The sequence below is a fragment of the Thalassophryne amazonica genome, chromosome 17 (genome assembly GCF_902500255.1).
Source record: "Thalassophryne amazonica chromosome 17, fThaAma1.1, whole genome shotgun sequence".
In the NCBI taxonomy this organism is placed as follows: domain Eukaryota; kingdom Metazoa; phylum Chordata; class Actinopteri; order Batrachoidiformes; family Batrachoididae; genus Thalassophryne; species Thalassophryne amazonica.
This window is the reverse complement of record NC_047119.1, coordinates 1,050,744-1,168,025: the sequence shown is the minus strand read 5'-3', so window position 1 is coordinate 1,168,025 and position 117,282 is coordinate 1,050,744. Positions and strand designations below refer to the sequence as shown.

At 42.8% G+C, this 117,282-nt stretch overlaps 1 protein-coding gene across 2 annotated transcripts; it reads right to left on the bottom strand.

Moving 5' to 3' along the window:
- Positions 1-3,814: 3,814 nt before the first annotated feature.
- ogdhb (oxoglutarate (alpha-ketoglutarate) dehydrogenase b (lipoamide)) lies at positions 3,815-99,912 on the bottom strand. Of its 2 annotated transcripts, XM_034192416.1 has the most exons (23): positions 99,821-99,912; positions 94,000-94,400; positions 75,586-75,744; positions 72,466-72,559; positions 67,283-67,398; positions 67,055-67,209; positions 55,599-55,745; positions 55,407-55,497; positions 50,086-50,265; positions 49,859-49,987; positions 43,417-43,596; positions 42,454-42,606; positions 30,905-31,007; positions 30,694-30,822; positions 30,467-30,617; positions 29,255-29,382; positions 23,937-24,115; positions 23,779-23,850; positions 8,767-8,892; positions 8,597-8,669; positions 8,323-8,486; positions 4,679-4,833; positions 3,815-4,607 (listed from the first exon to the last, which is right to left on the bottom strand). In XM_034192416.1, the coding sequence occupies exons 2-23, from the start codon at positions 94,225-94,227 to the stop codon at positions 4,499-4,501; spliced, it is 3,021 nt and encodes a 1,006-aa protein (XP_034048307.1). In that variant the 5' UTR covers positions 94,228-94,400; positions 99,821-99,912; the 3' UTR covers positions 3,815-4,498. The 2 variants fall into 2 exon arrangements, with proteins under 2 accessions (XP_034048307.1, XP_034048308.1); XM_034192417.1 differs by lacking the exons at positions 49,859-49,987; positions 50,086-50,265.
- Between the last annotated feature and the right edge of the window lie 17,370 nt (positions 99,913-117,282).

Here is a 117,282-nt window from a genome sequence, read left to right as displayed (position 1 = left end):
TTTATGGTCAACAGTATCAAAAGCAGCACTGAGGTCTAACAGAACAAGCACAGAGATGAGTCCACTGTCCGAGGCCATAAGAAGATCATTTGTAACCTTCACTAATGCTGTTTCTGTACTATGATGAATTCTAAAACCTGACTGAAACTCTTCAAATAGACCATTCCTCTGCAGATGATCAGTTAGCTGTTTTACAACTACCCTTTCAAGAATTTTTGAGAGAAAAGGAAGGTTGGAGATTGGCCTATAATTAGCTAAGATAGCTGGGTCAAGTGATGGCTTTTTAAGTAATGGTTTAATTACTGCCACCTTAAAAGCCTGTGGTACATAGCCAACTAACAAAGATAGATTGATCATATTTAAGAGCGAAGCATTAAATAATGGTAGGGCTTCCTTGAGCAGCCTGGTAGGAATGGGGTCTAATAAACATGTTGATGGTTTGGATGAAGTAACTAATGAAAATAACTCAGAACAATCGGAGAGAAAGAGTCTAACCAAATACCGGCATCACTGAAAGCAGCCAAAGATAACGATACGTCTTTGGGATGGTTATGAGTAATTTTTTCTCTAATAGTTAAAATTTTGTTAGCAAAGAAAGTCATGAAGTCATTACTAGTTAAAGTTAATGGAATACTCAGCTCAATAGAGCTCTGACTCTTTGTCAGCCTGGCTACAGTGCTGAAAAGAAACCTGGGGTTGTTCTTATTTTCTTCAATTAGTGATGAGTAGAAAGATGTCCTAGCTTTACGGAGGGCTTTTTTATAGAGCAACAGACTCTTTTTCCAGGCTAAGTGAAGATCTTCTAAATTAGTGAGACGCCATTTCCTCTCCAACTTATGGGTTATCTGCTTTAAGCTACGAGTTTGAGAGTTATACCATGGAGTCAGACACTTCTGATTTAAAGCTCTCTTTTTCAGAGGAGCTACAGCATCCAAAGTTGTCTTCAATGAGGATGTAAAACTATTGACGAGATACTCTATCTCCCTTACAGAGTTTAGGTAGCTACTCTGCACTGTGTTGTTATATGGCATTAGAGAACATAAAGAACGAATCATATCCTTAAACCTAGTTACAGCGCTTTCTGAAAGACTTCTAGTGTAATGAAACTTATTCCCTACTGCTGGGTAGATGGAAACAGGCTGTAGAAATGCAGTCCTCCATCATTTCCTTCTTATTTAATTTTGTACATTAGGGGTGTTAGCACTTTTAACAGCTAGCAGAAGCTTGATGATGTTAAATACAGTTTATCCACGGTTTCTGAAGAAATTAATTGGTCATAATTTCCGATACCCACACCACCCATCATGAAAACCAATGCCTAGTCCCCAAAAATATGCTTTAATAAAATATGTGAACCAAGGTTACCCTGTTAGCTTGAGCTTGTAACTCTGAGATAGGGGTATGTTTGGGTTTCATTCATGCCACCCAGGCCATGCAGGGTGGCCGGGACGTAGGTGGAGCGTGTGCTGCCAATGTGGCAATCAATGCCCAGAGCTTTAGAATGACTCTTCCAAGTCTCTTCTGAAAATCTCTGGGTGACATCAAGATATATCTATATATATATATCTATAGATATATCTATAGATATATATATAGATATATAGACACACACTGCCTATGGTAGATCTAAAGGCCTCACTTTGAGCATATGAAAATGCATCAGTTCAATGGATTGATTATTAAAGGTCATTTAAGAGATGGTTATTGCGCTGATAAACGCCTGTAAACACTATAGCTTTGAGTGAAGATGATGCTGGATGCTGCTGGCTTGCGTTAATTTCTTGCTTGATCTCTGTCCTCATTGAAACAATGTCTGCAACAGTCCCCATCTCTGCTTTTGATAGCTGTGCAGGACCATCTGAATTACCTGGCAAGTCGACTACAACAAAATGAGTCTGCTAGTCATAGTCAACTATCATAACTAGTCCTCCCAACCCCTGTGCCTCATGTGAACACAAACTGCAAAAAAGACAATCAGAATACAAGCAGCAAATGGAGTCTTTATTTGTACAATGTACATGATGATAAATATATTCTTCAATTCATGGAGCTAAAATTCTGTCATTACAATTACTGGTATGAATTTGTAAAAATTAAACTGTAGTTTCATGTGATCTGTTGCATTTGGCACCAACATGAGTTTGTCACTGAAGAGTGAATCCCTGAGGACTAAATGAAACCTGAACAAAAAGTGCATAGTTGAGTGAGATGAGCCATCGTGTGTCTGCACACAGTTTGTAAAGTGACTGTGAACTCGAGATGAAAGTGCAGAAATACACTCGGTCACTCTCATCCGTCTTACATCCACAGGAGACACTCCCGATGCTCAAACACTTAACACAGGACGCAGACCAAGCAGCTTCAGACAGGCTTTAAGAAATATCCCTTTTTCCACTTCATATTTACGAGGGCTGTCAATAAAGTTACGGTCCTTTTTATTTTTTTCAAAAACTATATGGATTTCATTCATATGTTTTTACGTCAGACATGCTTGAACCCTCGTGCGCATGCGTGAGTTTTTCCACGCCTGTCGGTGACGTCATTCGCCTGTGAGCACTCCTTGTGGGAGGAGTCGTCCAGCCCCTCGTCGGAATTCCTTTGTCTGAGAAGTTGCTGAGAGACTGGCGCTTTGTTTGATCAAAATTTTTTCTAAACCTGTGAGACACATCAAAGTGGACACGGTTCGAAAAATTAAGCTGGTTTTCAGTGAAAATTTTAACGGCTGATGAGAGATTTTGAGGTGACACTGTCGCTTTAAGGACTTCCCACAGTGCGAGACGTCGCTCAGCGCTCTCAGCCGCCGTCGTCAGCCTGTTCAAGCTGAAAACCTCCACATTTCAGGCTCTATTGATCCAGGACGTCGTGAGAGAACAGAGAAGTTTCAGAAGAAGTCGGTTTCAGCATTTTATCCGGATATTCCACTGTTAAAGGAGATTTTTTTAATGAAAGACGTGCGGACGGGTCCGCGCGTCGGCTCCGCCACAGGAAAAACACCTCTGTTGGAAGCCTTAAGGACAAGTTGGAACATGTCCTGCTGTTAAACAATTTCTCATATACTCACTCCACTGAAAGCCATCAAAAGCCACCTGGATTTTAACAAATGGTTATCAACACGGAGGTGTTTTTCCTGTGCCGCTGCACTGCGTCGGCTGCGTCCCGACGCGCGGACCCGTCCGCACGTCTTTCATTAAAAAAAATCTCCTTTAACAGTGGAATATCCGGATAAAATGCTGAAACCGACTTCTTCTGAAACTTCTCTGTTGTCTCACGACGTCCTGGATCAATAGAGCCTGAAATGTGGAGGTTTTCAGCTTGAAACAGGCTGACGACGGCGGCTGAGAGCGCTGAGCGACGTCTCGCACTGTGGGAAGTCCTTAAAGCGACAGTATCACCTCAAAATCTCTCATCAGCCGTTAAAATTTTCACGGAAAACCAGCTTAATTTTTCGAACCGTGTCCACTTCAATGTGTCTCACAGGTTTAGAAAAAATTTTGATCAAACAACGCACCAGTCTCTCAGCAACTTCTCAGACAAAGGAATTCCGACGAGGGGCTGGACGACTCCTCCCACAAGGAGTGCTCACAGGCGAATGACGTCACCGACAGGCGTGGAAAAACTCACGCATGCGCACGAGGGTTCAAGCATGTCTGACGTAAAAACATATGAATGAAATCCATATAGTTTTTGAAAAAAATAAAAAGGACCGTTACTTTATTGACAGCCCTCGTATGTAACATCGACATTAACATCTTACCTTAAAAACACCTGACAAACTGATCATTTTCTGTCACAGTCTCAGATCATGTTATTTCAGGGTCACCAGACAGGGTGTGTTTTTTTTTTGTTGTCATTTTAGGCTGATTCATTTATTTAAATGCACTATGAGGTAGGATTATGCATGTGCAGAATAAAAGCGAGGCTGAATTTATTCTGAAATTAAGAAGAGCTAAAGACTGAGCCACACAGTTAAGTTCATATATACCTGGACACAGGCAAAGTTACTGTTGATTTACTTTTAGGTAAAACTGAGAAATGAGCAAAATGAGTACATTACTTAATGAAATAATGAGCATGAAGCAATAATTCATTAAGTATTCATGAGAGTTAATGCTGTAAGTATTAAACAGTGACTGAAGAGTTAACGTTGTTTAATAATAATTCACAAATGTTAAGTATCGATAGAATTTGCAGCCAACTGTCCACTTACTTTTGGTGCTTTAAAACTGCGGCTCACACACAAAAAGTGTTGTATTACCTGATCTAGATGTGATCAGGTCAAACAGTCTGCACGTCTGTATTCAGTAATTGTTCTCAGCTGATATGAGGAGAAACATTTTGTTTTACCTGTTTTTGTAAGTGTCCAAATATATATGAGCCGAAGTGTCACTTGACGTTTTCAGTTATCATAAATTCGGTGCAGGTTTCTGTGCATTATTGTGCGTTTGGTCATTGTCAAACCCCAGCGGTGCTCAGGAGCGGGCAGCTGCTTCACGTTTCCTCAGAAGGCTTCCAGGTCAAACACTGTGTCCAGGAGATGCTGGAGCTCCTGCAGGTGTGTGCGCTTGTTCCCAGTTGCTGGTGCTGCTGCAGGCTCACGACCAGCATACCTACAAACCAAAACCATCAGCCAGGAACTCATTTACAGAGCGTCAGCAGCAACACAAAAAGCAGCACTGACCAAACGGGGCGGGAATGACCGATGGTGGTTTGGATACGGGGTTTGACATAGTCGTAGTATCCCTGGTTCTTGTGTTCCTCCTGACACCACACCAGCTCTGCAGGGTTGTAGCGCTCGCTTTCAGCTCTCACCAGGTCAAAGGGGAAAGGTGACAACTGAGGAGGAAGGAAATTAGACCAATAAGAACTCATGAGTGAAAATAAAAGTGGAATGTCAGAGAACTGCTGAGATTTCACAGATTCAAATGAAACCCTGAAACTGAAACGTTTAAATATCCCTTTTCAACTCCTAAAGCTCAATTTGCAACCATATAACCAGCATGAACGTCCACAAATCATCAGACACAACAGCGTTATTCCCTAATTATATGCTTCTATGTGGCCTTGACATTTGATTAGTTCTGCCTAAAACTGAACCACTTTATCTTTGCCGAGCACAAGTTCATAATTCAGATTGACATACTGATCAAAAACTGTTATTTGTGTTCATCAGATGCAGCCTTGAGTTGGACCTTTTAGTATCACCCAAGGTCAAAGGGTACATCACCAACAGAAAGGTCATGAGGTCCATAAGTATTTAGACAGTGATGCCATTTTTCTAAGTTTGCCTCTGTGCACCTTCATAGTGAAGTTGCAGTGCAGACTTTTAGCTTTAATTCCAGGGGTTTCACAAAAATATCACATTTAGGAATTACAGCTACTTCTATACACAGAGCCCATAAGTAACTAGACAAACCAGACAGAACCCCAAGTCAGAAAAAGCAAAAAAACAGTGATTCTCCCCTTTACTTTGATTTCTATTTCATTTGTATTTCTGTTGCAGACAGTATGAACTCAAGTTAACAAATGCAGGAGAAAATTACAGAAATGTTTAAAAACTGTTTCTCAATGCAAGATTGGAAGGAGTTTGCATATTTCTACAGTATATAATCTAAACAATTTAAGGAATCTGATGGAATTTCAGCACATAAAAGAACAAGGGCGCAACACAAACCTAAAGTGAACAATTAAGGGTGCCGATCCCTCAGACGGTACTGCATCAAGAACTGTCTTTTAGGCCCCAACCTGACCTGTTTATATTGGCTACCTGCCTGGCTGTGTTATGTTAAGAGTGCTGCATCTTCATCTCTAATGTGGAGATCAAAGGACAACGTAGGATCAAAAATTACCCCAAGGTTCCTCACTTTGTCAGTATGATGTATAACACGAGCCTAGGCTAAGCGTTAGCTGGTCAAATTGATGCCGATGTCTCACTGGACCAAGAACCATCATTTCACTCTTATCATAGTTTAAAAGTAGGAAGTTTCTAGACATCCAACTTCTCACTGCTGCAAGGCAATCTTCTAAGGATTTTATGTGAACGAGATTACCAGCAGTTATCGGCATGTATAAATCAAATCAAATCAATTTTATTTATATAGCGCCAAATCACAACAAACAGTTGCCCCAAGGCGCTTTATATTGTAAGGCAAAGCCATACAATAATTACGTAAAAACCCCAAAAGTCAAAACGACCCCCTGTGAGCAAGCACTTGGCGACAGTGGGAAGGAAAAACTCCCTTTTAACAGGAAGAAACCTCCAGCAGAACCAGGCTCAGGGAGGGGCAGTCTTCTGCTGGGACTGGTTGGGGCTGAGGGAGAGAACCAGGAAAAAGACATGCTGTGGAGGGGAGCAGAGATCGATCACTAATGATTAAATACAGAGTGGTGCATACAGAGCAAAAAGAGAAAGAAACAGTGCATCGTGGGAACCCCCCCAGCAGTCTACATCTATAGCAGCATAACTAAGGGATGGTTCAGGGTCACCTGATCCAGCCCTAACTATAAGCTTTAGCAAAAAGGAAAGTTTTAAGCCTAATCTTAAAAGTAGAGAGGGTGTCTGTCTCCCTGATCTGAATTGGGAGCTGGTTCCACAGGAGAGGAGCCTGAAAGCTGAAGGCTCTGCCTCCCATTCTACTCTTACAAACCCTAGGAACTACAAGTAAGCCTGCAGTCTGAGAGCGAAGCGCTCTATTGGGTGATATGGTACTACGAGGTCCCTAAGATAAGATGGGACCTGATTATTCAAAACCTTATAAGTAAGAAGAAGAATTTTAAATTCTAGAATTAACAGGAAGCCAATGAAGAGAGGCCAATATGGGTGAGATATTTATAATTAGTTTTTCAGCATCACTCTGAGACAAGACCTTTCTAATTTTAGAGATATTGCGTAAATGCAAAAAAGCAGTCCTACATATTTGTTTAATATGCGCTTTGAATGACATATCCTGATCAAAAATGACTCCAAGATTTCTCACAGTATTACTAGAGGTCAGGGTAATGCCATCCAGAGTAAGGATCTGGTTAGACACCATGTTTCTAAGATTTGTGGGGCCAAGTACAATAACTTCAGTTTTATCTGAGTTTAAAAGCAGGAAATTAGAGGTCATCCATGTCTTTATGTCTGTAAGACAATCCTGCAGTTTAGCTAAGATCATTTGTTTTACAACTACCCTTTCAAGACTTTTTGAGAGAAAAGGAAGGTTGGAGATTGGCCTATAATTAGCTAAGATAGCTGGGTCAAGTGATGGCTTTTTAAGTAATGGTTTAATTACTGCCACCTTAAAAGCCTGTTGTACATAGCCAACTAATAAAGATAGATTGATCATATTTAAGATTGAAGCATTAATTAATGATAGGGCTTCCTTGAGCAGCCTGGTAGGAATGGGGTCTAATGGACATGTTGATGGTTTGGAGGAAGTAACTAATGAAAATAACTCAGAACAATCGGAGAGAAAGAGTCTAACCAAATACTGGCATGACTGAAAGCAGCCAAAGAGAACGATATGTCTTTGGGATGGTTATGAGTAATTTCTTCTCTAATAGTTATAATTTTATTAGCAAAGAAAGTCATGAAGTCATTACTAGTTAAAGTTAAAGGAATACTCGGCTCAATAGAGCTCTGACTCTTTGTCAGCCTGGCTACAGTGCTGAAAAGAAACCTGGGGTTGTTCTTATTTTCTTCAATTAGTGATGAGTAGTAAGATGTCCTAGCTTTACGGAGGGCTGTATAACTGAGTATCATCAGCATAGCAGTGAAAGGTAACCCCAAAATGCTGCAAAATATGTGCCCAAAGGGTGCTATATACAGGGAGAAAAGCAGGGGGCCTAAGACAGACCCCTGTGGAACCCCAAATTTCAAGCAATTTCATTAATGATTAGGTGTTTCCGCAGGTGATTTCATTGACAATGAGGTGTTTATGTTCAGGGGAGAAGCTCATCAGCAACCCACCTGCTGCATTTAAAACTTAATGTTCAAAAAAGAAGCTTTATGTCAACCTTGTCTAGAAGCAGCAATGACTTTGCACTTGGAGGCATTTAGGTTGAACTATCATAAAATGGAAATGTGTATTGTGGCTATCAGCAACACACCCAAAAGCCATCTGTCACGATGTCAGTTGTGTCACTGCCCTTGGAAAAGATAGTTTACATTTCTGTGGTGCCATCAAGATATTATCATTCCCGTCTCTTACTCTCAAAAGGCATTCAGAGGCCCGAATGTCACTGCAGAGACAAGTGAATGTCTACAAGTTCAATCGAGTCGAGCCTGAACATTAGTCCGACTGTGACTGTTCTCATATCTCAGCCTCTTCGTAGCTCCATTACCTGTTCGATGCGGATAATAACCACGGTGTCGTCCATGCCTCTGTTCGTGCGCTCACGTGTGAGGTCATAGTAGATTTTTCCGGTGCAGAAAATGACTCTCTTCACCTTTTCTGGACATCTGGCTGCCAATCCCTCATCTGGAATTAGACGCTTGAAGTGGGTCCCTGTAGGGGACAAAGTCATCAAAAGTTTTTATTTTTTGCCCTTTTTGAATCTTTTTGCTTTCAGATGTACTCTTTTTCTGCCACCTTTCTCTCATTCCCTCAGTACTCACCTGGCAGCATGTCGTCAAAGCTGGATCTGGCCTCAGGGTGGCGCAACAGAGACTTTGGAGTAAATAATATCAGCTTTTGACACACAGGGAGAGCAGAGGACAAATGTCATGTTCACGGACTCGTGCTATCTTGCGTATCCAACAGAACAAGTGCCTCGTGTGTCACTCACAGGCTTCCTGAAGGGCTGCAGGATCTGTCTGCGGAGGACGTGGAAGTAGTTTGCAGGAGTTGAGCAGTTAACGACAATCCAGTTACACTCATACAGCTGATGCACTGCAAAGTCTTCTGACAGTTTCTGCAGAAGAGGTTGAAAATAACAAACAATAAAGATGAGATTTGTGCATATGAATAAAATACGGAAGTTGTTATATTGATGGAAAACAACCTAACCTGCACTGGAGTAACCTTTAGGGGAATTACACTGACAATCTGATGTGCTTCATTTGAAAATTAAGAAGATGATGGGCCGTGTTCACCAGGCCCATTCTAGCCACAACCGTTTTAGTGCCGGTAAATTACGTGATCGAGACTCACAGCCAGCGGTTTGGGGGGCCCAGCGGGGGTCAAGGAGGCAGAGCCCCCTGAAGCTATAGGGTTTTATACCTCTAAAACATTATTGGCAAGACCTATTTTAACTCATTTTGAGTGGTTTAAGATGCATTGAAAGAAAGAATAATAGACAAAAAAAATACATTTATGTTGTAATATTTGTAATACCAAAGTTCTTTTTTAAATGTTTCTGTCAAAGTCTAAGTTAATAAAATAAATAACATTGAAAACACATTAATATTTGATGGGCATATAGTATTTGCTCTCTTCTGACCTCATGCAGACAGTTTTTTTCCAACATGTTTCAGTGGGATTATTATTATTTTAAACAATATAATAAAGAACCCCCCACCCCCCCACTCTCACCATCTGTTTTCCTTTTTTTGAGAACAGGCACTTTAAACTTTAAATCGGGGAGGTGATGGTCTAGTGGTTAAGGTGTTGGGCTTGAGATGAGAAGATCCTCAGTTCAAATCCCCGCCTGACTGGAAAATCACTAAGGGCCCTTGGGCAAGATCTTTAATCCCCTAGTTGCTCCTGGTGTGCAGGGAGCGGCATGTATGGCAGCACCCTGACATCGCGCTTTGAGCGTCTGATGCAGATGGAAAAGTGCTATATAAATGCAGTCCATTTAAATAAATTGTAAACTTCTGTTATCAGCATCTGCTGACACAGAAGGATTATGAAACATTTTTCAGGAGGATTTTTTTTCCACTTTAAGTGCATCTCTGTCTCTACTTTCAGCGTTCTGCTGCTTCACAAAGCGCTGAAAGCAGCTGACTGCTGTTGTCTCTTGGATATGAAGAAAATGTCTTTAATTATTTGGATGAAATTGCAAAATAAAACAAAGGTACGAGTCTATAAGCTTGAAATGTGATCGAATTGGTACATTTTTCAGCAACATTTCAGTTCATTTTTTTGAAAATCTGTGGTGGGTGGAACAAGCAATTTGAATGCGAGAGCCGGGTGGAACCGTAGATAGAACCCTGGTGTTCACATCTGGATCAAACTCAGCCTGCGATCAACTGGTCAACAGTGGTCAGCCAGTCGATCACAGGCTGAGTTCTAGTCGATCGCATGAAAGAAAACCTCACACGGTTCTTTCTATCTGCACATGCGCAGGGTTGAAAGGGCACGAGAAGCTATAGTAGAGAGCGAGGAGAGGCTGCGACAGCGTACGCTAAAACAATCAAACTTATTTTCATTCAGAGTGGGAGGAGGATCATTTTTCCATTTATTTAGATTAGATATAACTTTATTGATCCCTTGGGAAGATTCTCTCAGGGAAATTAAGGATTTGAATAGCAAAACCATCTGTCTTATCTGCAATGCAAATGTGGCTTTACTGAAGAAAGGGAATTTGGAGCATCATTTCAAGACCTATGATGCTATATCACCTCTGTGCACCTGAAAAGTCCAGGAATTGAAAAGTTGGTTAGCAGCACAACGGTCCATAAATATGGAAGAGGACTGTGTGTGCTGTTTGCTTGTCTTGCTAACTGGGACATTAAAAAAAGTGCAACATGTCCTTTAAAACTGGACCCTGGGAGCCAAAGACACACATAGACCCTCAAAAGGTTTTCCAATGTAAGGTCAAAATTTCAAACCATGAACATCTGGCGTGCATATCCATAATATTAAAGGGGGCTTTAGTTAATTAAGGCTTGAGGATGTGACATAACAGAGCAGATTAATATCCACACTACATCACTTTTTATGTGCGTTTGTTTGCTCCATTAAGTAGCAACATCAGATATGACACCAATCCTGCATATTCACTGTTTTTTTTTTTTTTGTTGTTTTGTTTTTTTTTTGCATTTATGTTAGGAAGAATTCACAGCCAATCTACTCTGTGTCAGTCTGATCCCGTCTGATCGAAGCAGTGCGGGGCCTGGTTAGTACTTGGATGGGAGACCTCTTTGGAACACCAGCGGCCGTGTGTGTTTCTCTCCAGGTTACACTGGAGTTGCGTCAGGAAGGGCATCCGGCATAAAACCTGTGCCAAATACTGATGCAGATCTGGCTGTATCCTCTGTGGCGACCCCGAACAAAGAACGGGAGCAGCCGAATGGACAAGAACATGTTATAAAGAATTCATTTTTACCCAATGGCCATATTTGATGGCCTCAGGTATTGCGAACGCTTTGCGGCCATCTGTCCATCTGTCTGTCTGTCTGTGCTCAGCATAAGTCCAGCCCTATTACTGATAGAGTCTTCAAATTCACAGGAAACATTCTTGGGACACAGACCTTGGACAAGTTCAGACATGGACATACAACCCCAATTCCAATGAAGTTGGGACATTGTGTAAAATGTAAATAAAGACAGAATACAATGATTTTCAAATCCTCTTCAACCTATATTGAATTGAATACACCATAAAGACAAGATATTTAATGTTCAAACTGATAAACTTTATTGTTTTTTGCAAATATTTGCTCATTTTGAAATGGATGCCTGCAACACATTTCAAAAAAGCTGGGACAGTGGCAACAAAAGACTGGGAAAGTTGATGAATACTCAAAGAACACCTGTTTGGAAACAGGTGAGTGTCATGATTGGGTTTAAAAGGAGCATCCCCAAAAGGCTCAGCCATTCACAAGCAAAGATGGGGTGAGCATCATCACTTTGTGAACTACTGCATGAAAAAAATAGTCCAACAGTTTAAGAACAATGTTTTTCAACGTTCAATTGCAAGGAATTTAGGGATTCCATCATCTACAGTCCATAATATAATCAGAAGATTCAGAGAATCTGGAGAACTTTCTACACGTAAGTAGCAAGGCCGAAAACCAACACTGAATGCTCGTGACCTTTGATCCCTCAGGCAGCACTGCATTAAAAACCAACATCATTGTGTAAAGGATCTGATGAGTCCACATTTCAAATTGTTTTTGGAAATCGTGGACGTCGTGTCCTCTGGACAAAAGAGGGAAAAAGACCAGCACAAAGTTCAAAAGCCAGCATCTGTGATGGTATGGGGGTGTGTTAGTGCCCATGGCATGGACAACTTACACATCTGTGATGGCACCATCAATGCTGAAAGGTACATCCAGGTTTTGGAGCAACACATGCTGCCGTCCAAGCAACGTCTTTTTCAGGGACGTCCCTGCTTATTTCAGCAAGACAATGCCAAGCCACATTCTGCACGTGTTACAACAGCGTGGCTTCATAGTAAAAGAGTGCGGGTACTAGACTGACCTGCCTGCAGTCCAGACCTGTTGCCCACTGAAAATGTGTGACGCATTATGAAGCCCAAAATACGACAACAGAGACCCCGGACTGTTGAACAACTGAAGTCGTACATCAAGCAAGAAAGGGAAAGAATTCCACCTACAAAGCTTCAACAATTAGTGTCCTCAGTTCCCAAACGCTTATTGAGTGTTGTTAGAAGGAAAGGTGATGTAACACAGTGGGAAACGTACCACTGTCCCAGCTTTTTGGAAACATGTTGCAGGCATCCATTTCAAAATGAGCAAATATTTGGACAAAAACAATAAAGTTTATCAGTTTGAACATTAAATATCTTGTCTTTGTGGTGTATTCAATTGAATATAGGTTGAAGAGGATTTGAAAATCATTGGAATCTGTTTTTATTTACATTTTACACAACGTCCCAACTTCATTGGAATTGGGGTTGTATTTTAAGAGGTTAAAAATTCACATTCTGTTAAATATCTTTATGCTATGAATCATAGCGCACGCAGATTCATCAAAATCTACTCTCTGCCTGTAAGAGCAGCACTGCGCTGTGTCACACAACACAGAGCAGCGCACCCTTGTATTGTGGTTTGTCAGCCCTCTACCTGAGGAGAATTTGTTTTAAGTTGTGTTGAGTGATATTTTTTTAAACAAAAATGTTGATTGTGATAAAAAAAAAAGTATTCTGTTGTCATGTACAATGTTTGGCAAAATTTTGGATCCTTTGGATCTATGAAGCTTAAATGTGAAAAAGTATCGGTATCGGTGATACTGGGCCTGTATTTACTTGGTATTGGATCAATACCAAAATTCCATTATCACTTCTAAAACTGAAAATGCTGTTTTTGTAACCTGATATCACCTCTGGAAGGATTTACAAGACATCTTGTGCATGTCAGCGTGCACGCTAACTTCTGCTGTTGTCAAAAGCTCATGTATGCGCACACACACGCCCTCCTGCAGACACCATTAAAACATAAATATTGTTTGATTGATTAACTTTATTCTGCAACATCATTATAAATGTACAGATGTGAATGTATCAATGATGCACTGATAACACAATAAAACAAACATTTCCATTGTGGTCTTTCTGAAATTATTATATGAAAAGGTAGAGGGGATTGATTGAACATCTACAAACTGAATAATGAATGTAATTAACTGTATAAAAACACAATTCAACTTTTTCAAGGTGCTTCAAGTGGCGTTGATGTCAGTTTCCGGAGGTGAAGAAAATCAGAACCAATGGCCCCGTGACTGTTTGTCTTCACCAAACAGGTGGACAGTGACGTGATACTTTGTGTTCTCTCTCCTGTGTGGTCAGTTAAAGGAGGAAGGATCCTTCTTTCACTTTGTGTTTCATTTGTCAACAGGTTCATTACTGTTGCTGGTTTATAACCGGTTGGCTACCTCTACTGGTGGTTGGCTCTCACTGCGGTATTGTATCACTTCCTGTTCCGGAGCACAGCGGTGTTTTTCTGTATCTGTTAGCTGTTTAATCTGCGCAGTTAGATTGATCTAGTTAACTAGATAACGATTTGTTTCACAGTGTAATCTTCACGTGCCTTAACTAAAACACTCCTTTTGCTGAATCACCTCTAAATTATTTACACATTATTCACTTTGTGTGTTTTTAGGAATCCGCTAGCTTAGCGCAGCTACTAGCTCTTAGCCGGTTTAGCATGGCGGCTTCTCCTGTCTCTCCTGCACTTTTCTGCTCTGGGTGTGAAATGTTTAGTTATTCCTCGGCCTCCTTTAGCAGTAATGGTACTTGTAATAAGTGTAGCTTATTAGCGGACCAAGGTAGCTTAGCCGCCGTTAGTTTCCCTCTGGCAGATCCCGAGCAGCCGGGAAAGCAGGCCGACTGGGTGACTGTGAGGAGGAAGCGTAGCCCTAAACAGAAGCCCCGTGTACACCGCCAACCCGTTCACATTTCTAACCGTTTTTCCCCACTCAACGACACACCCGCCGAGGAACAAACTCTGGTTATTGAAGTTAGCGACACCAGCAACCATAGTCAATTGTCTTCCGGGGGCCAGAGCAGGCGACATTGAAGGAAATTTGAAACTGCTGGCTAAGGCTAAGCGTAAATTTGGTAAGACTGTAATTCACGTTGGCAGTAATGACACCCGGTTACGCCAATCGGAGGTCACTAAAATTAACACTGCATCGGTGTGTAACTTTGCAAAAACAATGTCGGACTCTGTAGTTTTCTCTGGGCCCCTCCCCAATCGGACCGGGAGTGACATGTTTAGCCGCATGTTCTCCTTGAATTGCTGGCTGTCTGAGTGGTGTCCAAAAAATGAGGTGGGCTTCATAGATAATTGGCAAAGCTTCTGGGGAAAACCTGGTCTTGTTAGGAGAGACGGCATCCATCCCACTTTGGATGGAGCAGCTCTCATTTCTAGAAATCTGGCTAATTTTCTTAAATCCTCCAAACCGTGACTATCCAGGGTTGGGACCAGGAAGCAGAGTTGTAGTCTTACACACCTCTCTGCAGCTTCTCTCCCCCTGCCATCCCCTCATTACCCCATCCCCGTAGAGACGGTGCCTGCTCCCAGACCACCAACAACCAGTAAAAATCTATTTAAACATAAAAATTCAAAAAGAAAAAATAATATAGCACCTTCAACTGCATCACAGACTAAAACAGTTAAATGTGGTCTATTAAACATTAGGTCTCTCTCTTCTAAGTCCCTGTTAGTAAATTATATAATAATTGATCAACATATTGATTTATTCTGCCTTACAGAAACCTGGTTACAGCAGGATGAATATGTTAGTTTAAATGAGTCAACACCCCCGAGTCACACTAACTGTCAGAATGCTCGTAGCACGGGCCGGGGCGGAGGATTAGCAGCAATCTTCCATTCCAGCTTATTAATTAATCAAAAACCCAGACAGAGCTTTAATTCATTTGAAAGCTTGACTCTTAGTCTTGTCCATCCAAATTGGAAGTCCCAAAAACCAGTTTTATTTGTTATTATCTATCGTCCACCTGGTCGTTACTGTGAGTTTCAATCAATCAATCAATCAATCAATTTTTTATATAGCGCCAAATCACAACAAACAGTTGCCCCAAGGCGCTTTATATTGTAAGGCAAGGCCATACAATAATTACGTAAAACCCCAACGGTCAAAACGACCCCCTGTGAGCAAGCACTTGGCGACAGTGGGAAGGAAAAACTCCCTTTTAACAGGAAGAAACCTCCAGCAGAACCAGGCTCAGGGAGGGGCAGTCTTCTGCTGAGACTGGTTCAGGCTGAGGGAGAGAACCAGGAAAAAGACATGCTGTGGAGGGGAGCAGAGATCAATCACTAATGATTAAATGCAGAGTGGTGCATACAGAGCAAAAAGAGAAAGAAACACTCAGTGCATCATGGGAACCCCCCAGCAGTCTACGTCTATAGCAGCATAACTAAGGGATGGTTCAGGGTCACCTGATCCAGCCCTAACTATAAGCTTTAGCAAAAAGGAAAGTTTTAAGCCTAATCTTAAAAGTAGAGAGGGTGTCTGTCTCCCTGATCTGAATTGGGAGCTGGTTCCACAGGAGAGGAGCCTGAAAGCTGAAGGCTCTGCCTCCCATTCTACTCTTACAAACCCTAGGAACTACAAGTAAGCCTGCAGTCTGAGAGCGAAGCGCTCTATTGGGGTGATATGGTACTACGAGGTCCCTAAGATAAGATGGGACCTGATTATTCAAAACCTTATAAGTAAGAAGAAGAATTTTAAATTCTATTCTAGAATTAACAGGAAGCCAATGAAGAGAGGCCAATATGGGTGAGATATGCTCTCTCCTTCTAGTCCCCGTCAGTACTCTAGCTGCAGCATTTTGAATTAACTGAAGGCTTTTCAGGGAACTTTTAGGACAACCTGATAATAATGAATTACAATAGTCCAGCCTAGAGGAAATAAATGCATGAATTAGTTTTTCAGCATCACTCTGAGACAAGACCTTTCTAATTTTAGAGATATTGCGTAAATGCAAAAAAGCAGTCCTACATATTTGTTTAATATGCGCTTTGAATGACATATCCTCATCAAAAATGACTCCAAGATTTCTCACAGTATTACTAGAGATCAGGGAAATGCCATCCAGAGTAAGGATCTGGTTAGACACCATGTTTCTAAGATTTGTGGGGCCAAGTACAATAACTTCAGTTTTATCTGAGTTTAAAAGCAGGAAATTAGAGGTCATCCATGTCTTTATGTCTGTAAGACAATCCTGCAGTTTAGCTAATTGGTGTGTGTCCTCCGGCTTCATGGATAGATAAAGCTGGGTATCATCTGCGTAACAATGAAAATTTAAGCAATACCGTCTAATAATACTGCCTAAGGGAAGCATGTATAAAGTGAATAAAATTGGTCCTAGCACAGAACCTTGTGGAACTCCATAATTAACCTTAGTCTGTGAAGAAGATTCCCCATTTACATGAACAAATTGTAATCTATTAGACAAATATGATTCAAACCACCACAGCGCAGTGCCTTTAATACCTATGGCATGCTCTAATCTCTGTAATAAAATTTTATGGTCAACAGTATCAAAAGCAGCACTGAGGTCTAACAGAACAAGCACAGAGATGAGTCCACTGTCTGAGGCCATAAGAAGATCATTTGTAACTTTCACTAATGCTGTTTCTGTACTATGATGAATTCTAAAACCTGACTGAAACTCTTCAAATAGACCATTCCTCTGCAGATGATCAGTTAGCTGTTTTACAACTACCCTTTCAAGAATTTTTGAGAGAAAAGGAAGGTTGCAGATTGGCCTATAATTAGCTAAGATAGCTGGGTCAAGTGATGGCTTTTTAAGTAATGGTTTAATTACTGCCACCTTAAAAGCCTGTGGTACATAGCCAACTAATAAAGATAGATTGATCATATTTAAGATCGAAGCATTAATTAATGGTAGGACTTCCTTGAGCAGCCTGGTAGGAATGGGGTCTAATAGACATGTTGATGGTTTGGATGAAGTAACTAATGAAAATAACTCAGACAGAACAATCGGAGAGAAAGAGTCTAACCAAATACCGGCATCACTGAAAGCAGCCAAAGATAACGATACGTCTTTGGGATGGTTATGAGTAATTTTTTTCTCTAATAGTTAAAATTTTGTTAGCAAAGAAAGTCATGAAGTCATTACTAGTTAAAGTTAATGGAATACTCAGCTCAATAGAGCTCTGACTCTTTGTCAGCCTGGCTACAGTGCTGAAAAGAAACCTGGGGTTGTTCTTATTTTCTTCAATTAGTGATGAGTAGAAAGATGTCCTAGCTTTACGGAGGGCTTTTTTATAGAGCAACAGACTCTTTTTCCAGGCTAAGTGAAGATCTTCTAAATTAATGAGACGACATTTCCTCTCCAACTTACGGGTTATCTGCTTTAAGCTACGAGTTTGTGAGTTATACCACGGAGTCAGACACTTCTGATTTAAAGCTCTCTTTTTCAGAGGAGCTACAGCATCCAAAGTTGTCTTCAATGAGGATGTAAAACTATTGACGAGATACTCTATCTCACTTACAGAGTTTAGGTAGCTACTCTGCACTGTGTTGGTATATGGCATTAGAGAACATAAAGAAGGAATCATATCCTTAAACCTAGTTACAGCGCTTTCTGAAAGACTTCTAGTGTAATGAAACTTATTCCCCACTGCTGGGTAGTCCATCAGAGTAAATGTAAATGTTATTAAGAAATGATCAGACAGAAGGGAGCTTTCAGGGAATACTGTTAAGTCTTCAATTTCCATACCATAAGTCAGAACAAGATCTAAGATATGATTAAAGTGGTGGGTGGACTCATTTACATTTTGAGCAAAGCCAATAGAGTCAAATAATAGATTAAATGCAGTGTTGAGGCTGTCATTCTCAGCATCTGTGTGGATGTTAAAATCGCCCACTATAATTATCTTGTCTGAGCTAAGCACTAAGTCAGACAAAAGGTCTGAAAATTCACAGAGAAACTCACAGTAACGACCAGGTGGACGATAGATAATAACAAATAAAACTGGTTTTTGGGACTTCCAATTTGGATGGACAAGACTAAGAGTCAAGCTTTCAAATGAATTAAAGCTCTGTCTGGGTTTTTGATTAATTAATAAGCTGGAATGGAAGATTGCTGCTAATCCTCCGCCTCGGCCCGTGCTACGAGCATTCTGGCAGTTAGTGTGACTCGGGGATGTTGACTCATTTAAACTAACATATTCATCTTGCTGTAACCAGGTTTCTGTAAGGCAGAATAAATCAATATGTTGATCAATTATTATATCATTTACCAACAGGGACTTAGAAGAGAGAGACCTAATGTTTAATAGACCACATTTAACTGTTTTAGTCTGTGGTGCAGTTGAAGGTGCTATATTATTTTTTCTTTTTGAATTTTTATGCTTAAATAGATTTTTGCTGGTTATTGGTAGTCTGGGAGCAGGCACCGTCTCCACGGGGATGGGGTAATGAGGGGATGGCAGGGGGAGAGAAGCTGCAGAGAGGTGTGTAAGACTACAACTCTGCTTCCTGGTCCCAACCCTGGATAGTCACGATTTGGAGGATTTAAGAAAATTGGCCAGATTTCTAGAAATGAGAGCTGCTCCATCCAAAGTGGGATGGATGCCGTCTCTCCTAACAAGACCAGGTTTTCCCCAGAAGCTTTGCCAATTATCTATGAAGCCCACCTTATTTTTTGGACACCACTCAGACAGCCAGCAATTCAAGGAGAACATGCGGCTAAACATGTCGCTCCCGGTCCGATTGGGGAGGGGCCCAGAGAAAACTGCAGAGTCCGACATTGTTTTTGCAAAGTTACACACCGATTCAATGTTAATTTTAGTGACCTCCGATTGGCGTAACCGGGTGTCATTACTGCCGACGTGAATTACAATCTCTGTAAAAGTTTCTCTGTGAATTTTCAGACCTTTTGTCTGACTTAGTGCTTAGCTCAGATAAGATAATTATAGTGGGCGATTTTAACATCCACACAGATGCTGAGAATGACAGCCTCAACACTGCATTTAATCTATTATTAGACTCAATTGGCTTTGCTCAAAATGTAAATGAGTCCACCCACCACTTTAATCATACCTTAGATCTTGTTCTGACTTATGGGATGGAAATTAAAGACTTAACAGTATTCGCTGAAAACTCCCTTCTGTCTGATCATTTCTTAATAACATTTACATTTACTCTGATGGACTACCCAGCAGTGGGGAATAAGTTTCATTACACTAGAAGTCTTTCAGAAAACGCTGTAACTAGGTTTAAGGATATGATTCCTTCTTTATGTTCTCTAATGCCATATACCAACACAGTGCAGAGTAGCTACCTAAACTCTGTGAGTGAGATAGATTATCTCGTCAATAGTTTTATATCCTCATTGAAGACAACTTTGGATGCTGTAGCTCCTCTGAAAAAGAGAGCCTTAAATCAGAAGTGCCTGACTCCGTGGTATAACTCACAAACTCACAGCTTAAAGCAGATAACCCATAAGTTGGAGAGGAAATGGCGTCTCACTAATTTAGAAGATCTTCACTTAGCCTGGAAAAAGAGTCTGTTGCTCTATAAAAAAGCCCTCCGTAAAGCTAGGACATCTCACTACTCATCACTAATTGAAGAAAATAAGAACAACCCCAGGTTTCTTTTCAGCACTGTAGCCAGGCTGACAAAGAGTCAGAGCTCTATTGAGCCGAGTATTCCTTTAACTTTAACTAGTAATGACTTCATGACTTTCTTTGCTAATAAAATTTTAACTATTAGAGAAAAAATTACTCATAACCATCCCAAAGACGTATCGTTCTCTTTGGCTGCTTTCAGTGATGCCGGTATTTGGTTAGACTCTTTCTCTCCGAATGTTCTGTCTGAGTTATTTTCATTAGTTACTTCCTCCAAACCATCAACATGTCTATTAGACCCCATTCCTACCAGGCTGCTCAAGGAAGCCCTACCATTAATTAATGCTTCGATCTTAAATATGATCAATCTATCTTTGTTAGTTGGCTATGTACCACAGGCTTTTAAGGTGGCAGTAATTAAACCATTACTTAAAAAGCCATCACTTGACCCAGCTATCTTAGCTAATTATAGGCCAATCTCCAACCTTCCTTTTCTCTCAAAAATTCTTGAAAGGGTAGTTGTAAAACAGCTAACTGATCATCTGCAGAGGAATGGTCTATTTGAAGAGTTTCAGTCAGGTTTTAGAATTCATCATAGTACAGAAACAGCTTTAGTGAAGGTTACAAATGATCTTCTTATGGCCTCAGACAGTGGACTCATCTCTGTGCTTGTTCTGTTAGACCTCAGTGCTGCGTTTGATACTGTTGACCATAAAATTTTATTACAGAGATTAGAGCATGCCATAGGTATTAAAGGCACTGCGCTGCAGTGGTTTGAATCATATTTATCTAATAGATTACAATTTGTTCATGTAAATGGGGAATCTTCTTCACAGACTAAGGTTAATTATGGAGTTCCACAAGGTTCTGTGCTAGGACCAATTTCATTCACTTTATACATGCTTCCCTTAGGCAGTATTATTAGACAGCATTGCTTAAATTTTCATTGTTATGCAGATGATACCCAGCTTTATCGATCCATGAAGCCAGAGGACACACACCAATTAGCTAAACTGCAGGATTGTCTTACAGACATAAAGACATGGATGACCTCTAATTTCCTGCTTTTAAACTCAGATAAAACTGAAGTTATTGTACTTGGCCCCACAAATCTTAGAAACATGGTGTCTCTGTCTAACCAGATCCTTACTCTGGATGGCATTACCCTGACCTCTAGTAATACTGTGAGGAATCTTGGAGTCAATTTTGATCAGGATATGTCATTCAATGCGCATATTAAACAAATATGTAGGACTGCTTTTTTTTTTGCATTTGCGCAATATCTCTAAAATTAGAAAGGTCTTGTCTCAGAGTGATGCTGAAAAACTAATTCATGCATTTATTTCCTCTAGGCTGGACTATTGTAATTCATTATTATCAGGTTGTCCTAAAAGTTCCCTGAAAAGCCTTCAGTTAATTCAAAATGCTGCAGCTAGAGTACTGACGGGGACTAGAAGGAGAGAGCATATCTCACCCATATTGGCCTCTCTTCATTGGCTTCCTGTTAATTCCAGAATAGAATTTAAAATTCTTCTTCTTACTTATAAGGTTTTGAATAATCAGGTTCCATCTCATCTTAGGGACCTCGTAGTACCATATCACCCCAATAGAGCGCTTCGCTCTCAGACTGCGGGCTTACTTGTAGTTCCTAGGGTTTGTAAGAGTAGAATGGGAGGCAGAGCCTTCAGCTTTCAGGCTCCTCTCCTGTGGAACCAGCTCCCAATTCAGATCAGGGAGACAGACACCCTCTCTACTTTTAAGATTAGGCTTAAAACTTTCCTTTTTGCTAAAGCTTATAGTTAGGGCTGGATCAGGTGACCCTGAACCATCCCTCAGTTATGCTGCTATAGACAGACTGCTGGGGGGTTCCCATGATGCACTGAGTGTTTCTTTCTCTTTTTGCTCTGTATGCACCACTCTGCATTTAATCATTAGTGATTGATCTCTGCTCCCCTCCACAGCATGTCTTTTTCCTGGTTCTCTCCCTCAGCCCCAACCAGTCCCAGCAGAAGACTGCCCCTCCCTGAGCCTGGTTCTGCTGGAGGTTTCTTCCTGTTAAAAGGGAGTTTTTCCTTCCCACTGTCGCCAAGTGCGGCAGTCGGTAGAACAGTCGTATCAAAAAAAATTTTTTGCACAAAACATTTTCTCATGAAGATGAACAATTTTCTCAGGAAGCACCTTAAGAAAGTTACATTTTTATTTTTGGCAAACTATAGAGGAAAACCCTAATACACACACACACACACACACACACACACACACACACACACACACACACACACACACACACACACACACACACACACACACACACACACACACACACACACACACAGTTTACACTGGGATAGCAATTAAAAAACTGCAAATTATAAAGAAGACGATGCTCATGCAGCCGAGGGTATTTTAGCACTGTGTTCTGTTTAAACTCAGGCTGACTGCTGAGAGACACAGAGGACCTGATTTACTAAAGGTTTGTGTGTGTTAAAATGTGTGCATATATCATAACACTTGCAACCCCCTGTGGTGACTTACTAACAGTGTGCACTGAGGATTGAGTCTCTGTCAAATGCGCCAAACAGTGTTCAATCAATCAAGTTTATTTCTATAGCACTTTACAACAGTTTTCACTGAACCAAAGTGGTTTCCAATAGCACCAGCTAAAGATAAAATAAAAAGAACAGTACGAAAAACACACATAAAAACATAAGAGCATCCAAATAGAATAAAAATAGACAAAAAAGTGTCAAAGCAATTATGTAACACTGCAAAACAGTGTTGTGTCCATTTAGCGCATTGGCCTTCATGAAAGTGCAATTTGGAGTTTATTCACCGGAGTGGGCAAAACTGTGGGAGGGAACATGCAAATAAGTGAGGTTTGCACGCAGAAAACAGTTTATTAGGGTTAAAAGGAAATTTTGTGGGTGTTGATAGCATTTGTATTTTATGCATTTCAAGTTTTGGTGTCAACATGCACTTGACAGGCTGCTGTTCAAACAGTCGGCAGGCTGCTGCTTCCTGGTGGATCCAGAATTAAAAGAACATGTCAATAGTTTTTGTTTCTTCAAGAAGACATGTCTCCATGTGTAACAAAGTTCTTTTGTGCTGAGCATAAAACAGATTTTAGTGCAACACCTGATCAGTACAGTCACTGATGTGTCACACACCCACAAAACAAACAGACGCACATATCAGAGTGTGTGTGGGGCATCACAGCTCTGTGTACAGGACGTGAACACGCTCGTGCGCTGACTGAAGAAACAAACAAAAAGCTCCTGTGCCGGTGGAATGCACACAGACAACTGTGTGCATTCCACCGGCACAACACAGCATAATTATTCACCACTTCACTTCAGTCATGTGGATGGAACAATAATTAACTGTCTGAAATAGAAGTTGTGTGTTTTTTTTAATTGTCAGCACGTGAACACACTGATGACAGTAATGTGGCAGAGTTCATACGTACCTGCAAGCGGTTGATTGAATTTTAATTTTTTTTGCTCTTACAGCCATTGACACGTGAAAAATCCTCATTTACATCCTGCTGTCTGTCACATTACCACCTGCTTGGTTGGTCCAACTGAAATCACCCACAAAACTGTTTCCATGCAAACGTTTGGATTTCTGTACAATTTACTGCTCATTATCTGGGATCTCAGTAGATCTTTCACAAAAACGCTTTCTACTCACATAATGCAAAAAAACCCAAAACAAAACAAAATTCCTAATAGGATGCATCACTTTCAGTATGAGTAAGAAAGGTGGATTATTGTGATGGATAACAACAGAGATTAATTCAGACAGAACAAATCTGACAATGAACTCACAGGGAAGACGTCTGGATCATCATTGCACATCTGCAGAAACCTTTCAGGCCGGGCAGAAGAGTGCTCAGGACCCTAAGCGAACAGGGGCAAAAAAAAAACAATCAAGAACAAAACAATGTGCCGTCTATAACAAAACTGATGGAGGTCTAAGTTCTTACCATTCCCTCCATCCCATGAGGAAGCAGCAGGACAATTCCATTGTGTCTGACCCACTTGGCCTGACCTGAGCTGATGAACTGGTCGATGATACACTGAGCTGTATTATGGAAGTCTCCAAACTGGGCCTCCCACAAAATCAGGGCCTTGGGAGTAGCCATGGCGAAGCCCAATTCGAAACCTGCACACCATCGAGCAGCACAAGCAGAAAACAAGTGGTGCTTAGAATGATTCATATCCCATATGTGGAGGTAGAATGATGAATGAATCTTATCTGCCTATGATAGTTTGAACCAAGGTATTGCAGTTTGGAAGGTCAAAGTGGAATTTTACACGTCAGCACATCCAGACTTCTGGATAAAACAACAAAAAAACAAAAACTGTTCTCTCCAAGGGAGGTGCCCATCATGTGACTGTACATATTTCATTACTAAAAATGGGTTTAATATTGACAAGGAATTTGAAGTTCAGGGGTTGTGGCCAAGTGGTTAATGTGCTTGGTTTCAGTGCAGAAGGTTCCGGGTTCAAATCCCACCCCCGCCACATTTCTCCATGTAATGTGGAGTTGCGTCAGGAAGGGCATCCAGTGTAAAACCTGTGCCAATTCAACATGCAGATCCACCTTGGACTTGCTGTGGTGACCCCGAGTGCAAACAAGGGAGCAGCCGAAGGGACTTACTTACTTACTAGGAATTTGAAAAGTTATGCTACCCTTACAATCAAATATATGCAAATATAGCAAGCAGCAGTCATGCTGCAACAAATCCTCCACACAAACCTCCAGCTCCTAAAAATGACGTAGATCAGGGGTGGCCAAGTTCGGTCCTCGAGAGCCACCTTCCTCACGCTCTTAGTTGTCTCCCTGCTCCAACACACCTGAATCCAATGAAAGACTCGGTAGGAGACTTTTAATGAGTCTTTCATTGGATTCAGGTGACTTTTATCAACTCTTGTCTTAGTTCAGGGTCTGTTCCAGCTATAGGGTGGCCAGATGCCCCCCTTTGTGCCACAAATAGAGATGTTTCTGGCGTTGTTATCGACAGTCCGGTTTCAGTTTTGAAATGCGTGTTTGAAACATGCATTCTTAAAACACCAGTTGTCGGGCTGAAGATCAACTGGAAAAAAGAAACTCACACACAGCACACAAAATGAACAGTGCCTCACCTAGGTGGGGAGGGCAAACACATCACAAAAATACTAAATGTGACCTCAGGGTCATAATACTACTTGTCTGAAAATTTGACTCTCCACGCACACAGTAGGACATTATGGGTGTCTGGGTAACTTTACTTAGATGTTCTGAGGTCAAAATATAAACTTTGGAGTGATCGTACTTTTGCAGTAGCTGAACCCAGACTGTGGAACACGTTACCTCCTGATTTATGCACTATTTCTGATTGAGCACTTTTTAAATCAAAGCTCAAGACTTACTGATTTAAAATGGCTTTTAACACCTGGTGGCGCTGTGACGTGTTTTGTTTTTATGTGGCTCTTAATTTTATTGTACACATTGTACACACATTTTCAATGGGCGACAGGTCTGGACTGCAGGCAGGCCAGTCTAGTACCCGCACTCTTACTACGAAGCCACGCTGTTGTAACACGTGCAGAATGTGTCTTGGCATTGTCTTGCTGAAATAAGCAGGGACGTCCCTGAAAAAGACGTTGCTTGGATGGCAGCATGTGTTGCTCCAAAACCTACTAACACACCCCCATACCATCACAGATGTGTAAGTTGTCCATGCCATGGGCACTAACACACCCCCATACCATCACAGATGCTGGCTTTTGAACTTTGCACTGGTAACAATCTGGATGGTCTTTTTCCTCTTTTATCCAGAGGACACGACGTCCATGATTTCCAAAAACAATTTGAAATGTGGACTCATCAGACCACAGCACACTTTTCCACTTTGTGTCTGTCCATTTCAGATGAGCTCGGGCCCAGAGAAGGCGGTGGTGTTTCTGGATGTTGTTGATGTTTGGCTTTCACTTTGCATGGTAGAGTTTTAACTTGCACTTGTAGATGTAGCGACAAACTGTATTAACTGAAAATGGTTTTCTGAAGTGTTCCTGAGCCCACGCGGTAAGATCTGTTACACAATGATGTTGGTTTTTAATGCAGTACCGCCTGAGGGATTGAAGGTCACGGGCATTCAATGTTGGTTTTCGGCCTTGCTGCTTACGTGTAGAAAGTTCTCCAGATTCTCTGAATCTTTTGATTATATTATGGACTGTAGATGATGGAATCCCTTAATTCTTTTGTAATTGAACGTTGAGAAACATTGTTCTTAAACTGTTGGACTATTTTTTTCATGCAGTTGTTCACAAAATGGTGATCCTCACCCCATCTTTGATTGTGAATGGCTGAGACTTTTGGGGATGCTCCTTTTATACCCAATCATGACACTCACCTGTTTCCAAACAGGTGTTCTTTGAGCATTCATCAACTTTACCAGTCTTTTGTTGCCCTGTCCCAACTTTTTTGAAACCTGTTGCAGGCATCCATTTCAAAATGAGCAAATATCTGCACAAAAACAATAAAGTTTATCAGTTTGAACATTAAATATCTTGTCTTTGTGGTGTATTCAATTGAATATAGGTTGAAGAGGATTTGCAAATCATTGTATTCTGTTTTTGTTTACATTTCACACAATGTCCCAACTTCATTGGACTTGGGGTTGTAATACAGGTAAAGAGTGCAGAATAGGAGGACTTCATAAAGAAGAACTAACAGGTCTGTGAGAGACAGAATTCTTGCTGGTTGGTAGTTGATCATATTGTTGGGAAAGTGTAAGTACACGGACCCACAACAGGGGGCGCAAATGAACAGACAATGGAATAGGTCAAATAACAACACTTTACTGTTGTGAATGTGCACAACAAATACAACAGATTACAGTAATGGACAAAAGTCAATTCACAAAGGTGTCGTGTGGGCAGGCTCGAAGATAGGAGACGCCTCTCCAAAGTAGAACCGGAACCACACGGTTTCCTCCGCCACCAGACCCCGGGAATACTGGAGCCGCCAAGTCCCGAACTCCCAGGTGGCCACTGCCTCCGCGTGTCGGACCTGGTACTGCTGGCGAGGAACAAAGAACAATTAAATGAGGGCGCGTTTGCACCCAGGAATCCGAACGGCAGGAAAGCTACCTCCACCTCTCGTTGGAAAAGTAATCCACAGAACAACGCACAAAATCCAAAAGGATACAATCCGTCAGCTGAGATACGTTACCTTCCAGGTAGAAACGATATCTCGGCAAAGAGGTGGAGACGTCGTCCTGCTGATATACTCCTGCCGATCAGATGATTGGTAACAGCTGTTGCAGGTGATGCGTGACAGCTGTCACCCTGGCTGCTCCTGTGAGGCGGCTGCGCCCTCCGGTGCCTGGAGCCCGCACTCCAGACAGGGCGCCCTCTGGTGGTGGGCCAGCAGTACCTCCTCTTCTGGCGGCCTACACAACACATATACTTATTCCATGCAATAAAATGCAGATTAATTATTTAAAAAGAGGAGGTGATGGTCTAGTGATTAAGGCGTTGGGCTTGAGACCAGAGGATCATCGGTTCAAATCCCAGCCTAACTGGAAAATCAAAATATTTTATGTGAATGAGATCCAGCAGTTATCTGGATGTATAACTGAGTATCATCAGCATAGCAATGAAAGGTAACCCCAAAATGCCACAATATGTGCCCAAGGGGTGCTATATAAAGGGAGAATAGCAGGGGGCCAAAGACGGACCCCTGTTGAACCCCAAATTTCATGTCACTAAGGTTAGAGGTAGTGTTACTGAACAAAACACAGTGAGAACGACTGGTCAAGTATGACGTCAGCCATGCAAGGGCACTCCCAGTAATCCCAAAATACTTTTCCAGCCTATCAAGTAGAATATGATGATCCACTGTATCAAATGCAGCACTGAGATCTAACAGCAACAGAACCGTAGTGGTGTCTGAATCCATTGTAAGCAGAAGATCATTCACCACTTTAGTGAGAGCCGTCTCTGTGGAATGATATATTCTAAAAGCAGACTGCAGTGGCTCAAAGAGATTATTCTCAGTACGATAGTCTACGACCACGAGTTGCCGTGACACCACTTTTTCCAGAATTTTAGAGCAAAATGAGAGATTTGATATCGGCCAATAGTTTTTCAATACACTAGGGTCAAGATTAGGTTTCTTAAGTAATGGTTTAATCACTGCAGATATGAAACATTTAGGAACAGATCCAGAAATTAAAGAAAGATTAATAATTTCCAGCACAGTCGGCCCAAGAGTGGACCACAGGTCCTTAAACAGTTTTGTTGGTATAGGATCAAATAAACAGGTTGTGCTTTTTGTTGACGTTATGAGTTTTGTCAGCCTAGTCTAGTGAGATACTGTCAAATTCTGTAAATCTAGGTAATACCTCAGTAGTGGCGCCCACCTCAATAGCAGGGTGTAGTGGCTGGGTTAAGGCATGCTGGGATATGTTCAACCTAATGTCTTCTATTTTCTTCTCAAAGTAATCCAGGAAATCTTGTGCTGTAAAAGGAGAGCGAACTACAGGTGGTTGTCCATGAATAAGTGTTGCCACCGTGTCGAACAAGAACTTTGAGTTATGCTTATTTTTGTTGATCAAATCAGAGTAATAGGTCCACTTTGTAGCCAATAATACATGTTTATAGTCTAAGATAGCATCACGCCTCACAAGGTGGAATACGTCTAATTTTGAACTACGCCATTTCTGCCCTAACCTTATGCTTGAGGTCACGCAGGTAATCATTGAACCAAGGTGACTGTGTTTTGGGGGAGCGCGGTTTTAACACAGGTGGCGCAATCATGTCGAGTGTAGTTTTGAGCACTGAGTTTAAACTGTCCATTAGACTGTCTTCTGATTGGGTAGTTCACCCAGCATTCATCACTGCATAGCATCTTATGAAAGACCCCAACTGATATTACGTTATTCTTTTAACTGAGCAGTCTTTATGATAAATTTAGCCTATTGTTCATTAAAAAATACACTATTATGGAATATATGGAGCTTAATTATTTCACCAATTGGGAAACCAGGACAGGGAGGTTTGCTTCAAGGCTATAAGGTAAAGAATCAGCTGCGTAACTTGCATGATGTGCACTTTTACGTACACTTTTATGCACACCGTGTGTAGTGTGCGTCACTGTGATCAGTAAAGGCCCCAGTGCGATGGCATGTGCTACACTGTCTGTCGATACGCCACTGACATGAGATGTATTTTGTCCCACATCCTCTGTCCATTGCAGGTGGAGTTAAGACACATTCCAGTATTTTAGGGGTGTTTGTGTGTCATTGTGGCTCACCTAGTACTCCATATTCAGACAGAGAACTGTTGCAGACGGTGTAAGGAGCTTGGCTGGTGGAGATGTGGTTCATTGGAATGCAGATCCTCTTATCAACAGTCTGGTCATGAAGAACATGGTGTCGATGACTGTAACACCAAAATAAATATATAAATAAAATAGAAAAAAATTAGAAAATTTTACAGGAAGAACACAGTCATCAAAGATGAGCTGATAGTGACTACAAACAAAAGTACAAATAAAAGTACTCCTTTAGCTCCATCTAAGAGGTTTTGTTTTTGACTAAATCTGTCGAATGTCTTATTGATTGGCTAGTTGCTAAATTGACAGCAAGCTGACATCACAGTTAATTAAGTGTTAATTGTAATTTATGTCTGTATCATGGCCCAAGCAGAGGGTCACCCCTTTGAGTCTGGTCTGCTTGAGGTTTCTTCCTCAGAGGGAGTGTTTCCTTACCACTGTTGCTCTGGGGGTCAGTAAGGTTAGACCTTACTTGTGTCAAGTGCCTTGAGGCAACTCCGTTGTGATTTGGCGCTATATAAATGAAAAGAAATTTAAATTTAAATTGAACTGAAAATGAATTAAGTAATTTTCATGAAATGTGGTGCAAAATTTTGAATGAGTCCAGCATTAGAAAACTGCGATATTTCAGAAATCACTAACAGAAACAAAGACAAACTTGCTTTAATGAAACAGTCTGAAACGGTCTGAATGAGTTAATGCCATTCAACTGGTTTCAGGGACCTCTTACTCTGCACATTTTCTATCTCTCCCTGCTCTGACAAGCACTAATTAGCTCATTCAGGTAGATGTTAAGGCTTAATGGACTGAGAAAACCTGAATCAACTCATCTGTTTTTGGCAGAGCAGGGAAAGATGGAAAATGTGCAGTTTTGAGGCCCCCTGAGGAATAGGGGTGGAACACATGCACTTTACTCTGTGTGCTATAGATTGTCAAGATAGGGCCCCAAGGGACCTGCAAGACACCAGATAATATCCCTATCTAGGTCACAAGGTCATGTAGTGTGGAATTTTACCCAGAACTGGGAGGGGTGGTTGTTGGTTCACAGCATCTTGTTTAGATTTGGTGTTTGTGCCCAAGGGGGAAGGGTGCATAAGAACACACTTTACACACTTCAACAGAAAACACAGTATTGAGAAAAAAAGGCAGACACTCTAATGCCATCTAGTTGGTGTAATTCATTGCACACACCTGAATGTGCCTCTTTCCACATCCTGGCCACTGAGACGGACATGGATTCCCTCTTTGAGCAGAGAGCCAAAGGCCATGTACTCCGCGAGAGCCCAGTCGCACACTCGCTGGCTCACCATGTTTTCACGGCCTTTTAAGATACGAGCCAGACCTAACACAGGTGCAAAAAAACATTTGAAAGAGACTGAGCGCGCGTTAAGGACCTAACAGGGGGAGGAAGCGAGTACCTCCGTGTATGGTGAAGTCTTCTACTGGCACAGAGGCAGCGACGTTTCCAACATGTCTGAGCTCCTCTTCACTGATACCAGTGGAGGGGCAGCTCATGCTTTTGGGCTGGCCGTCTAGCGTGTAAAAACCTGAAGACACATGCATGTGCTTGTACTTAAGAAACATAGCATAGCCACAAAATAAAGAAATAAAAATCCACACAGCTCTTACCAGGCCACGGGGAGTCCAGCCAGTGTTTGATGTGGAGGATCTTCTCAACTTTGGAGCGAGTGTACGCCTCCTCACAGATTGTATCATACTTAGCTACTTGTTCCTAAACGAGATTAACATGTGCTACTTATATACTGTAAAGACTGAAATGCTTGTTTTTAAGATTAAGTCTAAAGCAAAGAGAGAACAGAAATGGACACAGTGGATACATCAGGAAAGTTTTCACAGAGCTTTATGTTACAGCCTTATTCCAAAATAGAGTAAATTAATTTTTTTTCCTCACAATTCTACTCACCACACCCCATAATGACAACATGAAAAACATTTTGTTGAAATTTTTGCAAATTTATATATATATATATATATATATATATATATATATATATATATATATATATATATATATATATATAAGAAATCACATGTCCAGTGGGGTAAAAAAGTATTTAGTCAGTCCCTGATTGTGCAAGTTCTCCTGCTTAGAAAGATGAGAGAGGTCTGTAATTTTCATCATAGGTACACTTAAACTATGAGAGATAAAATGAGAAAAAAAAATCCAGGAAATCACACTGTAGGATTTTAAAGAACTTATTTGTAAATTATGGTGGAAAATAAGTATTTGGTCACCCACAAACAAGCAAGATTTTTGGCTCTCACAGACCTGTAACTTCTTCTTTAAGAAGCTCTTCTGTCCTCCACCTGTTATGTTAGGTCCCAGCCTAGTCGGGTTGCTTTTGGTGTTTGGCATGATTTCTCTCTGGATTCACCTGATCGGGTTTGTCCTCCTTTGGTTTGCGGATGTGTGTGAGTTCTGTCGATGTGTGTGGATGGAAGAATGGGTGTGTCCCGTCGCACCTGCCTTCCTGTCCTTATGTGTGCGTGTGCGCGCTCTGGACATGTGTGGATGGATGGATTGGTGTGAGTCGTGTAAGTGGGAATGCGTGGTTCCTCTGGCTCTCCTCCCACACTATACGCATATGTCCTCTCGGTCCTTCAGTCTCTTCCGGGGTCTCTTTCCACATCCTGCACATGTGAGTTTCCCTATGTGTTATTTGTTTCTGTCTGTTGGCGGGTATGTGGGATGTGTCCAGCAGGTGTGCATGGATCGATGTTTCCTTCTCATCCTGATGTGTGGGTGTGAAGCGTTGTGTTTCCCTCGTGTTATCACCTGCTTGTGTCAGGGTTGAGCGGGCGCGTCCTGCATCATCCCGGATCTCTTTGTCCTCGCCACCTGTCCCCTGTCCCTACTCAGTCCTTTGATTCTTTGCCACACGCTTCACCAAGCGTTCACTTCTGGGTTACGTGTGGTGGTGGTTTATTCTTTCTCTTCCTAAGGCTCCGTTCTTCACAGGATGTCATTTCATGTGATGTTTGGATTTGTTACTGCCATTCTGGGCTTATTGCTTTTTAGTTTTGTACGGTGTTCTCTGGTTTGTTTCAGGTTGCACCCATGTCTTTGGTTTCCTTGGTAACATTATGTCACTGTCATGTTTTACGTTCAGTTCACTATGTAGATAATGATTTGTCGCCCTCTTGTGTTCAGGGTCTGTTACTACATTCACGTTTGAGAGCACCTGGTTTTCCCTGGCTGGTCATTAAAGTGTTTGCACGTTTTCTTCTCCAACTTTGTTTCCATCTGTTCCTGTGATCATCATGTTGTAAGTTCCTGGTTACTGTCAGTTTTTGTGACAGTTGTTTTTTGTTACCATCGTTTGATGTTGAAAAGACTTCTTTTCTGTTGGGATTTTTGGTCACTCAGTTATTATTACCTCTGTTGGTCACCAGTCCAGTTTGGAACATTAAACATCTTGTTTTTTCACTCACCCTTCCTGTGTCTGGCTACTCTGCGTTTTTGGGGTCCTACCGTCTTAGTGGACTAAACCATAACATGTTACCTGTATTAATGGCACCTGTTGGAACTTGTTATCTGTATAAAAGACACCTGTCCACAGCCTCAAACAGTCAGACTCCAAACTCAACCATGGCCAAGACCAAAGAGCTGTCGAAAGACACCAGGAAGAAAATTGTAGATGTGCACCAGACTGGGAAGAGTGAATCTACAATAGTCAAGCAGGTTGGTGTGAGTAAATCAACTGTGGGAGCAACTGTAAGAACATGGAAGACATACAAGACCATTGATAATTTCCCTCGATCTGGGGCTCCACACAAGATGTCATCCTGTGGGGTCAAAATGATCATGAGAACGGTGAACAAAAATCCCAGAACTACACAGACGGACCTGATGAATGATCTGCAGAGATCTGGGACCAAAGTAACAACACACTACGCAGAGAGGGACTCAAATCCTGCAGTGCCAGGCATGTCCCCCTGCTTAAGACAGTACATGTCCAGGCCCGTCTGAAGTTTGCCAGAGAGCATATGGATGATCCAGAAGAGGATTGGTGGTCAGATGAAACCAAAATAGAACATTTTGGTAAGCTATCTTAGCTGTGAAGCATGGAGGTGGAAACATCATGCTTTGGGGCTGTTTTTCTGCAAAGGGGACAGGATAACTGATCTGTGTTAAGGGAAGAATCAACAGGGCCATGTATCATGAGATTTTAAGCCAAAACCTCCTTCCATCAGTGAGAGCATTGAAGATACAACGTGGCTGGGTCTTCCAGCATGAAACGCACCGCTCAGGCAACAGAGTGGCTCCGTAAAAAGCATTTCAAGGTCCTGGAGTGGCCAAGCCAGTCTCCAGACCTCAACCCCATAGAAAATTTGTTGAGAGTTGAAAGTCCATGTAGCCCAGTGACAGCCCCAAAACATCACTGCTCTAGAGGAGATCTGCATGGAGGAATGGACCAAAATACCAGCTACAGTGTGTGCAAACCTGGTGAAGACTTACAGGATGCGTTTGACCTCTGTCATTGCCAACAAAGATTATGTTACAAAGTATTGAGTTAAACTTTTGTTATTGACCAAATACTTATTTTCCACCATAATTTAAAAATAAATTCTTTAAAAATCCTACAATGTGATTTCCTGGATTTTTTTTTCTCATTTTGTCTCATAGTTGAAGTGTAGCTATGATGAAAATTACAGACCTCTCTCATCTTTCTAAGTAGGAGAACTTGCACAAACAGGGACTGACTAAATACTTGTTGGCCCCACTGTAAGTATTCACAGCCTTTGCTCAATACTTTGTTGATGCAACTTTGGCAACAATTCCAGCCTCAAGTCTTCTTGAATATGATGCCACAAGCTTGGTGCACCTATCTTTGGGCAGTTTGGTCCATTCCTTTTTGTAGCACCTCTCAAGCTCCATCAGGTTGGATGGGGAGCTTCAGTGCACAGACATTTTCAGATCTCTCCAGAGATGTTCAGTCTGATTCAGGTCTTGACTCTGGCTGGGCCACTCAAGGACATTCACAGAGTTGTCCTGAAGACACTCCTTTGATATCTTGGCTGTGTGCTTCGGGTCATTGTCCTGCTGAAAGATGAACCGTCACCCCAGTCTGAGGTCAAGAGCGCTCTGGAGCAGGTTTTCATCCAGGATCCTTTTGCTTGCCTCTACTGGTGGTTGGCTCTCACTGCGGTATTGTATCACTTCCTGTTCCGGAGCACAGCGGTGTTTTTCTGTATCTGTTAGCTGTTTAATCTGCGCAGTTAGATTTATCTAGTTATCTAGATTACGATTTGTTTCCCAGTGTAATCTTTACGTGCCTTAACTAAAGCACTCCTTCTGCTGAATCACCTCTAAATTATTTACACATTATTCACTTTGCGTGTTTTTAGGAATCCGCTAGCTTAGCGTAGCTACTAGCTCTTCTCCTGTCTCTCCCGCACATTTCTGCTCTGGGTGTGAAATGTTTAGTTATTCCTCGGCCTCCTTTAGCAGTAACGGTACTTGTAATAAGTGTAGCTTATTCGTAGCTTTGGAGGCCAGGCTGGGCGAATTGGAGACTCGGCTCCGCACCGTGGAAAATTCTACAGCTAGCCAGGCCCCTGTAGTCGGTGTGGACCAAGGTAGCTTAGCCGCCGTTAGTTACCCCCTGGCAGATCCCGAGCAGCCGGGAAAGCAGGCTGACTGGGTGACTGTGAGGAGGAAGCGTAGCCCTAAACAGAAGCCCCGTGTACACCGCCAACCCGTTCACATCTCTAACCATTTTTCCCCACTCGACGACACACCCGCCGAGGATCAAACTCTGGTTATTGGCGACTCTGTTTTGTGAAATGTGAAGTTAGCGACACCAGCAACCATAGTCAATTGTCTTCCGGGGGCCAGAGCAGGCAACATTGAAGGAAATTTGAAACTGCTGGCTAAGGCTAAGCGTAAATTTGGTAAGATTGTAATTCACGTCGGCAGTAATGACACCCGGTTACGCCAATCGGAGGTCACTAAAATTAACATTAAATCGGTGTGTAACTTTGCAAAAACAATGTCGGACTCTGTAGTTTTCTCTGGGCCCCTCCCCAATCAGACCGGGAGTGACATGTTTAGCCGCATGTTCTCCTTGAATTGCTGGCTGTCTGAGTGGTGTCCAAAAAATGAGGTGGGCTTCATAGATAATTGGCAAAGCTTCTGGGGAAAACCTGGTCTTGTTAGGAGAGACAGCATCCATCCCACTTTGGATGGAGCAGCTCTCATTTCTAGAAATCTGGCCAATTTTCTTAAATCCTCCAAACCGTGACTATCCAGGGTTGGGACCAGGAAGCAGAGTTGTAGTCTTACACACCTCTCTGCAGCTTCTCTCCCCCTGCCATCCCCTCATTACCCCATCCCCGTGGAGACGGTGCCTGCTCCCAGACTACCAATAACCAGCAAAAATCTATTTAAGCATAAAAATTCAAAAAGAAAAAATAATATAGCACCTTCAACTGCACCACAGACTAAAACAGTTAAATGTGGTCTATTAAACATTAGGTCTCTCTCTTCTAAGTCCCTGTTGGTAAATGATATAATAATTGATCAACATATTGATTTATTCTGCCTTACAGAAACCTGGTTACAGCAGGATGAATATGTTAGTTTAAATGAGTCAACACCCCCGAGTCACACTAACTGTCAGAATGCTCGTAGCACGGGCCGAGGGGGAGGATTAGCAGCAATCTTCCATTCCAGCTTATTAATTAATCAAAAACCCAGACAGAGCTTTAATTCATTTGAAAGCTTGACTCTTACTCTTCTCCATCCAAATTGGAAGTCCCAAAAACCAGTTTTATTTGTTGTTATCTATCGTCCTCCTGGTCGTTACTGTGAGTTTCTTTTTGACTTGTCAGACCTTTTGTCTGACTTAGTGCTTAGCTCAGATAAGATCATTATAGTGGGCGATTTTAACATCCACACAGACGCTGAGAATGACAGCCTCAACACTGCATTTAATCTATTATTTGACTCTATTGGCTTTGCTCAAAATGTAAATGAGTCCACCCACCACTTTAATCATATCTTAGATCTTGTTCTGACTTATGGTATGGAAATTGAAGACTTAACAGTATTCCCTGAAAACTCCCTTCTGTCTGATCATTTCTTAATAACATTTACATTTACTCTGATGGACTACCCAGCAGTGGGGAATAAGTTTCATTACACTAGAAGTCTTTCAGAAAGCGCTGTAACTAGGTTTAAGGATATGATTCCTTCTTTATGTTCTCTAATGCCATATACCAACACAGTGCAGAGTAGCTACCTAAACTCTGTAAGTGAGATAGAGTATCTCGTCAATAGTTTTACATCCTCATTGAAGACAACTTTGGATGCTGTAGCTCCTCTGAAAAAGAGAGCTTTAAATCAGAAGTGCCTGACTCCGTGGTATAACTCACAAACTCGTAGCTTAAAGCAGATAACCCGTAAGTTGGAGAGGAAATGGCGTCTCACTAATTTAGAAGATCTTCACTTAGCCTGGAAAAAGAGTCTGTTGCTCTATAAAAAAGCCCTCCGTAAAGCTAGGACATCTTTGTACTCATCACTAATTGAAGAAAATAAGAACAACCCCAGGTTTCTTTTCAGCACTGTAGCCAGGCTGACAAAGAGTCAGAGCTCTATTGAGCTGAGTATTCCTTTAACTTTAACTAGTAATGACTTCATGACTTTCTTTGCTAACAAAATTTTAACTATTAGAGAAAAAATTACTCATAACCATCCTAAAGACGTATCGTTATCTTTGGCTGCTTTCAGTGATGCCGGTATTTGGTTAGACTCTTTCTCTCCGATTGTTCTGTCTGAGTTATTTTCATTAGTTACTTCATCCAAACCATCAACATGTTTATTAGACCCCATTCCTACCAGGCTGCTCAAGGAAGCCCTACCATTATTTAATGCTTCGATCTTAAATATGATCAATCTATCTTTGTTAGTTGGCTATGTACCACAGGCTTTTAAGGTGGCAGTAATTAAACCATTACTTAAAAAGCCATCACTTGACCCAGCTATCTTAGCTAATTATAGGCCAATCTCCAACCTTCCTTTTCTCTCAAAAATTCTTGAAAGGGTAGTTGTAAAACAGCTAACTGATCATCTGCAGAGGAATGGTCTATTTGAAGAGTTTCAGTCAGGTTTTAGAATTCATCATAGTACAGAAACAGCATTAGTGAAGGTTACAAATGATCTTCTTATGGCCTTGGACAGTGGACTCATCTCTGTGCTTGTTCTGTTAGACCTCAGTGCTGCTTTTGATACTGTTGACCATAAAATTTGATTACAGAGATTAGAGCATGCCATAGGTATTAAAGGCACTGCGCTGCGGTGGTTTGAATCATATTTGTCTAATAGATTACAATTTGTTCATGTAAATGGGGAATCTTCTTCACAGACTAAAGTTAATTATGGAGTTCCACAAGGTTCTGTGCTAGGACCAATTTTATTCACTTTATACATGCTTCCCTTAGGCAGTATTATTAGACGGTATTGCTTAAATTTTCATTGTTACGCAGATGATACCCAGCTTTATCTATCCATGAAGCCAGAGGACACACACCAATTAGCTAAACTGCAGGATTGTCTTACAGACATAAAGACATGGATGACCTCTAATTTCCTGCTTTTAAACTCAGATAAAACTGAAGTTATTGTACTTGGCCCCACAAATCTTAGAAACATGGTGTCTAACCAGATCCTTACTCTGGATGGCATTACCCTGACCTCTAGTAATACTGTGAGAAATCTTGGAGTCATTTTTGATCAGGATATGTCATTCAAAGCGCATATTAAAGAAATATGTAGGACTGCTTTTTTGCATTTACGCAATATCTCTAAAATCAGAAAGGTCTTGTCTCAGAGTGATGCTGAAAAACTAATTCATGCATTTATTTCCTCTAGGCTGGACTATTGTAATTCATTATTATCAGGTTGTCCTAAAAGTTCCCTAAAAAGCCTTCAGTTAATTCAAAATGCTGCAGCTAGAGTACTGACGGGGACTAGAAGGAGAGAGCATATCTCACCCATATTGGCCTCTCTTCATTGGCTTCCTGTTAATTCTAGAATAGAATTTAAAATTCTTCTTCTTACTTATAAGGTTTTGAATAATCAGGTCCCATCTTATCTTAGGGACCTCGTAGTACCATATCACCCCAATAGAGCGCTTCGCTCTCAGACTGCAGGCTTACTTGTAGTTCCTACGGTTTGTAAGAGTAGAATGGGAGGCAGAGCCTTCAGCTTTCAGGCTCCTCTCCTGTGGAACCAGCTCCCAATTCAGATCAGGGAGACAGACACCCTCTCTACTTTTAAGATTAGGCTTAAAACTTTCCTTTTTGCTAAAGCTTATAGTTAGGGCTGGATCAGGTGACCCTGAACCATCCCTTAGTTATGCTGCTATAGACGTAGACTGCTGGGGGGTTCCCATGATGCATTGTTTCTTTCTCTTTTTGCTCTGTATGCACCACTCTGCATTTAATCATTAGTGATTGATCTCTGCTCCCCTCCACAGCATGTCTTTTTCCTGGTTCTCTCCCTCAGCCCCAACCAGTCCCAGCAGAAGACTGCCCCTCCCTGAGCCTGGTTCTGCTGGAGGTTTCTTCCTGTTAAAAGGGAGTTTTTCCTTCCCACTGTAGCCAAGTGCTTGCTCACAGGGGGTCGTTTTGACCGTTGGGGTTTTACATAATTATTGTATGGCCTTGCCTTACAATATAAAGCGCCTTGGGGCAACTGTTTGTTGTGATTTGGCGCTATATAAAAAAATTGATTGATTGATTGATTGATTGATGTCTCTGTACATTGCTACATTCATCTTTCCCTCAATCCTGACTAGTCTCCCAGTTCCTGCTGCTGAAAAACATACCCACAGCATGATGCTGCCACCAAGATGCCTCACTGTAGGGATGGGGCCTGGTTTCCTCCAAACATGCAGTGGTGGGCACAGATAACCAAAAAATTAACTTCAATAACAGATAACCAGATAACTGAAAAGTTATCTTTGATAAAGATAAACCACCCAAAAATGTATCGGAAGTTACAGATAACCGATAAATTCCAGTGTTGTCTCTGGTACATTTGCAACTACTAACCAGCTAAATTTGAGTTTTAACACCACGACAGCTTTTGGAAGTGATAAAAGACTCAAACAATGAGTCAGCATTTCAATGTCTGAACATGCTGCCCCCTGCTGAAAGCTACACAGCTACAGCACTGAAGCACCCTGAGAGCAGTCACAAAGCCAACTCTCTACCAATCACAATGCTCCGGTCAGGTGGAGGTCTTGAAAAATAAAGGCATCCTGACTTATGGTTTTGTGTGAATACTGATAGAATAACTCCATTAATGTCAATTCTGTCATTTGTACAAAGTTAAAATATAACATATATCTTTTAATGTTGAATAATGCACTAATTCTGAGGTTTTGTAACAAACACAGACAGATCGCAAACGATTCTGGGTAAAATGTGCTTCTGCTAAACACTGATTGGTTCAATTATTCATTATGTAAACCAACACGTTAATGTGATGTGTGTTGTGTGTTGGTGTTTACAGATAATTGAGATAAATGTGCTTTTGTAAAATATTCCATTTTTTATTTCTAAAAACAGGCATTTTTATGGAGCCCTGGAAGTGTCATCGCAAAATGTTTTACATGTGGAGAGAATGTGTGCACGTTTTATGATGTTGTAAAACATGCACTCAATATTGTTGACACATAAATGTTGGCTTTACACTGTGCGAGAGAATTTTTTGGACCGAGTTTCAGGTTAATCGCGCGTCCTGCATAGTGTAGTGTACATGGAGTAACAAGCGGCGTTTAACATCTGACGACCACCTCCTGATCGCTGATCGTATGGTCGAATGAAATTCAAGTGTCCAACCGCTCGCACTGTGCCTGTGCAAACACCGCAGAGCTGTCTTGTAATGTTTTTGTTGTTGTTGTTTTGTTTTTAAACTTAATTTGTAAAAAAAAAAAAAAGCCATTTGCAAAGCCAAAAAGTTGATTTGACAACACTGCCATCTACTCGTGCCCAGACGCTTAGCACTTAGGGCGAATACTGCCATGAACACCACTGGCCAGTAGATGGCAGTAGAGGCCTTGAAATCTTTCCAAAACAAAATCCCAGATAATCCGTCTGCTACATTAAGATGTGTGGAATTTAACAAACGCAAATACAATAACGTCTATAAACCCAGAGAATATATTCACAAGAGTTTTAGCCACTAGAGTTTAATGCTGTTGTCCGTGGAGCCTGAACAGAGTGTCTGAAATGCATTTGTCCTGTCGTGAACACCCTGTCCTACCCATAATGCACTGCTGGGCTCAGCATGTGCTCACAAAACCTTAAAAATTAGCACATTATTTTAAAACTAAAACATATATCTGATATTTTCACTTTCTAAAACTTCAGACATGACAGTAATTTTAAATAACTTGTCCAAAATTAGTTTTGCTAAAATTTGAACCATAAGTTAAAAATGTATGCCTCTGGATGACTTGGGTGATATTGCCAGCGTATCGGTATGGTGTTAAAGGAAATGTTTTTTTTGTTTTTTTTTTGTTTTGGTGACTAGTTCTTCTTTGCCTGCAGAGGTAGAGTGGTTTTTCATGGAAGTATCTACTGTTTGCAGAGAGTAGAACTATATACATCTGTTAAGAAACTTTTAACAGGTAGGTTTCAACTAATTTTAAAAATGTCTGCTGCTGTTCAGCTGGGTTTACTGCATTTGGACAATTCATTGGAAGATAATTAGTCCGATAATGTTTTTTTAAAGTTATCTAAAAAGATAATCCGATAACGAAAACATTATCTTCGATAATTATCTGGAGCTCGGTCACTCGGGAGGAGCTCGGAGTTGAGCCGCTGCTCCTCTACGTCAAAAGGAGTCAGTTGAAGTGGCTCGGGCATCTTTTCCGGATGCCCCCTGGACGCCTCACTGGAGAGGTGTTCCGGGCACGTCCCATTGGGAGGAGGCCCCGGGGAAGACCCAGGACACGCTGGAGGGACTACATCTCTCGGCTGGCTTGGGAATGCCTTGGGGTTCCCCCGGAGGAGCTGGGGGAGGTGTGTGTGGATCGGGAGGTCTGGGCGGCTTTGCTTGAGCTGCTGCCCCTGCGACCCGACTCCGGATAAAGAGGAAGAAAATGGATGGATGGATGGATGCCCACCACTGCAAACATGACGCCAAAGAGTTAAATCTTTGTCTCATCAGACCAGAGAATTTTGTTTCTCCTGGTCTGAGAGTCCTTCAGGTGGCTTTTGCCAAACTCCAGGTGGGCTGCCATGTGCCTTTTACTAAGGAGTGGCTTCCGTCTGGCCACTCTACCATACAGTCCTGATTGGTGGATTGCTGCAGAGATGGTTATCCTTCTGAAAGGTTCTCCTCTCTCCACAGAGGAATGCTGGAGCTCTGACAGTGACCATCAGGTCGCCTGCTCTCTACTCTTGTGCTGGGAGCGCGAATAGCCCCGTCTTTTCTAAGTGTCCAGTGAGTGGTGTTGGATGTTCATGTGTGACACCTGGATTTTGGCTGTCACCAGCCCAGAGGGGGATTGAATGGGGACTCGCAGGGCACTCGCTGTCTTTCAGCCGCTTGTGTGTGTGAATGGTTGTGGCGACAGCTGACAAGGCATTTGAGGCGGCTCAGATTTTTCATGAGTGCCATGCGATTCCTCCTTCATGCGTCTTTCAGTTGAAATCAACTCTAGACATTTTTTTTAAACTTCTGGGTTTCTTTTTCTTCCTGTGTGAAATAGTGTGGAAATGAATGCGCCTCAGCGGCTGAATGCTGTACCTTCCTCCCTGTACAGTGTATATTTGGTTATAATTTCCCTCACATTAAAGCTGACTGTCAGTACGAGTCTCTAGAAGCCTTTTTTTTCCTTGTTGTGCTACATGATCACACTCACATGCAGGCGTTTCGTCACTCTGTCTGTAGGTTGAACACGTCTGTGAGTGTTGCCGTTTCCCGTCACAGTAAAACCTGTTTGTTTCACTCAGCTCATAGAACTGAACCTCTTCCCTCACCTGCAGTTTGGAATTCTGCTCCTTTTAGATTACTCTAATGCTTTATGCTAAACAGGTTTTCTTTTTTCTGGTACAGCCCCCCCCCAAAAAAATTTAAATAAAAAAATCACATTTAACCATGTTACTGCTGTGACTTTCCGCTGTGCTTCAGGTTGCTGTACCTCGTAATATTGCCTTGTGACAACCCCTTCACTGATGTACTTTTCTGCAAACTTCTGCAGGACTCCTTTCTGTTTGTTGATCCTCTTGTACATCAGTGGCTGAGTGAACATGGGCTCATCCATCTCATTATGACCGTTACGCCTGTAACACACCTGAATGTAAACACAAAGAGTTAGACAGCTACGTATTTCTATATACTAAGAGACACCTGTATGTGTGTATGTGTCCCTCTCCTGTCCAAAAGGCACCTCAGTATTGAGCCAAACGTGGCACACATATACTTTGACATAAGCTATATAAACTTGTAAACTCTTCATTTTTTGCAAGTAACAGTAACACAGTTGTAGTAGTAGTAACAGTTGTCTGCTCTTGAGGCAGCTTTATTTGCACCCTAATAGTTGTCTGGTATCCGGGAGAGGTGGGAGGTGATAGCTTTGTTGGTGAAGATGAAGTTTTCATTTCAGCCTCTGAATCAAACCGGCACTGAGGCGGGTCATCAGCGAGTGTCTTTATAACACTACACTGACACTGAGTCATCATGTATATGAATGTCACAGAGATGTATGAGTTTAAGTCATTTCATTAAACTGATTGGCCGATAGCTCCTTAGCTCACCAGACACCGACAGAAAGAAGGAATGTTTTCTGAGAGACATTGCTAGTAATTTAAGATCTCTGGTGACCAGTTTGGAGAATAACATTCAAATCAGCTACATCCAATTTTGTCTGGAGAAGATAATGGATAATTGCAGATGGTAAAAGCATGTGGAAGGTTCCGGTCAGTGACTTCTTATAGTCCATCAGCGAGAGTTGATTAGTGTTTCAATGAGTTCAACATGGAATAAAGATCAAAAATTTCTGTGATTGACCTCAAATGTTTGCAGAGTTCCTCAGAAATGTCACACAAGATGAGACTCTGCATCAAGTACTTTTTTAGATGATGAGACACAAAGATAAACTTACCAGGTCTACAACCACATCTTTGTGGAAGGTGTTCCTCCACTCTGCTGCTACATTACAGACATACATCACGGCTTCAGGATCGTCAGCATTGACGTGAAATATGGGAGCATTTACCACTCTGGCAACATCTGTTGGGTAAGGAGAGGAACGCGCCATCCTGGGATCTGTGGTGAAGCCAATCTGTGTGAATAAGAACGTCAGGAGCCATCGTGAGTAAAAGAAAGAATACTGGCAACATTTCTGTTGTCGTTCAACTATCGTAATTACACAGAGCTAAACCACGGCAAACTCATTTACTGACCCATACTCCAACTGCTAATGTTTGAGGTTGTCAGCAAGTCTGATTGGTTTTACTTTATGTTTGGATGGATATTACCAACGTGTCCTGCCCTGCTGTCGCACCAACATCTGTACAGATGGCACTTTGCCAACTATTTTAGATGCAGCACTGCAAAAGGTTGAACTATTTTGCCAAAATCTCTGAATAATTTGGATTTCCATCCTATATGTTATGCTAGGACCTATGCCTGCTATATTGTGCAACAAAATATGAGTGCTTTAAAAGTTGGCACTGCACCATTTTAAAGCTATACCATCTTCAAATTTCATACAGTAAATACTGATGTGGACACCAATATTTAGATGGGATGAATGTGATTTAATGCTTTGTGGTACACCTTAATTGCTTTGTAGAATACATTTTATCAAGAAAACTATCATCAGTCAGTCTATATATTAAAGCCAAGTGTGTGTGTGTGTGTGTGTGTGTGTGTGTGTGTGTGTGTAGTGCAGCAGATAACTGAAACAATCATTCAAATGGCAATGCAAGCACCAAATTCAGCACAAATACTCATTAGACATTAACTCTTTTGAAAAACCCACTGGCCACTTGAATTTTCAATAGGCAGCCAAGTAGGAGTCAACTGAAAAATTACACAGGGGTCAAAAATTAAAAATGCTCCAATCAAATTGAAAACTATACCATATTATTTGTCTGATCATAATGATTCCAAAAAAGTTATAGTTTGGACTATCTACGACTGAATGTTCAGGAGTTATGGGGTAAAAAACAGCAAGAATGGTGACAAAGGTCAGTTTCAGTTTCAAACAATGTTGACATCCATTGGATTCTATGACATTTGACATATGTTACCCCATAACATGATAACTAAGGGTGACATGGTGCAAACTATTCCTCTGTGAACAATGGATGTTGATAATTAAATTCTGCCCACTCCACCAGAGGGCAGTAAATCATCACCTATATATTAAAAGCCAAGTAGTCTTTGTGTGTGTAACTTTGATCACGGAGAAACTGGGGAGAACTGACATTTGCCGTTTGGTATGTTTATGTATTTTGGGTCAAAAAATGGAAAGTTGATAGGAATAATATATTTGGAGAAATTAGGGATATTAGGTAACAATAGTGAACAATGGATGTTGATATCACCATGAATCAGTCCCTGGTAACCAGACAAGCTCTGAACTAAGGAAATATCTCAACCTTACAAGTTGCAAAACATGACATCAATTAAATGTGTCAAATAATGTTGTTGTTGTTGTCCATTTGGCTGCTCCCAATCTGTTCAGGGCCACCACAGTGGATAGATCCGCAATGGTACTTGGCACAAGTTTTACACCGGATGCCCTTCCTTACGCAACTCCAGTTTTACCTGGAGAAACACACACAGCCGCTGGTGTTCCAAAGAGGTCTCCCATCCACGTACTAACCAGATGCTGCACTGCTTAGCTTCTGAGATCTTACAGGATCAGACTGACACAGGGCAGACCGGCTGCAAATGTGTCAAATAATAAATACAGTTATTCACAAAACTTTCTCATTTTAATTTCCTGCACTTTCAGTTAAAATCATTACAGTAGTAGAGAAGCTTGAATCTTCGACTGGACTGGGTTGCTTGACGCGAGGACGTTTCGCTTCAAATCGCAGAAGCTTCCTCAGCTAAAATTCTTGCTCTGGTAGTCTGACTTCTGTCTGACTCTTGTAGAGAAGAATAAAACAGAAGCCAACAAAAGCTGGAGTTTTAAACCTAACCAGACCCCTCCTACTGAGAGGCAGACTGCTATAGGCTAGTGACTAAACAATAGCTCTAATTAGCACCTATTGTGCTCTAGTTAGTACCCTCCTAATGACAGGGCAGCTGTCTCTCCTAATGATGGGACGGAAGCCTCTCCTAATGGCATCCTTGACGACTCTCCTGATGACATGAATGACTCATTACCATGAACAAAAGACTGAAACTGCTTTGACCTGAGTACCCCATTGTAAACAGGGGACAAAGCGTGTCTCAGACCCCCTCCCTGGTTAAGGCTGGGTTTCAACTGTTTCACATAGAATGCCTCCTTGACCCCTCTCTCAAACCATTTCTTCTCTCTGGCTAAGATTTTAATTTCCTTGTCCTCAAACGTGTGGTTAGTGTCTTTAAGGTGGAGATGTACTGCAGACTGAGGTCCACTGGCGCCCTCTCTGCGGTGCTGGTATAGCCTTTTGTGTAAAGATTGCTTAGTCTCACCTATGTAGTGTTTGTTACAGTTTTCCTGACATCTGAATAGAATACACTACATTGGTCTGTTTGTAACTAGGGATCCTGTCCTTAGGGTGAACTAATTTCTGTCTCAAGGTGTTAAAAGGTTTAACGTAAACTGGGATTTTGTGCTGTCTGAAGATCCTCTGTAGTTTTTCCCCTACTCCTGCTAAATAAGGGAGAGACACTCCTCTTCTTCTTGTCTCCGTCTCCTGTCTATCTGGTCTCTTTGTTTTCTGGGACTTCTGCACTTTGTCCAGGGACCATCGTGGGTACCCACATACTGTGAGGGCTTTCCGGACAAGTTGTTGTTCTTTAGCCCTTCCCTCTGTAGTTGTGGGCACCTGTAGGGCTCTGTGTTGAAGAGTCCTGATCACCCCGAGCTTGTGTTCAAGGGGGTGGTTTGAGCCAAAGAGCAGATATTGGTCAGTGTGAGTGGGTTTCCTGTAAACCCCTGTCTGGAGCTGCCTGTTCTCTCCAATCATAACATCACAGTCCAAGAAGGCTAAATGGTTGTTTCTGGCATCCTCACGTGTGAACTTGATATTGGAATCCACTGAGTTGATGTGTTCTGTAAAGTCCTCAACCTCCTGTTGCTTGATTTTAACCCATGTGTCATCGACATATCTCAACCAGTGACTGATTATGATCAATCTATCTTTATTAGTTGGCTATGTACCACAGGCTTTTAAGGTGGCAGTAATTAAACCATTACTTAAAAAGCCATCACTTGACCCAGCTATCTTAGCTAACTATAGGCCAATCTCCAACCTTCCTTTTCTCTCAAAAATTCTTGAAAGGGTAGTTGTACGAGGTCTGTCCATAAAGTATCGTACCTTTTTATTTTTTTTTAAACTATATGGATTTGATTCACATGTTTTCACGTCAGACAAGCTTGAACCCTTATGCGCATGCGTGAGTTTTTCCACGCCTGTCGGTGATGTCATTTGCCTGTGAGCACGCCTTGTGGAAGGAGTGGTCCCGCCCCGTCGTCGGATTTTCATTGTCGGGAAATGGCGGAATGATTTGGGTTTTTTTTTCCATCAGAATTTTTTCAGAAGCTGTTAGAGACTGGCACCTGGAAACCATTCGAAAAATTTATCTGGCTTTCAGTGAAAATTTTACGGGCTTCACAGAGAATAAGGACTTTAACTACAGGTTTAAGGATGGCCCACAATGGCGCTCGGCGCGCCGCGCTCCGAGCCGCGACGACAGGCATGAACCACCGGATCATTTCTAAATGGATGGCTGTGTGGAGCTGGAACCGTCGTGTGCACTTTCTCTGGTTATCACAAGAGCTGGACATCAACCATTTTCCGGCAGATTTCACTTTTAACAAGAGATTTTGTCATGGAAAGCCGAGCGGAGGCTTCGCGCGTCACAACCGATTCGCTGTTCGAGCGAGACAAAGAACGCCTCCGTTTCGGCGTGCCAGAGGACAAGTTCAGACATCTTTGCTTAATTACAGTATTTGCTCATTTTGAAATGGATGCCTGCAACACGTTTCAAAAAACCTGGGACAGTGGTATGTTTACCTTTTGCTTTTCTGGCCATTGGGGAAAAGCAAAAACAGTCACGCAACAGTATGACTTTTAAAAGTGTTTTGAAGGCTCATTCTGGTTCGATTTCTTTTTTGAGGTAAAGTAAAGGGTATGTATGGTGGAATATGCCCACAGCCAGAGACAGTGCAGCATGTCCTCATGTACTGTAATACATACTTCTCTCAGAGTTTAGAAGAACAGGCCTCTCTGTAGTTTCTGTAGGACATATTTTAGCCATGAGGTCAAGTGGGAGGGGAAGTGTTGGCTTTTTAAATACTTGAAAGACACTGGACCCATCAAGAGGATTTAGTGCTGCTATAACAGACTGATGCAGAAGGTGGCAGCAATGCAACAATAAGGATGCCAGCTGCCGTTAAATGCCACAGAAGAAGAGAGGTGTGCTTGATTTGTTCACAAGGCTATGTTTTGAGGATGGAGAATATTTCCGCATTTACAAAATGCTACAAAAAAACACAAAAAATAAATAAAAGTTCTTAATTAACTCATATTTGTAGTCAGTCTGGGTTAATCGTGGGACCCATTGATTGTGCAGCTAAGATAATGTTAGACAATTAAACTGGTGCATTAAACAACATAGAAGAAGAGAGGGCGCATTTGATTTTATTCACTGGGACGTTTTGAGAAGGAGCGGCCAACCCTGTAATCAAAATAAAGGTTTCAAAATAAATGTTTTGAAAATTAATTTCTAAAATTTTCGTAATAAAGGATGCACAACATCGTGCCATGCACAAGCCATGTTTGAAAGCTGAGGCGGATCTGACAAACAGTCAGAGAGACATGCTAATCACATACACAGACGCTTCTTGCTTTATAGATAGACTTACAATCATGCATACTTTGATGTTGTGTTGCTAACTGGGACATTAAATAACGTGCAATATGTCCTTTAATCTCTCTGCTGCTCGTTGCTTGAGCTGGACATCAGCCTGCCATGTATCACTTAACATCAACTCAATGTATAGCCACTTGCGCTTGTTGTTCATGGACTTTACTTATCTTCTTTTTTGAACTTGGTCTTTGTACCTGGACATTTTCTGGCAGGGTTCAGTTAGATTTTTAGTAACAGATTTGTTGTTCTCCTAATCCAGTCAAATGCTAAAGTCCAGTCCAAATCACATGGAGCTATCAGTGAGAATTTGTGTCACAATGACATTGTCTGATAGGAGTTCTTTGTTTTGCATGCAGACGAAACTCATCACAAATTTATCTTCATGGCCTCAGGCAAAAAAGCAAATGTATTTCAGAAAACCACAAAGTAGCAGTAAAAGTCCAAGATCTAAGATTTATTTGATGCACACAAAAAGAATCTTTCCCTCAAAAAAATAATCCACTCACCTGGCAGGTGTGGCATATCAAGATGCTGATTAAACAGCATGATTATTGCACACATGCCTTGGACTAGTCAAAATAAAAGGCCACTCGAAAATGTGCAGTTTTATCACACAATACAATCTCACATCATAAGCTTCGAGGGAGTGTGCAGTTGGTACGCTGACTGCAGTAGTGGGGCAGCGCGGTCTCATTTGAACCCCTGTGTGATATCGCGAGATTTGACCACCTCCGGGGACAACCCTGCACAAACAAAGCATCACTTCACGTGGAAAGATGGTGTACTGTTTTGTTTTTAGCTGCAATCTCCAAAGCAGTCAAGAAAAGTGCAGTTTTTTCATTTTCCAGTGGAAAAGAGAAGACGAGGCAAATGGGAGACGTTTTAGCTGACACAGCTAACCAGAGTAGCTCCGTTCTGTCGCCTGCTCAACCGCCTTGACATGTTTGAGCTTGGGGTCATAAACAAACTGCAACACATGTCCACTTTCCACGGTATCGACACTTTTTCTTTGCATTTTCACTTTGTTTGTGTGTAATTTGCCCAAAAACTCAAGAGTGTGTTTAATCAGCATCTTGATGTGCCACACCTGCCATGTGGATGGATTATATTGACAAAGTCCTCATTTAATTTCACAAATTTGTGATCAAAATTGAAGGAAAATAATATTTTTGTGTGACCAGACAAAGTCATAGACCTTTTGCTTCAACTTACAAAAAGTCAGGGAACACAATTTTTGTATATGTTGTGAGAGCTCGTAATATCGTAACGGATAAAACATGCTATTATAATTTAAATTACTTTAACGATATTTGTTTTCTTTTTGGCCATTTTCTGAGAACGAGTCCAATTAATTTGGTTAGCTGAGCGTATCGGCCTCCAAAAACAAGCATTAACCTGCCAACCCAGAGGCCTCGGTTTCACCAGAGGTACACGTTCCTATGGTTCTCTGTGCAGCTTTCCTGAAAGTCTTTCCTTCAGGATTGTACAGACACAACCAAAGTATGTACCTGGTTATTGACAACCACATGTATGGTACCATGGGTTGTGTAAGACGGCAGGTCGGACAGGTGGAAAGTCTCATAGACTACACCCTGGCCCGCAAATGCAGCATCACCATGAAGCAGGACAGACATAATCTGCAAAATGAATCATCACGTTACAAATATGATGTAAAAATAAGTAAGCCACTTTATATGAAATAAAAAAAGAAAAAAAAATCTAACTAGATGTGTACCCTCTTGCCCTCAGTATCTCCAGAGTAGAACTGCTCAGCCTTGGTCTTTCCTTGAACCACTGGGTCCACTGCTTCCAGGTGGGAGGGGTTTGCCATGAGTGACATTGTGATGTACCGATCACTGACCCGGTTAAACCATTGGTGATACATCCCCAGGTGATACTTCACATCACCAGAACCCTAAGGTCAGAAAATTGTGGAAGAAAGGCTTACCAACTGAGAGAGTATTCAGCAATAAGTACTCAGCAATTGTAAACCATTTGGAGTTGATTATTACGTCTGCGAAGGAGATAATAAAATCATCGGCGTTTATTTATTTGTCTGACTGCCTGCCTGTCTGTCTGTTAGCAGGATTACATCAAAACTACTGCAGTGATTTTGACAAAACCTTCACCACAGATACATAATTAGGCCATGGAAGAACCCACCGAATTTTGGAGGTGATCTGGATCTGGATTTGAATTCTGGACCAGTGTTTCACTTTATATAGGCTTTGAAGGATCACGTCAAAACTAATTCAATTTCAATTCAATTTATTTTCATTTATATAGCGCCAAGTCACAGCAAAGTTGGCTCAAGGTGCTTCACACAAGTAAGGTCTAACCTTAATAACCCCCAGAGCAAGAACACAGGAGACAGTGGGAAGGAAAAACTCCCTCTGAGGAAGAAACCTCAAGCAGACCAGACTCAAAGGGGTGACCCTCTGCGTGGGCCATGATACGGGGGGGGGGGGGGGGGGGGGGGGGGTCCTGTCTATAATAGACGGGATCTATTATCTGTTTCTTAAATCCTCCAAACCGTGACTATCCAGGGTTGGGACCAGGAAGCAGAGTTGTAGTCTTACACACCTCTCTGCAGCTTCTCTCCCCCTGCCATCCCCTCATTACCCCATCCCCGTAGAGACGGTGCCTGCTCCCAGACCACCAATAACCAGCAAAAATCTATTTAAGCATAAAAATTAAAAAAGAAAAAATAATATAGCACCTTCAACTGCACCACATACTAAAACAGTTAAATGTGGTCTATTAAACATTAGGTCTCTCTCTTCTAAGTCCCTGTTGGTAAATGATATAATAATTGATCAACATATTGATTTATTCTGCCTAACAGAAACCTGGTTACAGCAGGATGAATATGTTAGTTTAAATGAGTCAACACCCCCGAGTCACACTAACTGTCAGAATGCTCGTAGCACGGGCCGGGGCGGAGGATTAGCAGCAATCTTCCATTCCAGCTTATTAATTAATCAAAAACCCAGACAGAGCTTTAATTCATTTGAAAGCTTGTCTCTTAGTCTTGTCCATCCAAATTGGAAGTCCCAAAAACCAGTTTTATTTGTTATTATCTATCGTCCACCTGGTCGTTACTGTGAGTTTCTCTGTGAATTTTCAGACCTTTTGTCTGACTTAGTGCTTAGCTCAGATAAGATAATTATAGTGGGTGATTTTAACATCCACACAGATGCTTAGAATGACAGCCTCAACACTGCATTTAATCTATTATTAGACTCTATTGGCTTTGCTCAAAAAGTAAATGAGTCCACCCACCACTTTAATCATATCTTAGATCTTGTTCTGACTTATGGTATGGAAATAGAAGACTTAACAGTATTCCCTGAAAACTCCCTTCTGTCTGATCATTTCTTAATAACATTTACATTTACTCTGATGGACTACCCAGCAGTGGGGAATAAGTTTCATTACACTAGAAGTCTTTCAGAAAGCGCTGTAACTAGGTTTAAGGATATGATTCCTTCTTTATGTTCTCTAATGTCATATACCAACACAGTGCAGAGTAGCTACCTAAACTCTGTAAGGGAGATAGAGTATCTCGTCAATAGTTTTACATCCTCATTGAAGACAACTTTGGATGCTGTAGCTCCTCTGAAAAAGAGAGCTTTAAATCAGAAGTGTCTGACTCCATGGTATAACTCACAAACTCGTAGCTTAAAGCAGATAACCCGTAAGTTGGAGAGGAAATGGCGTCTCACTAATTTAGAAGATCTTCACTTAGCCTGGAAAAAGAGTCTGTTGCTCTATAAAAAAGCCCTCCGTAAAGCTAGGACATCTTTCTACTCATCACTAATTGAAGAAAATAAGAACAACCCCAGGTTTCTTTTCAGCACTGTAGCCAGGCTGACAAAGAGTCAGAGCCCTATTGAGCTGAGTATTCCATTAACTTTAACTAGTAATGACTTCATGACTTTCTTTGCTAACAAAGTTTGAACTATTAGAGAAAAAATTACTCATAACCATCCCAAAGACGTATCGTTATCTTTGGCTGCTTTCAGTGATGCCGGTATTTGGTTAGACTCTTTCTCTCCGATTGTTCTGTCTGAGTTATTTTCATTAGTTACTTCATCCAAACCATCAACATGTTTATTAGACCCCATTCCTACCAGGCTGCTCAAGGAAGCCCTACCATTATTTAATGCTTCGATCTTAAATATGATCAATCTATCTTTGTTAGTTGGCTATGTACCACAGGCTTTTAAGGTGGCAGTAATTAAACCATTACTTAAAAAGCCATCACTTGACCCAGCTATCTTAGCTAATTATAGGCCAATCTCCAACCTTCCTTTTCTCTCAAAAATTCTTGAAAGGGTAGTTGTAAAACAGCTAACTGATCCTCTGCAGAGGAATGGTCTATTTGAAGAGTTTCAGTCAGGTTTTAGAATTCATCATAGTACAGAAACAGCATTAGTGAAGGTTACAAATGATCTTCTTATGGCCTCGGACAGTGGACTCATCTCTGTGCTTGTTCTGTTAGACCTCAGTGCTGCTTTTGATACTGTTGACCATAAAATTTTATTACAGAGATTAGAGCATGCCATAGGTATTAAAGGCACTGCGCTGCAGTGGTTTGAATCATATTTGTCTAATAGATTACAATTTGTTCATGTAAATGGGGAATCTTCTTCACAGACCAAAGTTAATTATGGAGTTCCACAAGGTTCTGTGCTAGGACCAATTTTATTCACTTTATACATGCTTCCCTTAGGCAGTATTATTAGACGGTATTGCTTAAATTTTCATTGTTACGCAGATGATACCCAGCTTTATCTATCCATGAAGCCAGAGGACACACACCAATTAGCTAAACTGCAGGATTGTCTTACAGACATAAAGACATGGATGACCTCTAATTTCCTGCTTTTAAACTCAGATAAAACTGAAGTTATTGTACTTGGCCCCACAAATCTTAGAAACATGGTGTCTAACCAGATCCTTACTCTGGATGGCATTACCCTGACCTCTAGTAATACTGTGAGAAATCTTGGAGTCATTTTTGATCAGGATATGTCATTCAAAGCGCATATTAAACAAATATGTAGGACTGCTTTTTTTCATTTACGCAATATCTCTAAAATCAGAAAGGTCTTGTCTCAGAGTGATGCTGAAAAACTAATTCATGCATTTATTTCCTCTAGGCTGGACTATTGTAATTCATTATTATCAGGTTGTCCTAAAAGTTCCCTAAAAAGCCTTCAGTTAATTCAAAATGCTGCAGCTAGAGTACTGACGGGGACTAGAAGGAGAGAGCATATCTCACCCATATTGGCCTCTCTTCATTGGCTTCCTGTTAATTCTAGAATAGAATTTAAAATTCTTCTTCTTACTTGTAAGGTTTTGAATAATCAGGTCCCATCTTATCTTAGGGACCTCGTAGTACCATATCACCCCAATAGAGCGCTTCGCTCTCAGACTGCAGGCTTACTTGTAGTTCCTAGGGTTTGTAAGAGTAGAATGGGAGGCAGAGCCTTCAGCTTTCAGGCTCCTCTCCTGTGGAACCAGCTCCCAATTCAGATCAGGGAGACAGACACCCTCTCTACTTTTAAGATTAGACTTAAAACTTTCCTTTTTGCTAAAGCTTATAGTTAGGGCTGGATCAGGTGACCCTGAACCATCCCTTAGTTATGCTGCTATAGATGTAGACTGCTGGGGGGTTCCCATGATGCACTGTTTCTTTCTCTTTTTGCTCTGTATGCACCACTCTGCATTTAATCATTAGTGATTGATCTCTGCTCCCCTCCACAGCATGTCTTTTTCCTGGTTCTCTCCCTCAGCCCCAACCAGTCCCAGCAGAAGACTGCCCCTCCCTGAGCCTGGTTCTGCTGGAGGTTTCTTCCTGTTAAAAGGGAGTTTTTCCTTCCCACTGTAGCCAAGTGCTGCTCACAGGGGGTCGTTTTGACCGTTGGGGTTTTACATAATTATTGTATGGCCTTGCCTTACAATATAAAGCGCCTTGGGGCAACTGTTTGTTGTGATTTGGCGCTATATAAAAAAATTGATTGATTGATTGATTGATTGATCTGAAATAGACTATCTACTTCATGACCATTACAGAAGAAGACACACACTCCCACTTGTGGATGGAGCCGCACCTCAGAAAGACAGGAAAAAACAGCATCAGGCAGCAGACAGACAACAAATACAGTATAATTTGTCAGCATTAAGCAACAAGAAAAATAGAAGAAATACTAAGGTGATCGCCGGCCACTAGCCCTGTTTTATTGACGCAGGGAGATCATTCCACAGAACAGGGGCACGATAAGAGAAAGCTCTGTGACCCACAGACTTCTTATTCACCCTCGAAACACAAACTAGTTCTGCATCCTGAGAACGCAAAGCCCGGGCCGGTACGTAAGGTTTAATTAGGTAAGCTAGGTAGGGAGGTGCCAGTCTGTGAACAATTTTATAGACTAGTAGCAGAACCTTAAAATCTGATCTCACTTGGACAGGAAGCCAGTGAAGAGATGCCAAAATGGGTGTAATGTGGTCAAACTTTCTGCTTCGTGTCAAAAGTCTGGCAGCAGCATTTTGAACCAACTGGAGACCCCTAATGCTGGACTGCAGTAAACCAGAAAATAGAACATTGCAGTAGTCCAATCTAGAAGAGATAAACGCATTAATCAGGGTCTCAATCTTCACTATATTTCACAGGTGGAAGAAAGCAGTCCTTGTCATACTTCATGGATTCTCAACAAATTTTCCCCAGAGACAGATATTTGGGTATGGAAGACTCCACTGAATTTTGGAGATGATCCGGATCCGGTTTCTTAAGCAAGATATCACTTTATATAGGCTTTGAAAGATTATGTAAAAAACAAAACAAAAAAAAACTACTTCACAGATTCTCAACAATGTTTCACCACAGATAGATATTAGGGTATGGAAGACTCCAGTGAATTTTGGAGGTGATCTGAATCAGGATTGGTGGACGTCAGAAATCTCGCACTGTTCTCTTGTTAATTATAATTTAGTGGGCAGAATGTGGTATAATTAGAATCTACATTTAGTCTCTGTGTGTAATATTCAAACCTCATCCGCAGCCTCCAGTTTGGAGTCAAACTGGCAGAAAATTTGTTCAAGGTCCTTCCGGATCACATTAGCCAGAACATTCAGCCTTCCTCTGAGGAGACACAGCATGGAGAAATACATGCATCAGGGACAAACATTCTGTTTTTATGGTGTTTTAGTGGAACTGTAGCCAATTGTCACATGGTATCATACCTGTGAGGCATTCCGATGATGACACTGTCCACTCCACTCTGACTGGACTTGTCGATGATCGTCTTGAGGGCAGGGATAAGGGATTCACAGCCTTCCAAGCCAAATCGTTTCTCTGATGGGCACTTCCTCTGGAGGAACTCCTCAAACCTGTAAACAGGGAGTGATGCTACTACTTTACATTGTGGAATCTCTTCAACAGTTAAAAACAAACAAAACAAAAAACTTTGTTCTACTTGAAGGAGACAAGGGAATGAAGACACGAAGACACTATGAAAAGTCTGGAGGAGTTACAAGCTTCAGACAGTGGCATCTCTGCATACTCTACACTGTAAAAAAAAAAAAAAAAAAAAAAAAAAATCAATGGGAAGCTGTGGCTGCCAGAATAATTTTGTAAAAAATGCAATAAAACAATGTAAATGTCTTTCCCAGACAATAAGTACATTTTACAGTACAAAACTGTTGTAATTTACAAAAAATGACATTGTAAAGCAGGAAACTGAAATTCTTCTTTCTTGCTGAATTAACATGCTGCTTTTAAACTAAAGATTTCTGTAAAATTTATATGCAGTTGACTTTTACTGTACCAAATTCTCTGAGATTTCTCCCATTATGTTTGGGGTCATGACAGGAAGCTAAATATGAGATCTACGTGTTTACTTGGGTTTTGTCACAACTCCAGTTGTACAACCCCAATTCCATTGGAGCATTGTGTAAAATGTAAATAAAAACAGAATACAATGATTTTCAAATCCTCTTCAACCTATATTCAATTGAATACACCACAAAGACAAGATATTTAATGTTCAAACTGATAAACTTTATTGTTTTTGTACAAATATCTGCTAATTTTGAAATGGATGGACTAATCTCTTGTACTTCCTGATGTACTCTCTCCACGTTATCAAGCTTTTTCTCTCTTTCATTTTCTGCATTCATCAGCTCCTCAAAATATTCCCTCCACTTTCTCAACACTCTCCCCACTTGTCAGCACATTACCATCTGCAACTTTTACTTAACCTGCTACATATCTCTTCCAGCTTGGTCCCTTTGTCTGGCCAATTTGTACAAGTCCTTTTCTCCTTCCTTACTATTCAACCTCTTGTACAGCTCTCTAGATGCCATTTCCTTTGCTTTTGCCACTTCTCTTTCGCCTTACGTCACATCTCCTTATACTCCTATCTGCTTTCTCCATCTCTCTATCCCAATTTTTTCACCAACCTCTTTCTCTTTATGCTTTCCTGAAGACCCCTTCACACATAACACGAAGTTGGCTGAGTCAGGCTGAAACAGGGTATTAGGTAATATCTGTGCCAATTCCTTATTTTATGTTAGTTATCAAGTATTTGCTCCATCACACATGTGCAAGTTTCAGATAAAGGGAGGGCTCCCCTTGTCTGTAGGGAACCAGCAAGATTAAGATTGTGAGACTAAAACACACTCACTGTAACAACCACATTGTTTTGTATAAAAGTGTTGTGCCAGCCATGTTTGACATCTTTCACAAGATGGAGTCTGTCTGTGGAGACCCGGGCCTGGTTTTCAACGTGACGTTCAGTGAATTCAAACTGAGGAATATATCAATTTGGCTCTTTGTAAGGGGTAGTATATTACATAAAGAACCGAGAGACAAAATTACAATTGGTGTGTGTGACCCGTAAATCTGTTCCCGGCAAATGACGACGGACCATACGATTTTTTACAACCAATGAAAAAGTCGCTTTGATGATTGGGTGAGCAGAAAACCTGTTATAATCGAATTTCTGCAATACTGACTACTGTAAAATTGATGTTGGTTATATTAAAGTGATGGCTTGCATCCAAATTTTCTGTAGTTAAATTAGAGAGCTGTTGAAAGTCACTGTGGAATTTTTTTCTCTTTCCTTTTTCTCTGATATTTACAGTAATTTTATTAGTTGGGGAAAAGTTGGTTCGTTGGTCCAGCCGATGCTGAGGAGGAGGGCTTGAAGCGAGGGAGAGTGTTACTACGATGAGGGATGAATTATCAAGGACTGAATCACCTTGGCAATAAGTCTCGACTGTTTGTTATTTTTCATGATGTGGGGTGGCCACCAGAGGGCGCCTGGGGTTGCTACACCTGGTTTGTTATTGAATCTGAGACTTTGCATTTTCATCAGTAAGTTGTTCTCGACTACAGATCTACCGTGCAAACTCAAAATTTACATTTGAACTGTTACATTTATGCTTTGGTGCACAACATTAGACATGGAGGTGCACATTTTTTTCAGTTTCAATTTATTTTCATTTATATAGCGCCAAATCACAACAAAGTTGCTTCAAGGTGCTTCACACAAGTAAGGTCTAACTTTACCAACCCCCAGAGCAACAGTGGTAATCTAGGTAGGGAGGTGCCAGTCCATGAACAATTTTACAGACTAGTAGCAGAACCTTAAAATTTGATCTCACTGGGACAGGAAGCCAGTGAAGAGACGCCAAAATGGGTGTAATGTGGTTGAACTTTCTGCTTCATGTCAAAAGTCTGGCTGCAGCATTTTGAACTAATTGGAGACCCCTAATGCTGGACTGCGGTAAACCAATAAATAGAACATTGCAGTAGTCCAATCTAGAAGAGATAAATGCATGGATCAGGGTCTCAGCATCAGCCATAGACAGGATGGGACGAATCTTTGCTATATTTTGCACGTGGAAGAAAGCAGTCCTAGTAATATCTCTAATGTGGAGGCCAAAGGACAACGTAGGATCAAAAATTACCCCAAGGTTCCTCACTTTGTCAGTGTGATGTATGACACACGAGCCGAGGCTGAGCGTTAACTGGTCAAATTGATGCCGATGTCTCACTGGACCAAGAACCATCATTTCAGTCTTATCAGAGTTTAAAAGTAGGAAGTTTCTAGACATCCAACTTCTCACTGATGCAAGGCAATCTTCTAAGGATTTTGTGTGAACGAGATTACCAGCAGTTATCAGCATGTTGTTGGGAAAGTGTAGTGACACGGACCCACAACAGGGGGCGTAAATGAATGGACAATGAAAGAGTCGAATATGAACACTTTACTGTTGTGAATGAGCACAACCACAATACAGAGGAATGTGAAATTTTGCAAACAGTCAATCACAAGGGTGACGTGTGGGCAGGCTCGAGGATAGAAGACGTCTGTCCTGAGAAGAACCAGAACCACACGATTTCCTCCGCCACCGAACCCGGAGAATACTGGAGCCGCCAAGTCCCGAATCCCCAGGTGGCCACCGTCTCCGAATGTCAGATCTGGTACTGCTGGCAAGGAGCAGAAACAATAAGATGTGGGTGTGTGCACACCCAGTAACAACAATGGTGGAGATTCCACCTCCACCTCTCATCCACACTCGTGCAGCTCCTGTCACACAGCACTTATCTGGTGGGGTGTAAAGCGAAGCTGTCGCCGGTCACACCAATCTCCAGATAATGCACTCCACAGGAAAAACAGCTGCAAAAATGAGTTTACTAAACACAGTTAGTTATACGGCTGAGATTATTACCTTCACAGGTCGATGATATCTCGGCAATGAGGTGGAGATGACGTCCGGGTTTTATGGAGTGAGATGATGTAGTGTGGATGGGTGACAGCTGTCAAGAGATAATGAGTGACAGCTGTCACCCCCGGCTGTGTCCGTGGCGGCAGCGCCCTCTCTAACTAACTATCAACAGCATAGCAGTGAAAGGTAACCCCAAAGCGCTGCAATATGTGCCCAAGGGGTGCTATATAAAGGGAGAAAAGCAGGGGGCCTAAGATGGACCCCTGTGGAACCCCAAATTTCATGTCACTAAGTTTAGAGGTAGTGTTACTGTACAAAACACAGTGAGAACGACTGGTCAAGTATGACGTCAGCCATGCAAGGGCACTCCCAGTAATCCCAAAATTATTTTCCAGCCTATCAAGTAGAATATGATGATCCACTGTATCAAATGCAGCACTGAGATCTAACAGCAACAGAACCGTAGTGGTGTCCGAATCCATTGTAAGCAGAAGATCATTCACCACTTTAGTGAGAGCCGTCTCTGTGGAATGATATTTTCTAAAAGCAGACTGCAGTGGCTCAAAGAGATTATTCTCAGTAAGATAGTCTACAAGCTGCCGTGACACCACTTTTTCCAGAATTTTAGAGAAAAATGATAGATTTGATATCGGCCGATAGTTTGTCAATACACTAGGGTCAAGATTAGGTTTCTTAAGTAATGGTTTAATCACTGCATATTTGAAACATTTAGGAACAGATCCAGAAGTTAATGAAAGATTAATAATTTCCAGCATAGTCGGCCCAAGAGTGGACCACAGGTCCTTAAACAGTTTTGTTGGTATAGGATCAAATAAACAGGTTGTGCTTTTTGTGTGGATGGCATGGTTTTGGGTCGAACGCTCCTTTACAATGCCGGGGGTGCTAGCTTCTGTATGTTGCCTGGCACTGGTGTGGACGGGCCCCTGGCAAATGGCTGATGTAGCCACACGGTATCCATGGGGCGGGGTGTGTGTGTGTGTGTTGAATAATTATTTACAATAATTCAATTTCATTGTTTAATTGCTACTAACCAGCTCCATAAAAAGACAGACATGTCAAATATTATTTTTAGTACCCATATTAGATAAAGGAATAATTCAGATTATATCTTTGGTGTATATAATATGCAGACGTCACAGATGGAGACCAAAATCTTACCAGAGGCATAATAATTTGTGGGACTTATTTGGATGTTTGTTATAGCATGACTGTATTAGTACAATTTCAAAATTATTGGGGATGCTTAAAAGGACACATTTATCTTGGTACAGCAAAGTAATGGATGGAACTGCATGGGGATATACCACCAAGTTAGTGAAGGTTTGTGCTGATTTATATTGGTATTGAGGGGGACATATATTAAAACATACCCTTCCAGAAGATTGGAATGGAATATCCACCATCATTTCCTTATTGCTCCATTAACTACTATTAATATGATGGGAAGGGACGTAATTCAGTTGGGATTATAAGGTAAAAAGGAGGCATGCTAGTATTTTACATATAGTATTTGAAAAATATGCTAGTTCAGTACTTAGGGGGTGCCTCACACACACACACACACACACACACACACACACACACACACACACACACACACACACACACACACACACACACACACACACACACACACACACACACACTCTCATCTTCAACTGCTTAGTCCAATCAATGGTCGCGGGGGGCTGCAGCCTATCCCAGCAGTCATAGAGCGTGAGGCGGGGTTCACCCAGGACAGGATGCTAGTCTGTCTCAGGGCCACAAACAGACAAACAAACACATTCACACCTACTCGCACACCTATGGACAATTTAAAGATCTCAATCCACCTAACCCGAGATGTCTTTGGACGTTGGAGGAAACCGGAGCCCCCAGAGGAAACCCACGCAAACATGGGGAGAACATGCAAACTCCACACAGAAAGGCCACAGGTGGGAATTGAACCCATGACCTTCTTGCTGTGAGGCAACAGTGCTAACCACTAAGCCACCGTGCTGCCCTAGGGGGGTGCCTAGTGAATTTAAATTGTGGTTCTAAATTGCAAAAAATTGTGGATGGAATCAAATGTCTTTATTTCAATGTGCAATGAATAATCTGACCAGAGACGCTGTGACTGGACTATATGAATAATTCTCAGTTGATGGCTCATATAGTCATTCTGTTAAAATAAAAGGGAATATTCTACATATTTGGTTAAGAGTGTTTTAAATTTCTTCCAAACAATATTGTATTTGACGGCCCTGTAACCAGAGCCCTGACGGGACTAAAGACGTGCTGAGGGATTGGCTATGAATTTGGTATCAATAACTAATAGTTGACAGAGTTAGTAGAACATGCTGATGGGTGGTTGGTCTGGTACCTTGATTTTATTTCATTCAAACTGACTTGACTTTAGCAGTACCTGTACTGGTCTTGTGTATAAGACATTTGTCTTTCAAATGCATCACCAGTGCCTTAGACACCAAATTAGGGTACTGTCACCCTATCAAATGTTACAGCACTCTTAACAAAACGATACCAATAATCTCCCCTCCTGAGGCAACCAATTTGGAAGAGGACCTGGAAGAAGATGAAAAAGAAGACTGATATATAGGTCACTATACTTTTTTGGAGATGAATTCTGTTTTTTTTTTTTTCTTTTATCAGTTTGATTCACTGATACACTGTGTAGATTTTACTGTAAGTAACACTGTTTATACACCATTGGGGGTGCAGGATTATGGGGCATTTGTTTCGTCTAAAAGGGGGATTAGCTAGTGTACCTATAATTTGATTTACCTGTACCTGGAGAAACTCTGACATCACACACTTGCATTAATCTTTTGATATATTATGACATGTTGCAAGTGACCAAAGAAGACTGTCATGATTTTGGCCTGATCAGGGTGCTGAGCCCATTTTTTCCCCCTTTCTGTTGTTTTCTTTCTGCCCCAGCTTTGATTTATTAGCTGTTTATTTTCATCATGGTTTTTTCTCTTGTGCGTTTCGTTGTCACTTTTCTTTGTTACTTTTTATGTTAGCCATTGTCTAGTTCTGTGCAGCCGGTTTGTGGTTTCATTGTTTATCATTTGCTTTTATATGTTTATTTTGATTGTTCTCATTTCTGTTGTCCTTTTACAGTAGTGTTCAGAATAATAGTAGTGCTATGTGACTAAAAAGATTAATCCAGGTTTTGAGTATATTTCTTATTGTTACATGGGAAACAAGGTACCAGTAGATTCAGTAGATTCTCACAAATCCAACAAGACCAAGCATTCATGATATGCACAGCCACCACATATTTGCCAGTTTGTCGTTGCTCTTAGCACACATTCCAGCCTTTTTGTATCAAGTCCTGATTTGTCTCGCCGTGTACCTGATTCTTGTTCTGTGTTCCTTGACTGCACCTTTTGTCTCACCCCATATGTCAGTGTTTGCTTGTGCCTCAGACCCCTGCCTGGAGATGACTGCGTTTTTGTCTTACCCTGTTTGTACCTCTGCTCTGCTGCCTGACAACTTGTGTACCAAACCCCAGGCTGGAATAAACACTACTGCTTGTACTCCAAAGCTTGGTCTTGGAGTTTGTATTGTGGGTCCACCCTCTCCGGGTGCTGGGCTCCCGACCGCCCTGACAAAGACGTTAAGAGGGATTGATGACCACTCCATCAGTGTGGATAACCTGTATAATTTTATAGTTGTTTGTGTTTTATTATGGCCATTTGGACAATTTCATGATGAACACTAAGAGATTCCCGCAGCACTTGATGAGCTCCCTATTTTCATTGTTAATATTGCTGTCAGGTTTTGGACTCCTGGGTGGTTGTGTTTTATGTTACTGTCTTGTTTGGGTTGCCTTTGTATTCTGTCTGTCTCTTGCTCTGTCTTTCTGCTTAGGTTTTCTCTGTCCTGCCTTGTCTGGCCACACCCTGGTTCTGGGAGCTTCTCCACACACCTGTTCTTGATTTGCAGTTAATCACCCAGGTGCTTTATAAGCCTCACAGTTTGCCTTTGTCCCTCGCCAGATCGATGTGCCTAGTGCCTCTTTCCAGCTCAGTTTTTGTATTTTTGCCTTGCTCTCATTGCCTCATCATGTTTTTTTGACCACCTGCTTGTGTACCTCGACCACGCCTTTGCCTGATGCTTCTGATAGTGTTGCTGTTTGGACTGCCTCTCTGTGTACCAACCCCAGCCTGTTAACCCAGTAAATGCTTTTACTCCACTGAGCTGTGTACCTGCGTCCTGCATTTGCGTCCAGCCTGCCTTGACTGTCAAACCTGATAATTGCCTTCGTAACCTTTGTATGTGATCTTTTCCTTATTTCATCTGATATGGGAATGTAAAAATCATTTGTTGTTGGTTGAGTGCAGAATTGTTCAGGTTTATCTAAACTGATGGGGAGATAATTCATTTCACATTCAATGATTCTATGAATTTAAAGATCAGTGACAATTTGGATGTGACACCTTGAATGGTAGTTCCCTCTCACACCTTGGTGCCCTTGCCTTGTTGGCATGTTGTATCGGGCGAGTATGGAAGGCTGGATAGCTTATGATGGGCAAGATCCCACCTTATAACTCGGGACAACCTAAGAGGCACTGTCACGATTACTCTGATGTCTCAGTGAGACCATGACTCATTACGTGGGCACGGTGAGGGAGCATCAGGATGGGGTCAATTGATGGTTGCCTATGTGCCTACATGTTTTGCAGAAAACTAATTTGACTGGAATACTGTATCATACATCAGAATTGAATTATGCCGAAATGACCTTCGTTGTTGACATGATAGAGTCATGTCGGGGGGGCGTTGTTAGATAATAGTGCTAATTCCTTATTTTATGTTAGTTATCAAGTATTTGCTCCATCACGCATGCGCAAGTGTCAGATAAAGGGAGGGCTCCCCCTGTCTGTGGAGAAACAACAATATTAAGCTTGTGAAACTAAAGCACACCCACTGTAACAACCACATTGTACTGTAAAAAAGTGTTGTGCCAGCCATGTTCCACATCTTTCACAAGATGGAGTCCGTCTGTAGAGACCCGGGCCTGCTTTTCAACATGACAAACTGAGGAATCCTGTATATCGTTTTGGTTCTTTGTAAGGGGCAGTATATTATATAAAGAACAGGGAGAACTTACAAGGCCGAACTACGCCGAATGGGCTAAACCCGAATAATTTGAGCTGGACAGACGTCAGACAGCTGTGTATGGATGGCGTACTATCCCACAACGATGGTTTTCATGTATGATCATGTGCACGCACATGAATACAGTGTGACCACGGTGTGAGGTGTTACATCACATCACGCTCTCACAACAGTGGAAGCAATTAAATGTTGTACAAATGTTCATAAATCGAAGAAAATGTGTAAGGACATAATAATTACAGACGTCATAACATTATAAGAACGATGAACGTACCGTTGAAATGTAAGACAATCATGTTACTGGTAATGATGTTTAATTGACGCTTGATGACTTGACACTGGGATGGTGTCTGTGTTGGAATTGAGGAAACAAATGCATTTCTTTGTGTGTGTTAAAATATTTAATTCCTGTTATAAAGAGCAGAGAATATAAGAATTACTGTCCTTCTGTTCCTTTTTGTTCATGAACCTGAAAGTACATGAATGAGATGAAATAAAATGAATCAAGATCAGGTGGGAGAGGTGATGCCTTGTGAGGCAACAGCTGTGAAGGTGGATGAAGGCTACAGCAGGTCCTTACACCACACTAGTCTGGGATTTCCCAGTTATCGGTCCAGGCTGAGGATCTATCAAGGACCGTGTGTTTGTCAGCGTGCAACAACAGTCTCACATTAAACAAACCCATGTACGTGTCTCGAGATCAACCCTGGATGCAGATTTTACATGCTGCTCTGCACGCCCATAAGTCTTTTGGTGATCAGTAAAGAGTGACAAAAGGAGGATTGTGAATCTGCAAGCCTTTTGCTCTGACCCTCGGATGAAGCAGGCAGGTTTACTGGCAGCTGCAGCTGCACCTATGAAGGAGTATCCGCTCTGTTCAGCCTGAACAGAGAGAGAGGGCCGAAAAAGGTGCCCTTATCATAGTCTGCTTCACCTTAACCTGTCTGGATTACTGTGTCCAGAAGGTCACCAGCTCTGTAGTGCAAAAACAGAAACACGAGTAATGAAATTTTATATACGGAATATGTGAACCTTGATGGACAACAAAAGGTTGGACTGACCACAAAGGCAAGCAGCTTTCATCTCCTGTGACCTCCAAATTCATCACTCACGAACTCTAGCACAGAATCATCAGGAGAAACGGAGTAGGCAAGTGTAAATTTAACAGCACCCTGCTTCTGAAGAAGTCCACCGAACACGATCTCACCAACACCATCTTCTGGCAAAAGAAAAAGTTCATATCTATTCACAACAATCTCCCTGCTCCCAGACCAGAAAGATCTTCTGTCCACCAAGGCAATGACTGTCAGATGGATCATCCCTTGATCTGCTCCAGGATGCAGTTGAACATCCACCCCAAGAGGAGGCCTGGAAACTGCAAAACTGCTAAAAGCTTAAACAGTGCCAAGCTTGAAGACCCAGAAACAAAACAAGGTTTCAACAGTAGTGACTTGCAAGTTGAAAACTCAGTGGTGGATCAACAAGGCCACTGAAATCCAAGCTGACAGCTGACAAAACCAATCTATGGCCCCTCCACCTGAGGACAAGGGCCTAATTGAAGCAAGGATGGCCTGACCTTGCTGAAAACCAAAGATGACATCAGTGCTCGATGGAAAGAAAATTTTGAAGACCTCTTAAACATTAATCCAGTCATCAAGGAAGAGAAAATGCTCAGCCATCTACCAAAACAAGACATCACTGAAGAAATCAGCTGAACCCCAAATCTCAAAGAAACATTTGTTGCCCTTAAAGGCATGAAAAACAACAAAGCACCTGTGGAAGACAACATTCTGGCTGAGGTCTTTAAAGAAGGTCAGTTTCTCCAACACCAACTGCACCAACTCATCATTAAGAAGAAACGCCAGCAGACCGGAAAGACTCGATTAAAGTCACCGCCTACAAACAGAGAGCATACAAGTCGCTTGCCGGCTTGTGTTCTGGCTCCCGTACTGTTTAATGCGTGCTCTGACTGGGTGCTGGGTAGGGTTGTGGAAACCAGTGACTTAGGTGCATGTGTTGGTAAGGAAAGGCTTACTGATCTCGACTTCTGACCATGCTGTAATCTTTGCAGAATCACTGGATACTCTGATTGTAGCAATTGAGAAGCTAAAAGAGGAATCTGAATGTATTGGTTTGGGATTATCATGGATCAAGACTAAGGTCCAGGCTTTGAATAACTTTGTGGCTCAGCCAACATAAGTGTATCTCTGTGCACTGAAAGTCTGGAACTTGGAGAGATATTCACCTATCTTGGTAGTGACAGTTATGTCTCTGGGTCTTTGGCCTTTGATACTGAGAGATGAAGTCACTGAACAGAGGTGTCTGGCAATGCTGATTTTCAAAGGCCCAAGTCTTTAGGGTCCTGGTGATTCTTGTCTTTCTGTATGTCTGTGGGTTTTGGATGCTAATCAGTGACGTGTGGTGAAAACTGGATGTATTTGGTACTCGGTCTTTTCAGAGGTACCTTGGATACTGCTGGAAGGATTTTGTTTCAAACAAGCAGTTACCAAGATAGACTAAGATGAGGAGTATCACTTGCATTGTGTCACCTTCGACATTTTGGCCATGTGGTGTATTTCTCTGTGCATGACCCAGCACACGGGTGCCCAGTAGGTGAAGGCCAAGGGTATGCCCATGATTCACCTAAGACAGATGGTTACTTTAAAGGTGTGGGGATGTCTATTTTTGTGGCTGCCATCCAGGACCCGAGGTGGTCAGTAATAGTAGTTTGGTGCCATAAAACAACAAAAATATGTAGAAGATGAAGTGACTGGGGTATATCTATAATATGTCTAGAAAAACCTATGTGGACAGACCTGGTGGACCGGATCATTCTGCCTAGTAGTGTCGTCTTTTCCTCCAAACTGAGATGCATGATCCCTGGTGTCTCAAACTTCTGTCTGATCCACTGACACTGATCCATATCTTTCATGAACATAAACTCCACACCAATGTGCTGACAATATGCCATCTAGGAGAGAGGAGGAAAAGTCAGTACAGAGGGTGTAACTTTATCTTTAGTTTGTCCTGTTTGGTTGAAGTACCTCAAGGCGTCGTATAATCTCTCTGAGTGACAAAGCCGTCTCGTTACCCCCAATGAAGGTAGTGGTGGGAAGTTTGAACACCTTGTCTAGGTCGGACTCCTCCAAGCCATAAAAACCTGTTGCAACCAAACACATATGGAGAGAGTTGGCAAAACATGCAGAAGGACAAACATCACTTCACAGCGTTGTTGAGGGTTAAGAGAGCGGAACTCTAAAAAGACACCATGACACAGAATATTACAGCTACAAAAAAGGTACAAAGGAAAGAGAAGGGCTTCATCACCGTATTCGAGGACTGTAGGACAGTGAGATGGTTGTCTTAATTTAAACTTTTTTTTTCCAACTCCCTGCACATCTGTCTAATGTGGAAGATTGTAAGAATATTAACTTAATTCTGCTACCGCTGATCTCCTGACAGGGACAGTACTCTCTTAACCCTTAATGTATTTTGTGTGTGTGTGTGTGAGAGAAGAGAGAGACTGACAGAATAACAAAAAATCATTAGCTTCGGTTGAATTTTTACACAAGAAAATGTGCCTTAATCACTGTTCAAAATCAGGAATTCTGATTCTTTGACATTGCAGGTGCCACTTTCAATGTTTTTGCTTGTATCTTTGGTTATATCCCTAATCCTGATTGGGGGGTGATCACCTCACTAATAATCTGCTTGGTTGTTGCTACCTGTGTCATACTGAATCTGTAGTGGTCAAAACATTTCTGACAGCAGATATCTGTTTTTGAATTCCTAATATTGCTTTGTATTTTCTTGATTTATCAGCCATTTGTCTGTCTGTCTGTCTGTCTGTCCGCAGCAATATCTTCATAGTGCAAAGAACATTTTCAATCACACTTTTCTGTCACCTTGCAACAATAAGGTCAAATCAGATGACATGTTGAAACACCGTTTTTTTTTTTTTACACACTGTACTGTTCTAGAGACAAATAAACGTGTCAGACGTCAGACTTCAGTGATGAAATATGTTGATGTTATGGAAATATGAAAAATTTGCTCACAGCAGCGAGGAAATGCAATCATCTGGATACCTTGTTTCAGATGAAATCAGACAATATTATCCCATCATCTTCTAAACCCACTTACTCCAATTAAGAGTCAGCAGGGGGCTGGAGCCTATCCCACTACTGGCTTCCTTCAAATCTGTTTTAGACTTTCCATCACTACAGTTTACTATGACCACAATGATTGTATTTCTGTATTCTGTTTGTCATTAATGTTCTCGTGATGATGTCTTTCTGACCGTCTATGACGTGTGCTGCTACCTTTTCTTATCCAGGTCACCCTTGTAAAACAGGTTGTGATCTCAGTGGGATTCTATTTGGTTAAATAAAAGCTATTATTATTATTGAATACCTTTCCTTCATAATTATCCTCACAGCAAAAACAACAGATTAATTTCTGCTGAAAGTCCACGACCTCTGAAGATAACTTATGGGTCTGTTTTGTGGACAGACAAATCAGCTGGAGCCTGACGGGGAGGAGACTGAATCTTATTAACTAAACCATGTGATGTACTGGACGTACAAAACACAGATAAGACGTTATGAAACACAGAGGAAGCGGGTTCGATGCCGGTTGCAACCTGCCGCGTGGGGGGGGGGTCCAGATAATTTCTGTTTGATCTCACCAGTTACTGAGCAAAGGTCCAAGGAAATCAACACACACACACACACACACACACACACACACACACACACACACACACACACACACACACACACACACATCTGTTCTGAGCACTAACACCTTCTGATATATTGTGACTGCAACTAACAAGTACTTTATCAAATAAACAATGTTCCCTATTAGTCAGTTAATCAATACCTCCACCAAAGAGGTTACATTTCCTCTGTGGTGTATCCTGCTGCGGGGATTGAACATACTGTTGTCTTGTGATCTAATTTATAAAAGAAAAGTGAACCAAATTGTTACCGGTTCTGTTCATTATTTTTATGGACAGAATTTCTAGGCGCAGGCAGGGTGTAGAGGGGGTCTGGTTTGGGAACCACAGAATCTCATCTCTGCTGTTTGCGGACGATGTGGTTCTGTTGGCTTCGTCAAATCAGGACCTTCAGCGTGCACTGGGGCAGTTTGCAGCTGAGTGTGAAACGTCCGGGATGACAATCAGCACCTCCAAATCCGAGGCCATGGTTCTCGACCGGAAAAAGGTGCTTTGCCCTCTTCAGGTCGGTGGAGTGCCCTTGCCTCAAGTGGAGGAGTTTAAGTATCTCAGGGTCTTGTTCACGAGTGAGGGATGGATGGAGCGTGAGATCGATAGACGGATCGGTGCAACATCTGCAGTGATGCGGTCGCTGTATCGGACCGTCGTGGTGAAGAGAGAGCTGAGTAGGGGGGCAAAGCTCTCGATTTACCGATCGATCTACATTCCGATCCTCACCTATGGTCATGAGATTTGGCTCATGACCGAAAGAAGGAGATCACAAGTACAGGCGGCCGAGATGAGTTTCCTCCGCAGGGTGGCTGGGCGCTCCCTTAGAGATAGGGTGAGGAGCTCGGTCACTCGGGAGGAGCTCGGAGTCGAGCCGCTGCTCCTCCACATCGAAAGGAGTCAGTTGAGGTGGCTCGGGCATCTTTTCCGGATGCCCCCTGGACGCCTCGCTGGAGAGGTGTCCCCTGCACGTCCCACTGGGAGGAGGCCCCGGGGAAGACCCAGGACACGCTGGAGGGACTACATCTCTTGGCTGGCTTGGGAACGCCTTGGGGTTCCCCCGGAGGAGCTGGGGGAGGTGTGTGTGGATCGGGAGGTCTGGGCGGCTTGGCTTGAGCTGCTGCCCCCGCGGCCCGACTCCGGATAAAGCGGAAGAAAATGGATGGATGGATGAACCAAATGTAAAGAAGCAGAGTTGACTGTTGATCTTAAAGCACATGTGATGAAAGCTGATACATAAAACACAGACTGTGTAACCAGTCCAACAAAATCTGCTTGAAAGTGCTTTAGAACTTCAACAGGTTCTTAGATTTCTACCTCCTCACACTTTGTGTTTTTGTTGTCATCTGTCTGTCAGCAAGATATCTGAAAAGGACATGAACAGATGACAACAAAGTCTGGTTGAGAAGTAGGCCTTCATCAAGTAAAACCCAATCAAGTCTTAGTGTGGATAGAGATTAAGGGCCAAATCCCTGCCTTTGATCTCTGACCACTGATCCTGATTGTTTGGATCTTGATTATTGCTTCAAAGCAATCAGCACTCTATGCCATTCAGCAATCAGGATCAAGGGCAGATACGAGCCTTTGATACTGTGTGGAAATTCAAAGCGATCACCAGTCAGGATCTAAGTCAGCAAACTGGTCAAAGGTTAGGATCAAAGATGAGTGATCAGAATCACAGGACAGCAACCACAAGCCAAGGTCATCAACCAGAAACAAAGGTCAGTAACAAAGGTCAGCAATCAGAGTCAAAGCTCAGGAATCATGTCAAAGCTCAAGATCAAAGTTCAGTCATCAGGCCAATGCTCAGGATGAAAGATGAGTGATCAGATTCACAGGCAGTGTTGCCAAAGTAACTTTAAAAAGTGACTTTATTGGTTACTTTATGCAGTTCCATTTTACAGTTACTTTACACAGTCACTTCATTAGTAGCTGTGGACAACTTGTCGGCACCTGCTGAATATAGCTAACAAGCAGTGATGGGCACAGCTAACCAAAAAGTTAGCTTTGATAACTGCTAACTTTCAGTATTGTCTCTGGTGTAACAGTTTATCTCCCCCCCAGATATTCCCCTCAATATCTTGCCAAAGTATGTTTGTTTGTAATCGTTGCATTTTTCACCTTTAACTCACTGTGCAGCACACAGTTTACATCACAGACTCTTGCAACTTCACATAAAGCAACCCTAGTAAGTTACTTTTCAGTACACAAAAGGATTACGCTCAAGGTCAAAGGTCAAGGTCACAGGAAGGTCAAACACTAAATTCAACTAAACAATTTTCCTGGTCGCAATTTTTGAAATTTTGCCTCCTAATTTGGCATGAACACAGTGATTGACCTTGCCTATAAGCCATTACCTGGGATAAGTGATTGACCTTGACCTTCAGGGTTTCACTTGAGGTCAAATGTCACTTAAATGAGGTCAAACTACAGTAAAACATGTTGTGTAATACACCAAATTAAGATACATACAGAAAGAATACCAATATCGTTCACAATCAACCAAACTGCTTCATCTGGGACCATAAAACATCCATGAAATATAGAGTTTAAAGGTTGCTCTATCCTGATTGGGCCTTATCAAGGTTTGGGTTAATCAGTGCTGCCCTGTAGGAATGTTACCTGTCAGGGGTGGGGGTTCCAGGATTAGGGGGAAGATATAGTGTTACACTGTCAGCTACTAACAAGCCAATTTTGAGTTTAAACACTGCCAGCATTTCTGACAGAATCAAAGTCCATCACAAACCCAAACACAGCCAATGAGTCAGCGCTTCTGTCTTTGTGCATCCTGCTCACTGCTATAGGGAAGCATCATTTACCAGCTGTGAGGCAGACGTCTTGTAAAGGAAAGCAGGTTTGACTTATGGTTTTGATTTATAAATCAGATCAATCCGAATAGAATAACTACATTAATGTCATTTGTACAAACTGAAAATATAACACATATCTTTTAGTTTTAAAATAATGCACTCATTCTGAAGTTTTGACCATTAACACACACAGATGCCAAAATGCATTATGGGTAAACTGAGCCTCCACTCACACTGATTGGTTGATTCATTCATTCTATGTAGAAACCAACACAAGTTACTGTAACGTGTGTGTTAGTGTTTACAGATAAATGTGATTTGTAAAATGTCATTTTTTTTGATTTGTAAAAAAAAAGGCATCTGCAAAACAGAAAAGTCTGTTTCTTAAGTTGTGATTCAGGTTGACAACCATGTGATATAACCGGGCGCCATTCCTACTGCCATCCAGTAGATGGGTCAAAATGCATAGAACAATGCCATCCACTTTATCACCTCTTTGCTTGGCAGTTTTTTTCTTTTATTACTACCTGTAAGTCTTCCCAATTTTTTTTTTTATATTTGCACGTGGGTCCTATCAGAGAATGGCCATATATACAGTCTGACAGTGCAAAGACATGAAGAAAAAAACAAACAAGTTGGAGATGAAAGATGACATTAATAACCACGTAAGCCGGTTAATATTTCTCACCAACATTTTGGAATCCCACGGCACACGGAGTATCGTCAAAGTCAACACAGCTGATTTCCAGAGGGTCCAACTTTGCTATGTGATGTCCACGTACCTAAGCACAGGGCAACAATGTAAACAGTCAATTAGAAATGGTGGTGGTTGGACAACTAAACAGAAAACATGGTATACAATCAAACTGCCATGTAAGGTAGTTGGATCGACCTAACTCACCACCCTTTATGCACATATGCTGCGATTATGTTAATTTTTAAGGTGTATTTTTGCATGACACTGACATTCATTCTGCTTTTGCCTACACTAGTAAACATTGCTGGCATTATCTATGCTGGTAGCTTGACTACATTAGCTTTGCGTCTTTTGAACTTCAAACCATTTTTTTAACAAGCTTAACAGCTCATATTTCTTCATACAGATAACTTAAGACTTGTTTTTTGGTTCTTGGTAGCAGCTCAAAGTGATATGTTGGGGGACTTCCAGTATGGTGTTTAGTGAGCAGACACGTATTTGGCTTGCTCTGCTGCACTCTTCAGTTTTTTGCCTTGCAAACCTTGCACTTTTTGTGTGGAATCTCAGCTTTTATTGAATTTTTCAGATTTAATGCTTTTTGACCACCTGCAAAATGTCCAAGTCAAAAAATAAGTCTGAACAAGACACAGAAACTTCACCCCTTGCAGTACCTATAACTATGGCGGAGACTAGCCTTCTGTTGTGGTGTGTCCTCTGTTCATGTCTCTGTCCTGCAAGAGTGTCCTCGGTGTCCAGTCCCCTGTCCGTTTCTGTGTCTACGTTTGTGTGTTTATTGTTTTCTGTCCGCACCCCTGTTGTATTCAGTGTGTGTTCTCCCATGTCAGTCATCCGTGTGTGTGTGTCCTCTTGGTGGTTTGTCCTTTGTCTCTGGCCTGTCTGTTCATTGTTTTTGTGATTGGTCCTCCATCTGTGCCTCTGTGTGTTTTGTCAATTTCCTCTGTTCACCTGTTTTGTTGTTGTTGGGGGGGGGGGGGGGGGGGGGTGTAGGGAGTGGAAGAAAGATCAGCATCTTGACAGCCTGGTGGATGAAGCTGTTGAAGTCTGGTGGAGTGGGAACAGAGGCTCCAATATCTTCTCCCAGAGACCAGGAGGCTGAAGAGGCTGTGTGCGGGGTGGCAGGCATCGCTCACAATCATGGTTGGTTTGCAAGTGAGGCAGGTGGTGTATATGTCTTAAAGGGAGGGGAATGAGGCATCAATGATCTTTCCCGCTGTGTTGACTATGCACTGGAGGCCTTGGAGAGCCCCTGTGCTGAGTGTGATGTTGCCAACTGGTCTCTCACTGAAGAAGTCCAGCAGCCGGCTGCAAAGGGAGGTGCTGAGCCCCAGCTTGTCAAGTTTACAGATGAGTTGTTGTGGGATTATGATGTTGAATGCTGAACTGAAGTCTATAAACAGCATTCTCACATATGAGACTTCTGTGTCTAAGTGGGTGAGGGCTGGGTGGAGAGCAGAGGAGACTGCATCCTCTGTGGATTGTTTGGCTCAGTGTGCAAACTGGAAGAGGTCCAGGGTGGGAGGAGGATATGACTAGCCTTTCGAAGCACTTTGTCATGATGGGGATCAGTGCCACAGGGCGATAGTTGTTGAAGCAGGACGAAGCAGGTTTCTTTGGCACAGGTGTGATGGTGGCAGCCTTGAAACATGATGGAACAACAGCTTCCCTCAGAAAAGTGTTAATCTGTGAAGACATCCAGTCTTTCAGCACACGACCAGGGATGTTGTCTGGACCTGTTGCCTTGAGGGGTGTTGATAGTGGAGAGTGTCCTATTCATGCTGGCAGCAGAGTCTGATCGCGTGCCCGGGGGGTGGGGGGTCACGTATTGTTCTGTGCTTCAAAGCGTACAAAGAAGCTATTGAAGTTGCTGAGCAGAGACGTGTTGCTGTCGCAGCTGTGTGGCGTGGGTTTACAGTCCATGATGGTCTGAATGTCCTGCCACAGGCTCCGTGTGTCTCTGCTCTCTTTAAAATGGGAGGTTATCTTCTGCCTGTAGTCCTGTTTTGCCTTCCCGATGCTGCGGGACAGGCAGGCTCTCTCTGTTCTCAGGGCAGTTTCATCCCCGGCTTTGAAGGCCTTTTCTCTGGCCCTCGGAAGCTGATGGACATCCCCTGTCAGCCACGGCTTCCGGTTAGCCTGAGTGGTGAAGTTTTTTTGTGTGGGTCACATCATCAATGCATTTGGTGATATACAAAGTCACAAGTATCTGTAGACGCCTCAGTGTCTGTGTGGTTGTTGTAAGTAGCCATTTCCCAGTCTATGTGTTGAAGCAGTCTTGAAGAACAGAGGAGGCGTTACTGGCCACACTCTTACCTGCTTCCTACCAGTTCACTGACTTTCACCCTCAGTCTGTATGCTGGCATTCACATAACAGTGGTGTGATCACAGAGTCTGATATCAGGGAGGGGGGTGTCTCTGTATGCTCCTTTGTGAGTAGTGTAGACCAGGTCCAAAATGTTTTTCCCACGTGTTGGGAAATCAACATGCTGGAGAAGTTTTGGGAGGACAGTCTTGAGATCAGCATGATTAAAATCTCCAGCGAAGATAGTGAATTCATCTGGGTTTTGCTGTCTGTTGTTCACTGATGTTCACTGTTGAATGATGTGTGAATACAATCACACAGTCATTACTCACGTTTCGATTCGCTGACCTCAGCAGTTGTATGTGATCCATTTGATTGTCCAAAGATCGTACATTAGCCAGGAGGACGGATGGTATGGCTGGATGAGTTTGTCTTGCCGCAGAGTCCAGATACCTCTTCACTTGCCCCTCTTCTGCTTCCTTGCGCACCACTTGTGGCGCCTCCTTGTCAGGGGAGGAGTAGGAGTTGAGTCCGGTGTGGTCACAGGCTGGCGGAGTAGTCCGAGCTCTTCTACTGTCTCTGTTTGTGCAATGTCCAAAGCCTTGAAAAGCTTGCACCTGCAGATGTCCAGCAGAACCTGTCCACTGTACTCAAAGTCCGAGGTGTACAGATGAGACGTACACTTACTAGACGAACAAAACACTTCATGGTCGGGAGAGAGAGGAGTCCAAATCATTGTGTACCTGTAATATCAGAACCGTGTATCTTCATTAAATGTGTTTATGTTTTACCTGATATGTTCTTATCAGTGTGTGCACTGCCAGATGATCTTCCACCAGCTTGTCCACGTTGGGTTGAGCTCCCAGTAGCACACTGGCTAGTCCTTGAATGGAGCCCCCCAGAGGTGGAGGAGCCCCGGCATTAGCGTTACGGAAAAATATGTCCCAGGACTGCAAGCAGAAAGAAAGACGAGGATGTTACACTCTTTTTCTTATCTTGGTCACATGGTCACAAGGGTAGGTGTCCCTGTAGTCATAATGGTCTGTCATCAATGGTCACATCATGTTCCCTCTGTTGAAATACATCACATTCTGGTAATGTTTTCTTCATGAGCCAGTCTTTGTTTGCTGTGACACGCCCACAGGATATGTGGGGATCAGCAGTTTTTTTCTATTTAAAGCAAAAGGCCATTTTGTTTCTGCTACATCAATTTAACATTTGTTGTTAAATATCTTAAATATTTAGTAGGTTTTACTCAAATAGATTGAAAGCCATGTTTATGTACCCTGAACATCATGGATAATTCTCCACACAGGATTGAACCTGGGACCTCTCACTCAGCACACAGATGGCTTACTACTGGTCCTCCGTGGTTCTCCGTGAGAAGAAATGGCTCGGAATGACATGAACCTGTAAACATTTGGTCAATTTTCAACAGTGCACTTCTGCTGAAGAATTTGTGAAAATGTGGTTTCATAGCTGCTTGTGGTTTATTTCGCTGATAATGATTTGTTTGAGCCGTTGCAGTCGTCATTTACAACACACGCTCCATGAAAACATCACTTCTAGAAGTGGTGAATGACCTTCTGGTCGTGGTGGACTCTGATACTACCACAGTGCTGCCATTGTTGGATCTTTGTGCAATGCTTGATACACTTGATCATCATATATTGCTGGATAAGATCAAAAGTTATTCTGGTATTACTGGCCAGCTTCTGTCATGGTTGACATCATACTTATCAAACATTCTCATTGTGACTTGTATAATGTTACTTCAAAACTTGTTCTGGTAAAATACAGTGTATTGCAGGGGTATTATTTTTCACTGCTATGCTGATGATACTCATCTTTACATGCCAAAAAATGTAAATAATCTGCATTGTCTGGCATCAGTGAAGAATGGGATGTCCAGTAATTTCTAACTCTTAAATTCTCACAAGGCCAAGATGATGGTCACTGGTCCTACAAAACACAGACACCTGCTTCATCAGCTAATGTTAATAATGTGTGTCATTCATCCCGATGAAAAAACAAAATATCTTAGGGTGACCTTTGCTCCCACACAGTCCTTTGACCTACACCAGTGGTGTCCAAAGTGTTCCAGAAAGAGCCAAGAGGGTGCAGGTTTTCTTTGCAGCCACTGACTCCAGCAGGTACACAGTAAATTTTGCAGAGTAAAATTTACTCTGCTGGGATAACATTTGGTTCCAGTCCATATAGAGTTAAATACACTGTATCACAGTGTAAAATCAACTCTTATTGGAGTAGAAACACTTGATTTGGCAAGACGGTAGAGCTGATTTCACTCGATAATAGAGGGTATTTTACTGTGTTTAGACTGGGAACAAATGTTTTCCTGGCAGAATAAATTTTACTCAGCAAAATTTACTGTGTGATTTCACTGATGAACTCGTCCCATCTGCTCAAAGTGATGTTTGCAGATGACATTGTGATCTGCAGTGAGAGTAGAGAGCAGGTTGAGTCTAGACTGGAAATGAGGATATGTTCTGGAGAGAAGCGGAATGAAAGTCAGTAGGAATCAGACTGAGTCCATGTGTGTGAATGAGAGGGAGCCCAGTGGAATAGTGCAGTTACAAGGAGTAGAAGTGGTGAAAGTAGATGAGTTTAAATACTTGGAGTCAACTGTCCAAAGTAATGGAGAGTGTGGTAGAGAGGTGAAGAAGAGAGTGCAGGCAGGGTGGAGTGGGTGGAGAAAGGTGGCAGGAGTGATTTGTGACCGAAGAATATCAGCAAGAGTGAAGGAGAAAGTTTACAAGACAGTAGTGAGACCAGCTATGTTGGACAGCTTAGAGACAGTGGCACTAACAAAAAGACAGGAGGCGGAGCTGAAGATGTTGTAATTGTCTTCGGGAGTGATGAGGATGGACAGGATTAGGAATGAACATGTCAGAGGGACAGCTCAGGTGGGACGGTTTGGAGACAAAGTCAGAGAGATGAGATTGAGATGGTTTGGACATGTGCAGAGGAGGGACCCAGGGTATATAGGGAGAAGGATGCTGAGGATGGAGCCACCAGGCAGGAGGAGAAGAGGGAGGACAAAGAGGGGATTTATGGACATGCTAAGGGAGGACATGCAGGTGGTTGGTGAGACAGAAGACGATACAGAGGACAGGGTGAGATGGAAACCATTGATCTGCTGTGGTAACCCCTAATTCTGCTGTTCAACCACCACCTGACTCTAACCTACAAGATGGCTGCTGAGGTGCAGACACACAATCGGGCAGGTCCTGTGTGTGCCCAAAAACTATATCAAAATACCTCGGATTTTGCCATCATCTTGTTTGTCTATTACTTTCATTGTTTTCTATCTTCTCCTGAGTTTAACATAAGTTTAACGGGGAAAATGTAATATTCAACCCAGCCAAACAGAGTCAACGTCTTATATTCACAAGGCTGCTGGATTATGGCCATGCTAGACCACCACCAGGTGGCAATGAACGATCTGACACTTCTAGACCATTTTTTGGAGTTGTTAACCTTGTGATGATACTACTCTTGGCTGGAGATATTGAAGTTAATCCTGGACCTTCTCTGAACTTTAATAACTTGGATAGACTACAACTGACTAGGCTACTACAGCTACAGCTACGTGGGCCTCCACCTCTGCAGCTACTTAGGCTAACACCTCTGCACCTATCACATGCTGGTCACAAGGAAATAAAACCACTCTGAAGCCATTAGAATCCATTCACAAACGAGCCTTAAAAAGTTTGGACCAGAGAACAAAGCAGCACCATCACGGCCATGTTCTGGAAAAATACAGATTGTTGAAGTTTGAAAACATTCAAAGAATGGCTAGTATCCGATTAGTGCGTAGAATTATACAGAATTCGGCACCTGCTCCTCTTCAGAACTTTGTCCATTTAACATCTCAAGTGACAAACAGAAGTACATACTCCACCACCAGGGGGCACTGTACTGTTCCAAAATGTAAAACATTTGCACAGACAGCTTTTTCATAGTGATTAAAAAAATGGAACAATCTTCCTACTGTATTAAAAAGCCAAACAAATTATTTTATTTTCACCAGTAAACTTAAAAAAGTGTCTGATGAATGGTCAAACCTGCCAGCAGTGACTCATGCTGTTTTTTTTTCTCACCTGTGTATGTTATGTCCATATTTTCTTACATACAATCTACTCTGTTCTGATTTAGATGTGTAATAGTTCAGCCTCTAGGGGGCATGGATTTTAAAGTAACTTAGGCTGTGTTGTAAATACCAGTACAAATGACATTGACAGTGGTGGGCACAGATAACCAAAAAAATAACTTTGATAACAGATAATCAGATAACTGAAAAGTTATCTTTGATAAAGATAAAACAATAAACCACCCACAAATGTATCGGAAGTTACAGATAACTGATAAATTCCAATATTGTCTCTGGTACATTTACAACTACTAATAAAACGAATTTAAGTTCTAATGCCACAATAGCTTCTAGTAATATTAAAAGTAACAGACCCAAACAATGAGACCACACTTTTTTCTTTGAACGTTCTGCCCCTGCTGGAAGGGCTTGTTTACTACAGAGCTCCCAGTACAGAGGCACTCAGAGCAGCCATAAAACCAACTCTCTATCAATCAGAAGGCTCCGGTCAGGCGGAGGTCTTGAAAAATAAAGTCATGCTGACTTATGGTTCTGATTTATAAATACATTAATACCGATAGAATAACTTCATTAATGTCAATTCTGTCATTTGTACAAAGTTCAAATATAACATATATCTTTTAATGTTGAATAATGCACTAATTCTGAGGTTTTGTAAAAAACACAGACAGATCACAAAGGATTCTGGGTAAAAGTGCCTCTGCTAAACACTGATTGGTTCAGTCATTCATTATGTAAACCAACACGTTAATGTGACGTCTGTCGTGTGTTGGTGTTTACAGATAAATGTGCTTTTGTAAAATATTCCAATTTTTTGATTTATAAAAACAAGAATTTTTACGGAGCCCTGGAAGTGTCCTCGCAAAAAGTTTTGCATGTGGAGAGAATGTGCGCTCATTTTATGATGTTGTAAAACGTGCTTTACACTGCGAGATGATTTTTCATGCAGGAATTTTTTGGACTGAGTTTCAGGTTAATCGCGCGTCCTGCATCGTGTAGTGTACATGGAGTAACAAGCTGCGTTTAACATCTCAGGACCACCTCCTGATTGCAGACCGTATGGTCCAATGAAAATCAAACCTGTTTGATATTATTCTGGTCGGCCGTCATGAGGGTATCCTGCTGCTGAAAAGCTACAAGCATCTAACTGCTCACACTGTGCCTGTGCAAACACCACAGAGCTGTCTTGTAATGTTATTTATTTAAATTTGTTTTGCTGTTGTTTTTTGTTTTTAAAACTTCATTTGTAAAAAAAAAAAAAGCCATTTGCAAAGCCAAAAAGTTGATTTGACAATCATCTGATATAACCGGGGTCAAAATAAATAGAACACTGGTGCCCAGACGCTTAGTACTTAGGGCGAATACTGCCATGAACACTACTGGCCAGTAGATGGCAGTAGAGGCCTTGAAAGCAAAATTCCAGATAATCCCTGTCTGCTACATTTAAAATGCGTGGAATTTAACAAACGCAAATATAAAACCAACGTCTATAAACGCAGAGAATATATTCACAAGAGTTTTAGGCACTAGAGTTTAATGCTGTTGTCCGTGGAGCCTGAACAGAGTGTCTTAAATGCAATTGTCCTGTCGTGAACGTACTGAAATTACATCATCCTACCCATAATGCACTGCTGGGCACAGCATGTGCTCACAAAACCTTAAAAATTAGCACATTACTTTAAAACTTAAACATATATCTGATATTTTCACTTTATAAAACTTCAGACGTGACAGTAATTTTAAATAACTTGTCCAAAATTAGTTTTGTTAAAATTTGAACCATAAGTTAAAAATGTATGCCTCTGGATGACTTAGGTGATATTGCCAGCATATTGGTATGGTGTTAAAGGAAATGATTTTTGCCTTTTTTTTTTGGCTATTTTTCCTTTGAAAAAAAATACAGAAATACAGCAGGTAGTGACATGATTATTGTCCTGGTTGCTATGGTTACCACAGTACTAGCATTGATCATTGTACAGTCTGACAGCAGCCGGGAGAAATGATCTGTGGAATCTCTCCCTCACACAGTGAGGGTGGATGAGTCTGTCACTGAAACTGCTCTCCAGAGCAGACAGAACATCCAGCAGGGGATGACACTCGTGGTCCAGCATAGATTTAAGTTTAGCCAGGACCCTCCTGTCCCCCACCTCCTGCACAGAGTCCAGAGGACAGCCCAGGACAGAGCAGGATTTCCTGATGATCTTATCCAGTCTTTTCCTGTCTCTCTCTGTGATGCTGCTGCTCCAGCAGACCACACCGTACAGGATGGCTGAAGCCACCACAGAGTCAAAGAAGGTCCTCAGGAGTGGCCCCCTCACTCCAAAAGACCTCAGCCTCCTCAGGAGGTAGAGGCGGCTCTGACCCTTCCTGTAAAGTGTGTCTGTGTTGTGAGTCCAGTCCAGTTTGTTGTTCAGATGAACACCCAGGTACTTATAAGAGTCCACTCTCTCAATGTCCCTTCCCTGGATGTTCACTGGGGGGAGTGTAGTGGGGCGGCGTCTGAAGTCCACCACCATCTCCTTGGTCTTCCCCGCATTGATGAGGAGGTGGTTCCTCTGACACCAGTCCACAAAGTCCTGCGTTAGTCCTCTGTACGCCGCGTCATCGTCGTCCATAATAAGTCCAATGAGGGTGGAGTCATCGGAGAACTTCTGCAGGACACAGCTGTCCGTGTTGTGTCTTAAGTCTGCAGTGTAAAGAGTGAAGAGGAAGGGCGCGAGGACCGTCCCCTGGGGGGCCCCCAAACTGCAGGTCAGGAGGTCAGACATGCAGTTCTTCGTCCTCACAAACTGGGGCCGGTTTGTCAGGTAGTCCAGGACCCACTCAGCCAGATCCTCGTCCACTCCTGCAATCACCAGCTTGAACATCAGGAGCCGCAGCTGGATGGTGTTGAAAGCGCTGGAGAAATCAAACAAAAGAATCCTCACAGCGCTGCCGGTCCTCTCCAGGTGGGACAGTGAGCGGGTGCAGCAGGGAGATGATGGTGTCCTCCACTCCGATGCCAGGCCGGTAAGCAAACTGCTGTGGGTCCATAGCAGAGCTCACCGTGGAGCGGAGGTGACATAGGATGAGGCGCTTTAGGGTCTTCATCAGGTGGGATGTGAGTGCCACTGCCACTAACACTGATATGATCTGATTGTGACTGATTGACTCTGATAGACTCTTTCTCTCCGATTGTTCTGTCTGAGTTATTTTCATTAGTTACTTCATCCAAACCATCAACATGTCTATTAGACCCCATTCCTACCAGGCTGCTCAAGGAAGCCCTACCATTAATTAATGCTTCGATCTTAAATATGATCAATCTATCTTTGTTAGTTGGCTATGTACCACAGGCTTTTAAGGTGGCAGTAATTAAACCATTACTTAAAAAGCCATCACTTGACCCAGCTATCTTAGCTAATTATAGGCCAATCTCCAACCTTCCTTTTCTCTCAAAAATTCTTGAAAGGGTAGTTGTAAAACAGCTAACTGATCATCTGCAGAGGAATGGTCTATGTGAAGAGTTTCAGTCAGGTTTTAGAATTCATCATAGTACAGAAACAGCATTAGTGAAGGTTACAAATGATCTTCTTATGGCCTCAGACAGTGGACTCATCTCTGTGCTTGTTCTGTTAGACCTCAGTGCTGCTTTTGATATTGTTGACCATAAAATTTTATTACAGAGATTAGAGCATGCCATAGGTATTAAAGGCACTGCGCTGCAGTGGTTTGAATCATATTTATCTAATAGATTACAATTTGTTCATGTAAATGGGGAGTCTTCTTCACAGACTAAGGTTAATTATGGAGTTCCACAAGGTTCTGTGCTAGGACCAATTTTATTCACTTTACACATGCTTCCCTTAGGCAGTATTATTAGACGGCATTGCTTAAATTTTCATTGTTACGCAGATGATACCCAGCTTTATCTATCCATGAAGCCAGAGGAAACACACCAATTAGCTAAACTGCAGGATTGTCTTACAGACATAAAGACATGGATCAATCAATCAATCAATCAACTTTTTTCTTGTATAGCGCCAAATCACAACAAACAGTTGCCCCAAGGCGCTCCACATTGCAAGGCAAGGCCATACAATAATTATGAAACACAGTCTACGTCTAAAGCAACATAACCAAGGGATGGTCCAGGGTCACCCGATCCAGCCCTAACTATAAGCCTTAGCGAAAAGGAAAGTTTTAAGCCTAATCTTAAAAGTAGAGAGGGTATCTGTCTCCCTGATCTGAATTGGGAGCTGGTTCCACAGGATGACCTCTAATTTCCTGAAAGGTCTTATCTCAGAGTGATGCTGAAAAACTAATTCATGCATTTATTTCCTCTAGGCTGGACTATTGTAATTCATTATTATCAGGTTGTCCTAAAAATTCCCTGAAAAGCCTTCAGTTAATTCAAAATGCTGCAGCTAGAGTACTGACAGGGACTAGAAGGAGAGAGCATATCTCACCCATATTGGCCTCTCTTCATTGGCTTCCTGTTAATTCTAGAATAGAATTTAAAATTCTTCTTCTTACTTATAAGGTTTTGAATAATCAGGTCCCATCTTATCTTAGGGACCTCATAGTACCATATCACCCCAGTAGAGCGCTTCACTCTCAGACTGCAGGCTTACTTGTAGTTCCTAGGGTTTGTAAGAGTAGAATGGGAGGCAGAGCCTTCAGCTTTCAGGCTCCTCTCCTGTGGAACCAGCTCCCAATTCAGATCAGGGAGACAGACACCCTCTCTACTTTTAAGATTAGGCTTAAAACTTTCCTTTTTGCTAAAGCTTATAGTTAGGGCTGGATCAGGTGACCCTGAACCATCCCTTAGTTATGCTGCTATAGACTTAGACTGCTGGGGGGTTCCCATGATGCACTGAGTGTTTCTTTCTCTTTTTGCTCTGTATGCACCACTCTGCATTTAATCATTAGTGATTGATCTCTGCTCCCCTCCACAGCATGTCTTTTTCCTGGTTCTCTCCCTCAGCCCCAACCAGTCCCAGCAGAAGACTGCCCCTCCCTGAGCCTGGTTCTGCTGGAGGTTTCTTCCTGTTAAAAGGGAGTTTTTCCTTCCCACTGTCGCCAAGTGCTTGCTCACAGGGGGTCATTTTGACCGTTGGGGTTTTTCCGTAATTTTTGTATGGCTTTGCCTTACAATATGAAGCGCCTTGGGGCAAATGTTTGCTGTGATTTGGTGCTATATAAATAAAATTGATTTGATTTGATTGTGAATCTGATTGTGACTGACTATGATATGATCTGATTGTGACTGACTGTGATATGATTTGATTGTGACTGACTGATATGATCTGATTGTGACTGACTGATATGATCTGATTGTGACTTACTGTGATATGATTTAATTGTGACTCTGAGATCCTGTTCTCATGCTGCTCCTGTTTGTGACTGTGCATGGCCAAGAAGTGTTTCCAAGAACTATGTTCAAGATTTTTTGATCGGATTTTTCCGAGTTTCAGAGTCATACGGACGTACAAATAAAGTCTTATGGATATTCAGGGTTTGGTCTACAGCGGGTCTGTAATCAACCTTTTCTGCAGCGCGGAACCAGCTCCCAATTCAGACCACGGAGACAGACACCCTCTCTACTTTTAAGATTAGGCTTAAAACTTTCCTTTTTGCTAAAGCTTATAGTTAGGGCTGGATCAGGTGACCCTGAACCATCCCTTAGTTATGCTGCTATAGACTTAGACTGCGGGGGGGGGTTCCCATGATGCACAGAGTGTTTCTTTCTCTTTTTGCTCTGTATGCACCACTCTGCATTTAATCATTAGTGATTGATCTCTGCTCCCCTCCACAGCATGTCTTTTTCCTGATTCTCTCCCTCAGCCCCAACCAGTCCCAGCAGAAGACTGCCCCTCCCTGAGCCTGGTTCTGCTGGAGGTTTCTTCCTGTTAAAAGGGAGTTTTTCCTTCCCACTGTCGCCAATTGCTTGCTCACAGGGGGTCATTTTGACCGTTGGGGTTTTTCCGTAATTTTTGTATGGCTTTTGTCTTACAATATAAAGCGTCTTGGGGCAACTGTTTGTTGTGATTTGGTGCTATATAAATAAAATTGATTTGATTTGATTGTGAATCTGATTGTGACTGACTGTGATATGATCTGATTGTGACTGACTGATATGATTTAATTGTGACTCTGAGATCCTGTTCTCATGCTGCTCCTGTTTGTGACTGTGCATGGCCAAGAAGTGTTTCCAAGAACTATGTTCAAGATTTTTTGATCAGATTTTTCCGAGTTTCAGAGTCATACGGACGTACAAATAAAGTCTTACGGATATTATCGTGAGTCGCTTTTGTGTGGATTAAAGTCACTAACTGGGACTCTTGTCATGTTGTAGTCAAGAAACGAGAATCGTCCTCCGTTCCGTTGACACAAAATTGCCACTTTAAATAAAATGACACCTCTTTCCAAACACTGTAATACAGAAAATAAACTACAATCGACTAAAACGTTTTTTTTTCCTTCCCAAAGTGAGACGTGCTGTATTTCTTTATAAATTAAACTGATGCTGACATACAGCCAGCTGTAAGAGCTCAGCCTCAGATATATGGAAAGACATTCATGCCAATAATGTCTGAAAGGAAATGCTTTTGACAAAAACTACAGATTTTGTTTATTTCTATTTATGTCCAGAGATCAAGGATCCACCATGTAGAGTTTATTATGTCCAAAGTTTAAGGATCCAGTGACCAATTTCATATTTATTTACTTTAAGACTCAATAAAATGTTGTTCAGTTCATTTTCAATTTAATCGGCTTATAAAGTGCCAAATCACAACAAAAGCCATCTCAAGGCGCCTCACATAGAACAGTTCAACATAAAAAATTAAAATAAATAAATAAAAATTAAATAATTCAAATACATAATTAAAAACAGAAGTAAAAGAATAAAACAGATAAAAAATAAAAACTATTCATAAGAAAGAGAAAAAAAATAGGCTGTAATTCTTGACTTAAAAGTGTCCACGGACTCCAACTGCCTCAAGGTCGCAGGAAGACCGTTCCACAGAGCGGGTGCATGATAAGAAAAAGCTCTTTGACCCGCTGACATAGAAAACCTGTAAAACCTGAAATTCAACTGTGGAGGAAATACTAATGATCCTGACTTTAATGTCATTGTGGCAACTCATAATATGTGGACAAAAACCCAGTTACGTGATACCGCTATGTGGTTGTGTGTACTGTAATAAAACTGATTTTGGTGTGATTTGGAGGTTATAAGGATTTTGTGCTGATTTTATGGATTTTCTCACTTGGTTATACAGGTGGACCCTCAAAGGGGTTGACATGTATGGCGTCATAAGACATGCAGCATCTGACCTCTGACCGCTGAAGATAATTCATGAACTGTGAACAATTCCTGAACAGAGAACATTATTTCCTGAATTGTGAACTTTATTTCCTGAGCTGTAAACGTACCTACAGTCAACTGTTAATTGTTAAAGGCAGCCTGAGTTATGAGTGTTATCACTCACATCTGGTCTCCTCATCCTCCTAGTTCCTCCTCCTCGGCTCTGTACGTTCCACCTGACTCCGGTACCAGTTTCATATACTCCAGGATCCCAGCTCGTTCTCCACTTTTAAATCTGGCTCCGCTTGACTGCAGCTCCCTAATTTCCACAGCTACATGTGGGTTGACTGTCTACCCTGCAGGCATCCCCAGCGCAGCACTTTTTTTTTTTATTTATTATTGTAAATAAATCTCTTTTCATTCATAACTAGTTCTCTTCCTTGCTCCCAGCGTTTGGGCCCACAGCCTGTACCGTTTCTGTCCTATATGTACCTTTAACCACAATCCGTATCTGGTTCTACCTAGTGTGGGAATGAAAATTTAAAGTTGCAGCACAAAACTGGAAAAGATAAAATACAGATTCTGCTCATAAAGAACTGACAACCACTGGCCTCTATCAGCTTATTGAAACTGTGCATAAAGGGATGCCTTTAACATTCAGTGTGACTTTGTTGTGGCCACTGTGCCGTTTAGGGTTGACGCTGCTGTTTGCTTTTGTACTGCGTTTCTATTCAAGTCTCCTGAGGCACAGTGACACAGTTTATCTATTTGTCCAACCCTCACCCTACTACAGTTTGAACTATGGCTGTTGATAAGTCCTTTTTGAGTCCTGGGGAGGGAGGGGGGTACTGTTGCAGGATTCAGAACCCTTGGAGGCTCGGAAAGACCTGAGACTAAAAACAAAACAAAACAAACAAACAAAAAAACCCTACTTCCGGAAAAAGTGCATTCATGACATTACCTTGGAGACAAATATGGGTCAATACTTATCACATTAGAGCTAATAATAAAAAATGTTTTTTTCTGATATGTAGCGCTGCTAACTTAACTAACTGCACATAGAATATGAATATGTTACATACAGCAGTAATGTCTTGTTCAAATTTCATTTTAAAGATGCATTTTTCAACATTAGCAACACTGTTGTCTAACCAGTTGCAAACGTGGCTGCCTTGGCTGTGACCTCAGATACCTCGGGTTGCTCAATTTCTTCATGTGTTTCCGAGTGTAAATTTTGGCCCAACGAAGCATTCAAGGCATTTTTTCCAGAGCTAGACCATGTGAGTGTTTTGAACTCAGCATATGAACAGTGACTTGAGGCAATGTGACCCAGTAGTGAATTTTGGTAAAGGTGTAAACTTGTCCTACACAGACCATCTCTGAAGGGCCACAGAGGTTTTAGTCCATGGGCCAGGAAGATTTTTTTTTGTACCGCATAAGAAGACTAAACACAACCCAATCTCAGGGCCTCTTCACACATAGTACGAATGTGGTTGAATTGTGCATGAAGTGGGCATGAAGCAGGAATCATGTGAAAATGTGTAAATTCGTAGCTGCCTCCAATGCCTCGTACACCTGTTGCTACAACAATTTGCACACACTGAAAGAGAGTGTGTGCTGTGAGAGCCCATCGAACCCTCTTGCGGCAGGTGTCGGCCAAATTCCAGCTGACACACACAAACATCTAACACCACTCGCATGGCACTTAGAAAATGAGTGGCCATTCGTACTATCATCATGAAAACAATCAGCAGACAATCACTGTGGAGCTGGATGTGAAATTTGTCTAAGTGCCCCATGAGTGTGGAGTTGCAAAAAGCCACACACATGGTGCACGTGTCTTGCATGTGTGTGCGTGTGTTGTGCCTGCCGTCACCCCCCCCCCCCCCCCACCCCGGCATGCACACACGTAAGACACGTGCACCACATGTGTGTGGCTTTTTGCATGACCACATGACGAAATGATGAATGACCACATAACACACAGTGACACATCGCTCACAGCCGCAGCTGTAAAGATTTCTTTTCCTGGACGTCCCAGCTTGAGAACATGTGTTTGGAAGGACATGAACTGACAACATTCCTCCGTGAGGCGCGTGTCTCTGCCTGCTGTCCTCACATGGAAATATATAAAACATCTTCTGCCCTTGCGCTGGGCTGCAGCAGCTGCACACAGCGCACCTTGTCCATAACTTGGTGATTTCAGGCATTTTTCCGTGCCAATTACAGGCCAGCGATGGTGGCGCAGTGGTAAGGTTTCCGTCTGGTAATCAGAGCTTACAGGTTTGTATCCTGTATTGTGGGTTCTGTATTGTGTCTCCTTTTATCAACCCAGTATTCACTAATTATACAGCTGTTTTTTATTTTATTGTTCTCCACATCAGCGGCACGATGTGGTGCAGCTGCTCGCACTGTGTTCCCGTGTGCAGGAACTGTCGCAGTGGCATCGTGCCCGCCTGCCCGTTGGTGCAATGTTTTTGCAGTTCACTCATATGAGCTGTTCCACCGTGAGTTGTACTCATTCGTACTGTGTGTGAAGGGGCCTTCACACCAGTTCATGATGGCATCACAAAGTGATTTAATCTGTTAGTTCATGATACTGTCACAAAAATGTGAAGCATTTTGTGATGGTAGCACAAAATCTGGGGTGGCATGGTGGTGGTGGTGGGGGGTGGTTAGGGTTATGCTTAGGAGTATGGTTAAAAATATGAGATTTAACCCCATCACAAAATGTGACACATTTCATGACAGTATCATGTAAAACAAACAAACAAAAAAGTGAGACTGGATCAACTAAGCAACGTTTACACTCCAGCCTTACTATACTTTGGACTACACAAAATGTATGGTGGCCATGCCAGGGTGGGAGTCAATGAAGGATTACACAGGGGTCAACATTCAAAAACACTCCCTCAGACCCAACCAGTCCCAGCAGAAGACTGCTCCTCCCTGAGCCTGGTTCTGCTGGAGGTTTCTTCCTGTTAAAAGGGAGTTTTTCCTTCCCACTGTCACCAAGTGCTTGCTCACAGGGGGTCGTTTTGACCGTTGGGGTTTTTCTGTAATTATTGTATGGCTTTGCCTTGCAATATGAAGTGCCTTGGGGCAACTGTTTGTTGTGATTTGGCGCTATATAAATAAAATTGATTTGATTTATTTATCTGACCATAAAGATTCCAGAAAGGTGTGGGATAAAAATGGTGAGAAAGGTCAGTTTCAGTTTGTACGTGGGTTCAACAGCTAAATGGACTGCATTTATAAAGCACTTTTCCATCTGCATCAGACGCTCAAAGTGCTTTACAATAATGCCTCATATTCACCCTGATGTGAGGCTGCTGCCATGCAAGGCGCCCACCATACACCGGGAGCAACTAGGGAATTAAGGACCTTGCCCAAGGGCCCTTAGTGATTTTCCGGTCAGGGTGGGATTTGAACCGAGGATCCTCTGGTCTCAAGACCAGTACTTTAACCACTAGACTATCACCTCCCCTTAAGGTGCACCTAATCCAAAAGCTCCAATTTTAATCTAAAGTGTTGCAAATTATTCATTGAGGTAAAAGGATTAATAAATCAATCAATCAACTTTTTTCTTGTATAGCGCCAAATCACAACAAACAGTTGCCCCAAGGCACTCCACATTGCAAGGCAAGGCCATACAATAATTATGAAACACAGTCTACGTCTAAAGCAACATAACCAAGGGATGGTCCAGGGTCACCCGATCCAGCCCTAACTATAAGCCTTAGCGAAAAGGAAAGTTTTAAGCCTAATCTTAAAAGTAGAGAGGGTATCTGTCTCCCTGATCTGAATTGGGAGCTGGTTCCACAGGAGAGGAGCCTGAAAGCTGAAGGCTCTGCCTCCCATTCTACTCTTACAAACCCTAGGAACTACAAGTAAGCCCGCAGTCTGAGAGCGAAGCGCTCTAATGGGGTAATATGGTACTACGAGGTCCCTAAGATAAGATGGGACCTGATTATTCAAAACCTTATAAGTAAGAAGAAGAATTTTAAATTCTATTCTAGCATTAACAGGAAGCCAATGAAGGGAGGCCAACACGGGTGAGATATGCTCTCTCCTGCTAGTCCCCGTCAGTACTCTAGCTGCAGCATTCTGAACCAACTGAAGGCTTTTTAGGGAACTTTTAGGACAACCTGATAATAATGAATTACAATAGTCCAGCCTAGAGGAAACAAATGCATGAATTAGTTTTTCAGCATCACTCTGAGACAAGACCTTTCTGATTTTAGAGATATTGCGTAAATGCAAAAAGGCAGTCCTACATATTTGTTTAATATGCGCTTTGAATGACATATCCTGATCAAAAATAACTCCAAGATTTCTCACAGTATTACTAGAGATCAGGGAAATGCCATCCAGAGTAACGATCTGGTTAGACACCATGCTTCTAAGATTTGTGGGGCCAAGTACAATAACTTCAGTTTTATCTGAGTTTAAAAGCAGGAAATTAGAGGTCATCCATGTCTTTATGTCTGTAAGACAATCCTGCAGTTTAGCTAATTGGTGTGTGTCCTCTGGCTTCATGGATAGATAAAGCTGGGTATCATCTGCGTAACAATGAAAATTTAAGCAATACCGTCTAATAATACTGCCCAAGGGAAGCATGTATAAAGTGAATAAAATTGGTCCTAGCACAGAACCTTGTGGAACTCCATAATTAACTTTAGTCTGTGAAGAAGATTCCCCATTTACATGAACAAACTGTAATCTATTAGACAAATATGATTCAAACCACCGCAGCGCAATGCCTTTAATACCTATGACATGCTCTAATCTCTGTAATAAAATTTTATGGTCAACAGTATCAAAAGCAGCACTGGGGTCCAACAGAACAAGCACAGAGATAAGTCCACTGTCCGAAGCCATAAGAAGATCATTTGTAACCTTCACTAATGCTGTTTCTGTACTATGATGAATTCTAAAACCTGACTGAAACTCTTCAAATAGACCATTCCTCTGCAGGTGATCAGTTAGCTGTTTTACAACTACCCTCTCAAGAATCTTTGAGAGAAAAGGAAGGTTGGAGATTGGCCTATAATTAGCTAAGATAGCTGGGTCAAGTGATGGCTTTTTAAGTAATGGTTTAATTACTGCCACCTTAAAGGCCTGTGGTACATAACCAACTAACAAAGATAGATTGATCATATTTAAGATTGAAGCATTAAATAATGGTAGGACTTCCTTGAGCAGCCTGGCAGGAATGGGGTCTAATAAGCATGTTGATGGTTTGGATGAAGTAACTAATGAAAATAACTCAGACAGAACAATCGGAGAGAAAGAGTCTAACCAAATACCGGCATCACTGAAAGCAGCCAAAGATAACGATACATCTTTGGGATGGTTATGAGTAATTTTTTCTCTAATAGTCAAAATTTTGTTAGCAAAGAAAGTCATGAAGTCATTACTAGTTAAAGTTAATGGAATACTCAGCTCAATAGAGCTCTGACTCTTTGTCAGCCTGGCTACAGTGCTGAAAAGAAACCTGGGGTTGTTCTTATTTTCTTCAATTAGTGATGAGTAGAAAGATGTCCTAGCTTCACGAAGGGCTTTCTTATAGAGCAACAAACTCTTTTTCCAGGCTAAGTGAAGATCTTCTAAATTAGTGAGACGCCATTTCCTCTCCAACTTACGGGTTATCTGCTTTAAGCTACGAGTTTGTGAGTTATACCACGGAGTCAGACACTTCTGATTTAAAGCTCTCTTTTTCAGAGGAGCTACAGCATCCAAAGTTGTCTTCAATGAGGATGTAAAACTATTGACAAGATACTCTATCTCCCTTACAGAGTTTAGGTAGCTACTCTGCTCTGTGTTGGTATATGACATTAGAGAACATAAAGAAGGAATCATATCCTTAAACCTAGTTACAGCGCTTTCTGAAAGACTTCTAGTGTAATGAAACTTATTCCCCACTGCAGGGTAGTCCATCAGGGTAAATGTAAATGTTATTAAAAAATGATCAGACAAAAGGGAGTTTTCAGGGAATACTGTTAAGTCTTCTATTTCCATACCATAAGTCAGAACAAGATCTAAAATATGATTAAAGTGGTGGGTGGACTCATTTACTTTTTGAGCAAAGCCGATAGAGTCTAATAATAGATTAAATGCAGTGTTGAGGCTGTCATTCTCAGCATCTGTGTGGATGTTAAAATCGCCCACTATAATTATCTTATCTGAGCTAAGCACTAAGTCAGACAAAAGGTCTGAAAATTCACAGAGAAACTCACAGTAACGACCAGGTGGACGATAGATAATAACAAATAAAACTGGTTTTTGGGACTTCCAATTTGGATGGACAAGACTAAGATACAAGCTTTCAAATGAATTAAAGCTCTGTCTAGGTTTTTGATTAATTAATAAGCTGGAATGGAAGATTGCTGCTAATCCTCCGCCCCGGCCCGTGCTACGAGCATTCTGGCAGTTAGTGTGACTCGGGGGTGTTGACTCATTTAAACTAACATATTCATCCTGCTGTAACCAAGTTTCTGTTAGGCAGAATAAATCAATACGTTGATCAATTATTATATCATTTACCAACAGGGACTTAGAAGAAAGAGACCTAATGTTTAATAGACCACATTTAACTGTTTTAGTCTGTGGTGCAATTGAAGGTGCTATATTATTTTTTCTTTTTGAATTTTTATGCTTAAATAGATTTTTGCTGGTTATTGGTGGTCTGGGAGCAGGCACCGTCTCTATGGGGATGGGGTAATGAGGGGATGGCAGGGGGAGAGAAGCTGCAGAGAGGTGTGTAAGACTACAACTCTGCTTCCTGGTCCCAACGCTAGACAGTCACAGTTTGGAGGATCCCAAAAAATTGGCCAGATTTCTAGAAATGAGAGCTGCTCCCTCTAAAGTGGGATGGATGCCGTCTCTCCTAACAAGACCAGGTTTTCCCCAGAAGCTTTGCCAATTATCAATGAAGCCCACCTCATTTTTTGGACACCACTCAGACAGCCAGCAATTCAAGGAGAACATGCGGCTAAACATGTCACTCCCGGTCTGATTGGGGAGGGGCCGGAATAGTTTTGACTGTGTTGAATGCTGGGTCTCCATAGTAATGTGTAAACAAGATCAATGTCCATTGAATTTTATGACATGGTAACTAAGCATAACAGATGGTGCAATGTACACCTTTTTAAAACCATATTAGCTCAACCAATAATTTACATCACTTTTTCTTTTTTACCAAAATTGTAGCAACTTTAAATATGACCCCTGTACAAACTGAAACTGACCTTTGCCACCTTTTGTGCTGTTTTTGCTCCATAACTCCATAAGATAGTCTAAACTTTACCTTTTTGGAATCTTTATGATCAGACAAATAATATGGTATTGATTGTTGATTGTGTAATGTTGATTGTTGGTTGTATTTTATTTATCACCAACGTTCTCATGTTGATGTTAACCTGCTCACGATGACGTGTGCTGCTGCCTTTCTTGGAGGGGTTATCCTTGTAAAAGAGGTTTTGATCTCAGTGGAACTCTGCCTGGTTAATTAAAGGTTATTATTATTATTATTATGGAATGCTTTTCAATAATTGAAATATTTGTACAGGTACATCCTTCACTGACCCTACCCGCCCATACTTGCCACCCCAGGATGACCACCATACATCTTGTGTAAGTCATGATGTACTGAGGCTGGATTGTAAGTGTTGTTTGCTTTGCTGAAATGGTACTGTTTAGCTAAGACTTGGCTTTGGGCTCATGGACTATTTGTGCACACACATAGCAAAGGTATTACCTCAGTCACATGTAATGACACACCTTGTGCACATTCCGAGGATTCTCCAGCCATGCATAGTACATTTCCTCCAGATAGTTAGAGCTGGTACCATTCAGGAAGGGCTCGGCTGCCGCAGGTGTATTCAGGGTTCTCACTGGCTGAAACGTCCTTAAGGCCCGTTTGATCCCCGTTGGTCTGTGGTGCAACAGTCCCTGAGCTGTCTGTGTCAGAGGCCGAAGCCGCGACAGTGTAGTCCTTAATGGATACATGGCTGCAGATCACATGCAGCCCCTCTTCCCTGACACTCTCCTCAGTGTGCAGCACGCTCCCGTCAAGGAGGAACCACGTCCAGGGTCCTCAGCGGTGGTATCGCTCACTCCCCTCTCACTGCTGTGGTGGCGCTGGTTTCTTCACAGTTCGTTTTTCTCTTTTTCTGCTGAGACTGTTCAGTACAAACAAAAACACATCTATCAGAAGATAAATCGTCTAAAATAACATAAACTAGCGAAAGGCCACCGTTCATGTTCTGTCTTCCCAGTGGGATACTTGAACATCCAAAGACAAATTATGAAGTTTCATCAACTGGATGCCTCAAATTTGCAGAAACAAGCCAACAAACAGAATAATTAGAAAACTGTGACGCTGTAACTCCTTAACTGATCTTATTCAACAGATGCTTGCAGACTCACTGTTAACACATGTTCGGCACATATTTGGATTATAAAAAGTTTCAGAGACAAAAAGTTATTTCAACATTTTTAAATAATTTAGTGAACAAGTCAACATATAAATTGTCTACTCCTTTTCAACAATATTAATGCAGAGTTTTCAGTATTTGATGAATGCAGGTGAATGACAGTGGGAATATTTACTCTGTGTACTGAAATGGTAAAGAGCTGACGGTGCTGCAGGTTGTGCTAATTGACATCAAAAATAACAAATCTTTTTGATGAAATACCTGAATTAACAAAGTGTACCACAAAACTGTCAGGATTTCCCTCAGAGCCTGGTTTTAACTCTGTTTTACCAGTGTTGTGTGTTAGTTTCTCCACTAGATGGTGCCCTCAGTTTTGCTTCACACCTGGATCAGATGAGTGATTGATTATTGATAGACTATTTAAACCCTGACTTTCTGTTCATTTATTGCCAGATACTTGTGTGCCGTGTTTGTCTGTTGACTTGCTTGCCTCGTTTTGCCTCGCCAGCTTCCAGAGCCACCTTCCATGATCCAGGCAGTCTCCAAGAGGATCAAACCTGAATGCCACCCTGTGACCTTGACTACATCCTCCAGCTGTGCACTTAACACAGAAGCGTCCTGCAGAAGAAGCTCAGGTAACCTGGCCTCCCCTCTAATACCGGTATTAGAGTGAACTCTCTTTCCTGCGTGGCTCACATGCTGCCCTGGCTCCTGGTTCCTGGCTACCTGCACAGCTACGTCACTTTGGAACTCCTCGGCTCTTGGCGCAGAGCACGTCTCGACTACACGCCAGTTAAGTTCCTCCTCGTCTCAGTGAGATCCCGTTCTCACTCATTTCTGTTTGTGACTGTGCTATGATAAAGAACTGTTCCAAGAACTCTTCCTAAGAACCACTTGAATTCTGACATCAAACAATTGAGAACCCAACTGTATCAAGTCCTGATTAATTGGAACTGCGTCACAACATGCAGCACTTGACCTCTGACCTTTGGATACAACTTATGAACTATGAAAAATTCTTGAACAGTGACTTTATTTCTTAAGAAGAGAACTTTATTTCCTGGCCTCTGAAACAACCTGTGTTAAATCTTTTGTGAACTGTGACTGTTTGAGGCTCCAGCATTACGAGTGCATTCACTCACTCTGCGTGTCTTTATTCCCCATAGTTCCTGGTCTCGTAGGCAAGCGTTCCCCCTGGGTCTGAACCCTGAATCCTTAGTTGATATTATCCTTCAAGACTGGCTTGGGATCCTGCAGCTCCCTCATTTCACCACCAGGAGGCGGCCCATCTCGCCACACTGCAGGCACCCCAGACAGCACCTTTACTTTATTATAAATAAATATATTTTCCTTTGTACTTTTCTCCATGTCCAGCTTCCTGCATTTGGGTGCATTGCCTGGAACGGGTCAGTCCCACCCAAACCTCTAACCATAACACAAAACATGAAGAAATAATCACATTCTAAATCATAATAGGCCCAATATTCCAGCGCAGAGCTCAGTGTAAGTGTCACTGCTACTTCCTAACCAACCAATCCAACTGACTTAATTTTGGCACTGCCATCTTTGTTGACTCTGCTGACCAATGAAGGAATGTTTTAGAAGTTGCGTATGTGCTTTCATGAACAATTCAATGGCGGAACGACGCTAACATGATCGATGTGACGGATTTAAACAGGAATCTGCTTAAAATACAGTGCAGGATGTTATAATTATTTAGTGAGGAGATGAGCTAGGCTTTGAGAACCGTGTAAAGAATAAATTTAAGTGGGCTTGGCTGGAAGAAAAGGAGGAAAATGGAAATTTCTACCAGAAGACTCAATGGGTTAAAGAAAATAATTTATTACAGACAAGGTTGGGTAAAAAAAAAACCTTGTCTTTTTATTACAGACAAGGTTGGGTGCTCCCCCTCTAGCTGCCACCTTATCGTGGTGGGGGAGTTTGCGTACCCGGATGATCCTAGGAGCTATGTTGTCGGGGGCTTTGTGCCCCTTGTAGGGTCTCCCAAGTCAAACAGGTCCTAGGTGACGGGTCAGACTAAGGGCAGTTCAGAAGCTCCCATGACCAGTAAAAAGTCAAGGACCGAGACGTTGCCCGGTATGTCGGAGCCGGGGCCCCACCCTGGAGCCAGGCCTGGGGTTGGGGCTCGCGCGAGCGCCTGGTGGTCGGGCCTTAGCCCATGGGGCTCGGCCAGGCTCAGCCAGAAAGAGCGACGTGGACCCGCCCTCCTGTGGGTTCACCAGCTGCAGAGGGGCCATGGGGTCGGGTGCAGAGAGGATTGGGTGGCGGTCGAGGGCGGATGGTCTGGCGACCCGGTCCGCGCTCACAGCCCCTGGCTGTTGGGACGTGGAATGTCACCTCGCTGGGGGGGAAGGACCCTGAGCTTGTGCGGGAGGGTGAGAGATACCAACTAGAGATAGTCGGGCTCACCTCCACGCACAGCTTGGGCTCTGGTATCCAACTCCTGGAGAGGGGCTGGATGCTCCACTTTTCTGGCGTTGTCCACAGGGAGAGGCGGAGAGCTGGGGTTGCATTGCTTATTGCTCCCCAGTTTAGTCGCCATGTGTTGGACTTCACTCTGATGAACGACAGGGTTGTGTCCCTACGCCTTCGGGTCGGGGACAGGTCTCTCACTGTTGTCTTGGCCTACGGGCCGAGCGGCAGTGCAGAGTACCCGACCTTCTTGGAGTCCCTGGGAGGGGTACTAGATAGCGCTCCGACTGGGGACTCCATTGTTCTCCTGGGGGATTTCAACGCCCACGTGGGCGGCAACAGTAAGACCTGGAGGGGGGTGATCAGAAAGCGCGGCCTCCCCGATCTGAACCCGAGTGGTGTTCAGTTATTGGACTTCTGTGCTAGTCACAGTTTGTCCATCACGAACACCATGTTCAAGCATAAGGGTGTCCATAAGTGCACGTGGCACCAGGACACCCTAAGGTCAGATGATACGACTTTGTAGTCATATCATCTGACCTTCGGCCATGTGTCTCGGACACTCGAGTGAAGAGAGGGGCTGAGCTGTCGACCGATCACCACCTGGTGGTGAGTTGGATCCGCTGGGAGGGGAGGAAGCTGGTCAGACCTGGCAGGCCCAAACGTATCGTGAGGGTCTGCTGGGAACAACTGGCAGAACCCTCTCTCAGAACTTGCTACACTTCATTGCTTGCTGTCATACAGAAGAAAAACCCAAACTCCAGGTAAAGTGTGACTTCATTTTCAGTCCTACTTGTTCACTAAATATGTACTTGTAATTTCATGTATTTGTATCTTTTATAAAATAGGACAGTTGACATGCTTCATCAAGGAAAAAAGAAAATGAGTCATTTTCTGTAATGATTAAAGATAATATGTAAGATGAATAAATGTTACTTTGTTAGATGAAGGCATCCTGTAAATTGTTGAAGAGAGTGACTGACACACAGATATTCTCATTCTGCTGTTCATATGTACACATCACACAAAGAATATGACCAAAAACTTGATAAAATCGCTGTATTCATATCTGTCACAGATGAAACATTCTATTGTAAAAGGCAATCGGGGGGGTGTATAGATTTGCAAACGAGTCGGCATGAATAATCACATCGGCCAAGGATGTAATGAAATCATCAGCATTTATTTATTTATTTGTCTGTCTGTTAGTCTGTTAGCAGGATTATGTCAAAACTACTGCACGGATTTTGACAAATTTTTTACCACTGACATATATTAGGCCATGGAAGACTCCATTAAATATTGGAGGTGATGCAGGTCCAGATCAGGATTCTGGATCAAGATTTCACTTTACATAGACTTTGAAGGATTACGTTAAAACTACTTCACAGATTCTCACCAAATTTGCACCACACATAGATATTAGGGCATGGAAGACTCCATTGAATTTTGGAGGAGATCCTGATCCAGATTGGCGGATGTCAGAAATCTTGGTTTTCTCTTGTTTTTAGGTGCCATTTCGTACATTTTGGTGCATATTTGACCAGAAATTACACCAGAGAAAAGAAAAAAAAAATCCCTGGCAAATGCTGTTTCTGAACCCTCTATTCAGCAACACAAGTGACCCACATATCATCAACCTAATGGAGCTTGAGAGGTGCTGCAAAGAGGAAGGGGCAAAACTGCCCAAATATATATGTGATTTCCGAGCTTTTTATTTTTAAAAAATTTGCAAAAATTTCAACCAAACTTTTTTTCATGTTGTCATTATGGGGTGTTGTGTGTTAGAACTTTAAGGGGAAAATGAAGTTACTTCATTTTGGAGTAAGGATGTAACACAAGAAAACGTGGAAAAAGGAAGCTGAAATTTATGATCCAGTAAAAGACTATTTCATATAACTCATTCAGGGTTTCTGTACTCTTGCTGGCCAGCAAGCAGACTGCCACCCGCACTGAAGCCCAGCTCGAGGCAGAGACGACGGAGAGGAGCAGACGACACCATGACCCTGAAAGAACCCCTTCCCCAGACTCTGCCCTTCTTGTGGCAGTCTGTCGCCACTGGATAGGGCTCATATCCCACCGGCGATGTTGCCGCCCCGTCTTACTCTTTTTTGAGTGACCGCCAGGGGACTTTGGCAAAATAATTACCTTCAGGATCAATAAAGTTGATCTTATTTGGTGCCTGATTTTTTACACAAAATAAATGAGTCCTAATCAATAAATCTTTAGCATGACAAAGGTCATTTGGCTATAAATCACTGAAACTATTTGACCATAAAACACACTAAAGCCCCACATGAGAAAATATTTCTTCCAATCAGTGCTATGTATTTCAGGTGAATTTCATGTTATTTTTATTATGAGGTCGTTGTTCTACGTTCAGACCATTTTTAGTGATTCATTATTTCTTACTGATTTCCTCCTATCAGTTGAGGTGATCAAACTTGCTGGCTTTTACAGTGTGATAAGACCAAAAACCTTCCCATCCTCAGCGCTGAAACCTTATCTCCACTCCACAAACTCATTTCAGCTGGTTATTTATTAATTTCTTTTTTATGGAAGACGTCCCTCTTCTGTCACATAAAATGCGAGCTTCGCTTCAAACTACGCGAACATTACTGAACTTAATGTCTTACCAAGTTACTAAAGCCACAGAGACAATTCATATTAATAACAATTTACATCGAGGTTTTTACAGAAAAAACTCGGTAAACCGCGCGCGTGAACCTTACCTTGACCGTGGACTTGCTGGCGCGTGCGAGAACTCACGAGCCCGACGTACAGCTCGGAGGCGCGCGCCCAGGCGCTGTCAATCACCTGCTCATGAGCGCCACGCCCACCATGACGTCAACAGCAAATACAGAAACCGGAAGACTCTCAGAATATATTTTTGTTTTTGTTGCAGAAAATCAAAAGCAAACTAGCCACCGTAAAAAAAATAAAAAAAAAACCACCACGACCACAACAAAACACTCATCTATTTGAAACCGCATTGTGAAATAAATAAAAATGCTGTGACATGATAAAACTCCAATTCCAGTGAAGTTGGGACGTTGTGTACAAAGTAAATAAAAACATATTTACATATACATACATATTTAATGTTCAAAGTGATAAACTTTATTGCTTTTGTGCAAATATTTGCTCATTTTGAAATGGATGCCTGCAACATATTTCTAAAAAGCTGGTACAGTGGTATGTTTCCCACTGTGTTACATCACCTTTCCTTCTAACAACACTCAATAAGCGTTTGGGAACTGAGGACACTAATTGTTGAAGCTTTGTAGGTGGAATTCTTTCCCATTCTTGCTTGATGTACGACTTCAGTTGTTCAACAGTCCGGGGTCTCTGTTGTCGTATTTTGCGCTTCATAACGTGCCACACATTTTCAGTGGGCGACAGGTCTGGACTGCAGGCAGGCCAGTCTAGTACCTGCACTCTTTTACTATGAAGCCACGCTGTTGCATTCCTTGGCTTGCCTCTACTGGTGGTTGGCTCTCACTGCGGTATTGTATCACTTCCTGTTCCGGAGCACAGCAGTGTTTTTCTGTATCTGTTAGCTGTTTAATCTGCGCAGTTAGATTGATCTAGTTATCTAGATAACGATTTGTTTCACAGTGTAATCTTTACGTGCCTTAACTAAAACACTCCTTTTGCTGAATCACCTCTAAATTATTTACACATTATTCACTTTGCGTGTTTTTAGGAATCCGCTAGCCTAGCGTAGCTATTAGCTCTTAGCCGGTTTAGCATGGCGGCTTCTCCTGTCTCTCCTGCACTTTTCTGCTCTGGGTGTGAAATGTTTAGTTATTCCTCGGCCTCCTTTAGCAGTAACGGTACTTGTAATAAGTGTAGCTTATTCGTAGCTTTGGAGGCCAGGCTGGGCGAATTGGAGACTCGGCTCCGCATTGTGGAAAATTCTACAGCTAGCCAGGCCCCTGTAGTCAGTGTGGACCAAGGTAGCTTAGCCGCCGTTAGTTCCCTTACAGCAGATCCATAGCAGCCGGGAAAGCAGGCCGACTGGGTGACTGTGAGGAGGAAGCGTAGCCCTAAACAGAAGCCCCGTGTACACCGCCAACCCGTTCACATTTCTAACCGTTTTTCCCCACTCGGCGACACACCCACCGAGGATCAAACTCTGGTTATTGGTGACTCTGTTTTGAGAAATGTGAAGTTAACAACACCAGCAACCATAGTCAGTTGTCTTCCGGGGGCCAGAGCAGGCGACATTGAAGGAAATTTGAAACTGCTGGCTAAGGCTAAGCGTAAATTTGGTAAGATTGTAATTCACGTCGGCAGTAATGACACCCGGTTACGCCAATCGGAAGTCACTAAAATTGACATTAAATCAATGTGTATACTTTGCAAAAACAATGTCGGACTCTGTAGTTTTCTCTGGGCCCCTCCCCAATCAGACCGGGAGTGACATGTTTAGCCGCATGTTCTCCTTGAATTGCTGGCTGTCTGAGTGGTGTCCAAAAAATGAGGTGGGCTTCATAGATAATTGGCAAAGCTTCTGGGGAAAACCTGGTCTTGTTAGGAGAGACGGCATCCATCCCACTTTGGATGGAGCAGCTCTCATTTCTAGAAATCTGGCCAATTTTCTTAAATCCTCCAAACCGTGACTATCCAGGGTTGGGACCAGGAAGCAGAGTTGTAGTCTTACACACCTCTCTGCAGCTTCTCTCCCCCTGCCATCCCCTCATTACCCCATCCCCGTAGAGACGGTGCCTGCTCCCAGACTACCAATAACCAGCAAAAATCTATTTAAGCATAAAAATTCAAAAATAAAAAAAAAATATATAGCACCTTCAACTGCACCACAGACTAAAACAGTTAAATGTGGTCTATTAAACATTAGGTCTCTCTCTTCTAAGTCCCTGTTGGTAAATGATATAATAATTGATCAACATATTGATTTATTCTGCCTTACAGAAACCTGGTTACAGCAGGATGAATATGTTAGTTTAACTGAGTCAACACCCCCGAGTCACACTAACTGCCAGAATGCTCGTAGCACGGGCCGAGGCGGAGGATTAGCAGCAATCTTCCATTCCAGCTTATTAATTAATCAAAAACCCAAACAAAGCTTTAATTGATTTGAAAGCTTGACTCTTAGTGTTGTCCATCCAAATTGGAAGTCCCAAAAACCAGTTTTATTTGTTATTATCTATCGTCCACCTGGTCGTTACTGTGAGTTTCTCCGTGAATTTTCAGACCTTTTGTCTGACTTAGTGCTTAGCTCAGATAAGATAATTATAGTGGGCGATTTTAACATCCACACAGATGCTGAGAATGACAGCCTCAACACTGTATTTAATCTATTATTAGACTCAATTGGCTTTGCTCAAAATGTAAATGAGTCCACCCACCACTTTAATCATATCTTAGATCTTGTTCTGACTTATGGTATGGAAATTGAAGACTTAACAGTATTCCCTGAAAGCTCCCTTCTGTCTGATCATTTCTTAATAACATTTACTCTGATGGACTACCCAGCAGTGGGGAATAAGTTTCATTACACTAGAAGTCTTTCAGAAAGCGCTGTAACTAGGTTTAAGGATATGATTCCTTCTTTATGTTCTCTAATGCCATATACCAACACAGTGCAGAGTAGCTACCTAAACTCTGTAAGTGAGATAGAGTATCTCGTCAATAGTTTTACATCCTCATTGAAGACAACTTTGGATGCTGTAGCTCCTCTGAAAAAGAGAGCTTTAAATCAGAAGTGCCTGACTCCGTGGTATAACTCACAAACTCGCAGCTTAAAGCAGATAACCCGTAAGTTGGAGAGGAAATGGTGTCTCACTAATTTAGAAGATCTTCACTTAGCCTGGAAAAAGAGTCTGTTGCTCTATAAAAAAGCCCTCCGTAAAGCTAGGACATCTTACTACTCATCACTAATTGAAGAAAATAAGAACAACCCCAGGTTTCTTTTCAGCACTGTAGCCAGGCTGACAAAGAGTCAGAGCTCTATTGAGCCGAGTATTCCTTTAACTTTAACTAGTAATGACTTCATGACTTTCTTTGCTAATAAAATTTTAACTATTAGAGAAAAAATTACTCATTGTGGATTGTCAATTATACACAAGGTGACGTGTGGGCAGGCTCGAAGATAGAAGACATCTGGCGAGAGAAGAGCCGGATCCCACACAGCTTCCACCACCAACGGAACTGAAGAACACCGGAGCCGCCAAGCCCTGCGCCCCAGGTGGCCACTGTCTTCAGCAGTCAGACCCGGTACTGCTAGCAGAAACAGAAACAGTTAGTGGTGGGTGTGTGAATACACACCCAGCAATCCTCCGGTGTTTGAATCCTCCAGGAGGGAAAACCTCCACCTCCAATCACACACTCGTGCAGCTCCTGTCTAACCACTTATCTGGTTGGGGTGTGAAGCGAAGCCGTCGCTGATCACACCAAACGCCAATCCCACAGATAAGGCAAACACCACAGGAAAACGGCTGCAAAAGAAGTTCAGACTATTACACAATGTTTTGTTCAGCAGAGAAAATTACCTGAATGGTAGCTGATTTCTCAGCAGGGAGGTGGAGTTGCAGTCCGGCTTTTATGGAGGATGAAGGTGATGAGTGACAGCTGGTGTTGATGATGTGTGACAGCTGTCACTCCAGTGGTTCCGACGCCCTCTCGTGCTTGAAGCCCGCACTCCAAGCAGGGCGCCATCTGGTGGTGGTGGGCCAGCAGTACCTCCTCTTCAGCGGCCCACACAACAGGACCCCCCCTCAACGGGTGCCTCCTGGCGCCCGACCAGGCTTGTCCGGGTGCCGGGCGTAGAAGTCGGCCAGGAGGGCCGGGTCCAGGATGAAGCTCCTCTTCACCCAGGAGCGTTCTTCGGGTCCATACCCCTCCCAGTCCACCAGATACTGGAACCCCCGACCCTTACGACGGACGTCCAGGAGCCGACGCACGGTCCATGCCGGCTCCCCGTCGATGATCCGGGCAGGAGGCGGTGCAGGTCCAGGGGTGCATAGTGGTGAGGTGTGATGGGGTTTGAGACGTGACATGTGGAAAACCGGGTGGATCTTAAGGACTGAGGACCTTGAGGATGGGAAATGGTCCGATAAACCGGTCTTTGAGTTTTTGTGACTCCACTTGCAGCGGGATGTCCTTGGTCGATAACCACACCTCCTGCCTGGGCTGGTATGCAGGGGCCGGGGAACGCCGGCGGTCTGCATGGGCCTTGGCCCTCGTCCGGGACTTCAACAGGGCAGAACGGGTGGTCCGACACACCCGGCGGCACCTCCTGAGGTGGGCCTGGACCGAGGGCACACCGACCTCTCCCTCCCCAAGCGGGAACAATGGGGGCTGGTACCCCAAACACACCTCAAACGGGGAGAGGCCAGTGGCAGACGACACTTGGCTGTTGTGGGCGTACTCGATCCAGGCCAGATGGGTGCTCCAGGCCGTCGGGTGCGCGGAGGTTACGCAGCGGAGGGCCTGCTCCAGCTCCTGGTTAGCCCGCTCTGCCTGCCCGTTTTTCTGAGGGTGATACCCGGACGAGAGACTCACGGTGGCCCCCAGTTCCCTGCAGAAGCTCCTCCAAACCTGGGAGGAGAACTGAGGACCACGATCCGAGACGATGTCCGCTGGTATCCCATGCAGACGCACGACGTGGTGGACCAGGAGGTCTGCTGTCTCCTGGGCCGTAGGGAGCTTTGGGAGGGTCACGAAGTGGGCCGCCTTGGAGAACCGGTCCACTATCGTGAGGATGGTGGTGTTGCCCTGGGACAGCGGGAGGCCCGTGACAAAGTCCAGGCCAATGTGGGACCAGGGGCGGTGAGGCACTGGTAGGGGCTGGAGGAGTCCCGAAGTCCTCTTATGGTCGGCCTTGCCCCTGTCACAGGTGGTACAGGCCTGGACGTAATCCCGGACGTCGGCCTCCATAGACGCCCACCAGAAGCGGTGCTAGACCACTGCCATGGTTCTGCGCACCCCAGGATGACAGGAGAGCTTGGAACCATGACAGAAGTCCAAAACCGCAGCTCTGGCCTCTGGTGGGATGTACAATTTGTTCCTCAGGCCGGTCCCCAGGTCCGGGTTCCGTGTCAGGGCCTCCCGGATGGTCTTCTCCACATCCCAGGTGATGGTGGCCACGACAGTGGACTCGGGGATAATGGTCTCTGTTGGGTCCAACAACTCGGCCTTGGCTTCCTCTTCGTGCACCCGGGACAGGGCATCCGATCTTTGGTTCTTGGTCCCGGGGCGGTATGTAATCTGGAAGTCAAAGCGCCCAAAGAACAGTGACCAGCGGGCTTGCCTGGGGTTCAGCCGCTTGGCGGTCCGGATGTACTCCAGGTTCCGATGGTCTGTGAAAACCGTGAAGGGCACCGTCGCTCCCTCCAACAGGTGTCTCCACTCTTCAAGAGCCTCCTTCACCGCCAGGAGTTCCCGATTGCCGACATCATCATTCCTCTCAGCCGGGGTCAACCTGCGGGAAAAATAGGCACAAGGGTGGAGAACCTTATCGGACTCCCCGCTCTGGGACAGCACAGCTCCTATCCCTGAGTCAGAGGCATCCACTTCCACTGTGAACTGGCGATTAGGATCAGGCTGCACCAGAACTGGTGCAGACGAAAACTGCCGTTTCAACTCCCTAAATGCGGCTTCGCACCGATCCGACCAGGTGAAGGGGACCTTAGTGGAGGTCAGGGCTGTCAGGGGGCTAACAACCTGACTGTAGCCCTTAATGAACCTCCTGTAGAAATTTGCAAAGCCGAGGAACTGTTGTAGCTTCCTACGGCTTGTTGGTTGGGGCCAATCTCTCACCGCCGCAACCTTGGCCGGATCAGGGGCGACGGAGTTGGAGGAGATGATGAACCCCAGGAAGGAAAAAGAAGTGCAGTGGAACTCGCACTTCTTGCCCTTCACAAACAGCCGGTTCTCCAATAACCGCTGCAAGCCCTGACGTACATGCTGGACATGAGTCTCAACGTCCGGAGAAAAGATGAGTATGTCGTCTAGATATACGAAGACAAACCGATGCAGGAAGTCCTGCGGGGGCGTTTGTGAGGCCGAACGGCATGACCAGGTACTCAAAGTGACCTAAGGGGGTGTTAAATGCCATCTTCCACTCGTCTCCCTTCCGGATCCGAACCAGGTGGTACGCATTCCTACGATTGAGTTTGGTGAATATTTGTCTCCATGCAGGGGCGTGAACACCGAATCCAACAGGGGTAATGGGTATCGATTGCGAACCGTAATCTCGTTCAGCCCTCTGTAATCGATGCATGGACGGAGTCCGCCGTCCTTCTTACCCACAAAAAAGAAACCCGCACCCATCGGGGAGGTGGAGTTCTGGATCAACCCGGCAGCTAAGGAGTCCCGGATGTAGGTCTTCATTGATTCGCGTTCCGGACGTGAGAGGTTGTACAGCCTGCTGGACGGATACTTGGGATCAAATCGATGGCGCAATCATACGGTCGGTGCGGGGGAAGGGCGAGTGCCAGCTCTTTGCTGAAGACGTCAGCAAGATCGTGGTACTCCTCCGGTACCGCCGTCAGATTGGGGGGGACTTTGACCTCCTCCTTAGCTGTCACACCGGGTGGAACCGAGGATCCTAAACATTCCCAGTGGCAGGTTTCGCTCCACTGCGTCACAACCCCAGACGGCCAATCAATCCGGGGATTGTGTTTCAACACCCATGGAAAACCCAGAATCACTCGGGAGGTAGAAGGTGTTACATAAAACACAATCTCCTCCCTGTGATTCCCAGACACAACCAATGTCACGGGCTGTGTCTGGTGTGTGATTAATGGAAGAAGGGTGCCATCTAGTACCCGTACCTTCAAAGGTGAAGGCAGAGCCACCAGAGGGAGCCCTACTTCCTTTGCCCATCTGCTGTCCAGCAGATTCCCTTCCGACCCCGTGTCTACGAGTGCTGGGGCGTGAAGGGTTAACTCCTCACTAAGGATCGTGACTGGGATTCGTGCGGATCTACGGGGCTTCCCCGCGTGCGTGTTATGGCCCACCCTTAGCCCAGTTTCTAAGGACGGGCGTTGTAGTTTGACCGTTTGGGGCAGTTCCTCTGTATATGACCACTAGAGCCACAGAAAAAACACTCCCCGCGGGCCAGCCTCCTTTGTCTGTCATTTGGTTTCACTTTGGCCCTGCTTGTGTCCATAGCTTCGTCAGCAGGGGGAGCTGTTGCCACACGGGGCCCTCTGGCTGTGGAGCGTGGGGACGACGGCACCCTTTCGGACCCGGAAGGAAGAGGGACGGCTCGTTCCCGGTCACGCCCCCCGCCCTGCTCCCGACGGTGTTCCTCTAAGCGGTTGTCTAAGTGTATAACCAGGTCGACAAGCCCATCAAAATCCCGCGGTTCCTCCTTAGCCAGCAGATGCTCCTTCAGGACCAGAGACAGTCCGTTTATGAAGGCGGCGCGGAGTGCAACGGTATTCCAGCCGGACCTCGCAGCCGCAATGCGGAAGTCGACTGCATACTCGGCTGCACTCCGGCGCCCCTGTTTCATTGACAGTAGCATGCTCGAAGCGGTCTCGCCTCTGTTGGGATGATCAAAAACCTGTTTGAACTTACAAACCCAGCGTATGACGTTAGGAGCCGTGAGTTCTGCTCCCAGAGCACCGTAGCCCAGGCGCGTGCCTCTCCTCGAAGAAGATTAATGACATAAGCCACCCGGCTAGCGTCTGACGCGTACATGACGGGACGCTGTGCAAAGACGAGCGAACACTGCATTAGGAAGTCTGCGCACGTCTCGACACAACCTCCGTACGGCTCCGGAGGGCTTATGTATGCTTCAGGGGACGGTGGGGGGGGGGTCGTTGAACGACCAGTGGAACGTCTGTGTCAGGCATGGGACCAGCAGGAGGAGGTGCTGCAGCAGCGCTTTGATCGTGCGCCTCCACCCTGGCGGTGAGAGCCTTCATCCTCTGATTGAGAATAACGTTCTGCTCGGTTACCAAATCCAACCAAGCAGTGAAAGCGTTTAGAATTTGCTGCAGCTCACCTAACACGCCTCCTGCTGGCGCCTGTGCACCTCGCTCTTCCATTGGCTGTTCAAGCTCTGGTTGACGCCCCTCGGGATCCATGACATTGGCCGAGAAATCCTGTTGGGAAGGTGTCGTGACACGGACCCACAACAGGGGGCGTTAATGAACGGACAATGGATAAGCCAGAAAGCAACAATTTAATGTTGTGAATCGCACAACGAATTACAGACAATAACAATATTGTGGATTGTCAATTATACACAAGGTGACGTGTGGGCAGGCTCGAAGATAGAAGACATCTGGCGACAGAAGAGCCGGATCCCACACTGCTTCCACCATCAACGGATCTGAAGAACACCGGAGCCGCCAAGCCCTGCGCCCCAGGTGGCCACTGTTTTCAGCAGTCAGACCCGGTACTGCTGGCAGAAACAGAAACAGTTAGTGGTGGGTGTGTGAATACACACCCAGCAATCCTCCGGTGTTTGAATCCTCCAGGAGGGAAAACCTCCACCTCCAATCACACACTCGTGCAGCTCCTGTCTAACCACTTATCTGGTTGGGGTGTGAAGCGAAGCCGTCGCTGATCACACCAAACGCCAATCCCACAGATAAGGCAAACACCACAGTAAAACGGCTGCAAAAGAAGTTCAGACTATTACACGTTTTGTTCAGCAGAGAAAATTACCTGAATGGTAGCTGATTTCTCGGCAGGGAGGTGGAGTTGCAGTCCGGCTTTTATGGAGGATGAAGGTGATAAGTGACAGCTGGTGTTGATGATGTGTGACAGCTGTCACTCCAGTGGTTCCGACGCCCTCTCGTGCTTGAAGCCCGCACTCCAAGCAGGGCGCCATCTGGTGGTGGTGGGCCAGCAGTACCTCCTCTTCAGCGGCCCACACAACAACAATTTGGAAACATTGAGGTGTGGTCTGAAGATCAACGGACGGCAGTCTATGAGCATCGATATATTTGGTGCCATTCGCTCAACAGTCTCGAGTGTGTTGCACATATTGAAAACACTCTTGGCTCCATCAAGATGGAACACACATGGAACTCATGTGATTGCAGTCTACATATTCTGATGGCATCAAAACAGCATCTGAAATGATCTGATCATGGTTGATTGAGCTCTAAGATCGATCAGTCACAGCAAAGCCTCCTGACATGTTGTGCCACAGATGTCCACCTCCACTGGACCCCGGCCAGGGAGCGCAAAGGAAATGTCGATATAGTATAGGTAAATGGCAGGGTCTTTAATGATACAGGCAAGCCATCCACGAAGCAAAGGTAACAGGTAGGGGTGAGACAACAGGTGTGGTCAAAAACGCAGGATTCAATCAACGAGCAAACTGAGTTTTCAGAGCAGAGGCAAAAAGCAGGATCCGGGAAAAAGAGCAGAGTCAAAACACAGCCGGGCAAAAATAGGACCGAGGCAAAGACCTTGAGAGTGAAACAAGTTCAACAAACGAGCAAGGCGTGGCGGCTGGGAACGGCTTAAGTAAACAGGTGGTGATAAGATAATAAGGATCACGTGCAGGAGAACATTCTAGAAAGGGGGCATGGCCGGTAGACGAAGGCAGTGCAAGGGGCAAGATAGTGAAGTGGAGAAAACACAAAGTGGAGTGATGTGAGACACAAAGACATGTGAGCAAGTGCAAAGAGCGTGAGTGAATGGAAACACTAAGCAGAAAGAATCATAGTGAGAGACAAAGACACAGAGGCAGGTGCAGGGGTGTGGAGTGACAACACAACCAAAGGGATGAAGAGACATGAGAACAAAGATAAATCAAAAACCGAGGACAGACTAAAGTACTAATATGAAAAGGAACAAACTAAGCATAAACATATGAACTGAAAAGTGAATCATCAGAAAATACAGTGAGGAAAATAAGTATTTGAACACTCTGTGATTTTGCAAGTTCTCCCACTTAGAAATCATGGAAGGGGCTGAAATTTTCATCTTAGGTGAATGTCCACTGTGAGAGACATAATCTAAAAAAAAAATCTGGAAATCACAATGTATGATTTTTTAATAATTTACTTGTATGTTACTGCTGCAAATAAGTATTTCAACACCTGTGAAAATCAATGTTAATATTTGGTACAGTAGCCTTTGTTTGCAATTACAGAGGTCAAACGTTTTCACACACTGCAGCAGGGATTTTGGTCCACTCCTCCATACAGATCTTCTCCAAATCTTTCAGGTTTGGAGTTTCTGCTCTCTCCAAAGATGTTCTATTGAGTTCAGGTCTGGAGACTGGCCAGGCCACTCCAGGACCTTGAAATGCTTCTTACGGAGCCCCTCCTTAGTTGCCCTGGCTGTGTGTTTGGGGTCATTGTCATGCTGGAAGACCCAGCCATGACCCATCTTCAATGCTCTTACTGAGAGAAGGACGTTGTTTGCCAAAATCTCACAATACATGACCCCATCCATCCTCCCTTCAATACAGTGCAGTTGTCTTGTCCCCTTTGCAGAAGAGCACCCCCAGAGTATGATGTTTCCACCTCCATGCTTCACGGTTGGGATGGTTTTCTTGGGGTTGTTCTCATCCACGAAACATGGTAAGTGGAGTTGATTCCAAAAAGCTCTATTCTGGTCTCATCTGACCATATGACCTTCTCCCATGCCTCCTCTGGATCATCCAGACGGTCACTGGTGAACTTCAAACGGGCCTGGACATGTGCTGGCTTGAGCAGGGGGACCATGCTGCCCTGCAGGATTTTAAACCATGACAGCATCATGTGTTACTAATGTAATCTTTGTGACTGTGGTCCCAGCTCTCTTCAGGTCATTGACCAGGTCCTCCTGTGTAGTTCTGAGCTTTCTCAGAATCATCCTTACCCCACAAAGTGAGATCTTGCATGGAATCCCAGACCGAGGGAGATTGACAGTCATCTTGTGTTTCTTCCACTTTCTAATAAATAATCATAACAGTTGTTGTCTTCTACCAAGCTGCTTGCCTGTTGTCCTGTAGTCCATCCCAGCCTTGTGCAGGTCTACAGTTTTGTCCCTGGTGTCCTTAGACAGCTCTTTGGTCTTGGCTATGGTGGACAGGTTGGAGTGTGATTGATTGAGTGTGTGAACAGGTGTTTTTTATACAGGTAACAAGTTCAAACAGGTGCAATTAATACAGGTAAAGAGTGCAGAACAAGAGGGCTTCTTAAAGAAACATTAACAGGTCTGTGAGAGACAGAATTCTTGCTGGATGTCTGGCAGCACGGAGGCTGAATGAAAAACAGAAAACGAGACCAATGAATAACCGATAAGCAATAAATGGCTGAACAGACAATACAATAAAGAACCAAAACCAGGAATCAAAGAATAATGTATAAAAAAGGAATAATCAGAACCAAACTAGAATGAGAATAAACAAGTGACAAAAACTAAAACAACTAATAAAACAAGACCGCGGCACATGAAGGGAAAAGAAAAGGGGACAAACCTCCCAATGACAAGATTATTAAATATGAAACTCACCTCCAGCACGGAAACAGGACAGCGTAGAGCACACAGGAACCAGACCACAGCCTGTGGTGAAAAGCCTCTCACCAGGCTGCAAAAATTAAATCCGATGTAATGATCCAACCGACATCATGTTGTACAGAGCTGCTCTGTGCTCCTGAAGTAAGCAAAAAAGAAATTAAAGTTTGCTGGAAAGGCTGTGTCTGATGCATGGCGTGACACTGCTGCAAACTTTCAGTAAAGGTGTCCCACACACTCGTACAGGGCTGGAATTGTCACTTAGTTGTGTGCGTGTGTTCATAGCGGCTGCATGAGCCACTAAGCTTGCACATCCGGGGCACATGTGTGCCACTGGACACCTTTACTGAAAGTTTGCAGGCAGTGAGGCAAGCAGTCACAGCATGCGTCAGACGCAGCTTTGACACATATGGCGTGACTCTGGTCCATACATTGGTTGTACTCCGATGTCCAGCACCGGCAGGGGCTGTGTATAGTGAGGAACACAGCTCTGCCTCCCACTCCGGTCCCGTCTTTGCCATCCAGACGTTTGGACATCGGGCAGTCTTCAGCGCCTTTTATGGTCATCTGACAGCAGTCTGTGTCATCTACCTGTTGTCCATATACGCTTTGGATGCCATTTTGCATTTATTGATGAGGTACTCTGGACGCGTTCTGACAGTGCTGACCACATCTCTTTTCCTCCTGACTGCATCCGATTATGACAATATTTGTCATTTCGGCCTGGTTCCTGCACATTCTTGCCATGTGTGACGGGGGCTTTAGTAGATCTGAGCGTCTTTCATTTACAGATGATGGATGCCACTGTGCTCATTGGGACCTTCAAAGCAGCAGAAATGTTTCTGTACCCTTCCCCAGATTTGTGCCTCCAGACAATCCTGTCTCGGAGGTCTACAGACAATTCCTTTGACTTCATGCTTATGTAGACAGGTGTGTGTCTTTCCAAATCATGTCCAATTAACTGAATTTACCCCAGGTGGATTCCAATAAAGCTGTAGAAACATTTCAAGGATGATAGCAGGTCAATCAATCAATCAATCAATTTTTTTATATAGCGCCAAATCACAACAAACAGTTGCCCCAAGGCGCCTTATATTGTAAGGCAAGGCCATACAATAATTATGTAAAACCCCAACGGTCAAAACGACCCCCTGTGAGCAAGCACTTGGCTACAGTGGGAAGGAAAAACTCCCTTTTAACAGGAAGAAACCTCCAGCAGAACCAGGCTCAGGGAGGGGCAGTCTTCTGCTGGGACTGGTTGGGGCTGAGGGAGAGAACCAAGAAAAAGACATGCTGTGGAGGGGAGCAGAGATCGATCACTAATGATTAAATGCAGAGTGGTGCATACAGAGCAAAAAGAGAAAGAAACAGTGCATCATGGGAACCCCCCAGCAGTCTACGTCTATAGCAGCATAACTAAGGGATGGTTCAGGGTCACCTGATCCAGCCCTAACTATAAGCTTTAGCAAAAAGGAAAGTTTTAAGCCTAATCTTAAAAGTAGAGAGGGTGTCTGTCTCCCTGATCTGAATTGGGAGCTGGTTCCACAGGAGAGGAGCCTGAAAGCTGAAGGCTCTGCCTCCCATTCTACTCTTACAAACCCTAGGAACTACAAGTAAGCCTGCAGTCTGAGAGCGAAGCGCTCTATTGGGGTGATATGGTACTACGAGGTCCCTAAGATAAGATGGGACCTGATTATTCAAAACCTTATAAGTAAGAAGAAGAATTTTAAATTCTATTCTAGAATTAACAGGAAGCCAATGAAGAGAGGCCAATATGGGTGAGATATGCTCTCTCCTTCTAGTCCCCGTCAGTACTCTAGCTGCAGCATTTTGAATTAACTGAAGGCTTTTTAGGGAACTTTTAGGACAACCTGATAATAATGAATTACAATAGTCCAGCCTAGAGGAAATAAATGCATGAATTAGTTTTTCAGCATCACTCTGAGACAAGACCTTTCTGATTTTAGAGATATTGCGTAAATGCAAAAAAGCAGTCCTACATATTTGTTTAATATGCGCTTTGAATGACATATCCTGATCAAAAATGACTCCAAGATTTCTCACAGTATTACTAGAGGTCAGGGTAATGCCATCCAGAGTAAGGATCTGGTTAGACACCATGTTTCTAAGATTTGTGGGGCCAAGTACAATAACTTCAGTTTTATCTGAGTTTAAAAGCAGGAAATTAGAGGTCATCCATGTCTTTATGTCTGTAAGACAATCCTGCAGTTTAGCTAATTGGTGTGTGTCCTCTGGCTTCATGGATAGATAAAGCTGGGTATCATCTGCGTAACAATGAAAATTTAAGCAATACCGTCTAATAATACTGCCTAAGGGAAGCATGTATAAAGTAAATAAAATTGGTCCTAGCACAGAACCTTGTGGAACTCCATAATTAACTTTAGTCTGTGAAGAAGATTCCCCATTTACATGAACAAATTGTAATCTATTAGACAAATATGATTCAAACCACCGCAGCGCAGTGCCTTTAATACCTATGGCATGCTCTAATCTCTGTAATAAAATTTTATGGTCAACAGTATCAAAAGCAGCACTGAGGTCTAACAGAACAAGCACAGAGATGAGTCCACTGTCCGAGGCCATAAGAAGATCATTTGTAACCTTCACTAATGCTGTTTCTGTACTATGATGAATTCTAAAACCTGACTGAAACTCTTCAAATAGACCATTCCTCTGCAGATGATCAGTTAGCTGTTTTACAACTACCCTTTCAAGAATTTTTGAGAGAAAAGGAAGGTTGGAGATTGGCCTATAATTAGCTAAGATAGCTGGGTCAAGTGATGGCTTTTTAAGTAATGGTTTAATTACTGCCACCTTAAAAGCCTGTGGTACATAGCCAACTAACAAAGATAGATTGATCATATTTAAGATCGAAGCATTAAATAATGGTAGGGCTTCCTTGAGCAGCCTGGTAGGAATGGGGTCTAATAAACATGTTGATGGTTTGGATGAAGTAACTAATGAGAATAACTCAGACAGAACAATCGGAGAGAAAGAGTCTAACCAAATACCGGCATCACTGAAAGCAGCCAAAGATATCGATACGTCTTTGGGATGGTTATGAGTAATTTTTTCTCTAATAGTTAAAATTTTGTTAGCAAAGAAAGTCATGAAGTCATTACTAGTTAAAGTTAATGGAATACTCAGCTCAATAGAGCTCTGACTCTTTGTCAGCCTGGCTACAGTGCTGAAAAGAAACCTGGGGTTGTTCTTATTTTCTTCAATTAGTGATGAGTAGAAAGATGTCCTAGCTTTACGGAGGGCTTTTTTATAGAGCAACAGACTCTTTTTCCAGGCTAAGTGAAGATCTTCTAAATTAGTGAGACGCCATTTCCTCTCCAACTTACGGGTTATCTGCTTTAAGCTACGAGTTTGTGAGTTATACCACGGAGTCAGACACTTCTGATTTAAAGCTCTCTTTTTCAGAGGAGCTACAGCATCCAAAGTTGTCTTCAATGAGGATGTAAAACTATTGACGAGATACTCTATCTCCCTTACAGAGTTTAGGTAGCTACTCTGCACTGTGTTGGTATATGGCATTAGAGAACATAAAGAAGGAATCATATCCTTAAACCTAGTTACAGCGCTTTCTGAAAGACTTCTAGTGTAATGAAACTTATTCCCCACTGCTGGGTAGTCCATCAGAGTAAATGTAAATGTTATTAAGAAATGATCAGACAGAAGGGAGTTTTCAGGGAATACTGTTAAGTCTTCTATTTCCATACCATAAGTCAGAACAAGATCTAAGATATGATTAAAGTGGTGGGTGGACTCATTTACTTTTTGAGCAAAGCCAATAGAGTCTAATAATAGATTAAATGCAGTGTTGAGGCTGTCATTCTCAGCATCTGTGTGGATGTTAAAATCGCCCACTATAATTATCTTATCTGAGCTAAGCACTAAGTCAGACAAAAGGTCTGAAAATTCACAGAGAAACTCACAGTAACGACCAGGTGGACGATAGATAATAACAAATAAAACTGGTTTTTGGGACTTCCAATTTGGATGGACAAGACTAAGAGACAAGCCTTCAAATGAATTAAAGCTCTGTCTGGGTTTTGGATTAATTAATAAGCTGGAATGGAAGATTGCTGCTAATCCTCCTCCTCGGCCCGTGCTACGAGCATTCTGACAGTTAGTGTGACTCGGGGGTGTTGACTCATTTAAACTAACATATTCATCCTGCTGTAACCAGGTTTCTGTTAGGCAGAATAAATCAATATGTTGATCAATTATTATATCATTTACCAACAGGGACTTAGAAGAGAGAGACCTAATGTTTAATAGACCACATTTAACTGTTTTAGTCTGTGGTGCAGTTGAAGGTGCTATATTATTTTTTCTTTTTGAATTTTTATGCTTAAATAGATTTTTGCTGGTTATTGGTAGTCTGGGAGCAGGCACCGTCTCTACGGGGATGGGGTAATGAGGGGATGGCAGGGGGAGAGAAGCTGCAGAGAGGTGTGTAAGACTACAACTCTGCTTCCTGGTCCCAACCCTGGATAGTCACGGTTTGGAGGATTTAAGAAAATTGGCCAGATTTCTAGAAATGAGAGCTGCTCCATCCAAAGTGGGATGGATGCCGTCTCTCCTAACAAGACCAGGTTTTCCCCAGAAGCTTTGCCAATTATCTATGAAGCCCACCTCATTTTTTGGACACCACTCAGACAGCCAGCAATTCAAGGAGAACATGCGGCTAAACATGTCACTCCCGGTCCGATTGGACCGGGAGTGAACAGACAACAGTCCCACATATTTTCAAATCCTCCACCATCACTCCCATGCATGAGAAACCAGATTATTATTATATTATTTTTCTCTGCTTTCCTGTTGCTTAATGCTGATGAATTTTACCTTTGGTGTAGTTTTCTGGCCAACTGATTCTGCTTTCTTCTCTCTCTGTCCGAGGTGCGGATGACATCACAATGTCACGTGCTGGGTTCAATGACAGTACAATTTCTGAAACAGATGTGGAATGTGGAATGGACTCTGCTCTGGGAACATGCCACTGAATGGAATGATGGACGACCCCTGCCTGTGGAATGGATGCCTTCATCAAATTCACCTTGAGTTGTTTATGTTATGTTTTTTGTAAAACTTCATAAAAATCTCATAACTGTTCAAATGCCATTTCGGGCATTTTCACTTTCCCCAGGCGCCTAAAGGCGACTTCTGCTCCTAACTGGCAATTAGGATGGGTTAAATGCAGTAATCACATTTAATTGTGCAGGGAACATGTTCCTTTGTGCATATGACAATAAAATTCTTTTGAATCCTTTGAATCCTTGAATGGCTTAAGCAGTGGGTCACCCCTCTGAGTCTGGTCTGCTTGAAGTTTCTTCCTCAAATCATCAAAGGGAATTTTTTCTTACCACTGTCGCCTGTGTGCTTGCTCTGGGGGTTGGTAAGGTTAGACCTTACTTGTGTGAAGTTTGTGTGAACTTGTGTGTGACCCTAACCTTAACTAAATAAATTGAACTATAAAAAAAAAACTTATATAGATCCCTGTGATTTGATTGGTGGTTTGTATGTTACGTGATATGGATCTTTTGTTCCATTTACCACTGTGTTCCATTGACTGTGTGTAAATTTGGTTCAATTTACTTGCCAATTTTGGTTCCATGTGTTTTGTACCACTGTACAGTGCCACTACCGCACATGCTTGGACTAGTAGCGACGGTGCTTAGGGCCCCTTCACACATAGTACTAATGTGGTCAAATTGCACATGAA

Coding starts and splice junctions, on each gene's coding strand:
- ogdhb (XM_034192416.1), bottom strand. CDS start 94,227: ATGTATCCATTAAGGACTACACTGTCGCGGCTTCGGCCTCTGACACAG. Junction 42,607..43,416: donor AAGATGTGGTTGTAGACCTG/GTAAGTTTATCT, acceptor GTTTACATTCAG/GTGTGTTACAGGCGTAACGG. Junction 30,618..30,693: donor AGACTTCACCATACACGGAG/GTACTCGCTTCC, acceptor CACCTGTGTTAG/GTCTGGCTCGTATCTTAAAA.